This window comes from Polyodon spathula, chromosome 3 (assembly GCF_017654505.1).
Source record: "Polyodon spathula isolate WHYD16114869_AA chromosome 3, ASM1765450v1, whole genome shotgun sequence".
Classification (NCBI taxonomy): Eukaryota; Metazoa; Chordata; class Actinopteri; order Acipenseriformes; family Polyodontidae; genus Polyodon; species Polyodon spathula.
The window spans coordinates 93,232,558-93,358,858 of NC_054536.1; the positions used below are offsets into that span (position 1 = coordinate 93,232,558).

The window sequence follows — 126,301 nt, forward strand, 5'->3', positions numbered from 1 at the left end:
GTATTGTACTTTATGCAAAACTGTTAATTAAAGTAAAAGTCTATATTGTGCATGTTTCTGTATTTTGTACCGGAGGCTCTGCAGAATAGTTAAACCAGTAGAAGTAAGTTTCAGTGCATCAAAGTTGGGGGCTGATTTATTCACATAAAATAAACTGGTGAACCCCTCTGTCTTTCGGTTCAATTCCTTATTTTTTAATCTGGCTAAGAACCCTTTGCAATTACAGCTCATTTTCCAAGGGGTGCCTAGTACAGTAGTATCTTCTAGCTAATAATAAAAAAAAACAGATTCTTAACTGTCATGCACATACATTTCCTATTTAGATTTGAGCAAAACATGTTAATGTACAGAGACTAATTCAAAATAACATTTTAGCACAGTGTAATAAAAAGAGTTTGACTTTGTCTACAAAAACAAATTATAGACTTGTAATATGTTCACAATTGGACCTCCATTGTGTCCAAATTAATATTAACAAAGACAATTGTGTGTGTGTGTATATATATATAAAGTTCAGGTCCACAACAATATCAATTATTAATATTCTTCTAGTTGGTAATACATGTTCAGCACAAGAAATATTTCATGGAACAAAGATTTGCATTTCACTAAACTCAGTCACCAAGGTTTCTCACCAAGTAGTATGTTATAAATATAAGTTTCTTATAATATATATATATATATATATATATATATATATATATATATATGTATATGTATATGTCATGGAAATATTCAGACTATTCGTCATCAACATTTAGGGGCAAAATCCTAGCATTTTACTCTTCAATTGCCATGGCCAATGAATGATGGCGAGCCCCTTAATTGTCAGTGACTGGGCAAGGCTGAGGCCATTGTGGACAGCCTGTTCACATTGTCACTCTCTAGAAACCATTGTGGACAGACTGTTCACATTGTCACTCTCTAGAAACCATTGTGGACAGCCTGTTCAAATTGTCACTCTCTAGAAACCATTTTGGTTCTCCTGGGCCTTCCTTTGAAAGTGTTCATTCATGCTAAAAATGTTGAAGTAGTCCTAAGGTTGAGCAGCCCACTTAAGACTTGTGTGTTTTTATTAAAGGCATGCATCTGTGCTTACATTGGAGCTGTTAATCTGCATCATGTGCTCAGTGATGCCAGTCAACAGTGACAGTGCAGAAACACCTGTGAGAATATAAAGACCACAGAGACCTGAGGCAGACACTGCTCTTGCTTCTCAGGTTTGAGAGAGACATCTCCTGCAGACAAACCAACCCTAACCATGGGCTACCTGGGGTCTACTGTTGTCTTTCTGTGCTGTGTCAGTCTATCCCTGGCTGCAATTTCAGGTAAATGCAGTGATGTTCTTGTTCGTTCGCTTTAGTGCTACTCTCAGTAGGCACAATCTTCATTTCTCAATATCCAGAATCATAAATGTCTAATTGAGATGTATTATACTTACTGATACTAAATAGTAGTAACTGATACATTGATGCAATGTCAGTAAACACAATCTGGTACAGTAGGTACGTTTTAACTTTTCTGTGAAGCTGCTGCTTTAAATAGCAGTGAATGGGAACACATTACTTTAATTGTGTACCTTTTGTGTTTTTTATGTTATTTGTAGCCTCCTTCAAGTGTGTGTGTGTGTGTGGGCTTTAGATTGGTGCCCCTTCTTTTACAGTGGAATACTTGAGTTTAGATCAAAGAAAATATACACACTATAAAGTAACTGTGCTTCTGTGATTAATCAGAATTTTATATATATATATAAAATATATATATTTTTTTTTTTATTTTTTATATTTTTTTATTTAAAGTTAAATGTTAATGTATAGGGAATAATAACCCAATCAAAATCATATTTTAGCCCACCATAATCGATTGGTTCAGAAAAAAATACAGACCTTGTATTTATGGGTTCATAAATGTGGACCTCCATTGTGTCCATAATAATATTTATAAAGAAAACTACATCATAAAGTGGTAATGTAGCACAAGAAATTCTGTCCCCTGTCCCCTGTGAGATGAGATGAGATAAAATGCTTTAAAACTAGTAAAACGAGCCCTGCTCTTTTGCACTGTGGTTAAGAATCTGCCCTGCTACTCAAAGAAAGACTTGCATCTCACCAAACAAGCAGGCACTGGTTTTATCTTGCTTATCTTCAGCTGTGTTTTAAATGCCTGGACAGTGTAGTGATCGTCAGGATTCCTGGTCATTTCAGAGTACCAGTTGGAATCTCAACCCTTGAGCCAGTGTGAGCTGAAGAGAGAAGGAGGATTGGTGCATGGAGGTTACATCCCACAGTGCTCAGAGGACGGCAGATACAGGTATTGTGTGGTTTGGCTCAAATCAGAGGCCAAGCAAAAATGACATTTCTGTGGTTGAGATCGTCAGTACTACAGCAGGAGCTATGCTAATCGAAGTTCAAACGCTGACTCTCGTGTTTTTATGTGCTCAGCAATTTGTACTTTGGGAATAAAGTAAGTTAAACCTCATGGTCTGAAGACAAATTGATCACCTTGGCTGTGTCTGTCTTTATTACGGTAGAACATTCCCAAGACATTTAAACAAAAGCATGAACCAGTTTTTCAGCTGCAGGTAGAGAAAGCATGGGACGCAGTCTGGCAATATTTCTAAGGTGAAAAGAATAAACCTTGACAGTATTCAGCACATGCGATTCAAACGTTAACCCAGGATTGAAAATCACACCCAAATTTTTCATCTTAGCTCTGAAGCATGGTTCCATCAAGAGACAGATTTAAAGTACTGGTTTTACTTAGCTGGTGGGAGTACCTAACAGCATTACTTCAGTCTTGTCACAGTTAAGGTGTAAACTTTTTGCAACATCCAATTTTTTATATCAGAGATACAGGCAGTTAGGGCAGAGACAACAACATTGATATGAGGTTTAGAATTAATATAGATTTGAGTATCGTCTGCGTAAAAATGATAGTGTATGCCATGAGACCTCAAAATGTGGCCGAGGGAAAACATATAAATACTAAATAACAGGGGGTCGAAAATTGTTTAAGAGTTTGAAACTGCTGTGTAATCTGCATTTGAGGTGAACTTGTTTTAGCTGTAATGTAATTTAAATATCAATTTCTGTATCTTTTAATATATTTTGTATTGTATATATATATAGAAATATATATATATTTTATATGATATTGCTTAATGTAAAATTAACTATAACGAACCTAACATAGTAACAACGGTAACAAATATAACTCACACCACAGTCTTTACGTGTATGAGAATGCAATAATAACTCTTTTATTTATATATATATATATATATATATATATATATATATATATATATATATATATATATATGCTCTGAGCACACTCTTAAACTCAGGGGAGACGTTCAAGGAGGACAGAGATGTTTTAAACCCCTGTAGTGGTTTTGTTCGTGCACTGGGCAGGCTATATGTCCAGACAACTTTTTAATGATCAAGAAAATCATGCAAACTCGTTTAATTTGAAGTTTTAACGAATCAGAGCAGTATTAGTACTCCTTCGATTTATTAAATGCATAATAATTGATCGAGTGGTTGCAAGCCACTTTAGATCCCTGCTGATAGGCAGTCTGGGCATTTCCAGTGCCTTTACAGGCTTAGCAGCATTAATACTTCAATACAGTAATACAAATGGTTGTAATATGCTTAACTCTTAGGCTAGCCATGCACAAAACTAAAACGCCCACCGCTAAATCCTACAACGTACAACATCACTCTACAAGGCTAAAATCTAAATCACATATCTTATAAATGAATCAATATAAATGAGATATCAATTCAAAATTGTTCTTACCTTCAACTGTATGGAAGTGTAGTTGTAAAATATAACGTAAAAACAAGAACTTTCTTCAAAAGCAGAGACTTCTAAATATGACCAAACAGCAATCACTTCAAATACTTAACAAAATATTAGACAAAGACTGTAGGTGTTTATTTTAAGCCTTTGAATAAGCCTGCCAATGAACTTCTTCACACAGGCCTTATTTTCTACTGGTTTTATATTCTTTAAAACACATTACAGTCATTACAATATTTGTTGCAGTTTCACAAATGTTCAATTTGTATCTTAAGTATTGTCCTGCTTCCAGTAGCGGTGACAGTCTTTAAAAGAATAATACCTGCAAAACTTCAATCTTGTTAGCTGGGCTCCCATCTCTGCATTCATATTCCCATCATCAGTGGGCAAACACATTTTAACTGAATCTGGGTCCGTCAAAGAACCGCACACCCTTGCAACCAAGGCCTTCCATGCAAAAGGATCTAATGAATTATATCACAAAAGTGAAGTGCCAGAACTGTCTGTGACAATGGTCTACTTTAGCGCTACCTTTGTATGTGCTGCACTATTGAGATGTACCTGTGCTGGACCTGCGGGCACAAAGTGAAATAAATAAATACATAAAATAAAATAAAAGACATGTAGTTACTGAACTGCCACTATTTCTTCACATTTGACCATAAGATTATGTTTGGGACAGCAAAAGTGTCTTTTATGAAAACAAAAGGCTATGTGAGGCAGAATTGTGAGATTTGATACAATATTTTACAAAGAACATCACCTCTGAGCCGCATGTTTTTTTCCTGCAGGAAGAGACAATAGTCATGTGGAGTATCTGTGGGTTTTTCTTCCATTAGCATGACAATGACGTTGTATCCAAACTTTGCAATTCACCTCTTTTGTCCTTCCAAACATTACATGGCCACACAAATAGTAGGAATGCTAACAGTACCTCAAACTTCACTTTGTACATTAGCTTTATAGATCAGGTTGTGATTTTTTTTCACATCCCATTTAAAAAATACAATTCAGGCCCCCTGCCATGTGAGAAGAGCAAGCTGCATGCAACAGTTCTGCAGAGTTAAAAAGCATTTCAAATTATGTCTAAATTATTTAATGAAATCTTGGCAGCTTGCAGCTGCTCCTGTTACAGTGTTTATAGTATTTTCCAGAGGAAGCACGGGCCTGCATGTTCCCTGTATTATTTGGTACTTTTGACAAGTAAATGACTGTGTGTGACTTCATTAAGAACATAAGAACATAATAAAGTTTACAAACGAGAGGAGGCCATTTGGCCCATCTTGCTAGTTTGGTTGTTAGTAGCTTATTGATCCCAGAATCTCATCAAGCAGCTTCTTGAAGGATCCTAGGGTGTCAGCTTCAACAACATTACTGGGGAGTTGATTCCAGACCCTCATTATTCTCTGTGTAAAAATGTGCCTCCTATTTTCTGTTCTGAATGCCCCTTTGTCTAATCTCCATTTGTAACTCCTGGTCCTTGTTTCTTTTTTCAGGTCAAAAAAGTCCCTTGGGTCGACATTGTCAATACCTTTTAGAATTTTGAATGCTTGAATTAGGTCACCCCATAGTCTTCTTCGTTCAAAACTGAACAGATTCAATTATTTTAGCCTGTCTGCATATGACATGCCTTTTAAACCCAGAATAATTCTGGTCGCTCCTCTTTGCACTCTTTCTAGAGCAGCAATATCTTTTTTATAGCGAAGTGACCAGAACTGAACACAATATTCTAGATGAAGTCCTACTAATGCATTGTGCAGTTTTAACATTACTTCCCTTGATTTAAATTCAACACTTTTCACAATGTATCCAAGCATCTTGTTGGCCTTTTTTATAGCTTCCCCACATTGTCTAGATGAAGACATTTCTGAGTCAACAAAATCTCCTAGGTCTTTTTCATAGAGTCCTTCTTTAATTTCAGTGTCTCCCATATGATATTTATAATGCACTTTTTTTATTTCCTGCATGCAATACCTTACACTTTTCTCTATTAAATGTCATTTGCCATGTGTCTGCCCAGTTCTGAATCTTGTCTAGATCATTTTGAATGACCTTTGCTGCTACAATAGTGTTTGCCACTCCTATTTTTGTGTTGTCTGCAAATTTAACAAGTTTGCTTACTATACCAGAATCTAAATCATTAATGTTTTTTTTTTTTTAAGTTTAGTTTCTTCTGCAGCAGTCAACCTGCTTTAAACTGCTTCTAAACTGCTGTGCACTTTTCCACACCTGTACTTCTCCCACTCGCTGTCGCTTCCACTCGCTGTCGCTGGGAAGAACAACATGTGTTTCCCCACACTGCATTCAGTGTCAGTTGGGGATTCTAGGATGCATTGTTTTGCATTACACACTATGTTTTTGACTAATGTACTTTATTATATAGACTCACTACTATTGTCATGTGTTTAATTAAAACAGACACAACATGCTTAAATGTTTACTGGTATTAGGGAAAACATGAAAATGTATGTACTGTAGGAAATAACTTGAGTTGAGTGAAATCTGTTAACACTTGCAACACTTTTCCAATACTGAGACACGGCATATTACTCCTTGCAGGAATGCCCAGTGCAATAGAGACAGCAGCTCCTGTTGGTGTGTGAATGCTACAGGTGATGAGGTTCCTGGGAGCCGGAGGAACGGCTCGGCTATTCTTTGTAAGTATAAACAGGCCGTCACTGTCCTTCATCTATCCAAATTACCAATTAACTACCAATCTTACAATAAACCACGAGGCATGCCTTAATGGTATTACAGATTCATAATTATTTGCCAGCGTTGGATAAAGGTTTTTTTTGGTTTTGTTTTATTGATATTTTCTACATATTGGTACCTTAACACAAAGTTAGGCCTTTTTACTTTCTTGTGCTTTTGACATAAACTCTAATGCAATGGTAAAAAAAAAAAAAAACAGCAAAGCAAAGCAAAAACAATAATAATAATACAAAATTTAAAGACAAAAATTATAAATGCACAGTTGAGCTCTGAAAAATCGTGAAAAACTGTGGCAAAAAGGGCAATGCTGAATTCTTTGTGCATCTCAGCTTTATTTATTATTTTAAATTGACCTACAGTATGTAGTATGCTTGCAAATACCTTCATAAGCCCACCTTCACCTTCACCTTCATTAATTGCTGTGTGAGACTAAGGGTGCCCAATACAGACCACCAACAAAGTGCTCCTGTTTTCTCTTGTATTGTCCTTCAGGTTCCTCCTTTTGCCAGCTCCACAGACAGCAGGTCTTCCTCAGAGGCAATGTCACCTACATCCCCCAGTGCTCAGACTCCGGAGAATATGAGACAGGGCAGTGCGACACCCTGCTCAAGCAGTGCTGGTGTGTGGATGCTGAAGGGATGGAGATCTATGGGACCCGTCAGAATGGAAAACTGGACCGCTGTAAGTCCCCTTTTCTCCTCAAAGTACCCAAGCACCACTGGTTTGACATGGTCGGACAGATTTATTAAGGTTTTTATTTGCAAGTAGCTCCTGTTTTGTTCTGCTGTGTATTTCTGATAAGATTTGTGCTCATGAAAAAAGGCCTTTTCTTTGTTGATGTGAAACAAATCTGAGCTGCTCCTGTGATCAGTCCAGGCTGCTGTTGTCCTATAGGTTGGCTAAGAACTTTGTATTATTTTTTATGATAGTGGAGGAAAGTACTGCTGTGTTGTCATAGAAATCAAGCTTGATGGGGGGAGAAAAATAAAAGCAAAAACATAATTACATAGGGCCAAGTCTGGAATTTGAGTGATGTCTGGAATCTGAAGCTCATTGAATTCTTATCATTTGTCATAAAAGCACTTTAAGTTGTCTGCCTGTCTCATGATCATCTGTTGCAGAAAAACGGATCAAGTGCTGTAGACCCTTCTGCGCTGCTAAACTTTTCCATTTTGATGGAGCTTGTTTTGCTGAGCCCTTGTCTGTGCAATGATGTGTTCCAGGTCCTGGTAGCTGTGAGGTGAGGGAGCGGCGCCTCCTTCATGGGGTTGGTGAGAAGTCTCCTCCACAGTGCTCCACAGAGGGGGAGTTCCTGCCTGTTCAGTGCAAATTCATCAACACAACAGACATGATGGTCTTTGACCTCCTTCACACTTTCAACAGGTAGGAGTACAACCAGTTTGAAGGGCACCGCAGCAGGAGCACTTACTCTATCACTGTATACATCCACCCCTCCAGCCTGTCTGAATGAACAAGATAGGAAACACCACCTTCACTTTTACACCCTTAAACAAATATCCCGAGTTGTGCATTCCTATAGTTAAAACATAAACAGGTCCTTTTTTTTTTTTTCTTTTGTTCAGCTGAACGTTTTTACTCCCCTAATATTTTTAGACAAACACCTGTTCACTTTTATTTCAGAAGTGCTTTCTCTTTTTCACCACCAGAGGCCACTGTAGTATAAGAATGTCTTCCTCCTGTACAGGGCTCACCCAGGGTGTAAACTCACTTTGCACTTTTCAATTGGATTCACATTATTTCATGCTTGCTCCCTTAATGTTTTGGGTTTTCTTTCATAGAAATGTACTGTCTTGTTTAGTGACTCGCTTCTCCCACCTGTTTCACAAAGCAGTTTTGACATACGGATTTCAACATTATGGAAATTATTTAGCAAGGTTAACTATATACATCTAGGTTCTTTGTATAAAAGTAGTTAAATATCAATAAGCATTAAAACATAAAAAAATAATAATAATAATAGTGAGCGACTGGGTTTTTGGAATATTCGTTTTGGTATGCAAATCTTAGTTATAAACTAGAATTATAAAAATCAATAATCAAACATTCAAACAATAAGCATCCAAAAAAAAAAATCCAATGTGTCTTGCGCATGTACATATTTATAGTATGAAAATAAATATTATTAACCACAATAACACACTTAACCCCGGCACACAAGGAACTGAGCAGTTGCTCAAATGGTTTCTTCTTAAAATGCATTTGAGAGAGTATCCCGAGGAAACTGACAACTTGGATGAACAGATCCAACTGTCAGTACATTTTAAATCCTATTCTGTGCACGTCATTGCAAGTTAACATATTTTTGCTTTCTTTTAAGGCTGTCAAAGGCACTTCCTGGCTAGCTAAGTAGTCCTGCCTTAGTCCCAAAGATGCTGTGAACTAAGCGTTGTCAGAGCCATGTTATATCACATTCAAAAAGCATTCATTTAGGGTTATTTTCCTTTTTATATTTGACCTGGATGCAAAATGCATTCCAGAGAATTTAAATACGCCAATTAACTTCAGTTAATGAATGCATAAAACAAACAACAACATGATTTACTGAAAAAAAGGTATCTACTTTAAATCAAAATGTATTTAGCTAAATAAAGAGTTTTTGCTAAATAATATAATTTATATTAAAAAAAGGGATTACTTATTAATGCAATAAGAGGATTGAGATCTGGTGCAAGAGAAAGGACTGTCTTGCTTTGACACCTCTACTAGGAGGAAAGCAGACCACTTCCTTTTTTTACAGTTGAAATAAAAAACAATAAAAATATGTTCCAGTGAAAATGTAGATGCTCAGCTCAGTGAGCATCCTCACTGTACCTCGGTACGTTACCCAAAGTCTGCTTTCTGAGATGGAGGGGAGGCCAATTCTTTTTCATTTCTTAGAAGAGCAATATTTGGCTGACCATTACGAGTCTACCTATAACTGCTGCTGAAGTATGCAGCTCAGACGAATGTGTCTGCTATCCCCAGATCCAGGCAGTTATCTATTTATCCATCTAGCAAATGGGAGTGTAAACTCAGTTCCAGCTCTAGAGAGGGCAGTGAAGTTGGGCTCCAAACTCCCAGAGAGATCTATCATCAGTGCCAGCTCCAGAGGGGGCAGTGTGGTTTGGCTCCAAGCTCCCAGAGAGATCTATCATCAGTGCCAGCTCCAGAGGGGGCAGTGTGGTTTGGCTCCAAGCTCCCAGAGAGATCTATCATCAGTGCCAGCTCCAGAGGGGGCAGTGTGGTTGGGCTCCAAGCTCCCAGAGCGATCATATCAGAGCATCCCAACCCTGATCACCATCTGACCAGCTCCAGCCATCTGATCCAAAAGGCCGCTCTTCACTTTGTCAAAACACTGTTTTATTGTAGGGAGACAAGAAAAAAGCATTAGTAACTGCTGTCTTTTTATTACACCGGCCAAGGCCAAGACAAACAAGGAAACAATGGTTTTCACATAACCATCGACCCTTGAAAGAATTAGCCTCAGTGTATATAAATGAGAGAGCGATCCCTTTAAAATATGTAGCTGTTGGTTACAATAATCATTTTACTAAGAATAGATTAAATGAAAGGTCATCACTACTACTGTACTGTGTATTTCGTATTGTTTTCGTACCTATGACGAACACAGACGTATCTCTGTGATCAGCAGTCCAGGTAAGCTGTGTACCTGCTGTTTTTACGCATGAAAATCTCCTACCCCATTGCCGTTAAACATTGTACAGTTATTATCAAGATTTCTCGTGACTTCAGGTTATGTTGCATTTTACCCTCTGAAAATACATCTTACTCTCTCAGTGTTAAAATTAGTGAGTAAGATGCTCCCAGACCCAAAACCTTATCTGGAGCGCTGTCTGTGATTATCTGTGGGCCACTGATTAGCATCACTACAGATTTTATAACACCATGTAACAATTTTTTTTTTTTTTTTTTGTTCCTGGGTAGTAAGTGATATTTCCTAATTGTTTATGCCTCAAAAGTACAGAAAATGGCTATTATTCCCCACAGACTTTTCTTTTATGACCAGGACAGTGATATTTCAAAATATCACTATTTCCAATGGGAAAACAGGCAAATGTGTGTCTTTTCGTTCACATAGTCAGAAAAAAACAACATATGAATCCAAATTAACATGTATTTATACTAAAGTAATACAAAAATGACTACAGAAAATTTAGAAGTGAGTAGTTTTTCGAGATTTATGATTATACTGTAAATACAGTTATACTGTAAATACAGTTTTCTGACTTTATGTGAACAAAAAGACACACATTTGTCCGTTTTCCCATTGGAAATAGTGATATTTTGAAATATCGCTGTCCTGGTCACAAAAACAAAGTCTATAGGGAATAATAGCCATTTTCTATACTTTTGAGGCATAAACAATTAGGAAATAACACTTACTACCCAGGAACAAAAATTGTTTTACATGTACCACATTAGTTAAAAAAAAATTTTGAGCGCACAATGGTATACATATGTAACATCTATATCCACGTGTATATATATATATATATATATATATATATATATATATATATATATATATATATATATATATTATATATACACACTTGTGGTCAAATAATAGATTTACGAAGTGGGGACAAAGTCGTGTGTGATTTATAGTCTTTCCTCAAGAGGTATTTCTTTCTAAACCGCAATGCGTTGTGTGTTTGTAAAGGTTTCCACCAGGTTTCAGTGTTGTCTTTGGGTTTGCCTCAAAGATTTAAATACACTACTTGCATTTACATCATCACACACAAGTAAATATTTATACGTTTATATTTGTGTAATAAATGCTCAGGTTTCAAATCACTTTAAATTGTGACGCACAGCCCAACTAGAAATTTGTCTATCCTAGGTAATTATTTCCTAAAATGATTTGATAAATAAATAAAACAATACATATTTGACCTTTCTTTTAGGTTTCCTGGTGTTTTTCAGACATTCAGTGGCTTCAGAAAAATGTTCCCAGAAGTTTCTGGTTACTGTTTCTGCGCTGACAGCAGGGGAAGAGAACTTGCTGGTACAGGTGAGTTGAATACAATTGTGGTCTCCTATAAAATATAAGGCTAGAAAACTTTAAGGTCTGACCAGTGTACTAGGCAAAATGTTATTCCATGAATACAGCCAGACAAGTTTGCTTTTCTCCTCATTATATATGAATGACTTCTCTCTGGGCAGAGTGATGAGAGCTTGTACAGCTTGTGATGTATGATGTCTACCCATTGGGACTTACTGTGTTACTGACTGGAAACAGAAAGGGGTTGTGAGTGCATGGTGTCTAGTTTTTAAAATAAATTACTTAAAAAAAACCCTTACCCTCGGTGTATGAACATGCTATGACTGGCCTGGGTGTCTAAAACACCATCTCGCTTTGTTTCTGTATCCCATTTTAAGGGGAATGCTTTATGAAAGCAGATTTAATAGCAAATGTAAAATATCAAGCAGGTGAACATGTACAGAAAGTGATTACACTATGTAACACAATTTTTGTTCCTGGGCAGTAAGTGTTATTTCCTAATTGCTTATGCCTCAAAAGTATAGAAAATGGCTATTATTCCCCACAAACTTTGCTTTTGTGACCAGGACAGTGATATTTTGAAATATCACTATTTCCAATGAGAAAATGGGAGCTTTTGAGTCTTTTCGTTCACATAAAGTCAGAAAAAAACAACATATGAATCCAAATTAACATGTGTTTATACTAAAGTAATACAAAAATGACTACAAAAGATTTAGAAGTGAGTAGTTTTGAGATTTACGATTATACTGTAAATTTACAGTATAATCGTAAATCTCGAAAAACTACTCACTTCTAAATCTTTTGCCTGTTTTCTCATTGGAAATAGTGATATTTTGAAATATCACTGTCCTGGTCACAAAAGCAAAGTTTGTGGGGAATAATAGCCATTTTCTATACTTTTGAGGCATAAGCAATTAGGAAATAACACTTACTACCCAGGAACAAAAAAAAAAAAAAAATTGTTACACAGTGTTATAGCAGCGTGATTTATTGACCTTAGGATTAAAATAGAAAAGTACAGAAAGTGAAGCCATGCTCATCATACAACACAGTGGTAAAAAGAAAAAAGGTCCAGTGTGTTTACTGTTGTTGTGGAAAAATCTACCAACAACCCCAGGTGTATATGAAGTCCATCACAGGACTAGCCTAGATCAGGCATATTAAAAATCCCAATATATTTTGTGAATGCTAAAGGTGTTTTCTTTGAGTTCCTCTGGACTTTTGTTAGAAACTTGAAAAGCCCAGTAATCCAGATTGATTGGATTGTTGCGTGATTTATGTTTTCCTGTCTGTACATCAGGGCTGGAGTTGCTGCTGAATGAGGTGTACGACACAGCTTTCTCAGGACTAGATCCAGGTCGCTCTTTCACTCAGTCCAACATGTACCGCATACTGCAGAGGAGATTCCTGGGAGTCCAGCTGGCAATGAGTGGCCGGTTCAGATGTAAATACACTTCAGAATTACTCAACAGTTTAGGCATGTTGAGAGAATCAGATTGCATCATCATGGTCATTTCTATTGCTGCTGTTGTTTTACAGGCCCAACCACTTGTGAAATCGAGCGGTCCGTGGCTGTGCAGACGGGGAGCGTTTTTGTGCCCTTGTGTGGTGAGAGTGGAAACTACAAAGCAATGCAGTGCCAGGATGGAGGCCAATGCTGGTGTGTTGACCCCAGTGGGAAGGAGATCTTTGGATCCAGACAACAAGGGGGAATTCCTGTCTGTGGTAAGTAAACCAAAAGAGTAAATAAAAAGTTATTTGAGGTATTTTAATTATCGGTTGTGATCAACAGACTGAGGATTTTAAAACATATTATCAAGTCACAAGATCATGTCACTCCTAGTTCTCCAGAAACTAAAACCGTTTTATGTATGCTGGTCCTGTTCAATTTTCAGCATGCAAAAAAGTTAGATTGAGGTTGCACTCAAGTATGTTTAAGTTAGAATGACAAACATCAATGAACTTACTTGATATCAAATCCATTTTGTTCCTCAGGTAGCAGTGACAAAGACTGCCCCTCAGAAAGACGACAAGCACTCTCAAGGTTGTTTCATGGCCCAGCCGGTTTCTTCAGCCAGCATGATATATTCTCTACACCTGAAGCTGGTGATGAAAACTTGGCCAAGCCACTTAGTCCATGCAGTCCAGATCTCAAAGAACTGTTTGTGAAATCAGGTTTGCTGCTCTCCCTCCCTGAATTCAGCAAATCCAATGTGGAAGTCGTGCTTGGTGAAGTCATTCGAGGAATGTTCCCATCCAGAGAAATGGCCCTCAAGGCTCTGAGGCTGACCACAAATCCCAAGAGGCTTCAAGAGAATCTGTTTGGAGGTAAATTCCTGAAGAATGTAGGCCAGTTCAACTTCACAGGTGCTGTTGGCACCAGAGGAACATTTAGGTTCAAGCAACTCTTTCAACAGGTTGGCCTGACAGAGAAAACCAATGGAGGAGACTTTGTCTTACTTGCCAAACTGTTTTCTTCAGAAGAAGATTCTCTTCTGATCAAACAAGAGATCTTGAATCTGGACCAGAAAATCAGAGATGGGTTTGGTCGGGATGTGAATCTGAAGGAGAACCAGAACTTGGTCAAGCTTGTTGGGTCTCTTCTGGAGAATGAGCAGTTCTTTACCACAGTACGAGATATCATCTCTTTTTTCAGGACAGAGGAGACTGAAGATTTAGGTAGCTTGTTTCAAGCTGTTTTCCAGAATGCCAAAGCTGGAGTTTGTGATGAAGACTACTCAGGCACGTTTGTTCCACAGTGCAGCACAAACGGAGGGTTTGAGGAAGTTCAGTGCCACGGTACAGAGTGCTGGTGTGTAGATCCACAAGGAAAGGAGATCCAAGGTTCCCGCATTCCAGGGAAAAGGCCGAGGTGCCCTTCGAAATGCGAGAAGGAACGTGAAACAGCCAAGCTGGTAAAAGCAAGCCAGGCTGCAGGATCTGAAGTGTTTATCCCCAGGTGTGAGGCTGATGGGAGCTACAAGTCGATCCAGTGTTCAGGGAAGAGTTGTTTCTGTATGTTAGGTACAGGAATAGAAGGGAACAGGACAACTTTAGGAGAACCTTTGCAATGTAAGTATTTTACTGTCGGCGCTACCAGCGCTAGGCAATCTCATTAAGTGCTGCCAGTGCAGGGCCTGTGTAATTGGAACTTATATGATGTTCAAACATATATATTGTTTATATGTTGCAATTTTAAGAAGGGCCATTCCATCCCACTTAACCTAATGGGAGATTCCATCCCCATCACCAATTTCTTAGATTTTATTTGGTGACGTGTTTATCCCTCATTGTTGTCTTCTCCTTAATGCATATCTAAAATAGTAGGTGAAGGTAGTGCCTGAGAGAACTGGGATGCAATGTATATCTAAAATAGTAGTTGGACAATGCAGCCCTGGGCTGCTTACAGGCAAGACTGCAGGCGCCCGGCCAAACCATAGGGATCGACTAATTGTGCGCCACCCTAGGAACTCCTGGTCCTGGATTCAAACTTGACATCTCCAGGCTATACAGCATATCTGCGCAGAGCGCTTTTACTGGATGCGCCACTCGGGAGCCCCTTCAACATCGCATAGTATTACTGTGGGTGTAATAGCACTGCTAATGTTCACGGGACAACTACATATTTGGTATAATGTCTTGTTTGATGTAAATTACTCGCAGTCCTGCAGTTTACAAAATAAACCATTTTGTGAAACAAATTCAGGGGATAGGAAAAAACAACACACATTCAATTGTACTTTCCCAGACTGACTTCAGGTTCTTGATTGCATTGTTTTGAAACATTCTGGAACAAGCGCTGTGCGTGGGAGGGTTAAAAACAGTGCACTGATGTTTGTTGGATTTGATTTGGTAAACATATTGAAAAGTTCAAATCAAGAGCTGAAAATAAAATAATTAAGATGGGTTAATTTGGTATTTCCGTGTTTCAGAGTTCCAGTATACATCCTCTTTCAATTTGTACCCCATACCGTTTGGAGTTCTGATAGCTTGACCTACTGAATCGATGGTATTTCTAACAATCACGTTGTGGAAGGGTGGTGGGTAATTCACTGACTCAGGAGACAGACAGGTGAACTTGAAAACACCGCACAGGTGCCCAGTTTTATTTTTACGCAATGATTTCTTGTGGCCCGCAGAGGGCGCTGTTGGTCCATGGTCTGCTTTACCAACTATGGTAAACAGAACCACGGGAATACCAAATAATGGTAAAACAGTTCAGGGTGCAAGTGCACTCGCAGATGCTTCAAACAATAATTCAAGAATAGAAGGCGAAAAGAAAAGGGAAAATAAAACAGTAACAAAACTACAAAGAAAAGGTGCTGCACTTTGCAGCGATATCCCGGTCGCCGCTGCCCGTGCGACCCGGATCACCGTCCTACGCTGCCGGCTAACTAGCCTGCTCAGCTATACTATTCAGGGGTCTGCCCAAGGGTTCCCCGCCCTCACTCTCTCGCTCTGAAACTCTGTTTCTTTCTCTCCGACTGGTTCTCGGTCGTGAACCAGCGCTTCCGCACTCTCGGCGCGTTTAAAAGGGCAGACCTGAGGAAACAACAGAGCCTTAACTTATAGGGCTAACAATCTCCCCAAGACCCGCCTCTCAGCCATTCAGAGAGGAGGAAAGTCCACACACCCACTTTCCCACCTCCCAGTGTCACTGCCATGACTCACAGGCGGTTGTTGGCGACTGCCGCCCTCTTCCTGCAGCACTGTGAACACGCCAGCAGAGTCAGCGCAGATCTCCCCCTGCTACACACGTACATACAGCAGAGGCACTAACGAAACTGGCGTTCGAAACTGGGTGATCTTATACACATTTTACAAATCCTTAGACAACAACTTCCATTTGTATTTCACCTTATCATGCCATGGGATCTCAAAGCACTTCACACAATATCAAGGAAAATAAAAGGACGGTAATGGCATCATCTTTAATCTATCCAGACCTGTTCTTATCAGTGTCCATAGAACCATTCCTCTCCGTGTGGTTCCTGTATTCTTAAGTGTGTGCTTAGCAGCTAATATAGTACGACAAAGCGCTAATATTACTAGAGTGAAATTTGTCTTTTTTAAATCAATTTGCCAAATATTTTGGAGGTAAATATTTACAGTTACAGTAATTCAACAGTCATTTTTACAATTAAGTCTTTGAAACAGCCCTTATATGACACACAACAAGCAAAACTGAAATCTAATTGGTTGGTCACGTCTCCTTTCATGGCCTGTATATTTTACACAATTTGAAATTTGGTTGTGTTGCAGTGTATAAGGTACACATGTGCATGTATGAGTATGATGTCACTGCACAAATCGCTTGGCGGGCCATACTATACAGGCTTAGCAACAGCAATCTCCATCAAGAAAAATATTCTTTGACATCGTCTGCTTACTTCTACTACTTTCAGATTTCTCAAAACCAAAAATTGATAACTAATAGAAAAACTTTTATTTCTCTATTGTCCAGTTTACACTGTCACTGGATGAACTGCATAGCCTAGATACTAGTCTTACTCTAGCTTTTTGCAATGGACTGATGATATGCTGCTGGCTAGCAAGCAAGACTAAAAAAAAGAAATACCAGGTATAATTTATTCCTGTTAATAAAGTCTTTACTTTAAGTATATGTACAGCAAAACACATTTCCTGCCTCCTAACGGTAAACTCTCCACTGCCATCTTCTCGCTCATGAGAACATAAGATTGAGCCAATCACAGAGGCACCACATTGAACATTAATCTCCCTGCTCTACAGAATGCTTTTCCATTCCTCCAGTCACAGATCAATCATAGTCACTTTATTTGGCTGTCAGCTATGCACTATTACTGGAACTGTCCCGGAGCTGAAACACATCAAAATGATTTTCTGATATAAAATTGCTATATTTTTATGGGGTTCAATTGAGGTCATTACATACATAAACCAGCTGAATCAATATAAAGTTTTTGCTTTAATTATTATTATTAACTTTTTTTTTTTTTTTTAACACAGGACAGGGATAACAAGGATATCCTTGGTATCATATTATTAAATCTACATATCTTCAAATAATTATAAGCAAACATGCTTTCAAAAAAACAATTGTGGTTTTGTACACTTAGCACTGTGCTAATTCTGAGTCTACCCTGTCTCCATCTTCTAGGTCCAACTGCATGCCAGTTGACAGCAGCTCAGCAGTTCCTGAGCAGTGTGCAGTCTCTCTTATCAGAGTCCAGTCCAGTGTCTCATCTGTCTGATGTCTACGTCCCCCAGTGCAATTTAGACGGAAGCTGGCGTGAAGTCCAATGTGATGGACCTCCAGAGCAAGTGTTTCAGTTTTACCATGAGTGGGTTAATCAGAATAATGCAGGACAAGAGCTTCCTGCCTTGGATATTATCGATAAAATACGGGGTTATCAAAGATTGCCCGAAACCTTCACTAGCTTCAAAGCCTTTGTAAAAGAGCTCTATAATGCAGGACACCAGAAGGTCTTCCCAGTGTTCTCCAGATATGAGACCTTTGGTGATGTTCCTCTTGAAGTCTTAACAGGCCATGACAGCTCCATCTCTGGCAGCACAGTTCTTTTTAACCCACTTGCTTTCTGGCGACTGCTGGTTGGTAATTCTACCTTTTACCCAGGGCAGTTGTCTGATTTCAGTGTGGCACTGGGCCACTTTCAGCTCCGCCAGTGCTGGTGTGTCAATGGAAACGGGCAAATGATGGCAGGCACCAAGGCAATGGTTAATGAGGTTCCAAAATGTGAGTACATTTTAGTTTTACAGTAATGTTTTCATGATCTGTGTAGGCTCTGTTGCTTGTGGTCTTTTTTTTTTTTTATCATTTTACCTGTTCATTGTGATGTGACAAAAACTATAAAGTGCACTGTAAAGTATAATAAAAAAAGATTTTAGATTTACCATGTTAGTGCTCTTCAGCTTACGTTATTGCTAATTGTAGTGCGCTTTCCCCTTCTTCTGATTAGCTTAAGACCTTTTCTTTTCACTGAATGTTCCCTTTTTGAAAGCTAAGTTAAATACAGAATCTACACCATTTTCGTCTCATAGGGAAAGTAACCATGTTATAAAAAAACACAGGAACCAGATCTTCTGAGTCACTCTTTATAGTTTTTACTTTTAACTTACAGTACTTAAAAATAGAGCTTTGAGGTGGTCTGTGAGCTACTGTAACCCTCTTGCTAAATGGACTGTGTGTATTCTGTGCACCTGGGTATGTTAATAAGATTGCTTTTACTACTTGAAGCCCACTGTGGGTTAGTAGGCTCCTGTACCATTCTCCTACTGAAGAGTTTGGTAGAGCTAAGGTCAATGTAATATAAACAGAAGGGTCAATCACAAGGTTCTGTCATTGTGTTGAAGCGACCCAATGCACCACAAGACACACACACACACTGGCCCACACACACACTGACCCACACACACACTGACACACACACACACACACACACACACGCACACACGCAAAGATAGCTTTCTAGTGGCATAAACTTTATCAGTATAGGGTCACTCTATATTAACCAGGCAACAATTATCTGTACTTATTTAGAGATAATTACCTGTAATTGTATTTGTTGCACAGTAACACTGTTAAATTTACTGCCTGGTTAATATACAACTTTCCAATATACAGATACTTGTAAGTAAATGGTAGATGTTACAAGAAGATCTAAGCAAGATAAATACGCATAAGATCTACATGTACATGGTTTACATGGGATACATTACTTTTCCACACCTTTAAAGATATTTGTGTGATGTTTACTGACTATTCTATATGAGGGTAATAACAAGTGTCAAGTCCACTTACATGCAACAGTAAACATTATTTTCTATTGAATTTCATTATTCAATTTGTGCTGAATTTCACCCTGTAATTCTTTTAGGCCCAGGGCCATGCTCTCTTGTGAACCAGCAGGTGGCGCAGTTTCTACAGGAGGCTGAAGAAACCATCACTGTTTCCAACAGTTCTCACTTCCCGCTTGGGTACAGTTTTCTGCTGGCAAACAGTCTTCAGCTAACCCCGAGTGAACTCCTCCACAGAATCAAATCCTTCAAGTCAGGAATGTCCTTCTCTGACATACTTCAGAGCAGCAGTGACTATGCTGTTCGGCTCACCTCACACACAAGTAGGTTGGAATGCTCTAATATTCAAAATCCTTCCTTCCTTCATTTTTTTTTTTTTTTTTTTTTTTTTTTCCAACACTGCCAAATATAGACTCCTGCTCACGGATTAAGGTCTACATACACTGTTTCTCTTGAGTGTCTTCTCTGCTTGGCATGAAGATGCCTGGAAAGTCTTCATGCCAAGCAAGCATTCTCTGAAAAGGCTCAGGGTCAATACACAAAATCATGGCGCTTTTAGTGAGCTGAGTCAATATACTGGCTAACTTATCTGTTACAATAAATTATCATTTTTATTGCATCCTTGGTGCTATGATTTCTTTTCTACAGCGTTCATACAAGATAAAAAATTAACTGTTTCTTCCATTGGAAGAATACAAAGACAATTAATATAATTATAATCTCTGTATTTATTAACCCTTTAAGGTACAAGGGCCATATGTGTCCCACAAATAAAATGATGTTTACTTTGTTATTTTTGCAATGAAGTGCATGAAACAGGATTTACAATATACTCACAGGTTGGATCTTTTCCTCAAAATTGTCAGTTTCCTTGTGGTACTTGAGTCGCTCTCAAATGTATTTTAAGGAGAAACAGTTTGAACAAACAAAAGGTCAACAATTATGCCTCCACATCACAAATGACCAGGTTTGCACACAAAGTAGTTAACAGGCCTTCAGTGCAGGTCTAACTGTTTAACCAGTAGAAGATGTCTTTCAGAGCCTGCATTGTCTTCCTTCGGTAGTGCCAGTTTCACACATCGATATTGGGAACAAAGTCTGGAGCTGTAGTGTTATCAACCCTGTCTTCTGATTTCCTCCATAGCTTTACATTTTTACTGGCAGACACATTCGGCGTCAGCATTTCGTCAAGGAGATGGATTCCTCCTGGGGTTCCAGCCTTACACCCCTCAGTGTAATGGACTCGGTCACTGGGAACCAACCCAGTGCTCTGAGAGTACCGGTCAGTATCACACAGAACCAACCCAGTGCTCTGAGAGTACCGGTCAGTATCACAGGGAACCAAACCAGTGCTCTGAGAGTACCATTCAGAATTACAGGGAACCAACCCAGTGCTCTGAGAGTACCGGTCAGAATCATAGGGAACCAACCCAGTGCTCTGAGAGTACCGGTCAGAATCACAGGGAACCAACCCAGTGCTCTGAGGGGTTTTGTTTTTCATGTGCCTGTTTATTATTTACTGAGTCTAATCGGCCAATTACTGCCGGCCATGGTCGGCAGAGGAACAGCCTGGACTCGAACCGGCGAACTCCAGGCTGTAGGACACATCCTGCACTCCACACGGAGTGCCTTTACCGGATATGCCACTCAGGAGTTATTATATTAAATATAATAAACACTAAATACAAAAAACCCAACAATAAACACCAATGAAACTGATAACTTCGTCCTGCTATTTTAACACATAATTTTACTATTTCCATATAATACATAATTTAGAGTGTATGATTAATAGATTAATCAGTAGGTTACATGGTCTGATTAACTGATTTAAAAGATTAAAAGTATATCTAAGTAAACCTTGTTTCTATATAGGTCACTGCTGGTGTGTTGATGAGGATGGAAGCTACATACCCGGCTCATTGGTTAGTCGCTCAGTTCAGCTGCCACAGTGTAAGTGCAGTACATGTTTGTGTTTTTATTGTGTATAATATATTCACGTTCAATACTTCGCAATATAAATTGCTTATTTAGTCTGAGGAAATCATAGAATATTACATATAGAATAAATGTTTTCATTAACATGTAATAGCAGTATTGGGGGGGAGAATGGGATCATTTTGTATGGGCCTGTAATCTCTGATGCTTTATTAGAAATGAATAACAGTAATCAAGTATTGCCTCATTGGTCACGACTAGTAATGATAACAATGTGAGCATTTGTTTATTTATTTATTTACAGCAAAACTGGATTCACAGCATTAGCAAAAGTGTTCTTCTGTTTCTACGCATACAGAATTGCATGTCCTTGCTCCTGCAGATACCCCCTCACTGTGCTCTGATTTTCCAGGTGGATCAGCATGTCGTCGTGCTCGTTCCAAGGCTGTTCTGTCCGACTGGAGTCAAGCTGGACCAGAGCCCAGAGCCATGGACACTAACCTGCTTAACCCTTCCTGCCAAGAAGTATGGGACACGGTTTACCCCAAAACTTAAAAAAGTCCCGCTTTGCAAGATTGCACTCTAAGCGACAGATAGTGCTCCTTACTTGAATTACTTAAACAATAGTCAATCATATTAAATATGGTCCCAGAATAATATTTTTCAGATAGGTTACTGTACAAAAATGAAAGTATTTAAAATGAGGGTACAAACAGCAATACATATAGTTGGAACATATAGTTAAACATGGGCATGAATTGGAAAGGGAAGGTGTAGCGTTTGTGCAGCAATAATCTTAGGATTTTAATTATACTAAAGTCATTATACTAAAGACCATTTTAATACATTGGTTGTGTCAGATTGTATCCCTAATTTAAAATGACTGTATCATGGGAGTGGTACTAGCAGGTAACTCTACAAGTCTTTGTGTGTTATGCTCAAGTATCCTGTATATGACCATACCCTAATGCTCTCACTTTCATAGTCTTTGGTCAGCTTTTCATGAAATCTTCAGTAAAAAGCAACACCATCAAAGAAACAGGTTTGTGTTTATTATATTATTGTTCATTAACCCTGTCAGTTTGTTCTCTTTTCAGAATGGGGAGTTTTCAGTGCTGCAGAGAGGAGAAGGTGGCCATGCCTGGTGTGTGAACCCCTCCACAGGGAAAACCATTCAGCCTGCTGGCCAGAGGATGGATGGCAGCTCTCAGTGTAAGCTGTGCTGTGGTTTATTGACTAGTACACATGCTATACATTAACAATAATAGTTGCATTACTCTCTGAAAAAAGCTTTGTGTCGACAACAAAACCATACTTTAAAAAATGTTATGAAACAAGGATGCCAACTTTGTGTGATATATTAACCTTAAGTAGAACAGTGCCTCACCCTTTTCTTTGGACAAGCTGCCACTGATAAAATGGGAAAAAGCAACATGCTTTTTATGATTCTTACAGTAGCTTACATTTACACCACTCCACCACTTCTGTGCAAGTGTTTGCACATGTACGAGAGAGTGAACTGTAAACTGGGAATTTGTTGATACCGTCCTCTTAGTGGGCGTGCCTATTATATACTCCATACTCCTCCATATAGCTTGCTTTTTGCCCGATGTCTTGTCACCACAGTCTTGTTTGGAGTTGAGTTGCAGAACATGCTCTTTGCTTCCCAGGTCCTAGCTGGTGTGAGCTGCTGAAGAGCCAGACACTCAGTTGGGATGCAGCGATAGGCTATGTTCCTGAGTGCCAGGAGAACGAAGGCTCTTTCTCCCCAGTCCAGTGTGACCAAACAGGGCAAGATTGCTGGTGTGTCTTTGAAAATGGAGAGGAGGTGCCAGGAACAAGGGGCAACCAAACAGCAGGACACAAACCAGTGTGTGACAGTAAGTCTCTCCTTTGATGAGTAACCTAGTTTTAAAAGAATAAAATGACTTGCACCATTTCAGCACCCAGTGAAGTAATTTTGTAGCACACCACAGAGGTTTGCAATCAAACAGCACCGTCAGCTTGTTTTGATGTTTTTAAATTCTTGTGCTTTATGATAGTATTAGACTACCTTCATCAGCTTCCAAATTTCACTCTCTTGATTAGTGTATTTTAATGTATTTATGTAACCTCTTGCCTACTATTAAACTTTATTATGCATCATTAATTGTGATTGTTGGTGGTTTTGTTCATGCCTCATAAAAGTTACTCATATGGTTTTGTGATTAATGTGTATAATCTTTTGAATTCATGTATTTGATTTATTTTTGCAGGTCCTCATTGTCCGCTACCATTCAGCGAGCCTCTTGTCTATAATGGAATAGTACTGTGCAAGGATGTTATTAGTAATGGCCAGCGAAAGCAGCAATGCCGGCTGTCATGTCGCCAAGGTTACCACAGCACACTTCCTGGCGACAACTTCCTCTGTGATGTGGAGTCTGTTACCTGGGTTTCAGCTGCCCCACATCCTCATGCCTGTCAGAGTAAATATCCGTGGTTTCAAAGCTCTCTTCCTGTCCATTGTTCAGCAATATTGCAGCCTTCCAAACATTGTGGCAATTAACCATCACACACAGTATCTTCCAACCCATACCCCTTGCAACTTTGTAAAACGGTTAATTTATGTACGTATTAAGTTTTGAGGTACACAGGCCAGCACACTGTCTTATTGCCACTGAGGGCACTGTTACTGCTACATCACAAGCCCAAAGAGGTCACACAGATTCAGTGGCTGACTTGGGTTTAACTTGGAGATCCTGTTCCAGCCTGAACTGACCACATACAGAAACTTAGGTTTTAAAATTGTTCTTGTTCAGTACTAGTTTTCCATGCCAGATGTGTAAAACAGAATGCAGGTGTGTTTTCTGTCCCTAAAAATGTACAGTAAGCTACCCTTCCACTTTTCTGTCCCAGGACCCCAGGTGTTCCAGACCGCTCAGGCTCAAGGAGAGTTCCAGCTATTGCTCACTAAGGGGAAGCCATGCAGCAGTGAACACTCCAACTTACAAGCAACCATCCTTGAAGATCTGAGGGCCCGAGGTTTCTGCCACTTCCAGGTACCCACCCCTTAGTACATTCAAAAACCCTCCCATTGTGTGTTTGTAACCTAGGTTACAATCCAGGTGGTATGGTACTGGAGAGAGTCATTTCGACAGATACAGCTCATATCACACAATCAAAATCAGTGAAAGTAGGGTGTCCTACTAATGAATGTAAAAAATAAAAAAAAGAAGTTTTTACCTATTCAGATTTTGCTGCTGATGTATTTATTTGCAAAATGTTTTCTTTATATACTCAAATGATTATTTAAAATATGAACTACTATATCACATATCTCTGTTTTTTTAGGTAAATTCTTTTGGCGAATCCAGTTCAGTTTGGATCTGTGATAACTCAACTGTATCTATCAAGTGCCTGGATGCAGATCGCTTGAAAGCGGAGATCACATGGAGGGCACGACTAGAAGACATTCCCACCAGCGCGCTTCCTGATCTGCATGACATTGGTAACTGCAGTCTTGTGCTACTGTTTAAAGGCTCTCATCTAACCACTCATTGTATTAGAATGGAAATAAACCTGTTTGTAGCATAAAAGCACAGGGACAACAATATGGGCATTGCATTCCCGGGGCTTTATTGTAATATTTGATATTGAAGGAATTAGGTTTGTCGAATGCTATACAACAGCAGCAGATTTAGGACCAGGTTCAACCCTTCCCATTCTGTTTCTTACCCAGTCAGAACTAATTGGGTACTCTTTGCATGAACTAAGCCATTTCGTTTGTAGCGATGTTTTTATTGCAGCATTTGGTTTTCAGTCTAGCAATCACCTCAGTGTAATTAAAGCACAGCACTGCTATCAGATTTCTTGGCCTTGGTTCTTTGTTTCCCTTTTAGTTTAAGATGTTTGGCAGTTAACTAAAGTTCAATAAACTCTAACATCCAAATGTAATCAGTTTGTATGTATAATGTTCCAGTTCTGATTTGCTGTCAGTTTGTTTGTAAGCAAACCAAGAAATAACCTTCCCAAGAAATCCAAGTATTTTATGGTGTTCATTAAATATAAATCATTTGAAATGCTTACGTGGCTCTTCACTAGCAAATGAGTTATATGTTCCAGTTGGCTGTTTGTGCAGTTAAAGTCAAGTATATAAGGAACAGTGAGATGTTTACAATAGGTTTAATACAAACAACTAATACAAATGAGGAATCAGAAAAGTGAAGATAATTAAAAAAATAAAATAATAAATTAAACACTGCTTTTTTGAGCGAAATTATTCATGAACAGAACGGTTGCAATTTGAAAGCTTAAAAACAATAAATTCACATTTGATTTTAGCGTGTGGTGTTTCGAGTAGAGTAGCATAAGAAAATTGGAATTAAGACTATATATTTGGAAATAATATGATATGTTTGAAACCTTACATTTTAATGAAATGTACATGGGAATCCAGGTGCCAGTATATTATAAAATGTCATAATGAAACAGGACTGTAATATTCAAGGAAAATATATTGACCGATAGGAGATGATTACAACTGCAGCTGTCAGGCTTATGCTATTCTCAATGAATACTGTATGTGCAGGTGGTCAGTTGATGGCCATTTAAGGTGATAACATCAAAATATTTTGTTTTTCCTGCTTTTTCTTTATTTGTTTTGCTTTATCTCAGGTGACGCCAGTTGTCCTGCCGCCATGCTTTAAGTTTTGATTGCAGAATTTGGTTTTCAGTCTAGCAACTATCATCAGCCAACATGTTTAGATCCAAAGGTTATTTCCTCTTAACCAAGCTCCTGGATTCCCAATGCAATCCATTGCTTGTCACAACTTGTCAGAGCCACTATGGCATGGTCCTTTGGAATAGCGAATGGGGCTCTTAATAAATTGTGTAATTTGTATTTTTTTTTTTTTTTTTTTTTTTTTTTTTTTAGAATACGCTTTTGTTAATGAGAACCTGGTGAACCGTTTTGTTGCCCTGATCAAAACTGGAACTCATCAGCTCTCTTTGGACTCTCAGCCATTGCTTGATATGGCTCCTGCCTTCAGTCTGGGATGTGCCCCCGGATACATCAGGCTTCCCGGATTAAGAGGATGCGGTGGGTTGCTCTTTTCTTATTCTTGGATATCCTGGAAAACTCATTTTAAAAATAAGTAATTGAAACCAGGCAATGCTGCACGTTACAGAGACCAGTTTATAAAGGAAATGATTGCTTTCACACTTGGAAATGAAAAGTGAACCATCTGTTCATATTACACCTGCAGGCAAATGCACAGAGGAAGTGGATTTGAATTAGCCAAACAGGGTGTGGGATTGGATTTAAATTGAACTCATTCTGTTCTCAAGTTAGCAGATACAGTATTTCTTTTTTGTTGACAGATGTTGTCAATTGTGGTTCCTGTACCTCTGGTGACTGTTGAAATATAGAAACGTGGTTCTATGCATTAAAATAGAGAGACGACAAAAAAAGTGATTAAAAATGTGCTTTTTATGAGTGCAGCTCCAAAAGATGAATGGAGCAAAGGTCTTCTCTTGTGAGGTGCTTCCTTTCAAAAGATGAATGGAGCAATAAGAACACAAGAAAGTTTATAAACGAGAGGAGGCCATTTGGCCCATATATCTTGCTTGTTTGATTGTTAGTAGCTTATTGATCCAAGAATCTCATCAAGCAGCTTCTTGAAGGATCCCAAGGTGTCAGCTTCAACAACACTACTGAGGAGTTGGTTCCAGACCCTCACAATTCTCTGTGTAAAAAAGTGCCTCCTATTTTCTGTTCTGAATGCCACTTTATCTAATCTCCATTTGTGACCTCTGGTCCTTGTTTCTTTTTGCAGGTTGAAAAAGTCCCTTGGGTCGACATTGTCAATACCTTTTAGAAATTTTAATGCTTGAATCAGATCGCCGCGTTGTCTTCTTTTTTTTCAAGACTGAATAGATTGAATTCTTTAAGCCTGTCTGCATATGACATGCCTTTTAAACCCAATATAATTCTGGTCGCTCTTCTTTGCACTCTTTCTAGAGCAGCAATATCCTTTCTGTAGCGAGGTGACCGGAACTGAACACAATATTCTAGATGAGGTCTTACTAATGAATTGTAAAGTTTTAACATTAGTTCCCTTGATTTAAATTCAACACTTTTCACTATATATCCGAGCATCTTGTTGGCCTTTTATATAGCTTTCCCAAGTTGTCTAAATGAAGACATTTCTGAGTTTCCCCACATTGTCTAAATGAAGACATAAATGTCACCTAGGCCTTTTTCATAGATTCCTCCTTCAATTTCAGTATCTCCCATATGGTATTTATAATGCACATTTTTATTGCCTGTGTGCAGTACCTTACACTTTTCTTTATTAAATGTCATTTGCCATGTGTCTGCCCAGTTCTGAATCTTGTCTAGATCATTTTGAATGACCTTTGCTGCTGCAACAATGTTTGCCACTCCTCCTGTTTTTGTGTCATCTACAAATTTAACAAGTTTGCTTACTATACCAGAATCTAAATCATTAATGTAGATTAGGAATAGCAGAGGATGTAATATTGATCCCTGTGGTACTCCACTGGTTACATCACTCCATTTTGAGGTTTCTCCTCTAATCGGTACTTTCTGTTTTCTCCTTTCTTTCGTAAATATTCATATGATCTTATGAGTCTTGCAGTAGTAATGGTTGCTTTACCATTCTGGTGGTGTTTTTTTTTTTTTTTTTTTTTTTATAAATTTAGTCATCTGCAATTTTTTTTACCCAGGTTTTTCTCCCCAGTTTGGTATGCCCAATTATTGTGTGTATCGCTCGCAACCCCCCCGCTGACGCGGGGAACGGAGGCTGGAGCACGAGTCCTCCAAAACGTGCTCCTGCCAATCCATCATCTTACACACTGGGGATCCACAGCGAGACCACCAGACCCATAGTGCCGGAGGACAACACAGATCAGGAGGCTCCACTGCAGACCCGCAGGTGACCTATCGGCCACAGGGGCCGTGGATTGCCTTGCCAACCTAAGCCCTCCCTACCCGGGCAGCGCTCGGCCAATTGTGCGCTGCCCCCTAGGAACTCCCGGTCACGGTTGGCTGTGACATAGCTTGGAGTCGAACCTACGATCCCCAGACTATAGGGCACACCCGTGTGGAGTGCCTTTTCTGGATGCGCTACTCGGCAGCCCCTCTGGTGGTGGTTTTAATAATTTGAAGGCTATGGAACGGTGGCTATAAACAAATGAAGAGATTCAGTGACTCTTTTTTTATTTGTTTTTTGTAATAGCTTTGGTTTCAAAACACATCTGGAAATCAGCTGCAAGATAACATCTTAAAAGCAGTTCTGTCTCTAGGTATTTTCAGCGTAATATATTGTCACAGTACTGTCAAGATCACATATTTCACAGTAGGATATGGGTATTGAATGTCGTTGCTCCACCAGCGCCTACTTATTATAAAAACAGCCCTGGAAAGTTATTGCATTGATTAATGTGTGTGTTTCTTTTAGGAAAACATCATATTAAATAGCTTTTTGATGATTTTTTAAACACAGAATTTGTAATACGTAATACAAAGAGAATCTGCAAGCAGTTACAATTGATTTTAAATTCTACACTTAGCAGTGGCAATCTGCATTTCTTATGACGCATAGTGAAGAACTTATCTGAAGCAGCAACTGGCTCTGGTTGAGGCGAAAAGATTCTGGTATGTAAAGGTAAGTGAGCTGGGCTTAGGACCGGAGGGGGGTGATGCTGGGATGCCAGAATCACTGTTGAGCCTTCTTGAGGTGTTGTGGGCTAGTCGACAAAACACCAAGCATGGAAGGTGCCCACTTGAAGACCCCAGAGAAGTACACTACTCAGCTCAGTCCAGATGGTTGTCATGCTTATGCACCAGGGAAGCAAAATAGCCTGATCCCAGGAGCCAGCATTACACTCCAGACAACAACACCAGGCAGAAGACTATCTACATCATCAGATGGAAGGAAACGCTGATGGATCACATTACTTTACATTAAAAGAAGCTATGTCTTATTTGGTGCTTATCTTGGCAAAAGCTGAGTCTAATATCAGCATGAAGTTTTAACACCTACTCTCATGCAATGGAAATCATACAGTCTAGAGCTTTTGCCTGACAAAAAAGTAACACAATTCAGAGAAAGATTATTTGAAATGAATATATTTGGAAGTGCTTTCATTCACCTCGTGCTGGTGAATAAATGAGGTCATTTTAAAAGTACTTAGTGCTGGTGTAGTGAAGTACTACTATGTGTCTTACTAGACTGATACCATAATATTGATCAGAGTGACACCAGTTTTAGACTGCAATGAACTCACTGAATTAAGTTTTTAGATCCAAATCGGAATAGCTGTTATTTAAGAAAATAAATTGTTCTTGATTATTTTTAATTTGATAATTTGTATGTATTTATAATTGATTCCAATTCATATCCACTATGACCAAATTTCAGCCTGTGTTTTGCCAGCATGGGTAGTGTTGGTGTCATATTTTTATAAAGTCTTTTTTTCTGACTATGCTAGTGAGTTCAAAAGTGCTTTCGTGTGAATTTGTCTAGGCCTAATGTGGTAATACGATGGCACACAGCTTGTCTTCTGATCCCTAATGTAGCTGACAGCATGTTTCTTCTCATGCATGCCATGTATTTGTTCTGCTTGCAGCAATCTGTCCAGCAGGCACCTCTGCCAGCAGCGATGTGTGCTTCCCATGCCCACATGGTTCCTATCAGGACCGGGAAGGAAGTGGCTCCTGTATCGAGTGTCCTGCAGGCAGAACTACTGTCTCCAGAGGAGCTTTCAAAGTCACACACTGTAAGTAATAACTCTCTGGACCTTGAGAATATTTACCAGCTCAATCTTGCAGTAGAAGTGCTCTCTTATGCGTACTTACATAGATAATAGATAGATCGATAGATAGATAGATAGATATACTCTGTGTGTGTATATATATATATATACACACACACACACACACACTGACTGAATGTAGAAGCCTTTTGGCGACTTTCACGCAATTTGATTGGCTCTTGTAATGCTGAAGTTTGTATATCTTGATTACCCATAGTTCTATAGATACTGTTTCTCTCACCTCAACTCGAAAGCTACTATGTATAGATAGATAGATAGATAAATAGATAGATAGATATGAGTGCTAGTTTGAAATATGTGAGGCAGTGTGGTCAGGTGGATTTGAATGTACTTCTCATTTTAAAAAATGTGAGACAGTGTGGTCAGGTGGATTTGAATGTACTCCTCATTTAAAAAAATGTGAGGCAGTGTGGTCAGGTGGATTTGAATGTACTCCTCATTTTACGGTTCTAATTGAGAATTTGATTGAAAGTGGCGCGTGAACATGGAAGTTACATACAAGTAGGTCTTTTTCATTGACTGATGAAAATGAAACATTTCATATCATTACCCTGGTAGGAGTTGTTGTCCAGTATGGTATTAGTTCTATTCATGTAGAATGACTGGGGGCTTCCACTGAACACAAAGCCATTGTAAATCATGAGAGTGTCTATTTCACATTGATTACAAGAGAAGATGCTTTGCGTGTCATCGGGAAAACCAGCCTGTGTTCTTTTTTCTTTGCTGTGGTTGTCGTTGGTGTTGTAGGTGTTACAGCATGCCAGGCCAGCAGAGGAGGCTTGGAATGCAATGAAAAAGGACAGTACAAAGAGAGTCAGAGGGATGCCGTCTCAGAGAAGTGGTTCTGTGTGACTGACAATGGGGAGAAGCTAAACTGGACCGAAGCTGTTAAACCTCTTACAGATTCTCAGTGCAATGGTATATGTTTTTATTTTATGCCAATTAGAAACAGGCCAATATACTATTGCATAGTATACCATATCCATGTTGCAGACACTGCAGAACATTTAAAATAGTTATATACTCTGTTTACTGCTCTCGGATATCTTGTAAAACCTCTGAACACCTTATTCCTGTATCATAAGACTGATTGAGACCAAGGAGTGCTGATACCTTGGAATCTATGATGCACGATATTGTACTGTAGGTTCATAGTTTCTATGATGAGCACTGTACACATTACAGCAGTCTACCACACAGGAATGTGCTCTTGCAATTAGTCTTACAAAAGAAAGCAAACAAAATAAAATAAAGAGGATCAGTATAGTCTACACAGCGGCTACCTTATACCCCCCACCCACAAGTCCTTCAACAACTTTTAACAAGAAACCACTCTAGTAAAAGACAAAAGCATAGGCAATCAGACTCCTATACTACAGAGAGGTGTTACAGAGCTTCTTGTAAAGAAGGCGAGGTCAAGAAAAGCTAACTCAAAAGTATAAACATACTAAAAGTTGCATATTCTCAGACAGACATACATTTCAAGCAGCCTCAGTGATGCATTGGTTTGGTTTATAATATCATTTTAATACCCTTGGCAGCAGTCACGCCATTAAGTGCCCTCTCCTTTATCTAAATTACAGAACAAAGGCTGTTGAGGTTATCATGAGGGGAGGGCAGGAGACACTTCTTTATAAAGAGAGTTTCTAGATCTAAGTCTAGGTGATTGCTCCTTTAGTGGAAGAAAATACCTAAAGCCAGGTCTACACAGGGAAGCATGTTACTGATATACACTTTATACAGTATTACAGAAATTTGAAGATGTTCCTCAATCTCAGTGGATGCTAGATGCTGCTGATGCCGTAGTGATTGGATCAGAAACATCAAATTCGGATCTCCAAAACCTGCTAATGCAGTGTATCTCAGGTGGGTAATTAGTCATTTACTAAGAAAAACTAAATAAATAAATTGAATGTAATTGGGTTCTCTGGAAAAAAAAATGATTGCTTTCAAAAAATCATATGTCCAAAATATCAAACTCGTTTGTGTTTGCTTTACAGACTGCGCAGATAATGTGACTTGTGATTATCTGACTGTATACGGTGAAGGAACTGTGGCTCATTGCAACATGTATAGTTCAGCTGAAACAAATGTTGTATGCACAACCTCTGGAAAGGTAATGCAAACTTTTGTATTTCTTTTTTGTTTGATTTTTGTTTTATGAAATCTTCTAATTGTGAACAAAAGCTTTTTTATACTGTACAATCTGGCCCCTATTTTGCAGCAAGTGCACAGGCAGACTAATGTCTGTAAATCTAGCAAGAAATAACTTAGGAGCATGTGACAGAGTATAGTGTGTGAGCAGAGAGTGTGAGTGGAGCAGATCGGGCAGTGGAGTGAGCCAATTGTATATGGAGTGTGTCCATCTATCTGCGGTTATTACATACCCTATATTGTTCTTATACAGTTCTACGGTTACGCCCTAATACAGCTCTGTGAACACAGTTTATATTTTCTACACTCTTTCAATGTATGCATTTTTTCAGTACAAATCAATAATAATGATAAGGCGTCTTTGAATTGAATGAGATAACTTCTCTGAACACTGTATGTTGGCATTTTTTCTTTGCTGATCATAGCTAGAGATTTATTTATTTATTTATTTATTTTTACTTGGGTCAAGGTATATGATTATAATAAGAATGGTTAAATAGTATTCCTTTCTTTATTTTATTAAATATATAATTTAATACAATGTGAGCGGAGGCTGTCTATTTTGTCTGGAGCGAGGGAGCGGAGCGGGACTAGCAAGCAGTGGAGTGGAATTAATTTATGAGTGGAGCAGAGGATATTATGAACAGTGAGCAGAATTTTGTCACCGCTCCGCTGTGAGAGAGAGTTTGCTGGCTGGTGACTATCTTGGTGAATGGACAGTCTGTAATGAAGATGGCCACCGTTTGCACAGTCACATGGTTTGATTGTTAGAGTGAATGATTAATTGTTTGATTGAGAGAGAGAATGGAAACGAGTGGAATGTGGCCAGGTGGTGATTAGATGATTGACGGAATCAATCAAGTCCTTGGCCATATGGTATACAAGGGTACAAATTAGGTTTGTTTATGTAGGAGAAGAGAGTGAGTGCAGAGTGGAGAGCAAAACTAGAGAAAAAGGGAGAAAAAGTGAAGCAAGAAAGTGTGCCCCGGAAAGCCACAGTTTGGGTGTGGTATGGTGTTTATTTTAAAGTTGTATTTGTAGAATTTCGTTGAAACCTTTGTTTTGTTCCTGTGCTTTGTTTGTTTTGTTATTTGTGATTTGTATAAAATGTGGAAAATGCAGTTCTGTGTCTGGGTCTTGCATTTCAAAGGGCACAGACCTGCCTTGCCCAGGCTGCTACGCCACAGTGCAGTTCAGCTATTGTTCTGAGTAGGTACAGTAATTAGTATATTTTAAAACAATTTTATTCCTCATGGAATATTGATGTATTTATTTTGACATTTCCATTCCTATTTTCTGCTATTTGCTAACACTGTGAATGACTCTATGGTTCTTTGCTTTATTACCTGTTTCAAGGTGCCCATATCTTCTTTAAGCTGCTTTGAGCTTGTCTGGAGAATCCTAATCGCCGGGACTGAGCAGGCTTCCCCATTCCATACACATCACAGAATGCAACAGAGCTCAGAAAACCAACCTGTTGCAAGCTGTGGTCCTTTTATATCTGTACTGAAACAGTAAATATCTCTATCCCAAAATCTTATAAGCAATGCACTATTCTCATTTTCAGTCCAAAGGTTTTCTTGGCAACTCTGAGGCAGACACTTTTGAGAACCTCACCTGTTCTCTGAAAGTACAAAGTAATGGTGGGCAAGGCTTTGCAGTATACAGAAAGAAAGGTGAGTAATCTAACCATACCATCAGGGAACTGCTCTTTACACAAGAGAACTCTCTTATTAAAGAACGCATCTGACTGGCTGAGCCTTGTTCTCTTCTCTCCTTGAACAGTCTTGTTCATGCTGCAATGCAGGCCCCAATCCAGCTACACAGCAGTACAGATTTGCTTCATACAGTAAAGTACAGGAGAACATCATTTCAGCAATTAAACAATGGCACTGAATAAGGCTTTAGTTCATTTACATAATGTGGACAAACCACACTACCTGGATTAAGGAAGTAATCCTTAAGTAACATATAGTTTTAGTGTCAGTGTGTTAGTTTCTTACATGTTAACAGATACAGCTTTACTCACACTTCTGGCTAATTGCATGAGTATGTTCTTGATTGTAATTTATATTTGTGGATGTTTCTGCTTTTGCAATGTATCCTCAATATAAGATGAATTATGTAGTGATTACTCCTTCACTTATTACTGTATCTTATCAAATAGTATGTACATGTACCAGTGTTTATTTAAAAAAGTTATAGCAAACAATTTAGCTCCCAGTTTTCTGGGTAAATATCAGAGGTAATTTTGACCCACAAGCGCATGCATTTGTGTATCTTCATTACTTAATGTATATATAGCCTTTATGTAAAAAGACAACCTCATATTGCACTAAAACCAATTTACTATTTACACAAATGTAAATATTCACTGTAAAGTTCTGTTTTTTCTTGGTATAAATCAGTACTTCAATATGCTTCGTTAGACCAGATTTGGGGTTTAAACCCAGGAATTTCCATGTGAAAATGGATAAGAACTCACAATAAAGGTCATTTGGAATAATTAATAGTGATAACTTATAGCTTATAGTCTTTTCAGTTCAGCATAAGCGCAGCTTTACACAGTCGCTTACGCAGCAGCTTTGCATCTGTGTTCCAGCTCCTTGTTAAAAAATGGGAACGTTTGAAGTTCAGTTTAATAGCTTGCCTTAGACGAAGTGGCTAACAGGAGACACAGTTGTAACAGGAAAATAGAGGCCCTTTAGAAAATCATCAAACTTGAAGGATGCCCTAGGCAGAAAAGTAAACGTGTTCATGAAAACTCCACAGTCGCTTACTATTATTTAAGTGATTCGCAGCGCTATACAGTGGCTGTTACAGTGAAGCGAGCGTCACTGAAACTGCAGCTGCAGCGTAATTAAAATAAGCCTCTCTTCACTGTTGCTGCTTGTACCATTTAACTTTTCTTCCACTTCAATGCACATGGGCTTGCTAATTTGCTTATCCATTCCAAGCATTAATATTCCAATTTCTTTTACATAGGATCCTTTGCATTTGTGGTTTTAGAGCTTTTAACCTCACCTCATCTTATTTCACCAACAGAGCACTGTCCATTACATATCCAAGAGTACTTCAAAAACAAAAATAATCTGTATTGCTCTAGTTTAATTTATAGCCCATTGATGGCAATCATCCACCTTCCAGTCACTGATCAAGAGTTTATTTCTTTAAAAAATAGTTTCAGTGAGACTTCTCATCAGAAAGTCCAAGGAAATGTCTGCTGAGAAGGAATGTTTATATTCAAAACAGTGGATGCAGCGATGCCTAAACCCCATTGCACAGAACGAGGAACATACCATGGTTCTGGCAGTCAGTTGGTTATTTTTGGACTCATCTGTGCCCCTTGGCTGAGCTCTGATAATATATCTTCCCTCTTTCTGTCTAAGGTCACGAATTCACAACTGGGTCCCAGAAAATATTGAAGAGGACAGCTTTTCAGAAGGCAGCTGCTGGGGTGTACCGGGCAGTGGTTTTCACTGCAGGGGGAGCGGCTTTGATAGACGTGTATCGCTTCTGCCGAGACGTCTGTAACCAGGAGACCTGTTGTGATGGCTTCATGCTGAACCAGAATGTTCTAAATGGAGGTAGAGCTTTACCTAATGGCTCAAATTACTATGTCTTTTATATTGACACACGCACAGTATATATACATATTGATGCTGTGCTGTCATTGGGTGTTCTAAAACACATATAAGACCGTAATATTTCAAAGCCATTAACTGAATGTCAGCTTCTAAATAAGATTATATTGACAATCTGATAGAAATTTAAAGGCAGGTGATTTTGAACCGTTGTTATTTTTCCAGGCACTGCCATGTGTGGACTCCTGAGCTCTCCAGATGTGCTTCTCTGCAATGAGCAGGACTGGAGGGATGCTTCTCGGCGTGGCGATGCTGGAGTTTGTGCAGGAGGAATAAAATATAGCAAGCAGCAGAAACTATTTACATTTAGCCTAGGAGGGCAGAACTTCACTCTTAGTAAGAACATACAATATCATTCTTTATTTTATCATAGTGGAGCAAAGTGGACATTCTGACTTGACCTGCTTTTACATGACTGATTAATTTATTCATGTTAACCCAAAATTAAACAGATGAGTTTGGATAATGATCAATACTGTCCTTAGATCAACCTCTGCATCTGCTTAGCGTCAGATTAAAAAAGATATTTGCTCTGCATCTATGAATACTAAATTTGAAGTCTTCATTTTAATTGTTAATGATGACTTTCTTTCACACAGCTGATGCACACTTACCGCCATCTAGCAAGAACAATTCAGATTACCAGGCATCTCTTATCAGCTTTCAACGTGTTTATCTGTGGGAGGGTAAAAAACCTTTTTGTTCTTTTGTTATTTGTTTTTTAGATCTTTTGTTGGGATAACTTGTTTATGAATAATGTAGTATTTGTGAAAGGTGTTGATTTAGTTGCAATAAAGATACTTGTACTCTCACAGTAGAGGAATATACAATGAGCAGCTGTACAGTGAAATTCTCCGTAATTCTAAATACATTACAATACAGTACATCATTATACAATTATTTTTTGATGCCAGTCTTTTGTCATGTCTTTATGGTAAGTTAGCTTCCTCTGTTGGTAATGGTATCTGATTTACAGCACCCTGATCACACATGTTTACCCATTTTTATCACATGACATCTTGAGAAATGTTGATGTTATCATTGGCTTGTGTTCCAGACTCCAACATGCATGTTCGCCCTAAATCAGCCCCGGAATGTTCCAGTATTGTGCTTCAAGACCAGAGAAGCATAGTGTTGTCAGGTAAAATGATTTAAATGAATGAGTTTGAATGTCTCCCTTTCTTTTTTCCAGTGACATGGTGTTTGTGGTCCCAGGTCCTGAAAGGCATTAACAGTATGTTACCTTCTTATAAATTAGATGCTGTAAAGGAAGCCTTCACCTTAGTGGACAGCAGCTCTATTCGAGTGGACCCATCGCAAGCAGTTCCAAGCCATCACTACTGGATCTTTAAGAGCGAGTATTCAGCTGAACAGGCGCAGACTTGGTGCCTCAGACGTAAGACTCTGCATTCCTACTTGTCTGTTTAGGCAACAGCCATTCCTTATACTGCATCTTTTACTCCAGCTCAGGATCTTTGCAAGAACTGTAGAAAGTATGTCGCTGATCCATAACAACGCCCTGGGAAAAATACTTACATTAGTTTGTGGGTGTGTACCTGTTTCATATTCGTAGTTTTCTTTTCCTTTCTTTGGTTCTGTGTATTCAGGTTGTGAAGAAGAAGAGTTGTGTAAGGTCACAGATTTGCAGGACAACGCCACTCTGCATTTCACCTGCACTCTGTATCCAGACACCCAGGCCTGTGGCGCATACGATAAGACAGCCCGACAAGCTTGCAGCCTGGTGCTGCCTGTAGCTCCTCAGACTGTCCACAGAAAGAAAAGTGAGTCTTCAGAAATCATTGTACCTGATGTTCGCTTCCCAAGAGGCACTGTTTCAGTGCTAGGAATTTTCCATCCTCCTCTTGACACTCAGTGGTTGGCAGGCATTACAGCTGTTTTATCTTATAATAGCCATGTAAAGAGCTTGTAGATACAGTTTAAAAAACAAGAAGAGAGCTAATTTAATATCGTACATTTCTCATGTTTATTTGTCATGAAAGAGTAGGGAATACAATGTCAAGGTGAAAAGCTGTTTAACCCTTTCAGTCCTGAATTTGTCGCACTGAAGAATAACCTCCTATATTGATTATACATGAGAACAGGACAAAACAAAATGTTTTGAATATTTTTAAACACAACCTCAGACTGGGACCTAGGCATCCCGTGAGGTTCCAACGTGATTTCTGACAGTATGTGCTGACATACGGTGCGAAGATAAGGTGGGACCTTGAGCTTCCGCTAGGAATGTGTGAGGTACTGTGTGAAGAGTGTAACTGTGTATTTACATCTTCTCCAAATTGCAAAGCTGTTATGTTAACTGTGAAAATATGACAAACAAAAAGATGTAGCCAATTCCATTGGAAACCCCAATGATAATACAATACAGAATGACATGTCATTGGCAGAGAGCTTTATTCAGCTGTAATCAAACACTTTAGGGTAATTAATGATGGCACAGAAGCCCACATTACAGAACACATTTTAGTTTAGATAGCTGTGATAATTATGCACTTATTACTGGAAAAACAAGCCATTGTGTATAATTTAAAATCTAACAGTTTATTTCAAGAGCAGTGTTGATTACATGAGGTCTGCAACCTTGGGATTTATGGATGAAAATGTTTGAGTGGAGTTTTCGTTTTCTTCTTAGTGAAATGAGGTTTGCATTGCAAAGTGGTTCACTGGTGTGTTTTAGATTTAAGACGTACATTAGGTTCACAAGAGCATGGAGACACCAGTAGTCTGAGGTAATACTATAAAGAAAGAGCTGAAATGAAGACACATGTTTTGACTATTTTTCTTATAGTTTTTACCTCAGTTGATGATTGAGCGTGTACAGTTATGGATGATGTAGCCTGTGGTCATGTGAAGTGTATTGACTTTACACTGTGACCATATGTATGGTTTCTGCTCTGCACTGACATTACTTTTTTTTTTTTTCAGGACTCCTAAAAAAAAAAAAAAATAGTAAATCTCTTCCTATATGGATTTATTCAACATTTCCAATTAAACACCTAAAACATAAAATCTACAGTAGAGTATATTAAAGCTTTGTAGATATTTAGTACCAGGTTTAGCCAAGTGAATACATCAGCAACACTTGCCCCTGCTGTGTAAAACACGTTAAGGGATAGCTAGGACATACTTCATCCACTGTGACAGTGGAGGTGTGGTCCTTGAAATGAGGCATGAAACTGTGGTTCCATGTGGTCTGCAGACAGCATCTTCAGCTACTGCACGTACAGTACGGCACTGTCATGTTTAATGTGTGTTTCTTTCAATTGGAACTGTTGTGCTTTCATTTGTGTGTTGTGTGTAATGCAAATCACAGTAGAGAAAAAAAAAAAGATTTTCAAACCTGACAACCTGAAAGCTGTGACAGAAGATGAAAATTGAAATAAAAAAAAGTTGAGCTATGCCTTTAAATGTCCATATAGAGTTTTATTCAATCATAATAAGTATGTTTTTCTTGTTAGGCGTTAAAATATACCAAATGAAACAAAATGCATACAGTATGTTTATGAGCATAAACTGACAAACATTTATATAAGAAAAAACAAAGAAAACAGTTTAAATTTATTTGGGTAGGGGAGGGTTAATTATGTTTTACAAGGCTCAAATCTGCCCAGACGTGCTGGCTGTGAGGCCAGGTGGAAAACAAAACCCTATTAACATAAAGGGAGTCCTAGACAGAAACCCTTTGCACAGTTGGTAGCCAGTAGGCAAGCTTGTTTGAAATATAGTAACACAGAGCATTACTAAATAGCTTCTCCATTGACTCATCCCATCCCAAATAAAAATAAAAGACAAGAAAACAGAAATAATACCTGGTACACCATATGAAATACAACTGCAGAGAGTACTGTACAAAGTTACATGGGAATTCTCAGTCTGGCAGCATTGCATCCACAAAGTTACATGGGTATACTCAGTCTAGTAGCATTGCATCCACGAAGTTACATGGGTATACTCAGTCTGGTAGCATTGCATCCACGAAGTTACATGGGTGTACTCAGTCTAGAAGCCTTGCATCCTTTTGTGAGGCAATAATGCACTTTACCATGCCCATTGTTTGCACAATAAACCCAAATGTAATATTAGACAACTGAACTCCTCCAGTAATGTTGTAGCTATGTAATTGCACTCTGGTGTTTGTGGAGTGCAGTGCTACTGTATCAAATTCATACCCAGACGAAGATGTTGTAAAACTGGGTTTCAATTCAGGTTATTTGACTTGGACGCCAGAAATCTCATATTTAACTTAGCAACAAGAGGTACAGAACAACCAAGTTAACAGTTATTATTAGTGGAATAACACACACTGGAAAAACTATGGTACAGGTGTACTGTGCTTTTTCATTGTAAATGCTCAATACAAAAGCTGCTGAGCCAGCAATTGATATGTGCTTTAACTGAGTCAAAGATCTGTTTGTAATTATTTTAAAAGGCAGGCTGGGGGTACAAAAGACTGAGAAATATCAGTGGAGTTTTTATTTCTTTGTTTAATTCATGATTAGCAGGTTCAGGATGTCTGGTGTAAATTAATCTGTGTTACTTTTTTTTTTACTGTTCAGGTTTGTTCAGGTTCACTCTTAGAAAAATCCTCAGATTGGTTTTGGAAGCTGCTCACTCATTGTTTTTTAACCCTTTCCCTGCTGCTGCAACAAAAAGACAACAGCTGTGCAGAAAGACACAAAGACTTACTGCAGCGGCAGCTACCCCAGCCTGTAATTACTGTGTCTCCAATTTTGGGAAAGGGGAAAATAACCTGGTCATTTTACAAAACTAGAACAAGCCAGTTAAGTAATATTACCAGTGTCTCTTAAGCACTCTGAAATGTTTTTTTTTTTCTATCTCACCTTTTGTAACATTAACATTCTTTTAAAAAAGAGTAAATGTTGTAAACGTATTAGAAGTCTGTCAGAGTTGCAATTAGTGTATGTCTGCTACCTGGCAGAATCAGAAGTCTTTCATATGGGAAAAAAAGCATATGGTTTGGTTTACTACACAGCGGTGTATAAAGATTGCATTTACCCTCGGATCATGAAAGTTTAATGGCAAAAAAACTTTAAAACACAAGTAATTCCAAGCTTAGGTACAGTACAATCCTGACAAAAAGCATTACATGTCTTCTGCTTTTGCTTTTACAGTTTTACTGACCGGAAGTGTGAAGAACTTCTACAGCCGGCTGCCATTCAAAAAGCTGCTAGCATATTCAGTACGGAACAGAGTTAACCAAACTGGCAGGGCAATTACAGAGGGGTAAGACAGCCTGATTCAGGGGTGACTATCACAGGGGGACTGTCACTCCCACAAGGGACCTACTGTCTAACTGTTTAAAAAAAAAAAAAAAAAAAAAAAAAAAAACCGAGGCCTTTATTTTTCCCACTTTGAAAAACATGTAGAAAGTGTTGTTTTTTTATATGTGAAAGTATTATATAGAAATGCAGCACAGATTAATAAACTGTTTAGTGTTCAGAAAGATAGAAAAAAGATTATTATTATTATTATTATTATTATTATTATTATTATTATTATTATTATTATTATTATTATTATAATAATAATAATAATAATAATAATAATAATAATAATAAACTTTAAAACTCTCAACGAAGCTGAGTCCCTGAAGTATTGTGCCATTTTCTAGGTTTTTCGAGTGTGAGCGTCTTTGTGATGAAGATTCTTGCTGTAAAGGGTTTGGATTCGTCAGGGATGCCCAGTCCCCTGGTAAGAGTACTTCGGGTTTTATTCATTGCTAGAGTAGAGAAAACAGTTGGCTAAAGCTGAATAGCCATCTCTGCTGATCAGACCGAGCAGAGACGATGTCATGACTCCCTGTGACAGGGACAGCCCCGTCTCTGGTTCTTGCGCGGCTGTGTGCAGCTGGGACACGGAACAGGAGACTCATTGCTAGGCAACCAGTTAAGCAGGTAGGCTTGCACACCTCTGATCTGACCGGGTGAATAAAACAATAGTATTCAAATAAAATAAGCAAATGCCAAGCTCTTAATGCCTCATCTTTTTATAACAAAATATGGATTTCATTATGTTAAAAGTTTGTCAGCATAGTGCTTCTTTGGAAATGTGTGCAATCAATAAATATAAAATACTTTAAGTGGTACTGTAATAGATTTCTGGGAAGTGCTTCCCAATTTTCTCTTGAACAGCCTAGTGCGTGATAAAGACGGCATTAAACACGGCCCAGTACTAAGATATAATCAGTCTAAACTGCCTCTAAACAGCATCCTGTGGTGCTTTAGCTATTGTGATAACTGTGAAAACAAGGGTGCGATTCTAAGCCTTTGGGATTAGAGAGTTTATTTTATTTCAAAATAGTTTGAATAAACAATGCCTTGCAAAAACAAATGGACCATCTTTTCTAGCTATAATCTGTCCTACACTAGTACAGCACATTGTACCTTGCTGGATATTCAGTTACACTAGTACAGCACATTGTGCCTTGCTGGATATTCAGTTACACTAGTACAGCACATTGTGCCTTGCTGGATATTCAGTTACACTAGTACAGCACATTGTGTCTTGCTGGATATTCAGTTACACTAGTACAGCACATTGTGCCTTGCTGGATATTCAGTTACACTAGTACAGCACATGATGCTTTGCTGGATATTCAGTTACACTAGTACAGCACATTGTGCCTTGCTGGATATTCAGTTACACTAGTACAGCACATTGTGTCTTGCTGGATATTCAGTTACACTAGTACAGCACATTGTGTCTTGCTGGATATTCAGTTACACTAGTACAGCACATGATGCTTTGCTGGATATTCAGTTACACTAGTACAGTGCATTGTGCCTTTACTGTGTCTTGTCTGTGTCTGATTCTGTAATATGTGACTTTCCATCCCAAAGTTTTAAGAGCATAGTATCTGTGTTGCCTCACATACATTTCAAAGCATGAATTCCTTTTTTTCATGCTAGGTAAAGAGGTGCTCTGCTTGACTATGAATAGTGTGGGAATTCAGACCTGCAGTGAGGAGGCACAGACCAGCTGGCGGGTCAGTGACTGTGAAACATCCAAAACAGAGACTGAAGTCTACCCGTTCGGCTGGTATCAGAAGCCAGGTATGTCTTTACAGTAAAGTATATATCACCAGCAGCATACACGTAAAATACAATAGCAGTGCTGTTCTGGTATACTGTACCCCCATACTAAGTACAGTACAGTGTAGCTGTTGATGGGTTGTAAATAAATCTCAGGGCTCATTTTAGAAGTACGTGACATTAATCATGCCTGTACCCTTGGTTCCTGATATGCTTCCTCTTGAGTGACACTAGTATGACTCAAATTGTGTTTGGGACTGCCCCTTGCTGCTGTCACTTAGCAAAGAATTAAGTGATATTGATAACTAATAATAATAATAGAAAAATGTATTTCATTTCATTTAAATCAGATATACAGGAAACTTCATCAGGGGTCCTGTATGCGACTAGACAGCAAAGCATTCTGGGTGTCTTGGCTGGCATATGTAAAAGCTTTTTGTACAAATGCAGAAATTGTTGGTTTTTGTGTCCTGTAGCAGCAGCTGTGTTTCTCTTCCAGGTGCAGACATTTTCTTAAAAGAAAAAAATAACATATTCCTTTTAATTCAGATTACTAATACTGCCCATTTCCTTCAGCTTGCTTTGTGGTTGTTTAAATTCTTAGCCATTCCTCTCACACTGTTTTTCATTTAGTCTAGAACATTTTTATTATGAAAACAAACCATGTTTTAGTTTTTATTTGCAAACAAATGTGGGCTGAAGTGAGATACAGCAGATACACCCCTATTGTTTGTAAAATTAATTAAGAAGGTAAACAATCTTTACCCCATTGATTTGGGGTTAGACATTGCACTATACAGTAGATCACAAGACAAACACATTACAACATGTCTGGAAAAGGGTAAACAAGAGGGATGCTCCTCATATTCCACCCTTTACACATCCAATTCATTTACTGTATTTGGAAACTTGAAGTACATGAATACAAGCTATTATTTTTGAAAATATGTAATAATAATAATTTAATTTTTTTTTTTTTTTTTTTTTTTTTTTTTTTTTAATGAACCAACCAGATGCAAACTCTTTTATGCAATGTTGTTTACATGTTGCCCTGTTTTAATTTACCTTGATGCCCCTATTAAGGCCGAGTAATGACATCACTATTTTATTTTTAGTAAACCAGTGGAATCAAAACCCCAGTATGTGCCCACCTTTCCATCTTCCTGCTGCATCACAGAACCGTAAGCCATCTGTTTCAATATTCTTATTATCTCCTACAAAGAGAAATAATTTCTCTGAACTACTGTTACTGTACATACAATGTACATGCACTGCACTCCCCTATATACAGTAGCAGTGTTTTCAGCTCCAGTTTTCAAAGTCTTAACATGTAGGTTCCCAGCAGCATGTTGTTGTATTTGTGCAATAGTACTGATTGTCAAAATAAAAATAAACATTCACCAAGTCCAGGCCACAGTGTAGAGTTTAAAGTGTTTAACATGTTACAGCATATCTCTAATGCTGAAGAAACTAGAATAAACAAGACTACATTATTAGCATGTACCTTTGTTTTTGTTTTTCTGTTTTGTTTCCTCTTTGACTGGGTAAATGTCTCTCACGGTCATGTTTACACTAGGTATTTCTTGACATTATTGTCATATCTGGAAACTTGTCAGGTGTTATCATTGTGAAACTATAACAATACAAATGCTTCTGGTCCATAAACTCTCTCATTGTATTCTGAACAAAACGGTTTAAAGTTGCAGGTGAGTGACATAATGTACAGTAGGTAGGTTCACTACCTATAGCATGACGAGGAAACAACACACCTGAAGTTATGTTTAAAAAATATTTTTGTTTGTTTTTTTGCAAATATTTTTTTGAACTGTATCTTAGTTGCTGGTATCATGGTACACGTGATCTAAATATGAATATAGTTAAAGTGTGCTATTTTTAATTGAGACAATAAATTGGTAGTTTTACATATAAGGCAGCTGTTTCTCATCAAGGAACTCTACTCACAGAGTTAATGCAGGAAAGTTCAACGTCACCTGCCCCATCTGCCCCTGCGAACGCAGACTGGCCACAGGCGGACATACTGTCCATCGCCGCCTCTAATGAGATGGACGAACAGGAGCTGGCGTTCCCATCTGAAGACGTGGAGTCGTACATCTTATCCCCTACGGTTAAACTCTCCCTGTCAGCATAGCTTACATCACTAATCAAGAACGCCATTGCAACATTGCATGTGCCCTGGTCTACCGTAGGGGAAACAAGGCAGTCGATTTTCGACGATGAGCCTACCGCCTCTCCCATATCCCCTCCAGTTACCCAGATTTTCTTTTTGAAATCCAGTCTTCATGGGACTGTCTGGCAACACCTCCTGCTGTTTCCCGGTCATTGGTCATCCTGTATAGGGTGCATGATGCGGAGAAGCTGGGCCTGGCCCAATTTCCTCCAGTTGAGGCGTCTATTGCCTTCCTGCCCTAACAAGTAGTGTCAGGTCTATCAAGTGATCCTCAAGAGTAGAGGCAGGGCATGACTGTTCCACTGGCTCGCCAAGCAGCTATACAGGATTTGGGTCTTTAGGAGGTACTTACCCATATGTTAATGGTAACATTACTATTTCAGAGAAACAAGGTTATGATAATAACCAAACATTTTCTGTTCGATTCCATTACAGATGTCACAGAATCTGTATCTTGTTGCTACTTCAAAGACCTCTCAATAGTTTTGACTGCAGGACAAATACATTGCCAGAAATTATTACTTTTGTCACTAACTGTAGAATTTAAAAGTGGTTCATAATCTGGGCATGCCAGTTACACAATGAGACTTCAATGTTTCAGTTTAATTAAATTTAATGCCCAATGTTCTAAACTCATGGGTGGGAATTGGGGTAATTTTATAACTTTCTAAATAAAAACACATAAGTAGGTGGACAGATTATCCCTCAGGTTACAGCATTTTATCAATAAAAAAAGTAAAGTTTTCTGAGGCTTTCTTCAAGCTGCTGAGATATCGGCACATTCACTTTTCTAAAGTCTTGCAGGCAATTATAGAATAAAAGATGTGCTTTGCCTTATTCACGCAAAACTGGTGACATTTCCAGTAATTACACTGAGCAGCATAAGCCTAGTTCCTATTCTTGTCCCTGTTTGGTTATGAGTGTATCGTCCCTGGTTATTTCTACACAACTAAGACATAACAAACATGGGTCATATGTGTAACATTTTTTTTCTTTTAAAACAGATGTTTTATAGTTGTACAGACTTTAACAAGAGACAGTTTTGAATACATCCTTACATGAATGCAGCAATGTTTTGTTTGAGAGTGTTGCTATATAATTGATGCAAATGGCAGTACAGGCCAGGTGTTTTTTCACAGCCGTACATCCTCATTGATACTACCTAAATTCCTCTTAAAGAACCATGTAAATTAGTAGTCATTCAGGTGGGATTATACTTAACTTGGTAATTTATAAGAGGGAGCACATGGGAAAGTGATAATACCTGGCATTTGGTTTACGTCTGTACATGATTCATCCAGACATGCCTGAAGGATTCCTCAAAATGATATAGATAACTTTTGTTGGACGACTTACTCTCTCATGCCCATACCATGGACACAACACATCTCAGATATTGTTTTTTTCTCTACCTATGTATCAATGTTAAAATCACTAAATATAACCCTTCCTATAAACTAACCCAATCCCAAATAAGTAGATCACAACATAATGATAATTGTTATATTCATTCCCACCTAAAACTCAAAAAGTATATACAGACCAAGGTCTATCTACTTTCATTCCTATACTTGCGAAGACACAATAGTAACTTCAGGAGGCTGTGTGGTCCAGTGGTTAAAGAAACAGGCTTGTAACTAGGAGGTCCTCAACAACTGACTCACTGTGTGACCCAGAGCAAGTCACTTAACCTCCTTGTCCTCCGTCTTTCGGGTGAGGCGTTGTAAGTGACTCTGCAACCGATGCATAGTTCACACACCCTAGTTTCGTATCGTGTAAAGTGCTTTGTAATGGTGGTCTGTTATTATCATTATTGAGTGGCACGACAACCCCATACACACAAGCACAATACTGCGCTGGCTTATTTTGAAAAATTGGCCCCATGTTAAGTCTTGGAAAAATATAGCAAGACCATTTTCTATGGTCAAATTAACATCCAGGTTCTTTTTGGCAGAATTAAGTTTCTAACAGAATCCAATTTATTATGGAAAAAAGTGACTCAGAGCTTCAAACTTGGTCAGGTTAATCTTCCTTTCACTGATTTATATGGACATCAACCATCAAGATGCAATAATTGCATTTGGGGATTGAACTGAAACATATGGTACTGATTACCAGATAATGGTTTACGACATTGTCACCTTGCCCTTAGAGGAACTTTTAAAATCCACAATGATTATTACAATGCCCCACATGCATGCACACAGGTTTAGAAAAAACAACAACTTCACTCATACAGTAAAGGCCTGCAATAAAAACATGTCTGACTGTATCCCAATACAACATTCATCTAACACAAGTGCCGATGAAACTCCCAGGGAAAGAGCACAGAGCTACCCTCGAAATTTTAGGTCCAACAAAGTAGAACAATGGAGGTGCTGGAACTTTAAAATGATACTGCAGTTAACAACTACTGATAGTTATAGAGCGAAACAGTTTGCTGACCTTAAAAAAACCCACATAGATATGGCTGTTTTTAAGTACTTTTAGCTAGAGTTATTTTTATCATGACCATATAGCGTTTAATTTATCTGGAGCACTCTGAATCTTCAACCCAATTATCAAAACATTGCAGATGGTCGCTAAGTGAACTTTGCCACAAAGGTTCACCAGAGCACCATCATGAAATGTCTTGTCAGAGATCATTAACTGTGATAGGAGAGGAGGGTCCCTGTTTGGACTCTAATAAGAGCGTGCTGTTCTCAGGTTCTGTTCCTTTTTTCTTTTAACTTGCTTTCAAACTGCTGCTCCCACGCTCACATATCTAAGAATGGTGAATCCTTTCAGTTTGATTTCTGACTAAAAATAAAATAGTTACATCTACCCTTGTGTTTGTTCCTGTGCGGCTGCAGGGAAAGGATGTTCTTTACCACTGAGAATAAAAATAGCACACAGGCTATTTACACATATTATCTGACGTCAACATTGGCGGCTGTGGTGAACATGTAGCATTATCTAAAGCATTAGTACTTTTGCATGAATATTTTTTTTCAGTTTTAATACCTATGTAAATAAATACATGTCAAGTAAGTAATTATTTCCTTCTCCAGGACCCAGCGGGTGAATTCTGTGATCAGAAGGGTCTCATATACAGGGCGAGGGTGTATGATTTGACGGCTTGTATTCACATAGACCTTGAATGCTGATTCAGGCAGAGAGAATCCTTTATTAAACATTGTGATGGAGCAGAGATAATCCTTCATTAAACATTGTGATTGAAGCCAGAATTAACGGCTTGGAAAGGGGGGCAGACATTTGTTTTGATCGTGAATGGTTTCCAAAATGGTGTGATGGACAGGATTAAAACACAGAACAAATAAAGCAAGGCTGATATAGCACAGGGCTGATATGGAACAGATTCTAAGTACAATGCAAAAAAAATTGCAGTTGTTGTAAAAGACATCTGGTTTCCTCCTAACTGCTAGCCATTTCTGGTGTAATTTATCCCACTGAAATACAGGACAAGCACTTCAGCACTGAGAAATGAAAACACCAGAAGTTTGGGCACCATCTGTAACCGTAGATCTGTCATTATTCATTAGCAGGAACAAGACTGTGTTTGTGTTGTTTCGGTGTTAGTTATTGAACATGCTACAAAATTGAGACGCATGCTCTTTTCTACAGTGATACTGCTGTTGTACAATGCACATGACTTTTGAAAGGTAACAGATAATATGCTTATTTTTTCCTTGTTCTTTTTAAATTCCAAATTAGCTAAATCAATTAGTTATAGAGGGACAAAGAAAGACATGGCTTTAATAAAGTTACTGTAAGTTACTGGTATCATTGGGGTTCAAACTCATGATCTCGTGGATCTGTTTTTTTTTTTTTTTTTTTGTTCTATACTCTTGGTGCTCCGTAGTTGGCACGTGGGTCTTCTGATTCCTGACTGACAATAGCTGAAATCAATATTAAGATAGTGAATTTCCTGAAGCTTTAATCATACAGCATGTTTGATCTGACTATCAGATTAACTACACTTTAAACAGTACAGCTGACCAGTAGCTACACAGTACATCAGCAGGATTGCATTTGGGTGGCAATAGTCATGTTGAAAGTGATCTCCAGCAAGTGCTACCATACCTAAGGTCCTGTACAAGGACATTCAACTTACAGCACTCTTATAACAAATCTCCAAGGTAGCAGTCTGAAGCGAACTAGGAATTACACCTTGCATTTCCTTCTGTTTACAGTGATCCAAAGTAACTGGGAGATCCTGGATGCATCTTCGGTTATCACTGACCCGTCACTCTCTAAGTATGACACTGTGCACATAAGCAGGGACATTTCTGAAGACTTCAATGGCACCAGAGATTGGTGCTTGTCAGGTAAGGTCCTAGTATTATACAACTAGTCACTCACTTAATCATCTATATAAATCCAATACAGATGTATTTGTGCAATATGTTAACTTAATGTTAAAAAATGACTTGCAAACTGTAGTAACCTAATTCAATGTCCTCAAATGAAACAGAAGCAACTGCTGTGCCAACCCTAAAAGATTCAAGACTGCTTTATTGTAAAATCTAAGAAACTCAGAACTTATATGTACAGTCCTGGTTTGTAAAATGAATGTTGCTAATTCTGTGTGATGCATGCAATATTTTCTAAATTGTAGAGCTAAGAATTAATGCAAAGGAATTTGTCTTTAATATGAGATGATAAAATATTTGTGTGTGTGAGGGGCACATTGTTGATCTGCCCCCAGCCAAATGCTCCAGGAATGTTTTACACTTACAGGAGAAGCATATTCAGAAAAATGTAATCCTAACCTTAAATCACAATTTTTTTTAAATTTATTTTTATTATTTTCTCCCAATTTAGAATGTCCCTTATTTTTAGCCTCAGCTCATTGCTATCATCCCTGCACTGACTCGGGAGGGGCGAAGAACAACACACGCTGCCCTCTGAAGTGTGTGCCGTCAGCTGCCCGCTTCTTTACACAATGCAGGCTCACCATGCAGCCACCTCAGAGCTACAGCGTCGGAGGACAATGTAGCTCTGGGTAGCTTACAGGCAAGCCCGCAGGTGCACGGCTAGACCATAGGGTTTGCTGGTGCGCGGTGAGCTGAGTACACCCTGGCCGACCTAAGCCACCACCCCCCCCGGACTCGAACCGGTGACCTCCAGGCTATAGGGCTCATCTTGCACTCCATGTGGAGAGCCTTAACTGGATGCTCCTTAAATCACAATTTTATCCTAAACCTTAATCCTCGCTTTTGCTATCAGAGTGTCTTTCTTTAATTCCGCTTTTATTAATGGTTTTTAATTGTTCTATCTTGACAAACTGTGAAGGGCTTTGGGATCTTTTGATGAAAGGCGCTATAGAAATGTGAATTATATTGAATTGTATTGTATTAAAACACAAGCCCCAAGCACAGGGCAATTCAAAGCAGGGATGCTCCCAGAGCAGTTAGTACCAGGATAATCAACAGCATGTGTGTCTGGGAGTGAGACACCAGAAGGTGGTCAGATTTGATCATGTTTTGTGCTGTTATTTCCCTCAGCCTGCACAGCTAGCCAGTCTTGTGCCACAGTCTCAATGGAAGTCAGGCCGGACGCTGTGAGATGTATTCTGTACCCTGATACACACACCTGTACTCCAGGCCCACAAGGACAGGAGTGTAGGCTGCTGCTGAAGGAGCCCGGCCATCTAGTGTACCGCAGAAAGGGTTTGTACTGGGAATTTACTGGGCAGGAAGAAACTGCATCAGAATGACCTTAAATTGGCAAACCTGGCTTCCTCTAATCAATACTTTCTGTTTTCCATTCATCTTTATGTGATTGTTTGCAAGTGAATTGCTGCCAAGTGAAAAAAAAAAGTTATTCTGTAGATTTACTCACTTTTAACAGTATTAATTAATTTTGATGCACTGCTAGCTTTTATATATTGTCCATGATTGGCTTAACCTCTGTATAATAATCTATCAAGTGTCTGACAGCAAGATGCACTTGGACACTCGTGTGCCGACTAGCGCACCATTCTGTGATTTTTTTTCTTCATGTTTTTACAAGTAAAAAAAAAAAATGTATGAGCTATACATTTTTTATTAGTCCATGTCAGTACATATTGTTTCATGTAGGAACATAAAATCTAAAGACCAAGTGGACATTTTTGTCTCTTATTTATATGCAGCACATTTGATTACTGTGTATACTTAGTTTGTACCTCAGACTGGTGTAACCGCAGCACAGAAGGTCACGTGCTGTAAATGTTTATGCAGTGAATTATAGTAACTTTTTTTTCTACAACAAATGAAGAATATCAAATGTGACAGTTGATTTATTGCCAAACTGCTTGAGTTTCATTTAACAAAGAATTAATGGAAAGCTATTGAGAACAAAAACAATTCTAGTTTGTCTTTGTCAGTTTCTGTAGTGATAGATTTCCTGCTAGACAATACTGCTCTGAAAAGGTTTACTTCATGGTTTTAGAAAACTATCATTAAACTGCTTGAAGATATCAATGCACAAATAATGCCAAGTTGAAATTCCATTTGTAAAAATGTTAGTGGCTCTTGTCAAACAGTGGTTTGATGTGCTAATTAGCATGAAGCCTGCTTTAGAACGTATTAACTTTGGCACTTAACACTAAAGAATTGAGGACTGAGAGGTTTAAACAAAATAAAACTACAAGTGTAAAGTGATGTGCTCTTTTCCAGATTCTGAGCCTGCCTTGACATCTGTGTTCATCCTGTCACACGGTGTCCTGCATGGAGAAGCCCGGCTGACCTCCATTGGGTCTGACTGGAAAACAGTCAGTCACTTCCTGGGTATCCCATATGCTGCACCTCCAACAGCATCCAATCGCTTCAATTCCCCACAGCCACCTGAGTGGACAGGGTCATGGAATGCCACTTACACTCGGTAGAGAGTTAATATGCACCATTTAAAAATGTGTAACCAATCAGATTGCTCGGTTGCAGTTAATTGACACCATGCAGAGCCTGATTGTTTCTACGTGTTAATGTTAAAGCAATTAATGGGTAAAATAGGAATGGGCTGTGAGTGTAAACTTGTTTTTAAGGTCTTATTCAATTAAGTAATGGTCTACACAATATAGCAAGAACATGGGTTTTAGAATAAAAGTTTTTTAATGTTGTTAATACAAATAGTATCATACATCACTGAAGTTTTGCCATGAGTTATCATATTTTGAAAGCCTTGGTAAGCATATAAATCTTGTGACATAGAATTTAGATTTTGGTGGTTTGGAATGGCTGTTTAATAAAGAGGCTATGAGTCATTTTTGATAGAAAGCATGTGTGAATTTCAGGCCCAGCTGTTTACAACCGGGTGATGGGAAAGACCAGATTCCTGATGCACAGGAAGACTGCCTGTATTTGAATGTGCTTGTCCCCAAGGGCATTGTAAGTCTTTCAATTTATCTAAGAATGAAACAGAGCTTTAAAAAAATGTAAACTTAACTAATGTTTTCCTGTATCTAGCTTCAGTAAATCATCCAAACAGCAAGAGTTTTAATGAAAATGTGTTAAAACGAGCTTTAAATATGCATTGGTGTGACGACTCTGATCGATGCAGTTCAGTGATGCTCCTGTGCAGTTATTTAGTGTGAATGAGATTCATCTTTCAATAACAGACCAGTAAAGCGATGATACTTCATTTAACAAGAGTAGAGAACAGTTACTCGCGCAAATGGCACAACACACTGCTATATGAACTATGCCTAAAGCGGGTCTTGCCTAAGCTTTGCATAGTGTTCTCGTGACCAGCTGGACGAGAAAAACTCCTTAGGTGAGTTGCACACCTGGAGAGACTAGAAATTGCTATATTGATGTATAAAACATCCTTTGTACAGTATAGAATGGCTAACTTCAAATCTTCATTTGTACACTTTAGGGAAAATGACAATAATACAGTAGTCTTAATAGTCTTAAGATGTTTGTCTTTAGTTTTATAGTTGTAGCTGGCATTGTACCTTTGAGAACAAGTGCAAATAACAATTTGGATTAAAAGATTTTGAGAATCTTGTGCTATGTGTTTATAGTTTTAATGTTAACTGAAAATAGTGAATACCTCTAATTAAGTGTGGAGCTTTTTAACAATATACCTAATTGATAAGTTGAGGTTCCTATTTAACGTGTGACTAATTGTTCATTACTCCATTCACTGCTGTGTCATTATTTGATTTCATGTTATTTGATTTCATTGTTCATGAGGTTATTGGTATCTGTTACAGAGAGGGAATGCTTCTGTCCTCGTGTTCTTCCACAACCCTGCAGGACAGCCCAGTGATGGACAGAGCTTGATGGGTGGATCCTACCTTGCTGCGGTTGGCAATATTATTGTTGTGACTGTGAATTTCAGAGTTGGAGCATTTGGATTCTTTAGCACAGGTAAGCCTCACTATCAACAGTGACAGGCACTGTGATAGCTAGGGAGGGAACCAAAAAAACTAATTATAGTATTTTATAAAATTGGCAAAACCACTGTTCCTTACAATAATGTATTTAACTGGTAACTACAAACTGAGGGCATAAAGAAATGACATACTTGTGCACGCTTTAAAAAATGCCAGTAACTGTATGTGCTGCTTCAAAGAAATCAACCATCCTGCCGTATTGGGTTTTTGAAATTTTACTGTGTTAGTGACATGACAATAGGATTTGGAATCCATATTCCAGTGGTGGTTTTATGAATGTTGTAGAATTGTATTAAACTATAGTTTATTGACCACTGCTTTAGAATACAGTTTTGTTGGGTTTTTGTTGTGTTGACACTTATTAAAAGACAGCGTGCATTAGTAAGCTGTTTTGTTCTGGAACTGTTGCACTGAAATATTACGTTTTTTAATACAACCATAATTGTTTCGATTTTTGCTTAAACTGTCATTGGAAAATGATTATAGTTTCCCATCTCAATGTTATGTCAGCATAAATGCTAAATTAAAAAAAAAAAAAAAACTGTTTTTATTTCGACTATGGCTTGCTGCAATATGACATTCAGATGAGAAACTAGAGATTTCCTCTGAAAGCAATGCATTAGTAAAATGAGTAAGTAATACCCTCAATAGACCCTGGATAGGTTAAAAAATTAAATAAGTAATAATAATCCATCACCATTCTGTTTAAAAATCAACTTTCAACAAAACGAAGAAGAGCACTAGTAAGTATTTGATACAGTGTGTGGAATTTTAATTTGAGGAGCTTTCTATTTTATGACTCTATATTGCTTATTGTTTCCAGTGGGACTTTTTCAGATTCATAATAATAGGGCAATATGTTATGAAGATCTCTCTTTTTTATTCCGAGCTATGATTGTTTTCCTGCCAGTGCGGTCTTGTATTATTTATTGTTGCTGGCACTGTGACTTGATAGCACCCTATGGTAGTAGCGCTGCACGCTTCTGCACATTAGTCATGCGCAGGCTGCTCTGATAATCCTAGACTAGACTCATACACAGCGACGAGGTTCACTTCTATGGCACTTTGATTTTGCATATCAGCAATTCTATTTTGAAATGTTGAAATGGCTCACCATACAGTTCTTAATAGTTGAGTAACGTCAGCCTTATACGGAAATGTCACTGTGGCAATAACTTAAGCTAGCACCATACATCCTGTTGTTTGTTGAAGTTGTGTGCTTGTGGTGCTTTTTTTTTCTTATTTTAAAAAGATCAACCACCCCCTCCAATATATATTTGAGAGGGTATTTAGGACAAACTGGTTCATTTATGTTTCTGGCCATTTTATATAAACCATGGAAATATTACTGTTTTTGCCCTGAGCTGGTTGCATGGAAAAGCATTTATCTGATGAAGGGAGAGGAAGGGAATTCGTATCCCTTTGGCAGACACAGTTTCAGTGAGGTTTAAGATGGAGAGATACTGGCTGATTGCGTCAGTCTATCAGAGCAGGCTGTCAGCCAAGCTAAATGGTTGACATGTGGAGTGTTAAACCATCAAATTCAAGGAACCAGATAAATGATTCCCCAGAGGCAGATGACAGATAGCATTTGATCTGTTTTATGGTTGTTTTAGTTTTCTTTTTTTTCTTTTACTGCAAACTCCTATCAAAGACCTCTCACTACCTAGAGAGTAAGAGAAGAGAGATACAACAGGTCTCTTCAAAGTGGTACAAGACTTAGCAACAGTCATAACAGAACTCATTAAAAAAAAACACTGCCCGGGTGTACCATGCACTGAATCCAGTGCAAGGCATGCATTTCCAGCAATTCACTTTGTATTGAAGGAGTTTTTGTTTCAGATATATTTTATTTTTTTAATGAATTGAAATAGGTCATATAGGGTTCAGAAGTTAATAGGTTTCATATTCCATTGGAATCAAAGGAAAAAAAAAAACAATAATACCTTTAATGGGAATCATCAAGAAGTGCTGCAAATGTATGCTTACAATATAAAAATATGCCCATTAAAAAAAAATAATAATAATGGTCACCCTGGAATCTGAAAGATGCAGCGTGTTACTTAAGAACACCAAACAGTACACATAGCTCACTGCTGACTAGTCATTTCAACTGCATTTCTATTGCATCTGTGCGGCCATATTTTTTAGGCAAAAACACACACACCTTTTTGCATACTGTACAGCTGTGGCCAACAGTCTTGCATCAGCTAGAATTTTAGGGTTGAGACATAATTAAAAAAAAAAAAAAAACTAGCACCATAATTTAGCTCTTTTCTGAACATCATGTAATCAAATGTCACATGTACTATGTATGTAAGGTATGTAATTCAATATGTTAATATAGCATTTTTCAGCAGGTTTCATTCGACTTTATGAAGCAACATTAGTTCATTATGTAGGGTGATGCAAAACCTTTGACCAAAGCTGTACACAATACAGTACATGCATTCGTAGATCCCCCTGAGGTGGCAAGAGCCAAAATTTTTTCATCACATAGAATTTTAGGATTGAGACATAATTAAAAAACAACAACTATATGAACATAATTTAAATCTTTTATTTTATCAAAGAAACTGCAAAATGATATCTCAGAAGTGTACTGGAAGCCATAATAGTAGTACCGTATTTCATTTTCAATTTTGCAGTGTCAAGTTTATTAATTTATCAATTTTTTGTTACGTATATGGAAACCACAAAGCAGTATGTAATTAAATATGCTAATGTAACATTGATCAGCAGATTTAATTTGACTTTATGAAGCAAAATTAGTCAATTCTATACGGTGATACAAAACCTTTGGTCTTAGCTGTACAATACAAAACATAAAACCCACCCTACTAATTTTCTACGACATGATTTTGGTTTCCATCTCTTCAAGTCTGACTAATAAAGAACGGGGGAAACAGTGTTGGATTTATTGTTATTTTTCTGTACAGCATATGTATTTCTTCTCATTAACACACAAATAAAATAGATTTCACATAAAAAGAACAAAAACTATGTATATGTAAACACATGCTGATCTTCTTTTTATCTGTTTTATATATTTAAAGTGACAGTATTTACAGTCTAGACCAACAATCAGATGTATGCCCCATTGACTTTTATTAAATCCTATATGGTGAGTCTAAGTGTTAACAGGACTGTGGTTCTGTATTAATTGTATTTATTATTTCTGTTTTAGCTTCAAAAGCATTGAGTGGGAACTATGGCCTTCAAGATCAGACGGCTGCACTCAAGTGGGTTCAGAAGAACATTGCCAGTTTTGGTGGCGATCCTAAGCAGGTGACGATGGCAGCAGACCGGAGTGGAGCTGACATTGCCAGTGTGCATCTGATCTCCCCAGTCAGTGACGGCCTCTTCCAAAGAGCCCTGCTAATGGTAAGAGATGCTGTCTTTTCATTGTCATGCCAGGATAAAAAACACATTTTCCAATTGGTTTACTGTTGTCATTGAGGATATTTTTCATTTAGTGCTCTGTGCAGACTTGCTTGAATATCTCATTGCCTGAATTATCACATAATCGATTTCTATTACAAATGTATATTACTGTATAGCGAACATACCCCATAAGATTACATTTTAAATGCCTACACTCTCCTCCATGTTAGAGACCTTTAAAAAAGTAAAATACAGCTATTTTCTGTACCAACAATTTAGGATGAAAAGAAAGTAGGAAAAAAAGTCTTGTTTTATACAATTTATTTAACAGTAGCTGTTATTTATTTAACAGTGGCTGCACAATATTAAGAACATTCATGTGGTCATCAATACATTATATACTGTATGTACAGTGTAATGTTTACCATTACTGCCTGTAATACAGTATTATTGGACATGATCCATATTTATTTACCTTAACAACTTGAGAACAAACACAATAAATGGTATTCTACACGTAGGCGGTACATTTGAAACGATACAGATATATGCACATTTAAAAGCAGATTTTTGATTTACATGACGATGAACACACACACAACATGTTCATTGTTTACGTGAACAGAAAGCTGACTCTAGAATGGATTGTTAAAGACACGAAAAAAATTCGTATTCCTCTTTACTTCAGCTTTATGGCTTGAACTGTGGAGATATTTATATTATGGGACATTTCCCTGTTGGATTGTATCTGTAGCAACTGCATTTATCAATCTGGTAAGAGTTGACATCTTGTGCACAAAGACTTAATTAAAATTGTAAACATACATGTCCTTACCGTAAAAAAAAAAAAAAAAAAAACATGCACTCTTTGCATCTACAAAAGGATGCTGTACGTTAGGAAAACGTTCAAAAACCAGAAATTTGACTGAAATCTTTCATCTAACTGCAAAACATCTATGGCTGTTTAAAGATTTTCAATTCACAGAAATTCTAAAAGGCTGGATATTACTTAATGCTAATTTGCTTTTTTTTTTTTCTTGTGCTGTTGCAATAATAATAATAGGCCCAATAATTTAACAAGTTAAATTGCTCTACTTTTCAGCATTCTCAAATATACATTATAGAAGAGACAACTACATGTTTACTTGATTGTGTAAGTAAATATGTAGTGTGTATGTAACTCTGTGTGTGTGTGTGTGTGTGTGTGTGTGTGTGTGTGTGTGTGTGTGTGTGTGTGTTTGTGTATAAAAACATATGTGGAAGGATATTAAAATGATACTTTAGAATAGGTACATCTTAGTTAAGTACTACTTCAGACTTTGGAATTAATTAATCTATTTAAAATATTTGTGAAATGTTGACACATTTGTCTTAGACTTTGGTTAATTAAACAAGGGTGAAAGTCATCCTAAATCACTATTGCTCAATCATTTTAGTTTTTTCTTTTTTTTTGACAGGACAAATAACAGCTATTATAGTTTGAAAACTGATAAGAGAACACTATAGACTACACACTGTACAAGCCCCTGGTAAATTAATTGTGCAGTACATGGCTTACAGCAACAAGTTTTGGCAATCCAAGGCCTGTGCATGTTTCTATAACAGGTCACTCACAAGTTTTAAGGGACACAAATTTTCATAGAAACAAACAAACAAAGATCCATACACACAGGAAAACATATCTGTGCATTGCAAGCTGGTGCACGTGATTAATTGAGCATCATGTGAGCAATAAAAGAGAATTTAAAAATCACAATGCGCTTGGATGGGGCAGTTCAGCAAGATGTTTCTTCTTTTTAACAGTGTCTCTTAATCTCCCGTAAAGAAGTAGAAACCATTAAACAGGTTGCCATACTAAGCAGTTTTCCAAAATCACACTCAGAATAACATTAATGTATATTAGATATGCTGTAAATGTGAAGTCCTTCATTTCAGGAATGACTGAGTCAATACAATGTGTATATGCATTCTCTGAGGTCTTCATACTTGTTCACCTTACTCTTCACAGTAACCCTCTTCAGTAGGAATCATGTTGTTTTCCGCACTCATTGGGAACCCGTACATGGATTTGCTCTTTTTTTTGCGGCTGCTTTTGTTTGACTTATCTTCCTGACCTCCAGACAGGGACAAATAGGAGGCAATGCTGTTCCGTACGCCAAAGCTTAGGAGAGAATCGTCATTCTCCCAGTTACCTACTGCGTCCTCCTTGATCAACTCTGACCTGTTAATGAAAAACCAAAAGCTTATAACTTTACAAGGGAGAATAATACCTCAATAGGTGTTCAAGCTACATTTGCAATACAGAATTAAAGGTTAGCCAGTGTAACGGGCAGGGTTGTGTGACCCTCTGTCGTTACCCATTCTGTCCCCTGTCAGTGAGATCACAGAGGTTATGAGCTCTTAAACCATGACTGCAGATGAGTACGGCACTTTAAGACGCTTGCTTGTGGTGCTTAAATCCTAAGGAAACTTTTCTACATTAAAATAAACATTTGCCAGGATGTCATGTATCTGAAACACGCAAGAATCATCACATTGGTAAGCAGCTGCAAATGCAATTACCTACAGTTGTCATTATTACATGTCAGTGCAAACAGATGAACTGCTGGGGGGGTTGGGTCGTAGATTATTTGTACCCTGCTTCTGCCAGTTGCACGTATTTCCTGTTAATTCAGACGTATTTACATAGCCTCACTGAGCATGACCACTCTGTTCCACGCTGAGATTACTAGCACAGAGAAGCATACATTATGCAGGGTGAAAAAATACCTGCAGTAAATGACTGTACAAACAGTAACAGAGATGCTGTAACTGCAGGCTTATCAGCACTATGCCTACATCACCACAATGCACTAATTCTCACTAGTTGCTCTATATTATAACACTGGGGGGGTTGTATTTTAGTTGTCTTGTGCAGGGGAGTACATAGATGGCAATACTAAATATTCAGCTTTTCCTAGACAGTGTTTAAACCTGTAAGCGTATATGGTAACTACTGATACAGTAACACATAGCTATTAGCTATTAGCTATAGCTAACGAGGTAGTGTTATTGAAAACTGGAATGGGCTGTACCTGTCCACATTGTCCCAGGTAAAGCGGTTCCGACACATCAGCACAGGTGGAGGCTGATTGGTCAGGTTCAGGTTGCTGTTGTGGGAGAGGCAGGGGCTTGTGAGGACACAGCAGAGGCCATCAGCAGTTTCTATAAATGAAGAGGCATGCAATCAAATAATTTACAAACAAAGAAATTAGTTAGTGGATTTATATACTGTACTGTAAATACTCTTCATTTCACTGTGAAATACAATCAATTGCTAAAATATTTAGTAAGTGAATATGCAAGAGTCTATTATCATAACCCACCACAGTTTACTGGAATTGGCTCAGGGTGCACATCTGCAATCCTCTTCACCCCACCTCATCCCTAGCAAGTCTTATGTTTATAAAGGCATGGATTTGCACATTCGGGTGCTTCTTTTAGCCCAGGAAATAGTCAGGCATTGGTTCTTCTCATGCCACTTTTTTCTGATGGAATAGTTTGCATTTTCCCCCTAGAAAGTTATTTGTTTTGGGGGGGGTTCAGCTTGTCTGTTTATTAGACGCTTGTCATTTTAACTCCACAGTTGCATTCAAACTTTGAGGATAGAATGTATTACACTTTTCTAAGTGGAGTTAAAACAATGTATTCATATTTTAAACAAGAAAAAAAACAATAAGCAGTAAAATGTGACCTTTTCATAGATGAATAAAATGTTGCAGGGATTGTAGCTAACAAAATACAGTACGTCCATCCATTATATTGGTCTCAAATTTGCAGTTTTGAATGAAACCTTTGAGCCCTCGGACAATGCTGGGGTGAAATGACCAAGGAAGTAAAGCAGTAACATACTTTCCAGAAGGAAAGTCAAGCAAACTGAGAATTGTGTTTAACCTAGTGTACTTCCAAATCATGTTTTAAAATGAAAATACTTGGAGTTCTTTCAAAACTCAAAAAAACAACTTTTGTCATTTTTCTTTGATAACCCACCCCCCTATAAAAATATGTTTCTGTGACTTTAAGCTGGATTTAAATTGTTATAAAAATGTAACTAAAAAGCACAGTCAGCTCTCTGTACTACTTATTATACTGTAGCGTTCATGACACTCTTTACACATCATTGATAGTGTCAAAAGATCAGAACCAGTTACACCCAAGAGATTGATACTGAAAGTGAAATGCATGGTCCCCTGGGGAAATGCAGCCTCATTCATATACAGACTCATTTGTTAGTCAACCACACAATTTACATGAAATTTTGTTGTGGTGGTTCCCAGAAATAATTCTGCACATCCATTCACTGTATACGCCTCAAATTTTTAGTCTTGAATGGAAACTCATGTTCTAGCAAACATGGGTCATGCAGTTCCTTGGTCATTTCAACTAGACAGTAAAATCACCCCCGTATCACTTTTTTTTCAAAGGGCGTTTTTATTTTAGTGAAAACATTTGCAGTAATTCTCAAACGGCATATACCGTTTACTACTTGAGAATCCATTTTAATCTTCAATTTCTTTTACATGGAGACGTTACTGTGCAATCGCGTTGCATCGGCTTACCAGAATAGTGACTGACTAGGTCTTCCAAGCACTGGAAAGTGAGACGAGGAGAGATGTAGTACCAGTTGTTGGGTAAGCGGTTGATTCTATAGTGCTTCACTGCTCTGTGCTTGACTGACAGGGAGTACTGACCTACAATGATAAAGAATGCCTGTTAGGAAAATCAGTCATGAGTCTAGCAATTTAAAACCGCAAAATCTAGCAGACATTGGCATTATCAGAAATTGGCATTATTTTGCAAGATAATGCCTGTGCTGTATATTCCATGAGCGAATGAGCATAGAGACTATTCTTCCCAGCTGAGGAAATGCAACGAGATACAGCAGAAATAATCCTTGTTTACCAGATCATTTTTTTCTCATACGTTTTCATAGTTATAATATGTATTTATTCTAGTTTAAAATGGTTTGTCATGTTTTTAACATGCTTTATCCTATCTCTCTGTGTTTAAATACTTTACCACACTTTCACTGTGCTTTTAACACTTTGCTATGGTAAACTTTTCTAAAGGCATAAACTAAAATATATAAGAGACAGTATTCAAAAATAAAATAAATAATACAATAAAATAACTAGATGATATTTTGTAATAAACTATTCAGTGAGGTGCAGCAAGTGATGGCCCAGTGAGGCCCCCCCTTTGAATTGTTCTAACATACTGTACCTCTGTCAGTCTGGCTGTTTCTGATCATGAAAGAGCCGACTCTGTTGCTGGGAAGTTGCAGCAATTCCTCAGCTTTAGGTCTTACTATTCCCTCAAACAGCCAGCTAAAATGAAAAATGAAAATTCTTTGAGCTAATTGTATATATTTTTTATTATATATATATATATATATATATATATATATATATATATATATATATATATAATTAATTATATATGCAGTAAACGACATCACAAACACATTCATAGATTTAAATATAAATAAGTGAGTGGAGTGTAGTCATCATCAAAAGCCTAGAAGCATCTCCGCAGTTTATTTTCAAACATACTAGACAAAGGTATGTTAAATATACCGAAAAGTCTTTATTTTTTTAGCAAAAATGTGTGTGTGTGTGTGTGTGTGTGTGTGTGTGTGTGTGTGTGTGTGTGTGTGTGAGTATGTGTATATATATATATATATATATATATATATATATATATATATATATATATATATATATATATATATATATATATAATATAGATACTGGATAGGAGGGCTATAACGGAAGGTGCGATTCCTGATGCGATTGTTAGCTTGTTTCAGTTTATAAAAGAAAGCTCATGAACAGGACAGGATTTATTGATTGACACTTGACAACAGCCAATAACTGGGCTCTACTCACTGATTGGTAGACCCAGGCATCTGGGACGGGTTTGGTATGACCTACAGATCTCAACTGGTCATACCGTCAGGAGAGTCAAATTAGACCTACATTTTAAAATGAGTGTCCAAATAAATCAGAAAGTGCTACAATCATTACTGCAGCAGATCATGTAAAAGAATTTGAAAGCCAAATATATACCAAGTAGTATGAGCCGAAAAATACAAATAAATAAATAAATATATCAGTAATTTCAGAGACTTCATGTTTGTATTTTTTAGTCTCTGGAGAGATTGTCCAGCTACAGACCCCTCCATAGTACGACGCTGTATGTCAATTCCAACAAACTCTGTGGATGCAAGAAATATGAAAGGTATTACACCACAGAGGCAGGGAATGAAGAAAAACAGCATTCCAGAATAGTTTCTGAGTTACTGTTGCATACAACGACGTATATGAAACACATTTAAAACCAGAACAGTGTTTTAATAATAACAATAACAGAAATGCAGCCATCATAGAGCGATCCTCTGGAACTCAGTTTTAATTTCTTTTAGCGATTCTGCTTTGTTAGTCACATGCTTTTGTTAACTTCAGGGCTTTAAATGTTTAGATTTTGCTGTTTTTAACTACATGTGCATACTTTGCTACACCATCATGAAATTTAAGATTTAAATAGCTGAAACCGTAAAATTTAAGATTTTTAAAATGTATGACCGTGAAACATAAGAAAATGTACTGTGAATTTGGTAGGGCCCTAAGCAAAAGAAAACAAATAAATAACTTTTTTTTTTAAGTTCATACCACATAATCTGCAGCATATTCCAGTTTATATCCCGCCTGTCATAATTGTTTTTGTCGAGTTGAATGTGTTTGAATTTCAGAAAGCCAGACGACAGTGATGTTTGAATCACCATTTTAGTGTTTGGCGCAGCTTTCTTTTGTAGTGTGTTTTGTAATTCATTTTCTCATAAGTCACAGAATCGTGTTCAGCCATTTTCTCTTGTTGTGAGGCGTGTCGATGAAAGAAACTCAGATTTGCAGTTGGAAGCTCTGGTGAACTGGGAATCAAGCTCTCATCAGCAGACGCTTTATTGAATACTTTTCCATAATGGAATAATGGTCTCCGATGTCATCACAACCTGCATCTCCAAGGCGAGACTTTTTACTCTAAATTGTTATCAAAATGTTGGTTATTTCTGCTTTGATAACTGTATCTTGTGCAGTTTATAATTGTATTTAAAGAAAAAAAAATAGTGCAGTGCAGAAAAACAATTTAACAAACACGAACACTTACTTATGGTAGACCTTTGCCACATGGTTACTCGGAATGTAGTTTTCATTTCCTGTAACAGCTGAAATAACTTTCCACCAACTCCCTTCTCTAATGAACACAAAAAAAATAGAGAGATTTATTTTAAAAAACTGCATGCAATAATTGAACAGCAATTCAATTATTGCAGTAATTGTGATGTCATTAAGAAGGTAACAAAAAAGTGTCAAATATTATTCCTAAATTATTTTAGTACCATTGCATGTCTTATGAGTGGGTCTTAAGGGTTATGGTTGAATTCTGAAGTTAGCTATAAGCATTCTGGAAGAACATCAGAAAAGTTGTCTTTTCACACTACAGTGTTAACTTTAAGCACGGCAGCTGCTTCAGCATAGATACATTTCTGTGGGGTTATATTTCACTGTCAGAAAACAGAAGATTACAATCAATTCTCAAAACCGAATGTCAAGAGATCATACAAAAGGTATGTTAAGGGATTCTTCATATCAGGAGTCTACTATAAAGATACGGCCAAAAGTTTTGGATCATAATTAACTAATTTTGCATCATAAAAGTCCAATGAAACCTGTTGATTAACATATTGAATTACATACCGCTTGATAGTTTTCCATATACTTAACGAAACACTGACAAAACTGTGACATGAAATACTGTACTATTATTATGGCTCCCAGTAGACTTTTGCGATATCATTTTGCAGTTTTTTTGATCACATTTTTTTTAATCCTAAAATTCTAGGTGATGCAAAACTTTTGTGTTGTACATTAGAAAATGCGCAGAGAGCACCCACAGAATTTAACCTTTGCTATGTACTAAACCCTGTAAATCCCAACCATTTTTTAAAATGAGAAAACTTTATTTAACTAGATTCCGTTTCTTGTACAAAACATGCTATTTATTTTCCTGCCTGGCAACACACAGTGTACTGCATCTCAGATCTGGGCCCATTATAATTACAATTACAGCACCCGTTTTGTTCAATTGCAATTACATTTACAATGATGCTGCAGTAATTACAGTTATAATTACACTAAAAAGTAACATAAACAGCTCCACACATTAACATGTTTACCCTGTTTATTCTATCCAGCAGTAACCATAGAAACAAACTATATAACTTTTTCAAACAAACAGGGTCACTAAAAGTGGTTTGAAAATACGAGAAGAATGTTCGCGCAGTGTAAAACACACATGGAACTGTGAATGATTTAGCTTGGGAAGATGTGTAATTGAACTGGAATTGATCAATTATGTGGTAATTACAATTACAAATACAATTATGCAGGTGTGCCAAGGACAATTACAATTAATTACATTATAATTGCAATTAATTACAAATGACACAATTATAATTGGAGTTGACCTCAGGTCTGCTGCATTGAACAGTTATGGCTTGTGGGGCTGGATTTAAATAATATTAATATAGAGGGGTGGCTAAGCATTGTATCAGATGTTAAAACACAGACAATATAGTGGACTGTAATTAAACTACATGAGAAAAATCTATTATTACATTAAGTACTGGTATTGTATTTATTTACGTATGTACTTTTTTATTTATTCATTCAAAATGGATGCAAAAGAGAAAGTCATGAGCAGCATTTATAGTATATGCTTTTTAAAAAGCTTACCATGCCCGATCTCAATTAGAATATTTGTTTAAAAAAATAAATAACAAAACAGTACAATAATAGTGCAAAATTAGGGATATCCTTTGAAACTGTTAGGTACACCCAAAAATAAATTTTACTTTTTTTTTGTTTTCATTTTTATCTGAAGCCAGAAGTCTAAATGTTATAGCTAATTATTACAATAGTGACTTTTCAGTTTATCAATATATATATATATATAATTATTATTTTTCTCAGGTTCTCATTTTGAAAGACACAGCAGACATTGTGTGTGTTAAAGGAAGGGCACCTGTGCTAGTCAAAGCTACAGATATTGACCCATCTCATACTGTATTATCCATAAGCCTCTGCTCTTCCTACGGCTGGATAAGGAACTAGCTTGATAAAGAACAATCAAGGCATAACTGAACAGCTGTTTTTTTTGTTTTCTTAATCGCATGACTGTTAATGATATGATGTAAAGTATACTAATTCAAAGTTAGAATATGTTTTGCTTTTTCACAATGTGAACTGCATTATGATCAGCAGAGGTTGTTCAGCTGCGCTGTGTTTGTCATCAGACTACACTGTAGAATCTGATGGATTTCATTAAATGCATGTAGGAATGAAGTGCCACAATTAGCTTGTAAATCCAATATGTTTTACTGCAATAAAGCACTAACTGTTGCTTTCCAGTGTATGTGTGTGTCCTAGCCCTAACTGCAACTTTAGCCCCAGCCAGAGCAGTAACAGGGAGCACGTCTGTTAACATGTGCAGTAGAAAACAAGCCTCAGAACTCACTCAGAAAGCACTTGTAGCTTCTCTCCAACCCTATATATAGGCTCGCTGACATCAGGCGGTGGATAATCACGAAGCACAACCAGAGTGGTGTTGTCTGCTTCTGTGGAGAAGGAACAAGCAGCGGTTAGACATGTCTTTTTTTTTTTTTTATAAAGTTTCCTTTCATATTTTTTTTATCATAAGTAAGGCTATTACTTCCAAAGTCTGTGTCTTATAAAGTGGTTTTGTTTTTTGTTTTTTATGTATGAATGTAGAGCAATGACCAAAAGTTTTGCATCCCCTATAGAATGAACACATTTTGCTTCATAAATTCGAATGAAACCTGTTGAATAATTTTACATTAAAACATATTGAATTAGATACTGCTTTCCTGAAAAACTGACATAAATTGCTAAATGTGACATTTCAAAATCTAACATGAAATACTGTACTGTTGTTATTGACTTCCAGTGGATTTTTGCGATATTGTTGTGTAGTTTCTTTGATTTAACAGATGTTAAATAAAATATGTTAATTTTGTTCGTATAAGGTAATGGAAATATGTTTTTTTTTTTTTTTTTTTTTGTTTAATAGTTTTAATCAGGAAGTCAATAGTTATACCATTAGCCACACTAATGTCCTGTACTGTAATAACACACTGGAAATAATCTCTGTCGTTGCTAAAATTCACTGATAGCTTCTTAACTTAAGCACAGGAAGCGATAATGAATGGAAAATATAAATGCAGTTACAATAGATCGTTTGATAGCGTTGCATCAGAGTTATATATTAATGCATTTTTAGAGCCAGAACTTGACTTACAAAACAATGTTGGACAATTTTTAGGTCTTTAAAATAAGGTAAACTTTTCTTTGACTATTTAGTAAGATAGTCAGGGATAAAGAGGCAAAAAATACTGCAATAAATCATACTGTTTGCAAATGTACTATTTCAAAAGCACAGTTGCAAACAGTACACATGCAAGGAGATCGCTTGTGTATTCACTGTAACTATATTACCAAATAATTAAATGCTGTCAAATATAGCAATAGGAATAGCAACATTTATTCTAGGGTTTTGGAATTGATTACAAAATTAGAAATTAGAATACGAATATCTTTTTTTTTTTAATTCCCTTTAAACCTTGCACAATTAATGCACTTATTTACTGCTGGTCAGTGAAGATGAAAGTGTATTTGCTTTAATAACACTGCACACAATTGCTTACCTTTCTTTGTTGACTCTAGGCATGCTTGCTCAGTCTCAAGTGATGCTGGTCTCAGTACATTCCCCATGTCTTATTAGTGAGTGTTTGGATCAAAAACAAGCAGCCTGGTGCAAAAACAAAAGGGCAGTTATTATTTTCACCTGTCGAAACAATGTGTGGCTTTGTAAAAAGTAAATGGTCCAGAGTACCACACCACTGTTCTATTGCTCTACGTCTGTGTGTTTTCACTAGCCTCATAGTACACAGGCTACGTTCCTCCCACGAGCTATAATGTTCACAAGGGGGCAACTTTCTGCAAAATGGGGAAGTTGGAGAGAGCTGTTGTTGACCATAGTTTCCATTCCCCCAAATTATCAAACTAGGAAGTTAAGCAAGTAAATATGAAGGGCTGTGGAGCCTGTGCATGCACATTTAAATAGAGAGAAGTCGTCTCAAAGTAAACATTTCAAACCCAGTTCAAGAATGTAAAGGTGCAGATGTATCGTTTCAAAAATGTGTTTGGTCACACATACAGTACAGTATGTTTTAATCCCTTGTTCACAATACCATCTTTCTGAGCAGGAGGCAAGAATTTCTCACAAAACAAATAGGGACTGTACAATTACAGGTAAGCTATATTGAAGAATGCCAAGACCAAGTTTCATCGCAATAAGCAGTTCTCTAAATATAGTGTGACATACAGACAGAGACACAACCAAACGAGGTCCCTCCACATACCCCCGGATTATGATAAATTCAGTAACTTGTGCTAAAGGATGTCATTCTGCAGGTACAGTATGCAAAACTATAAAAGAACAAACAGAAAGACAGTCGGACAGACAAACAGTCTCCGTTTACCCCAAGACTATGACAAATCCATCACTTCTTTCCCAAGACAATGACAAATTCAATCACTTCAGACACATGGCAAATTACATTTAATATAGAAAAGTGTAAGTTACTGCATGTAGGCAATAAAAGTGTGCATTATAAATATCATATGGGAGATACTGAAATTGAAGAAGAAACCAATGAAAAAAACCTAGGAGTTTCTGTTGACTCAGAAATGTCTTCATCTAGACAATGTGGGGAAGCTATAAAAAATGCCAACAAGATGCTCGGATATATAGTGAAAAGTGTTGAATTTAAATCAAGGGAAGTAATATGCAGACATGCTAAAAGAACTGAATCTATTCTATCTTGAACAAAGAAGACAACGCGGTGACCTGATTCAAGCATTCAAAATTCTAAAAGGTATTGACAATGTAGACCCAAGGGACTTTTTCAACCTGAAAAAAGAAACAAGGACCAGAGGTCACTAGTGGGGATTAGATAAATGGGCATTCAGAACAGAAAATAGGAGGAACTTTTTTACACAGAGAATTGTGAGGGTCTGGAACCAACTCCTCAGTAATGTTGTTGAAGTTGACACCCTGGGATCCTTCAAGAAGCTGCTTGATGAGATTCTGGGATCAATAAGCTACTAACAACCAAACGAGCAAGATGGGCCGAATGGCCTCCTCTCGTTTGTAACCTTTCTTATGTTCTGAATAGGGTCCTTAGCAAGATTCATACATGCAAAACTCTGAATTGCGACATGCGTACATACAAGACGAGAAGGTACAAACCAGTGCTGGTCAATGATATTCTTCAGTTGCTTCTAATGACACTCTAACAACGCTGCTGAAATTGTAATTGTTATTCCTCTAAATTATTCTCATTATACAGTGGATCACATGTGGTTATCAAATTATGACATTCTGAAAAAAAATAAGACAAAGGTGTAAAGATGTAATTGAACTGTAATTGATCAGTTGTATGAATGATAATGGTAATTATAATTATGCAGGTTTGCCAACATTCAACTACAATTCCAATTACATCTTGCTTGTGCTAGCATGCTGATCTAGGCTAGGGACCCCCAGAGAGTGCTGCATTGGCCTCTGCGCTCCCGCAGGATTAGGAGCGACAGTCGCTAAGGGGTGGTTTGCCTGGTAGCGCTGATCAGGCTTTGAGGCTCCTGGTGGAGTCTTCCCACACTGCTCCTGGGTCTCTAGGATTCAGCCAGGGCTGAGCATTGCACGGGTTTGGCAGGTAAAGAAAGGCAAGTGGGATTAATATTAACACTGAAATATCTTCGAATATCATCAAATGGAGGTCTTTTTGTACCACAGTAGCTATATTATACAGTGTACAACACAAAGATGAATTTAGGGTAATTTAAATATTATGGCAAATGTTATTTACATGATCCCCACTTTCACTGCAATTATATATATATATATATATATATATATATATATATATATATATATATATATATATATATATATATATATATATAGTTTAATTTTATATATATATATATATTATATATAATATATTTTATATATATATATATATATATAATATATATATATAGTCTAGTAGTAAAAATCGTCAGTTATTTAGCAGTCAATAAATTTCACACAATGTAAGAAAACAGAAAAAATCAATGATCTAGCTATCTAACGATTTAAACAGAAATTGAAAAATTGGGTAGAATTTAAGACACGCAGATAAAAGGAGTTTAAAGGTATTTATAAAACTGTACATATTAACTAGCTCTATCCCACTGTATTGCATTTTATTGGTCTTCATATAGATATTGAGCAGGATGCCCCTACTTTGCTCTATTAATTCATTTGAAACATTGCAAAAGCCCCAAAAATCACTTTGGACTTTTCACTTTTTGGGTCTTCGTTTTCAATTACCAATATTTCGAACTAAGCCTATTTATTAATCTGTAATTTCCCCTGTTAATTTAATGTGCATTTAAATTTGCCCTTGTAGTGCAGAGAAGTAAAGGCAATCCAAAATGTGATCACACTTTTAAATACATTTGAAGTAAAAGTAAAGAAATAAACTAATAAAAATAATAATAATAATAATAATAATAATAATAATAATAATAATTATATTATTATTATTATTATTATTATTATTATTATTATTATTATTATTAATAATAATAATAATAATAATAATAATAATAATAATAAGTACATTCAGCTAAATGCTAGTAATGTACATAATAGATTTAAAATTATATATAATATAATATAATATAATTTTACCTTTAAAATGTCACCATTCTGCAGCTGCTTGCTGAGTTGTTATAATCCACAGGGAGTTCACTGGTTGTTTTATAATGTTGAATTCCCAGTATAAAGTGACAGTGTTGTGGAAGATGGGTGCTTCATGGCTTATGAAAGCTGGTGTTCCGGGTTGAGTGTTGTGAAGCTGATGCACTCAACTGAGACACTGGTTCTAAACAGGCCACATGCTTCCTCTGTTGAAATGAGCAACGTTTAAACGTGTGCAAGTTTGGAGAGTAAGTTCCTGTTTTTGTAGAAAAAAACAAGTACTGTCAGTATTAAACTTGGTTTCAAAATTATGTTGAAACCTGCTCTTTCTCTTTCTGTATTTCTGTACCCTTGTGAAGTACACTAAACAGTCATTTATTTTACTAATAGCGGTTAAATTGGCATTCAGGCCTGCTGTTAAGCTTTATGAAACAACCAATAATTAAGAGTGTATTTTAATAGATAACCACACCTGTGTGTGTGTGTGTGTGTGTGTGTGTGTGTGTGTGTGTGTGTGTGTGTGTGTGTGTGTGTGTGTGTGTAATATTTTATTTTATGTTTTCAAACTCTTCAGCTGTTTTGAGAAGTCACCTCCCTTTCCAACCTCAGTAAACGTGTTATGTTTTTGATTTTTATATTATTATGACACACACACATTTAATACTTGTGTTTGTAAGTGGTCATAACATAGAACATTCACCAGCGAAACGTATCAAGTGAAAGCTTTTCGCGATAGCGGTTCATTATTTAAGTAATAATAATATAATAAGTAATATATTATTTTATTAGTTATTATTCGATTATTTATTAATTATAGGTTATTATTATTAAATAATAATATATATATAATGAATATATTCTTATCCATCACTATATATATTTATTTTATTATATACTATATATATATATTATAATATATATAATTTATTTAGATGCATAGACTACCCAGGGACATCCCGTAATACATTCGATATAATATTGTATATCTTATATTATATAAATATATATATATATATATATCTATATAAATCAATCACGTATCTGATTGGTCCCTGTAGGGCACATGTAAGCTTTTTGATCACACAGAAGAGTATGCCTTTCCAGTATTAAGCGATAGAGCCCATCAGTGCGGTCCCTAACCTGAGGTCATCTACCACCCGGTACATCTGCATAGAGAGGGCTCTATCGCTGTTAGAAAACGACTTATTTCTTTATTTTCTCTTTGAAAAAAACTCTAAAACCTGTATTTACCTTTAACTTCTGATATTTCGCCAGGTAACATTCCACTGAGGAAAATAGTCCCTAACATGATTAGAATAGAAAAAAGACAAAAACATAGAGAAAATATTATTACTGTTAGTAAAATTGTTATTATTGCTAACATATTTATTTATTGGGGTCTTACTCCTTCTTATTATAATTTATCTGGACATATACTGTTGTTGAATAGTTTGTGTTTAGTATTGAGTCTCACTCGAAACTTGTTGTTGGAGGAGGGGCGTCATTCAAGCAGGCAGGGAGTGGATTGGTTGGTACGGAAAGAAGTGAAGTGAAACAGGGTTGGGAGTTTGACTGGCTGGTTTTGAGGGTCGGAGGGTTGTTTGGATCCAGTATTGTGGACCAATCGTGTCTTCCCTGTTGATTTGCTGTCCAGTAGCTGCGAATTGAGCCTTCATTACGATGTTCTGTCACAGACATGACTTCACTTGTCTCTAGACCAGCATCAGAAACTATGTTTTAGTAGCTTTTTATGTTATCAAATTAGTTGTAGATTAAAATGTTAAGGGAAAAAGCTGGTATGTATGCGCGGATTTTAAAATGCAATTCACATTTAAGCACTTCAACGTTCCAGGGGGCATCTATACAAATGAATTTGATCCAGAACATTGCATCGCTTGATTGGACTACAGTTTCTAGCAAGAACGTTTTGGTGTTACATTTCCTATAATGAGCTTTGACAAATAAAATGACAATGAAGTACATGCTCTGTTTGGATTCTGCTGTAAAAGTGACTAACATTAGAAGCAGAACCTTTGTTTGCAAAGCTCTAAGTGACTCTAAATGCTTTCCTTCCACCCATACTCATTCCAGGAACAGGAACTACCTGCCCTTTATACAGGGTTTGTTTCATAATGCTGTTTTCTAGAGTTGAGAGGATGTTCTGGGTGCTGCAGGGGTCAGTGCTGGGGCACATGCTCTTTCTTATCTGCAGGAATAACACAGACCTTGACCTTGACTTGACCTTGACCTTAGCACTTGGGGAGGGGCGGGAGTTAGATTAGACAGTATTCAGGACGAGGGTTTGGAGACACTGCATTGGTTATATGGAATGAGTTGTCAAGTCATGTCAATGCTGCTGATTCATTGGTTATTTTACCTGCACTTTAAAATCATCTTTAAAAGTGATTTTCTGATTTAAATAAATAAATAAATAAATAAATAAATATTAGTGCTGGGACGAATATTCGAACAAATATTTTTTGACACCTACTCAGATACAAAAATGAGATGTTTGTATTCACTACAAATGAGAAAAATACCTTGCATTTATTTACATACTTGCTTGTTCAGCTACAAAAGGCACAAGTAAATCTCACTTTATGAATATGTTTCTTTACTGTGAAGAAGCGGCAATGGCAAGGAATTAAAAAAAGTAAAAAATAAATCAAATGCATTGTCAACGTTATGTACTATTTATTTTGGGAATAAACACAACAATGTTTAACTTGAACTGCTATTTGGCATTGTTTGTTTTGTAATTAATCCAGTGGGGTAAAGTAAGGCCTACACAACCTATTCTTTACTCCTGGGATATTTTTCTGCTTTAACGTGTTACATATTGTAACATCTTGCTGTAAAATAGCGCACACACAGGGACAACGCCAACGCCCCCTGCCACTGCTGCTGTCTCTGCCTGCATTTAGAGCAATATAGTGGCTTTTATTACTTTTTGAAAAACGAACGAATGTCCGAACAAATATTTAAATTATGAACGAATATCCAAACGAGAAAATCCTGTGTTCCTCTTAGCACTAATATATATACACTACCAGTCAAAAGTTTTAGAACACCTCCATTTTTCCAGTTTTTATTGAAATTTACGCAGTTTAATGTCTCAATGTACTCTGAAATTAAAGCATAAAACAAATAAAAAATTAAAGATAAAAAAAAGAAATCATGGAATCATTTTGTTTAACAAAATTTAATCTAAATTTTTGACTCAAAGTAGCCACCTTTTGCAGATATAACAGCCGAACACACTCGTGGCATTCTTTCTATAATGGAAATCAAATATTGTTCGAAAAGTTCTTCCCAACACTGTTGCAGAAGTTCCCACAAATGTGTTGCACTTGTAGGTTGCTTTGCTTTCACCTTTCTGTCCAGTTCATCCCAAACCAGCTTGATGGGGTTTAAGTCTGGAGACTGTGCTGGTAGACTCTAAGGTAGTTCTGACATAGCCTGGAGGTATGTTTTGGGTCATTATCTTGCTGTAGGATGAACCCCTGACCAACTAGGCGTATACCAGAGGGTATTGCTTGGCTCTGCAAAATGCTGTGGTTGCCGTTTTGGTTCAGGGTGCCACTCACTCTGTGCAAGTCGCCGACTCTGGATCCAGCAGAAGAGCCCCAGACCATCACGCTTCCTCCTCCATGTTTGACAGTTGGTGTCACACACCGTGGAACCATCCTTTCGCCTACTCAACGGCATACAAAAACCCTGCGTGATGAACAGAAGACTGCAAATTTTGATTCATCGGTCCATAAGACCGTCTTCCAGTCTTCAGTAGTCCACTGGTGGTGCTTCATGGCCCAGGCAAGCCTCTTTTTCTTATTTTGCCATCTTAGCAATGACATTCTTACTGCCACTCGACCTGTCAAACCTGCAGCTCGAAGTCTTCTCTTCACAGTTGAAACTGAGACTTGCTTACTTTGACCACTGTTAAGCTGTGCTTGAGGTTGTTGTCCTGTGAGCCGCCTATCATGCAAGCTGTTGACTCTCAGAAACGTGTCTTCTAGAACATAAGAACATAAGAAAGTTTACAAACGAGAGGAAGCCATTTGGCCCATCTTGCTGGTTTGGTTGTTAGTAGCTTATTGATCCCAGAATCTCATCAAGCAGCTTCTTGAAGGATCCCAGGGTGTCAGCTTCAACAACATTACTGGGGAGTTGATTCCAGACCCTCACAATTCTCTGTGTAAAAAAGTGCCTCCTATTTTCTGTTCTGAATGCCCCTTTGTCTAAACTCCATTTGTGACCCCTGGTCCTTGTTTCTTTTTTCAGGTCAAAAAAGTCCCTTGGGTCGACATTGTCAATACCTTTTAGAATTTTGAATGCTTGAATTAGGTTGACCCGTAGTCTTCTTTGTTCAAGACTGAACAGATTCAATTCTTCTAGCCTGTCTGCATATGACATGCTTTTTAAGCCCGGAATAATTCTGGTCGCTCTTCTTTGCACTCTTTCTAGAGCAGCAATATCTTTTTTATAGTGAGGTGACCAGAACTGAACACAATATTCAAGATGAGGTCTTACTAGTGCATTGTACAGTTTTAACATTACTTCCCTTGATTTAAGTTCAGCACTTTTCACAATGTATCCGAGCATCTTGTTAGCCTTTTTCATAGCTTCCCCACATTGTCTAGATGAAGACATTTCTGAGTCAACAAAAACTCCTAGGTCTTTTTCATAGACTCCTTCTCCAATTTCAGTATCTCCCATATGATATTTATAATGTACATTTTTATTTCCTGTGTGCAGTACCTTACACTTTTCTCTATTAAATGTCATTTGCCATGTGTCTGCTCAGTTTTGAATCTTGTCTAAATCATTTTGAATGACCTTTGCTGCTGAACAGTGTTTGCCACTCCTCCTATTTTTGTGTCATCTGCAAATTTAACAAGTTTGCTTACTATACCAGAATCTAAATCATTAATGTAGATTAGGAATAGCAGAGGACCTAATAAACCCTGTTACCACACTCCATTCTGAGGTTTTTCCTCTAATCAGTACTTTCTGTTTTCTACATGTTAACCACTCCCTAATCCATGTACATGCGTTTCCTTGAATCCCAACTGCGTTCAGTTTGAGAATTAATCTTTTGTGCGGGACTTTGTCAAAAGCTTTCTGGAAATCTAAATAAACTATGTCATATGCTTTGCAATTATCCATTATCGATGTTGCATCCTCAAAAAAATCAAGCAAGTTAGTTAGACTCGATCTCCCTTTCCTAAAACCATGTTGTCTGTCTCCCAGGACCCTGTTACCATATAGGTAATTTTCCATTTTGGATCTTATTATAGTTTCCATAAGTTTTCATATAATGGAAGTCAGGCTTACTGGTCTGTAGTTACCTGGTTCAGTTTTGTTTCCCTTTTTGTGGATCGGTATTACGTTTACAATTTTCCAGTCTGTCGGTACCACCCCTGTGTCAAGAGACTGCTGCATGATCTTGGTTAGCAGTTTGTAAACAACTTCTTTCATTTCTTTGAGTACTATTGGGAGGATCTCATCCGGCCCAGGCGATTTGTTTATTTTAAGAGCTCCTAGTCCCTTTAACACTTCTGCCTTGCTTATGCTATTTAAAACTGGATAGGAACTGGATGACATGTGGGGCATGTTGTCCGTATCTTCCTTTGCAAAAACTTGTGAAAAGTAATCATTTAATAGATTTGCTATTTTTTTTCTTCATCTATGATTTTGCCATTTGTGTCTCTTAAACATTTAACCTCCTCTTTGAATGTTCTCTTGCTGTTGTAATATTGGAAAAACATTTTGGAATTGGTTTTAGCCCCCTTAGCAATGTTCATTTCTATTTCTCTCTTGGCCTTTCTAACTTCCTTTTTGACTTGCATTTGCAGTTCCTTATACTCTTTCTGTGTACTTTCTTTTTGGTCCTTTTTTAATGCTCTGTAAAACGCCTTTTTTCTGATCTTTGATTCTGTTATGGCTTAGGGTCTGCCAGACCTCTTCCTATCAGAGTTTTCTCCAGTTTCCAAGTGCCTTTTGATGGTGTAGAAAACTGTACTCACTGACACCTTGGCTTTGTTTGCAATTTCTCAAAAGGAAAGACCTACACTTTTAAGGGTTATAATGGTCTGTCTGTCTTCCTTTGTTAATTGCCTTTTTCTCGCAGTTATGTTAGCAATATAATACTTCCTGCAGTACAATACTGTCCAAATAATCCTTAAGAGGATGTAGTAACACAGTCTGTTCCAACACTGCTTTTATACAGACAGAGGGTTTGTAAGTAATCAACAAAAGTTGGGACACCTGTAGGAATTGTTAGCATCAACTTTCAAGGCTTAATTTACTTCCATTGCTGCAGAACAGCTGTAAGTTGTTAACCCATTACTTGTTCCCTGAAAAAGGGCTTTTTGTACAACTCTGAAATGTACTTTATTTTTCAGTTTTTGGTAACCTAAACTTTTTTTAACCTTTGGCAGTTTACCGCTTGCCTTTGTACCATCTCAGGTTATTCACTGGACTTGAACTGCTTACATTTCAAATAATTTTCTAAGAATACTCACAAACTTTGTCTGTAGGGACTTTTGTGCATCACAGTTTTCTTTTGAAGTGAAAAAAATAAGTGTACTGATGTATGCAGAAACACAAATTGCCATTGTGCTTTGAAAGGGGATCATCATGAGACTTGCTCTAAAGTTCCTTTTTCTGTGACTTTTAAAAACCAGTTATAAATCATGCCTGTTTGACATGAAAGGACTGCTTCCAAGATAAGGCCATTTCCATGTAATTACACAGCAGTTACCATGCAAGAGCAGGGGTCACTCATAATCACAATGTTATAATGTAGCTATGTGTGCCTTGCAATGTAAAGCACTACAGAATATTTGACATTGTAAATTGAGTTCCTAAAATGTTTATATTTTAGTGAAATGTGTGCAGCTGGCTGTAAAGATAGACCTACCTATTAGGAAACATTTCCGGATTACTGTAGATGTTTAAAGCTGATAGCTTTGGGCCTCTGTGTAACATAGGTTGTCCACTTTGTAAACTTTGGAATTCTGAGTCCTTCCCTACAGTATGTGAGTCATAAAGTACTGCGCATTTGGTTAAATCTGTTAATGCTCCTGTTTGTGAGACATATGCAATCTATACATTTTTTAAAGTTTATGAATTGGAATTATGTATTTGCACCCACCTCACCTTCCAACTTTAGCACTTTTTCATTCTTTTTTTATTAACCAAGAACACATCCACATTATAAACATAAGGTTCTGGGATGGTTATGTCCTGCCATTCTGTAAATGCTGGATAGTGTGTACACAAAGTATAGTCTTGTTTGGTTTCTAGGGGAATGTCACAGGGTGAGGAGCCCTGTACATTATTTGTTTGTTTACTTTTAGAACGGGGTCTCCCCCTCCACCCCTGTGTTATTTTGTGTTTGTTTATTTACTATTTATTGTATTTATATGACGGCGTAGCCACGTTGTTTTGTTGTTGTTTTATTATATGTGACGGTGAAGAGCTGTAGGTTTTGTTTGGCAGCGTGGATGGGAAGCTCCATCCACATTACAATACCTTTGTGTGAGTGCGTGACTGTCAGCTAGTCATTATTGAATTAGCTGGCAGTCATGCATATTAACTACCTGTGCAGACTATTGCTGACGGGTAATGAGAGAATTAATAACCGGTTGACCCCTTGGCCATGATATAAAAGACCTGTAGCTTTGGCTGCAAAAGGGTGGGAGTTCGGAGGAGGAACAAGAGCGAGCAGAAAGAGGGAATGAAAGCTAAACCAAAGTTAAAAACTAATAGCGATAGAGCCCTCTCGATACAGTGAAGGCACCTGCCCAGCCTGACCTTATTTTTAGTTGTTTATTGTGTATGTGATTTGTTTTATTTAAAACTTTTATTTTGCTCTGTGAGCAGTGTTTTTGTAAAATCTTTCATTTTATTTTTTGTTTTTTAAAAATAAACAGTGCAAGCGCCTTTTGTACCCTACCTGCAGTAACCTGTGTTTTGGTTTCTGCTTCTGGGCTGACGTCACCACACGCCATCCTGTCACAGGGAACATTTAGGCTTTGGAATAAGCTCAATTATGGCCAACTGGGGAAATGTTTTTGGGTCTTGATCAGAGATTAGAAATAATAATTTAATGGTGCAAGGTCTCTAGAAAGATTAAACTACATTTCCTTTACAGTGAAATAATGTAGCGCATGCTTGGAATGTAAGTTATGAGAACTTCATTGCTGCCTGATTTCTGTCTATAACATGACTATTTTCAAGCTTATTTGTTTTTTTTTTACTATTTATTTTTATTCATTTTCTAATTTTCTTATTATTCAACCTGGCTCACCACTGCAACCCCCGAACTAGCACTCTCTTCCTCCGAAACCAGTGCCTTCAGCCGTCCACTTTTTTTTCACTCTGCAAGCCATCTCAGGTTACAGAGGCGTAGGCCTGTAGGCGCCCCACCAGCCACAGGGGTCGCTGGTGTGCAGTGAGCGAAAGACTCCCCAGCCGACGTAACCTTGGCCAAATGTGTGCCGTCCCCTGGTCCACGGTCGGCAGTGGAATAGCTTGGATTTGAACCATCAATCTTCAAGCTACAGGGCGCATCCTGCACACTGGGCGGAGTGCCTTTACTGAATGCGCCACTGGGGAGCCTAAGCCTTTTTTGTTGAGCGGTAATTCATACCCTTGAAGGAATAAAAACTAGTCATGTGAAAGATACCTGCTAATCTCATTTTGAAATGTCTGGAATTATTTAAAAGAAATAGCATGTTGTTAATTATTACTTGAAATGTCTCTAGATTTTCCAAACTGTTATTTTAAGTAACTGAAAACATTACTTAAGGAACACCAAATTTAAGGATAAAAATTGAAACAGTTATTGCAGAAGTGAAACACATTTTTTATAGCAGATTACACTGCTGTATGACTTGACACATATCAAGGAGTTTATTATCAACAAGTATATCTGTTTAGCTATAGTATATATTATATATATGTGTGTGTGTGTGTGTGTGTGTGTGTGAGAGTCTCTCTCTCTCTATATATATATATATCTATATATATGTGTGTGTGTGTGTCTCTCTCTCTCTCTCTCTCTCTCTCTCTCTCTCTCTCTCTCTCTCTCTCTCTCTCTCTCTCTCTATATATATATATATATATATATATATATATATATATATATATATATATATATATAAACCCAACTACTGGACCAAAGGTATTCCATAACGCCAGTTGATCGGTGTCCATCTCTACCACGGTAGAGCAGCTGTCCGACAGGCTCTATCGTGTGTGTGTGTGTGTCTATATATATATATATATATATATATATATATATATATATATATATATAGACACACACACACACAATAGAGCCTGTCGACGCGTGCTCTACCTGTGGTAGTTGACCGCGACTGGAGTTATGGAAACCAAGGTCATCAACCAAGTGGCAGAGACCGTATCGAGAGGGCACTATCGCTATTAGAAGATAATTTATTTCTTTATTTTCTCTTTAAAAAAAAAAACAAACAACTTTAAAACCTATATTTACCTAAATAACTTCTGATATTTCGCCAGGTAACATTCTGCTGAGGAAAATAGTCCCTAACATGATGAGAAAAACAATATATACATAGAGCAAATGTTATTATTATAATTACAATTATTATTATTGCTAACATATTCATGTATTGGGGTCTTACTCTTTCTTATTATAATTTATCTGGACATGTACAATTGTTGAATAGTCCGTGTAGTATTGAGTCTGACTCGAAACTTCTTGTTGGAGGCGGGGCGTCATTCAAGCAGGCAGGGAGTGGATTGGCTGGTGCTGAAACACGGTTGGGAGTTTGACTGGCTGGTTTTGAGGGAGGGTGTTGTTTGGATCCAGCCGATGACAGAATTGTGGACCAGTCGTGTCTTCCCTGTTGATTTGCTGTCCAGTAACTGTTAATTGAGCCTTCATTACTGTGGCCTGTCACAGACATGATTTTGCTTGTCTAGTAGCTTTAAATAGTTTTTTACGTTATCAGATTAGCATGTTAAAGGGAAAAACCAGTATTATGCACGGATTGATTTTAAAATATAATTCAGTTAAGCACATCAACGTTCCAGCGGGCATCTATGCAAAATAGAAGCCCACTAGATCTACAAGCTGATTGGCTGTTTGTGCTCAATATTTTTCTAAATAAATATGACACTCTGCTGAAATACATTTAAAATAAAATACATTGTGTAAGTTGTTTGAGAATGATAATGACTCTGCATGAACAACACATACTTTGCATTGTACTATGTGTAATAAATGATCAATAACGATATTTTTTTCTAGTCCTCAATTGAGGTTCCTTTTTTTCCTTGTGGTTTAAAAGAAGATTTAGCTGAAGTGTCAGTGAATGACCACAGAGCAACGTCAGTTGGACAGTTAATGTCAGTTACAATCTTATGAAATGACACACTATTTAAACCCTCTACAGTGCTGTGAGTCAACTGTGTGTTATCCTGATTGTAGATCAGTTCGTGTGGTTTTGTTTTCCGTGTGCAATGTACTTGCCTGGCAGGCTATGATATCTGATCATTTACCCTCGTGACACATTTGATTGATGTGGCAGGTAAACAGGGAAGTTTTGCTTATGTAATGTTCTACTTTCTGATGCTTATCGGGATTTTCTTTCCATCAGATGTTCTACTGTACATTTCAGTAGTTGTTAATACTGTGTTGGTATTACTGGAATGTCAGCTTTTTTATGTTTGCTCATTTACAGTACATCGAAAATGCTGGCATGTTTTTATGTTATCTGCCTTGACACATTATTGTTACTAAATTGTCTTCCATGTCCGATGCAGTGCTTTAGGTCTGCATCATGAAGCCAGTGTGTAAAGTTCATTCAAAACAGAATAATTTGAATATTGTTTTTCTTCATACTGTAGGATTTAAGTTTGTTTTCTTGTACCTCTTTGTTTGCTCACAGTACTTATGACCAAAGGCTGACTGACGCTAACACACTCAACATTCGAGTGATTTTTTGAATAAGTACAGTATGTTATTTCCACAGTTCTGTATCTTTGAAGAGGGACGAAGTGGATGTTCTGTTATTTTACAGTATCAGATATCCATGAAAATCATCTGGGACAAAACTTCAGTGTATTTCTGTCAGCACAAGATGCTCGGGGGGGTGGGGGTGGGGGGGTTATTGGGTTAGTTGTTAGTTGTGATTATAAAGGGATCCAAATAAAGTCTTTAATGCAGTAAAGCAACAGTTAATCCGAATGAAACAATGTCAAGTAGTTGAAGTGCAATGACAGCCCGCTGAGTGTACAGTCACGTCACTGCAATTGAAACATTGTATCTGAACATCAACTATCGAGTAATTAGGCATCCCTGTGAGGCAAGCAAGTTTTTGTAAAGTCACGACTGGTGATTCTTTAACTGCTGTTATCTATTTTTTTATATTTGTTTATTTTCTTCCAGTTAAACTCCAATCTGAATTTAAAAAACTAAATTACTTTTAAACCTGAAACCGACTAGCAAAGCATGAGATGGTGCAAGCGTTTTATTTCCACACAGTATTCTATGTCTCTGATCTGAATAGTTTTTTAATTCTTCTTTTAACTTCTTTGGTTTTTAGGGTGGATCTTCCTTCTCCCCAGCCGCAGTAATGAGCAAAAAAAGAGCCGAAGAACTGGCAGCTTCCCTGGCAAGTGAAGTCAGCTGTTCATCTGCTAACCCTGAAGATCTCCTCGCCTGTCTGCGAGATGTCCCAGCTCTGCAACTCAATGAGGCACAGACTAAAGTAAGGCAAGGCCTCGCGATGCACCATCTTTCTTTTTTGGGGGGGTGGTGTTGGGGCTGTCTGTAGTCTAGAGTAGCTATATGTTGGAATTTGAACACAACTGAAGATAAAAAATACTGACTTACCACATCCTGGCTGTGCTAGGATTGCACTTCCTGCAGTCAGTTCCTTCTGTCGGGGGCCAGCAGTGCAAGTGCAGGGTATAGCGCTACAGTATGGGGAGATGTCTGTTACTGCACTGTGCTTATAGTTCTGTGTTTCCAGCCTAAACAAAAAAAAGAGGAATGAAAACCAAGCGAAAATGAAGGTCAGATTCCTGTTGTGTTACTTGCAGGATTTGACCTTTGCTCTTAAACCTATGCGACAAGCTATTCTCAACATGACAGGAGACACAAACCAATGAACATCTATCTGTAAATAAGTATAATAAGAGGCCCTTTAAAAAGGGCATAAGGCTTGTAATTAACTGCTATACCTTGCACTGAAATGTGTTATAATATGCTTAGACAGTCCACTAGGGAGTTCCTCCACTTATAGCCAGTCCCAGACCATCACACAAGGAGATGGTAATATGATGGATAACTACTAGTAACAGAGGATGTGCGCTCTTGTTATTTTACTTTACTACAGCTTACGGAGTCTGTTTGAAACCTTCAACTATGTTGCTAGCTATACTTTACTTATGCCTGTATGTATACTGGCTATAAGTACTCAGAAGACAGCAACTAGAACAGAGCTATGCATACATTTCATTCTGGTGAATAAACTCAGCTTGATTGCCAAAACTGTCTCTCGTTACTCCTCCGACTCAACGATCCTGAAGGTCCAGCATGACTTATTATGGAAAAAACTCTCCTGAAGTGGAGTTCAATGTTTCATAAAACCGATTTGCAAGGAATCGCTGTTGCAGACCGCTCGCAGGTTGCAATTTGTGTTTGGGCTGCGACGTCGCAGATTTTCACTAGAGACCTGTGACTGGCGCTCATAATACTAGCTCGCTGTGGAACTGTACTCTTTATTGCACGGTTTTCTCTATTAAAGCATAAACTTGTCTCTGTATTTTATAAGCCCCTCATCGACCCCACCACCACACACAGTATTCTTTTTTTTTTTTAAAGTTTAAATAATTATAAAACAAAATTATGTATTTAATGACGTGTGACCCAACAGTAACTGAGGCAAGGTCAAGTTGTAAAAACAAACACAGTTTATTAATTAAAGATAATCATATACCAAAAGTCCCGATTTATTCAGTTGATAATAACATTATTGGGAAGATTGCATTGCTTTAAGCTGGCGGCAATGTCATGCAGCAATTATTACGTTAATAATAATAATAATAATAATAATAATAATAATAATAATAATAATAATAATAATATAAACTAAATTAAATGTGTACAATAAGTTAAATAACACAAATGTGATACAAATAAATAAAATGGACCAAACTCAAGTGACAAAAATAGTGCACCCTCCTTCACACTAGACAATATCTAAAAGAAACCCGCCAGATCCCCAAATAATGAAGCTTTGTTGCAGGAGCCACCTGAATGTTATTACCTGCCCCACACATTTCAATAATTGTATAATTTTTTTGTTCTTAAAAAATGTGCTTTCCTTTGCAACCCTACTACTGTGTATTTACCCAATCAGTCACTGTGCCTTAAAATGGATTACCGAGTTAGTGTTTTCACTCACCGCAGATCGCAAAAGAGTGTGTGCAAGCGACGGCACTTGCAAAGTGCTTTTTGAAACGCACACAGCGCCAATCTCTGCGTCCTCGCAACCTCATTGCAACCTTATCGCAAAGAAACGGGCCCCAGAACTCTACACCCTTCACATTGTCAATTCATTGCTTGATTTAACTACTAATTTAACTCTTAACTGCTGAGGCCCAGGTGTTCTGTAAGTTCAATTTAGTATGGCTTTATACTCATGTAGTTAAGGGAAGTAATACATCCGAATTGGGTATTTCCCAAAGGGAGATGCCAAACTCTGGAGTTGTTCATTCAAGACTGCATGTTAAAATGCTGTGCTAATGCTCTGTTTTCAGCTGCTGGCAGTCAGGGGCCCGTTCCAGACCTGGGGCCCGGTGATGGATGGAGTTTCTGTTCAGGAGCATCCCACTTCCGCATTCCAGAACTCCCGCTTCCACAAGGTGGACCTAATGGTTGGAACCTCAGCAGAAGATGGGCTGATTAGCAGGGCAAAACATATTAAGGTACAACGTCTGTTTTCAATGTGTATATTAAACAGCTGTTCAAGTGCTGAAGAGTTTATTGTATTAACATTTTCAGAGCTTTATCTTATTTCATTCATTTCTAACTCAAGCATCATTTCGTTATGATGCCCTACTGTCTGTAGTTAGAACCAGCAGCAGTATCTAAGTTCTTCGTGGTCGCATAACCAATGTGTTTTGAGCTACACTATCAGTATCTCTTTCTTGAAGTTTAGTCCCCTTTTGGCACAGGAAAGAGCCCCATTTGTGGCAAATAGGGGACTTCACCTTTAGGGTTATATATGTTTGATTAAATTTGAAGCAACTGTGAGGCTGTTATGGTTTGGTTTGTTTGTTTTTTTGCGTCCTTATTTATTTATTTTAAATCTGATGGTTCTGGGATGCATGCATCAGCATAGGTAACTTCATTTACATTTGACTCAAGTAAGGTTTTCCTGACGCCCGCTTTGACTTTTTGACCTGGTAACATTTTTTTTTCTTTTGTAAAATCCCTCTTTAAAAGGCCAGATTCCTTATTTTGTTTTTCTTTTGATATTTATACAATTGCTTAATCCCCTTTTGGTGGCTTGAAATTTTAAGTTACTTACCAGCTGTATGAAATGCAAGTATATTTTTAACACTAGCTACTGGAAGTTCCCAATAAAAGATAATGACACAGCTGTCAGTACATGTGTCTTTTTGTCTGGAGTGAAAAACACAATGTGGCAGATTTGAGCCTAAGAGAGTATAAAAACAGTTCACAATTATCTTTACAACAGTAAGTGCAATGGTTGCCAGGCCAGGTCAGTTTCTAGTTGCCCTCAATGTCTGTCCAATGTATGTTAATCTCATTTTAAACGATAACAGATGAGTAAAGAAGAGGCCATTAAGCATTAAACATACAGTGGCTGTAGAGCAGGGATCTTCTCAACACAGAAGTCAAATACCTTGAGTAGAGGCCAGAGTGGATTACCAGCACTTGAATAATAAAACACAGATGTCACGATAAGAGGGTAAACAGGCTATTAAATCCTTCATGGCGAATGGAATTGCAGGTATTTGGAAAAAATAAGAAAATATTAAATACGTTCTAAATCTAAATGCACAGCTATGTTTCCAAAGTGTGTGTGTGTGTGTGTGTGTGTGTGTGTGTGTGTGTGTGTGTGTGTGTGTGTGTGTGTGTGTGTGTGTTTTAAGAATTGAACTAGAACTCAAGCATTTTCAACCATATTGGTTATTAAAATGCTTGCAAAAACAGTCAACAGGGGGACATGTTATGTGTGTTGATCGTCACTGAATAATACTGAGGCAGACACAGAGCATTGGTGTTGACACTCTGTTAGGCACGCAGATTTAATAAAACACAGGTGCTGACACTAGAGTACTAGCAATGGTAGCCCTAGTGTCAGATTTAATTAAAAAAACAAAACAAAACATTAAAAACACACTATTTACAATATACATTTACACCAAAAACTGTCTTCATGTGCAGGGCTCCAGCCCTGCCACAACAACTCACACTCACAACTCACTTTAAGCAATAGACAAGTAAAGGATAACTTGCCCAATCATCACCAGCCTTGTTTTAGGTTTGTGGCTGCATTGCTTAACAATGCTCACATAGTGCTGTGTGTGTCTGATGCTGAGTTAACAGTTGTGACCCACAATAAAAGGGGTCTTTATTTTATGCATGGAGCTGCTCAAATTGTGCGATTCAGAAAGTTGGAAGATTTTCCAACAGTGGAAGGCATTGATCCAGAGGTCGTGTCGCTTGAGTTTTGTGGTATCCTTTATTAGGAAATGTTCAGAAACAGTAATCTTTCCCTGTTGAATTGTATTGAGTTTCAGTGACTGGAAGGATCGTGTACACGTAACAGTTGTGCTGTTAAACAAGTGCAAAGGCAGATCTAGGGCATACCATTTTGACTTCAGCCCTGGGAAGTATGGGAGGCTTAATGTCAGCAAAGTAAAATAAAGGATTTTTCTGTGCTTTAAACCTGGCACATTTGAACTGCAGGATTTCATATTTGTTTATTAGTTACCACCCTTTTATTTTTTAATGGATAGACCGTTTTGTACTGATCGCCTGTGGCTGCTAAACTAGACAATTTGATTTGCAATTCACAAGCTGTACACAGATTTGTTGCTGAACTTTATATTTTTTTTTATAAAATTACTTTGGACACTAACCAAAAGCTAATGAAAAGCAGTCATTTTACCCATAACGGAGTTCAGAACCATAACCCAAAACCTTAATTCGTATTGTAATAAAACAGCAATAAAACAACAAACAGCCACATTTTCTTGTAACTTAAAACTTGGAATGTCTTTTGCATCTTATTTTTATAGTTTATTTCAATCTATGTAATATATTGAAAAGTTATTTCCTATCCCCTTTAGACCACTGGTCCGCATTTACAATTCTATAAAGCAACACAGGATTCAAAAGCAACAAATGGGCCAGACACTTAACTATTAACATTCAAGACTTGTAAATTTAAACATAATTCTCTGTGCAGTATGTTTCGTGCTGTTTGATCACAGTCTTCACCACAAGATCTGCATTATCAAGATCAAACAGCAAATCATATTCAGGCACATTTCATACCATGCACTGTGTTCTAAAACCCTTATTGAAATTGATAAATGTCCAGAATGAATGCCTACAGTATATCTTGGTTGCAGTCATCTGCTTCCCTGTTACTTTGTGGTTATGGGTTACTGTCTTTCTCTTCATCCAGATGAAACAAGATTATTGCTTAAGATTGTCTTGAGCATACTGGCTGATGTTTATTTATTCACTGGCTTTTGCATTGATTTCAGAAATTTGAAGAACTCCAAGGGAGAACCAACAGCAAAACAGCCTTCTATGAGGCTTTAACAAACTCTCTGGGGGGAGAGAACGGCTACTCGTTTGTCCAGGACGCGGCCACTTGGTTCTACTCGATGCAACATTCGCCATCACCTTCTGGGTACAACGTGTTCTCCCGGGCCCTGGAGAATGCCACACGGTAAGGGGCCCAAAGCAAAGTCATTCTAATTTCGATTTCGACCCACCGCTGCTTCACAGTAAGGTGCCTGCCTGTCCCGGGTTCTGTATATTAGCACGCAGGGGGATCACAGGACATTTCTCGGTTAGGACTGGCCTTCTGATCTTAAGACTATTGGGTGGGCATGTATTATATTATTAGTGTATTCGTGTTACTAATCTAATACAATGGTTGAATTTGACACAAGTTTTGGTATCTGTACTCCTGCACATGGCGTGTTGCCACCAGAGGCTCATGTTGTGCCCCCCAGGGGAACCTGTTGAAGAAGAGTGGGCGTGTCAAACACTGCTGATCTTACAGTTTCCTCTTGCTTCACTTCCAAGCAGTCATGTCTGATTTACCGAGTCAGCTCATTATTTGTTCCTCTACAGTGAGTTGGAAATTGCTGCTTATAAAACAAACAAAAAAAAAATATGACAGTAACCACTGTAAAATTAAATAAAATGTTACATTGAAGAAAATAATCAAATCTCCCTTGAACCAATAATATGAAGTGGTATAAATATTGTTGATAAAGCCTGTCATGCTGTGACTGCTTCAAACATGCTTATAGTTGCAGTGGTGGTTTACAGGGTAGAACCAGGTTTGAAAGAATGTATTGAGCTTACTGTGTTAGTGCTGTGTTTAATGGGTCACCTGTGGAGGACTGGCAGACACTGTGCAGAGTGATCTTTTGCCAGCCTTGGTAGCACAAAGCTTTTGTGTTTTTCTGTATTTTTGATTTGCAAATTTTTTTGTTGAGAGCCCAGCTACCGACTTTCAAGTGTCTTAGGAACACAGAGCGGGACACAAGCCAAGGTTAATTTGAAAACCTGTTCCAAAAATCCAGTAGCAAAAACCATCTGGGAAGGAACTCTGTGAGCCTGGAGGAGCTGTGCATTGAGAAGCACAGAGCAGACACACTGTGTGTGGAGAATGCTACAGACTCAATAAGATCTTCAATATAAGGCTCAGTCTGGAGGTATTTGGTAGTTTTCCATTGGTATGAGTAGATTGATTTTCTTTTCCAGTACAAATGGAATTTTGCTCCACTTATATCTCCCTATGATAATAAACCCAGTAAGTGATTCATTTGGAGGAAAATAATCCTTGCAAGTTGTCTTGCAGCAGTGAGTCACTCATGTCAAAGATCTTTCTGTATTGCTTTTTTCAGCTCAATTCTTAAGCTCTATTATATGATAACAACGTGTGGCCCTTTACAAGGAAGTGTTGTGCTGAAAAGTCTAGAGTCAGTTTTACAAGGAAGTGTTGTGCTGAAAAGTCTAGAGTCAGTTTTACAAGAAAGTGTTGTGCTGAAAAGTTTAGAGTCAGTTTTACAAGTTAGTGTTGTGCTGAAAAGTCTAGAGTCGGTTTTACAAGGGAGCATTGTGCTGAAAAGTCTAGAGTCAATTTTAAAAGGGAGGGTTATGCTGAAAAGTCTAGAGTCGGTTTTACAAGGGAGCATTGTGCTGAAAAGTCTAGAGTCAATTTTAAAAGGGAGGGTTATGCTGAAAAGTCTAGAGTCAGTTTTACAAGGGAGCATTGTGCTGAAAAGTCTAGAGTCGGTTTTACAAGGGAGCGTTGTGCTGAAAAGTCTAGAGTCGGTTTTACAAGGGAGCGTTGTGCTGAAAAGTCTAGAGTCGGTTTTACAAGGGAGCATTGTGCTGAAAAGTCTAGAGTCAATTTTAAAAGGGAGGGTTATGCTGAAAAGTCTAGAGTCAGTTTTACAAGAGAGCGTTGTGCTGAAAAGTTTACAGTTAGTTCTCTCCATGGAGCAGACACTGTCCTCCTCTATGTCAACACAGCAAGCTTTTGCTCAGCGCCTGTCGGTATGGCTATGGCCATGCAGTAGCCTTGAGCTCTGGTGCAGACACCTTTTGAGCTCCGCGCAGCCTCCATGGACACACCTCCCAGCCAATCTGGACGACCCAATCAGCTCAGCGTCTTGTGAGCCCAACTGCTCAATTGGTTGCCTAGCAACACGTCTCCTGTTCCACGTCCCGCTGCACACATTCGTGTAAGACCCAGCGACAGGGCTCTCCCTATCACAGGCACACATACAGTACATTCAATCATTGAAAACAAGAAGTTTAGGAGTTCCAGACATTTCATTCTTATGAAAAGACTTTGTTCCTAATGTGTTCATAACTTTGGAGTTCTACTGTAAATCATAGCAGCTTAACTGGAGGATGAAAAGGAACTTGTGTTTGGGATTTGTGTTGCACTTGCATCCTTTCCTCTGCGCAGATTGGAACATTTATGTAAAGTTGAACCACAGCGTGAGATAATGAGCTGGGGTTTACAGGAATTTCTTTGAGGATGGCGGCCTATTCCACTTAAAACACTTTCATGTTTCACTTGGAAGTTAAATCCTATTTTCTAGTAATTTGTTTCAAGAGGCAGTGCAATCTCTTTGCTAAACGTAGGGCTACATAATTTAGGATGATATAAAAAGCAGCTGAAATTGTGTAGTTCACCCTAAAAAGTGTTTGCCTGTCAGGCGAATGAAAAAGAAATGTGGAGTGCAAGTAGAATATATTTAATAAAAACTAAAAATAAGCAACATAAATAAGAGTTCTGCAGATTCTTTAAATGAAGGTGAACAGTTTACAGTTTAACTAATTCACAAACCCACCATTGCATTCAGATTAGCACCTCTGTTTTGTATTTTAGTGCTGTTTTGGGACTACTGATCCTATGATGCATTTCGCGTTGCCATAGACACAATTTTTGAGTTGCCATAGTGCTCATGCATCAATGCCGTTTCCCTGAAGCAGCACAAAAAACGTACAAGAAAAAGAAAGATGTTGCTGCAGATTTCAATATTCCCATGAACATTTTGTCAACCATTCTGAAAAAAACAGGGTACAATCACACTGGCCAATGAATAGTGACAGTGGCTGTGCAGTTCATTTGCCACCTTGTTTTCAATACACAAGACTTTTAAATGTGTAGTTCCTTTCATTGTACTGTAGTTGAAATTTGATTTTGTGTTACTGTAACTTTAATAATTACTGACAGGATGCATCTGGCTAGACTCCTGATAATGCAATGACTGATCATACTATTTTCTTTTCAGTTATTTATTTTCATATTATTTATGTGATTTTTTTTTTTAAAGGAAGATATTATTATCTCTAATAATACACACAGCTCACAGTACAGAGAACTGACTCATAATTCAAAAAAAGAAAAACTAAATACAAAACACAGTTGTGGCTTTGAATGTCAGGATGATATATTTTACTGTTCAGTATAAGACAGGTCAGTTTAGCAGCTTTGCAGCTGATCCCTGACTCTGCAGAGATGCTGCCCCCAGATCAGTGTCTTTCTTCCCCCAGATGGAACTCTTCAAGCCCCACCCAAGCTCCTGTTTATAGTAAAGCCAGCATGCATGCTGCACTGATTGGGAACAGTAAGCATGCACTTTTGATCAACGCTATGAAGTCATATCGCTTATAGCTGTCATCTGTTCAGAATTCAGAAAGGACGGACGCTTTCATGGTGTAAGCGGTAATTGCATCTATTTCTGTATTCATTTTTAATGAACAGTGTTTAGGGTTTTTAAGTGATGAGGCTTCTTTGTTCTCACACAATATTAAGCTTATTAAGCCTTATATAGCTTACCCGCAGCTCCTTGCCATGGAGTCTTTAATAGGTTCCTTTGCCTGTCACAGAGACAAAAGCCCAGTACCAGTCCTAGGAGTTTGCTGCCACAGACCCAGAGACCCTTCTCAGGGAGCCATCTGGAATATTGGCATCAGTGTACCTTGGACATCTGGGTACTTAGTACCATTCAGACCGGCTACTCACTGTCATTCAAGTACGTGCTACAAAAATGGGCTATTCACATGATAGACCCCCTCCAGTTGGAGGAAGGGTTCTAGTCCAGGTACTTCCTAGTGCCCAAGCAGGATGGTGGCCCCAGACCAATCAGCGATCTCAGACAAGACAACCTGTTTCTGCGTCGAAGGAGATTAAAAATGTTGACGATGAAACAGCTGTTGCAGTCAATCAGGCCAGGTGACTGGTTCACCACGGTGGACCTCTAAGACACCTATTTCCACATTCCCATAAAACCAGTGCACAGGATGTATCTGTGGTTCGCTTTTCAGGGAACAGCGTACAAGTTCTATGTCTTGCCATTTGGCCTCTTAGCTTCCTGTGCCTTCTCATAGTGTATGGAAGCTATCCTGGCTCCTCTGATACTCAGAAGCATCAGAGTGCTCAATTATCTGGACGATTGGCTCATTTGCACCCAGTCTCCAGCACAGGCAGAGGCCCACACGGAACGTCCCCGGCCACCTTAAACGGATGGGTCTTACAGTGAATCATGCAAAGAGCCAGCTCACTTCTTCTCAGACATCCTCCTCTCTAGGAGTGTGCTTGGACTCTAGGTTCATGCCCTCCACTCTGTCTGTCCCAGACCCTTTCATTGGTTTTCCTGTGCGTGTGCCCTCTGCAGGCCTGGTTCAACAGCAGGAATTTTCAGTCCATGTTGAACCACAGCTGCCTGTTGACAGTGTCTCGTCTCTGTCTAAAGGCACACTCTTGGTGGAAACAGACTGCCCATCTACGCCTCGTCGTAGCGCTGGGCCGTTTCACCAGAAGGGAGGTCATCACCACGGACATGTCTAGCAGGGGCTGGAATGCTGTATGGAATGGCAGGGGTGCTCAAGGTGTGATGAACCCCCCTTGACAGGGTCTCCACATCAGTGTTTTGGAGCTGCAGGCAGTTTACCTGGCCATGCAGAATTTTTTGCAGGAGGTTCGAGGGAGACATGTTCTGATCCATACACAACAGCGGTGGCTCACATCAGCCACCAGGTGAGCTTTTGCTCTGAGCACATGAGAACCTCCTCTCACTGAGGGCAGTAGCTCTGCCTGGGGTGACAAACTAGGCGGTGGACCTACACTCAAGCAGTTCCCAGTGCCTCAGAGTGGAGGCTTCAACCGAGGTGGTGAGCCTCATTTGGGAGAGGTACGGAAGAGTAGAGCTAGATCTCTTTGCCTCCCAGGAATCAACCCACTGTCCCCTCTGGTTCTCCATAATAGGAAGCAGGGACCCGCTGGCGATAGATGCCTTGGCACACAAGTGGCCGAGCAACTGTTATATGCCTTCCCACCACTCGCTGCTCCCACTGTGTCTGGAGAAAATCAGACAGGACCGAGCCAAGGTGATCTTAGTATCCCATTATTGGCCCAGGAGATTTATACAGGTATAAGTTGGGTGTTTTTCAGACATGGTGTCTGCCTCGTTGGTTCAACCTCACAACCTGTCCCATGGCAGATATACTGCAGTTTTTGCAGGACCTGTTTGACAAGGGGAAATCCCCCTCTATATTAAAGATTTATATGGCAGCTATTTCAGCTTGCCATGTCAAAATTGATTTGGTCTCCCAGGAGCTCACTTCCTGGCAGGTCAATTTTTGAACGTACCAATCCTGCCTTTTTGCCGAATCTCAGTGTTTCATGTCAACCAGTCAGTGGAACTGGAGGCTTTCCATCCACCTTCTTTCCTGTCTAACAGAGAGCAGCCGCTCCATGTGCTCAGCCCTATGCGGGCCCTTGCATATTATGTTGACAGGCCCAAAAGTTGGATGCAGTCTGAACAATCTTTTGTCTGCTAAATCCCATGGTCAAGCCCTGTCTAAGAAGATGTTGTCCAAACAGATAGCAGACACAGTCAGGAATGCCTATGAGCTGGCCAGCTTGCCCCTTCCAGAGAAGATCACTGCCCATTCCACCAGGGGCATAGCAACTTCGTGGGCTTTATTCCAGGGTGCATCTGTCAAGGGCATTTGCAATGCTGCAGTGTTGGCTACTTCCCATACCTTTACTAGGTTTTGGAACTAAGTTAAGGGCAGCTTCTCAGTTGACCCTTACAACAGAGACATAGAGGTGAGCTTCTCCCTCAATTTTTAGCTCTAGCTACTAGTTACCTGGCTTCCCAATGGTTACACACAGGGCAGCCTCTCTGCTTAGCCTTGTAGCATTCCAAGCATTCTGCAGTATTGCCCTTCGACGGCTTTGGTACACTTACCCATGCAATAACAGTTACATTTCTATTTCAGGGAACCAGTTTTCTCAGTATTGTAGCTATTATAGCACAGCAGTGTTAGCCCCAGTTCTCTTGCTGTATAACTTTTTTATACAACAGACCACACATTTTCACTGAGACAACATTCCAAATTCCTGGTCTACTATTACCAGTTCAGACCTCCAAGATGTGTCATCTAGCCACACATTTTAATACATTTGTCTTAACCACATTGCTTTATGCAACTTGTATTAGTTTAGATGTCCCGCACGGGAGTACAGTTACCATGGTAATTAGCATTTGCATCACCTAGAATCATACTAGTAGGACAGTAGCAGGGCCTTTGTGAAACGGGATAGACGAGCTTGTAGACCTGCTAAATCTTCATTTGTCAAATAGGCCCCAGATTTGTTCTGTGAAAAAGCATTTAGTAACAAACCATTGCCGTCATTGATGAGAACCATCACTTAAATACTACAGTGAATAATTATTTCATTCATTTTGTCGTGATACAATCGCGTGTCTTTGCAATTGTAAAAAAAAAAGAGATTTTGGAAATACTTATTATATTCTGAAATGTAGGATGGGTTTATATGTATCTTGCTAGTAAAATAGTCTATTAATGGTTTTGCCATTAATTAACATGAAATCAATGTGCATCAATAGTCAATCTGGTTTCAGGTATGTCCTGCATGAAGTGTCTATTTAAATGACCTGGTGGATACCCTGTCCTACTAATAACTGCTTCCAGTGCTGTTTTCTGTGCTACCATCTAGGAGGGGATGTTTTGTTTTCTCGCTACTGCACCATGCACGCATCATGCATATGCCTGACCACTCCACCTGGATTGGTGTAGCTTTACATTTAACACTTGAAAATTGACACCAGATCTAACCCTAACCCTAACCCTTAACCCAGATCTAACCCTACCCTTAACCCAGATCTAACCTGACACAACACAGCAGGACAATGCCCAGAGCTAATGGAGAAAGATAAAGAAGGGGGACTTTTCTGGCTCAAAAGTAGTACATGTTATTATTCCAAAGGGCAGAGTCATACATTTAATCCCGTTTTGAATGGGCATGTAAAGAGCATAGTATTGTGGACACTAAATCGATGCATAAATGACATGCTAAGTTTTCCTCGTAAGTTTTCATTTTAGTAAATTCAGCCTAACCTGTCTTCAGATTTTGTATTTTATTTTGTCTAAAAATTAGTAAAACTCTAAAAGCAAAGGGTGTGGTCCAAGATGCCTACAGAAGAAAAGTCAAACTTTTCTAACAGTTGAGTAAATTGCATGTCTCATCTGCAAAGGCATTGGAATTTAAATTGTTTTATAACAGGAGATTTTGCGTGCACATGAAAACACAATTTCCTATGAACAGGCCCCTGGTAATTATTCAGTATGAAAATGAATACCGCCTATTACTGTATGCATACTGATTTCAAGTGAACGTGAAGATATGAGCAAGGTTTTGTTTTAAGCAGAAGTTTTAATAAAATAGTATTCAGAGTTGTGTTTTTTTTTTTTTTTGCAGTCTACTGTATGTGGAGAACATCTGCTTGTACAAACCACTGTGCTTCATTTAAAAATGCTATAGTAGCTGCTGTTCCATTCCCACATGATGGGTGGTTCCATATTGAGCAGAGAGTCACATTGCGCTGTGGGTTATATCCACTCACACAATTGCAGTTTTCATAGCTGACCAACCTACCAGTTGAGGACAAACACAGGTTACTCCTGTTCAGGGTGTATTTATGTGAATGCTTTGAAAGGAACAGGCACCACTTCTGGAGCTGAACTGAGCTTTTGCACTTTAGCATAAACAAGTGGTTTTTTTTTGTTTTGTTTTGTTTTTTTATCTAACTGCTGCATACTGTACGTGCACTTAAATGATATGACTAAATAAATAGTACACATCATAAAGCATTGTCTCTTCAGTCCCGTGTAAAAGTTATTTTGTCAGGTTCTTTGCTTTGTGTACAGTGCCTGCATTAGACAGACAACACTTTGTGTTGAGGGATGCAGCACTGTGGCAGTTCTTTAAACTGTTTGCACAGTGAATCAAATTATATTTTAGGGTTATAAATTACTGTGATTTAGACTGAGACCAAATCAAAACTGTGACAACCCGCTAATCGCATTTAACAAAACTGTATTTGATAGCGTTTTCTTTTTAGAAGAGTAGAAGAAATAAGATACTTACCAAAAAAAAAAAGAAAACACTATCAAATACAGTTTTGTTAGGTCGATTAACGGGTTATTTTTGGTCCCAGCCTTAATGTGTTTTAAAATGTGACATTAAAGAAATGCTATATGCACTCTGTTATAACATTTAGTATTTTTAGGTTGATATTTTGTATAATTAGAAATGCTACAGTCATTTACGTAATATTGCAATTACTGGCTGAAACCAACAAACCACTAAATAAAATAAGCAATAAACAATAAAAGGCACCCTGCTTTTGAGTGAACTTGTTGTGACAGGGAATTTGATCCAGTCCTTGTTCAATTCTGGGTCTTGTCCTGTGTAAATAAGTGCATGATCATGTGGCTGAGTGGTATCATATAAAGCTTCACTTTTCAACTTTGTCCAGTGCAATGTAGGGTTTCTTACTCAAAGATTCTGCAGGGAACTGGGCTGTGTCAAGAATGTGTTTTTGCCTCTAAGCTGTTCCAGCTGAAGGTCTCAGCTTGGACAGGTCTAATAGTTTTAGTTAATTTCTGAAGTATTTGGAGCTTGTATGAATAAACAGGTCAGAATGCAATCTGGTGCAGATGGACAGAGCACAAAACTCAGTCATGGCAATTTGTCCTGCCAGGTCAGAAATCCTTGAATTCTGTGAAGCAAATCTGCCTCTGTGAAGCACTTAGCATTGTATCTTTTAAGCATTACTTTAGCCATCACTTCTGGAGCAGCAAGGAAAAGCAAACACTGATTCTTAGAAATTTCGAAGTGACTGACAGTGTATTGTTTTGCCAAGAGCCAAAGCATGTCAGTGCATAGCTATTCCCCATAGGGCAAGTTTCTTACCCTAAAGAAAAGCATTTTAGCATACACATTTATAAAAGTAAAGCAGTGTCAGTGCAACAACAGTCATCAAAGCTGGGAGGGATATTGGGGATTACCAATTTCTCTGATATAGGTGAGGTTGAGGCTACTTACTATGGATCACATTATGGAATTTAAAACAATTGTTAAAAGCGTTTTGATTCCTGTTAAAACCTTTAAACCATTTTTCTAGTTATTCAGTTTTGCTTTTATTTTCCAAAAAAAAAAAAAAGTTTGACACTGAAGAAAACGAGATTTATGAACGATGGTGATTATACAGAATAAATCAAGGGTTTAATTAATGTGCTATTTTTGTTGTTGTTGTTGTTTTTTTTTTACTTTCTGAAACCTGTTGTTTTTAAATCGTTTTCATTTTATACATGGTTGGTTAATGGTATTTCTTCTCTTCCTCTTTTTTTGGCAGTGATCACTTCATCATCTGTCCTTCTATAAAAATGGCCAGCTTCTGGGCAGACAACACCAGAGCCAATGTTTTCATGTACCATGTACCGGAGCAAATATCTCAAACCAGGTAAAACTCTGAGCAATCCTGTTGCTCTTACTTATCACAGAGCAGGTAGAAAATCTCCAGTGTGTAGATTCTCCACTCCACCCTTCCCTCCAGTTTAACCCCTGAGGGAATGGGGGGCATGTCTGTACACAAGTGTTTGGTATAAAAGGTGAATTCAGTTGAAGTGTTCAACCCTCAGGGTGCCCTCTGTCCCAGAAAAGTGGCTCAGCAAAGTGAGGACCGACATTAACCGAGCACTCAAGAAGGGGAAACACTGCTGCAGGGAATGAGCAAAAAAATTGAGAGTTTTAAGGCTGTTTTGTGTGCCACTTTTACACAGTGAACTGAGAACTAGAGCTAATTTATGAGTCACTCGATTAAAACGATTTTTAAGTCCTTGGGTTAAAGTTGTTGCTCCTGAGGATGTGAAAATGTAATATGCCATTCATCAATAACTTCTAACTTTAGTACAGCAATAATAAAAGAAAAGTAGTTTGCTTTCGAGTCCTGCATCGGGTCAGGTGCCCGTAGGTGACCCACAAAACTGGAATGGTCGCAGTGTGAACTGTTTCGCGGTTTGGGTGTGGGTAAAAAAATGTAATTATTGGGTCTGAATCTGAATCACCTAAAATGATTTTTTCTTCAGCATACTCATCTTTAACTGTTTCCCAGATAACATATTAAAAGGTTAATGCACCAGTATTTCCTGCACTACAGAATGAGGTGATTAGGGAGGAGTCAGCTGTGAAACTAAAGATAGCGCAGGTTTATATCATGTAGTGGATAATAGTTTGAGAGGTAAATGTGCAATTCTTTTGGAATCATAGCGAATGAAAATAATGAGCAAAACTGGTCCATCACTGCGAAAGCACAGGTGTAGCTTCCTTTCAACTGGTGGCACGAAAGGAATAGACAGGTATTTTATAGTAAAGTAAGTAGAGACAGTTAATATGTTGCAATGTTAAAATATATCAAGGCCATTTGAGAAAGCTACCATGCTGTATCTGTGGAGAATGGTAGAGATATCTATGTGTGAGAGAGTCAGTTGACGCAGGCAGTAAAGTACAAACACTTGTGGGTTTGGGTCAGGTTGCAGGTGTTATTAAAGCGGGTTGGGCGTGTCGCGGGTAAGAAGATGGTGCTGCACCAGGTTGCAGGTTCGAGTCGGTTCTGTAGTAGTGGGTCCGGGTCAAGGACTCTAGTTTGCTTATACAAAAATTTTGACAGAGTTCATGGTGGGTACACAGAGCTACCCAGCCTACTCTGTAAACAGAAGTGGTCTGTTAAGGACCATATGGACCATTTTCAACGTAAACATGCCCATACTGAACCTGCTCAGCACCTAACATAGAAACCCATATATTCATAAACTTAGTGTAATGATATTATATTATAAAGATTAGGAGCGCTCACTCGGGATTGATCAGCATATTAGTGTCACTTTTCATAAATGAAAGGGGTAATTACAGTGACCAGTGTACTGTAGTAATACAATCCACAATGCAGTATACGGTCCATAGGCTTTTTTGTTACATACGTATTGTAGTTTTAAGAAAAGTTGAAATGCAGTAAGGAAGCCTGACTGTGTGCCTGAGACTAGCTGATTTTTCTTTTCAGTTGATTGTTGTCGATCAACCTGCTAACTTTAAGCCCTTCAGTGGACTGTGGCAGACTGCAGTGAGTGTAACGGGCTGTGCTGTGTGAAATCCTGAATGCAGACGAGCCAAGCTGTTTTGCACAGTCCAGCCTCCTCCCTGTGACATGAGCCAGTTTAGTTTTGCAGCGAGGTGGTCCATGGTCTATTTAAAGATCTCAGAGATTCACTCCCTTGCTGCACGCAAACACTTTTATATTTAGGTTTTAAGGCAAAATTGATGTCCATCCAAAAATGATTTAAGCCTACGGACAAGCCTCTAATTCAGTGGTTCTTTTCTGAAAAAAATGCTTATGACAATTTGGAGTGAAGAGCTTTGAGACTATCTCAGTGAGCCTAGCTGTAACAGCGTTGCTCATCCTATACTCCACTGTGGCTCTGTAGCTTCTGTGGGTTAGGGAGGCAAAATCAGAGGTAGAAGAGAGTACATTTCTACATAAGGTATTATTATTATTATTATTATTGCTTCAGTGTACTCATGTTGTACTAATAGCACAACATACAGAAAAGTTGCTTTCTAAAGACATTCTTTTTCAGGAATCGTACATTTAAAATAAAGCATTACTTGGCATTCTTCTTTACAAGAAAACCACAAGGTTTTGGGGCATCTGGGGGTTTGTGTTATAATTTAAAATACTGTATAGATTCATTATGTTTCATGAAGTATCACACACGCCCCAAGCCGAAGATGGGTTAACTTACTGGGAGGTTAATCTAAATCACTAGTTATCTCTTTTATCAGAAACATTTGGAATTGACCTGAAGTAAACGATATACTTCGTTAAAGGGACACAAAAAACTAAACAGCTTATATAAAATATAAAAAAGCAAGGCGCCTATGATGTTTGTCAAACTGGTGACTGATAAGCTTCTAGAATGCAATTCTGCCCAGGGGGTTAAAGTATTAACCTTTCACCTCCGAAGGCCTGGGTTTAAACACAACTTTGGTTACATTAGATACATATTAAGTGTACATGGTTTCAACTTCAGCGGACTAAGTTACCCCATTTTCTATGGCTTCGCCAAATTGGCAGTCTGCTTGGGAAGGCCCAGGACTGAAAGACTGAATTTCGTTGGGTGTTGATTCTCCTCAGGACTAAAGCTTATGATGACACAATAGTTGGATTGCTTCTGTTTAAACGATACCTGCTCTGTGAATACTAAGCTTTAAAGCTGGCTCCATTTATTGGCTGTGACAAGTGCAAGTGGTGTGGTGAACAAAGTGAAAGTCCAAACAGTATTGTACTCCCAAATGTCTGTGTTTTATTAAATGAAAACAGAAAAGGACTGCCCCTCTACTAGCAATGGTATCGGGTGGGGCACGGCTGGCTTAGCAGGTAATCCCCAATCCGCAGTGCACGAAAGTGTGCTCTCCAGTCAGCAGGGTGGTGGTGAGTGCTGGTGCTGTGAGGTGAGGCTAGTGCTCCATTATCTGTGCTGGCTCTGTGGCTACAGACCCTGGCTCCTTACCAGACAAAAACAAACAGCACATAACAAAGCAAACAAACACTCCGGCCATAGGTTACGTTCTCAGTGCAAGGGGCCGTACCTGCGTAGCTGCGTCCCCTTTTGTACTACCCAACTCCTCACTGCAATCAGCTTGGAGCCCTAGTGTAACCAATCGCTGCCTGGCCCACAGCTGATCGCATGTGAGTCGTTTCGTGTACTGACAGCTACGTGCCCTCACCAAGATGGCTGACTTTCTGTTACTGCCCACCATCAAGCCGGCCCGTCTATGGGGAAGCGTACCACCAACCTTACACAGCGTCCTTTCTGATGGGGGGGGGGATTTACAACATTGAGTCTTTCTCTCTTTATCACATTGGTATTAAGATATATCTGAAAATTTTTGTTTAAAAATAAAGGTTTTAGTCATTTGTGTATGGTTGTTCTCTTTATCAGCTAGCTAGAAACCTCCACACAGAAAAGAGAGTTCAACATGTACAGACCCAGTCACGCAAACCAGACAGAGAAAGTGGCTCATGAGCTTGTAACGATTAGGAGTTATTACCAGATGCCCGTGTAAGATAAGGTGTTAGAAAATAAAATGGTATGAAAAGGGTAGTAGATGGGGAGATCTGGATTAGCACTAAAGCTGTTGTTTATTCATGCCTGCACTCACTGCATAATGACCACTTTGTACCAGCCAACTTGTCTATGGCAAAGTGTAAAGAAAAAGAAAACATGTTATTACCATAAGTGATCAAAAGTGCCTTGGCAATTATAGAAACACATACTCCTTTCTAACAGCAGCTTTCTGAATCAGCCAGCAAAATCAACAGCCTCACTTAACGGTCAAGAAATTCAAACCACAGATGAGATCAGCTGTTCCATGTTTGTGCGCAGTTACTGTGCTTCGTGTTGATTGACCAGGATCTGATTGAGTGATGTCCAGCGTAATTCTTAGTGTAAAATTACAAAGCTACTGGGTTTTTAAATTATTATTATTATTGATACAGATCGCCATGTCCTAATCAATTCAAACAGTGGACTCTTTACTGTCATTGGAAAGTAAATTATGGAGAGAGAATATTAATTATTAAATTGGAAATGTTGATGGGCAAAACTATCTCACAAAAGGTACTGTAATTGACAGGTAGAGAAAAATAAACTGCAGAGGAACATGTGAAATGGATTCCAACGAGAACCAGATGTGCTTATAGATAGAAATAGAACACTATTGGGGGAGAATATATTAATCAATAAATGACAGTTTTAAAATGCCATATACATTCTTTCTAATGATATGATTATGGCTTAAATGTAACATGACGCAAGAGTAAAGCTAGATATTATATATGAGGCATCTAAAAAAAAGAGGGAGGGAAACCATTGCTGAGTTGAAATATAAAAATGACACTTTTAACAACAGTGTAGAAAATGTGTGTTATTCTGGAGTGGCCCAGGTTCACGAATGGACATCTACATTCAAACACATACAGGACTATCAGGGTTCAAAGTGCTCAGGGTATTTTTAAAGCCCAGACAATTTCTTTTGCAGCTGTCTTTTCAATGTGCCCCATTGTGGATTGTACTGGCTTCAGCATCTCTATCCCATATGCTATTACCCAAAGGATGTCTCTTTCAAAGCTGAAAAATGAGTTAACAGACGTTATTATTTTATTGTTAAATTACGTTCTGGTTTTCATAAACTGATCATTTTGTTTCTTTTTGTCTGGAAGTTTCATGAATACCAAAAAAAAAAAACATTGAAAGCATTCTTGGGTTACAGCTCAATGTAAGATTTAGATCTGATAGCATTCAATGGCTTAGCAGCCAGTGGATGTTAAACTACATCTTTTTTTTTTTTTGTAAAACCAATATGGGTACTTTTAACTATAGCCAAGAAACAACGCAGAAGCCTTTGGAATTTTTGCTTACTTGCCCAGAGGATGTTTTCCTTTACCACAACCATTCCTAGGGACCCAATATGCTAGAGAATTGTTCCTATTTTCAACATGTGCACATGCTGTGAATGTTTGTTTTTTTTTGTTCTAAAATGTTGATATTTGAAATTCTGAATGCAGGGTCTGGACTTTAAGCATTTCTATTTGCAGCAGTTCTAATACAGGGCAGGATTTTGCCACCCAGACTGGTTGTGACCACTTGACAAGGTTCCAAAACTCACAACTCACTCCTCCTCCAGGAGAACCTTAGAACCTTTGGCCAAATGCATTCGAATGACTCACATATGTAAATGTGTAAAAACAGGTCCAGTAATGTCAGCATAAGTTGGATCAAGAGGAAAAGCACAACAAGTTCCAAGGAAAATGTTGTTCATGTGTTTACAAATGTACAGCTCTAGCCAAAGGTTTTGCATCAGCTAGCATTTTAGGATGGAGACGTAAGTTTAAAAACAATAACTATATGGCTATCATTTTGATCTTTTGAAATCCAATAAACTACAAAATTGTATCACAGAAGTCTACCAGAAGATATAATAATAGTACGGTATTTACATGTCAACTATATGGAAAACTACAAAGCGGTGTGTAATTCAATATGTTAAAGTAACATTATTCGGCAGGTTTCATTCAACTTTATGAAGCAAAATTACTTAATTCTATAGGGTGTTGCAAAACCTTTGTCCATAGCTGCACTGTGTAGTGATAGTCAGTGATGAACCCAGATCACCGCTAACAAACCTGACCTTTAGGACCCATGAAAACCCTTGTAATACCCCAGGGGATTAAACTCGCAACTCTCTACCGCTGAAATGTCTTCCTGCATTATATAAGTCTATGTGCCCCCTCGTCCCCTTTGTTCTAGATGGCCTATGAAGTCTTTAGTGGTGACCTTTGCAAGCACTCTGCAATTAAAATTGCTGGTTAGATCTACTGCAAACATGGCATCTTAACACTTATTGAGGATGGGGGAAAGCCTTCACTGCCCCAACCCTTCAGTATGGTATTTGCTCATTAAATTCCTCTTAAGAAGCTTCTCCCCACAGCAGCTTCAGAGGTGCTTTATGTATAGTATCTGGTCCAATGTATAGCATAGCTGAGAGGCTTGTGTGGTGAGGCTGGTGTCACCCTATACTGTAAATCAATATTGTTGTTAAACACATCACAAATCCACCCGATTCATGACTTCTACTACTGTACCTGAAAGGTTAGGGTACTGCTCTAAAAATAAGGAAACTAACTAAAAATAAGTTTGTTATGACGAGAAACACTTTTAGCTGGGTTTTGTAACTTAATATATTAACAGTAAAACAATGTATAATAGTTATATTATAATGGAGGCCCATTATCTGTATGTGGGTTTAAATTATGCTCTTGCTCGCTGGAGACAGCTACTGTCTTCTTGCATTTATACTGCCTGGTCATTTTATTAGGACTTGTACCTAATGTTGTGGTGGACACAGCCTTGACACAAGGTGCTGGAAGGTGTCTCAAGGGATGTTAATCTATTCAGTCATTCATATTTCATGTACAGTAGGTATGTGATGGTAAATGCACCATTCAAGTTCATCCCAAGCCTGCTCAATTGGATTGAGGTCCGGGATGTGGTGGCCATTATACCCAAAGTCTGGTCAATCCATGTACACTCACTTCTAGCATGCAGGGTGGCTGCGTTGTCATTTTGAAAGTAGTCATCGCCTTCTGGGTACAGGTGCAGCATTTGTTTGGCTTTCCAGGGTAATCAAGGGAGGTGCGGTGAGCGTTCTAATTATGCAGTAATTATAGGAATAATAAAACATACCTTTGAAATAATAAAACATAAAGTCCAAGTAAGAAAGAATTGCTATGGTGGCTCGTGATTCAGAAAAGATTGAGAACCTTTATGGTGTTATGGTAAGAGAATGTTAATATAAATAGTAATACTAACCGTGGTACACATCACAAAAGGACCATTAAATCTTAAAGGGTACCTGTAGTGGAAATTAATATATTATCATTTCAATAGAAAACATGATAACTAAACTTTCTGACACAATTTCAGCCTCTTCTCGAGCAGTTTATCATATAAAAAGCATTATAACAAATGAAGATGTAATTCACTGGCGCTGTCCCAGCGGTAAAATTGTTATTATTTATTTATTTATTTATTTATTTATTTATTTATTTCATAGCAGATGCCCTTACCCAGGGCGACTTACAGTTGTATATAAAAAATACATGTCAATGACTTCAGTCTTAATAAGAGGAAGATACGAAATACAATACAATTTGATATCAGGGCAGTTCAAGAGCAGATAACAGTGTTGCTAGTTACATCAGGGTTAGATAAGAGTGCAAGTGAAATACAAAATACTACAGATTGGGTTAAGAGCAGGATTAAGCAGGACTAAGCATGTTCTAGGTAATTCAGTACATGCATAGAAATCTTTGTCACAGTTTCCACTGCCAGTCAGCTCCAGTCTGTAATGCAGTATTTTTTTAGTTATGGTTATTAGTTTAATTGTAGTTATAGTTATTATTATAGTTAACGAAATATCATTGTGGTTATTATTTAGTTATTATTACAATTAACACAGTGGTGATGACCTTGAAATCTGTTGAGCTAATAACTTAATGGCAGGATCTAAACCACACACAGTACACTCCTTAGTAAAGCCAACCACAGACATGTATTGATTAGAGATTACCACTTACTACCCAAGTCCTGCTGTACAGCCCTCCACGCACTTTAATAAGAGTCTAATAGATTCTGTATGCTAGTAAAAAGTAGACTGTTTATTTCAGCTTCATTTTTACTTAACAATTTACAAAAGATATGTTTAGTTTTTTTTATGTATTACACAGACTTATATAGCATACATTTACAGGTAAAAACAATAAGAACAGAACAAAACTAGCGATAGCTGAACAGAACTAACTTGCACTTCTTATTTGGAGTCTGAGCTCCAGCCCTCCCCTGCTTCAGCACAGCTGGACTCGGAGTCACTGGAAAGTAAGGCAGACGGGCCCGCTTCGTCCTGCCACAGAGACTTCAAACATTGGTCAATGTATTGTGCACAATATTCAAGTGATTTCCTCTTACATCCCATTTTCAACAAAAGCTTACCTTCACCTTAGCCCGCTAATTTCAAAGCAGGCGCTTTGACTGACAGGCGCTGCAGCTGACAAATCAAAGTGCACAGTCGGTGCAGGTCTTAGTGACTGACAGTCATTTAAACAAATGAGAGCATTCTAGCACTGCTTCAGTCTACGATGTCAGAACAGGGTGAAATGACTGACTGTGAAACTATAGTAGCCTATTAAGGGACCACTGAGATGACTGACAGCGACATCTAGCCATTCAGAGCGGAATGGAGACGGGACAGACAGCAAGTATAAAAACTACACAAACTAGAGATTTATAAATTATTATTTTTGGTAAGAAAATAAAAAATAGCAAGTGGTTTTACACTTTATCCTGTGTAAATTTATTTGTCGAAATTTTGGGAGTTCAAAGTGTAACAAGCTTTCCCGATTACAGTTGGAAAGTAGCAAGCCTGACTATAACGAAATGTTTTTTGTTTTGTTTTTTGTTACTATTTCGTTATCGTTTTACATTATTTTATAGTTATAGTTACTATTAATGGATCTGATTTATGGTCGTTAATAGACATTTTCGTTATCATTACAGTTAACTAAAACACACTGCTGTAATGTCAACCCTGCTGAAGCTAGGCTTTTTAATTAATTGTGTATCAGATTACATATCTAAGATGAGAATTGGCTTGCCTTCAAGACTTCAATGGCCATATGGCCTTAGGGCAGACCATTTATTTATACTGGGCGTGTTGTAAGTAAGCAATTGGCAATACATAAAAACAGTTGTATTGGCTAGTTCACTGGGACTGTTGTCCCTCTGTAATTGTGCTAGCCTTTCATACTCGACCCATCTAGTCACCTCATAACTGGGGGGCATTAACATGATATAAAAGATGTTAACTTGAGAGAAGCTGGATGGGGGTTCATGTTGTATCTCTACTTCTAGAAAAAGAATGAAAACTTTGATGATGTTTGAAATTGAAAGAGCCATAATACATTGTCACATCTTTTTTAACAGCTTGTCTGTACAAGTTTATATTCCAGCTGAAATTAACTAGGGTTCCACCTGTAATTTGTAACTTATGTTTCTTAACAATAAGTTTACATCTACTATTTTAACTCTTACCTCTTCATAAAATATAAAACGTTTCTACTGAATATTTTTTTTTTTTTTTTGCAAAAGGTAAGCATTTGTTTATTAACTGTCTTATAGTCTATAAAATGTAACACATTTCCACTGAATAGAATAAATTGAAAAGAAAAACATGTGTTTTTACCTGTCTTGTCCTATTCTCTGTATACACGTATACATGTGGGGGCGATGTTTGATTCCATGTTGTCTCAAGTTTTTGTTTTGCAGCGTTTGTCAGTAATTGTTGACTTTCCCATACCATACTCTTAGCAAGTTGAACAGCACGTTCATCCTTTTCCAGCCGTTCAGTATTTTTCAGTTTTTGAGCTATGCTAATGTCCTTTATCATTTGTCAGGCATTTAGAATTTGGGGGACATGCTTGAAGTTTGGTTAATAGAGCGATTTGGATTAATGGGGTTCGAAGTAACAGCTTCTACCGTATCTCTAAATTGATCAACCAGTTTCCATACCTATTTAATATCTGTTACATGAATATACCCATATAAGTCATGATACCTCTGGTTAGAAAATGACTGAGTGAGAACAGCCAGTCAGCTTCCAGATCTAGCGGCCTTCTACTTTGCATAGATGCCTGCTGGAACGTTGAAGTGCTTAACTGTGAATTCAATTTCAAATCACTCCACACATAAATACCAGCTTTCCCTTAATATTCTAATCTGCAACTAATCTGATAACATAAAAAGCTGTATAAGAGCAACTACTGTTCAGCTACTTTCTGACGCTGGTCTAGAGACAAGGGAAATCATGTCTGTCACAATTTGCAGCTACTGGACAGCAGATCCAAACAAGAACCAGCCAGTCAAACTGCCGACCCTGTTTCAGTTCTTTCCACACCCTGCCTGCTTGAATGATGCCCTGTGTGCAACAACAAATTTCAAGTCCGACACGGACTATTCAACAATTAATTTATCTGGCAATGTCCAGGTACATTATAATAAGAAAGAGTAAAACTTCAATAAATAAATATGTTAGCCTAATAATAATAATAATTATACGTTTTTTATATTCTGACTATTTATCTCAGTGGAAGGTTACTCAGCGAAATTTCAGAAATTCAAGGGTAAATATAGGTTTTAAAGATTTTTTTTAAAGAGAAAATAAATAAGTAAATCGTTTTCTAATAGCGATAGAGCCCTCTCGATGCAGTCTCTACCGTGTGGTAGATGACTTTGACTTTCGTTAGCACCCTCGCCTACGGCTCAGGACGCATAACTCCAGTAGCGGTCATCTACCAAACGGTAGAGCTCGCATCAACGGCCTCTATTGCTTTATTAGTGGTGTCACCTAGTGGATGTTTTCTTGATCTGGTATCATCCGCTGACTGATGTGTAGGGGGTTCAAGGAACTCATAGACGGTCCAGTTAAGCTGATGAACATCAGCAGTGTGAGTCAACAGACTCCATGACTGTTTTGTAGTGGAGTGCAGATGTTGTTCATAGTGCTGAAACCTCTTTCAGCATCCGTAGAGGTAACTGGTATCATCTCATCAGCAAAGAGTAGGGGTTTGTCCATCAGGAACAATCTTGTCATCATTATCAGTGAAGTTGCAGAAGCTCTCTTGAACTGGCTCCAAGTTCATTCCAAGCTGCTCACTAGCTTTCTTTCTCCCACAATCCAAGGACTTTCGATATCAAGTGGCCACTTACTCAGATCTAAAATCTGAAATTGCCGCTAAAGTGTACATATAGTAACAGTTCCATCCCTGCTGTTTTTATATATGTATTGTTGTTAAATCAGATACAAATACAAATCAAGAGTAAAAAGCTGTCTTTTCCAGTGCGCACACGGAGAGGTTGACGGTCCGTGACCTGATGGCATGAGTGTGTGACCACGCTCTGGCAGCATGAGCTTGTTGTCTCAGTGTCCGGAACGAGCCAATGACGATATTCTTTGATACGTTTTCACATGTATGTGGTCAAATTCAAACATAGTTTGCTGGAAAAGATTTATATTTATTGTCAAAAAGGTTCCAGAAAGTTGGCAGGACTTGAGAGCTTGAACAGATAGAACTCCTCTAGGCTTAAGAGGGAGTGGGTGGGTGATTATACAGGACTGCAGCCAGGTGTCTCTTTCACTCTGTTTACAAAGCCAACCAGTTGTGTTGTTTTTTATATGTGGTTCATGTGTAGTCTTTCTTCCAAAAATGTGGTTTTGCTTGTGGGCTGTACACTTACGACCCTAAGTAGCTGTTATATTGAGACCACAGGCACACAGCTGTATTCTATAATGCTCTGTTTAACTAATGGTATGTCTTGTGACTTTTTCATTTGCAGGTGTGAAAATACCCTCTGACTTATTGCCTTTATATTTTTTATTTAGAGCTTTACAAAAATATAAGAACTTGTCTAGTTTGTATAAATTCAGTCTGTATGAGCACAATAGTCTAACCCTGTAACAGTCATACATTTTTAATGTTCCTCACCCATATACTTAAAAATAATCTTCTTTTTTTCAGCATTGACCTGTCTCTGCCTTTTGACATTCAGCTTGTGTTTGGCTTACCTCACCATCCCAAGACTGAACAACTCTTCACCGCAAAGGAAAGGAGCCTGTCTCTAAAAACAATGCACTACGTGGTCAACTTCATCACATCAGGGTAAATACAAATGGAGGCCTTTTTAACAGTCAACCTCAGAAAAATACAGATGGACATGATTTGGAGTCTTAGCAACGAGTTTTTTTTAAAGAAGAATGCAATTCTTTTAAATGTACAAAACTGGAAAGATAATTTAACGGCTCCTTCCTTCAATTGTAAACTGCTGTGGAATTTAGCATTTACCTTTACTCTTGCTACAAACTGACCAGAAAGTCTAATTCATGTCAGTGGGGAAAACTGGACATTACAGTCATGTATACAGATGTACAGGATTGATTTGTTGTTTTCTTTTCAGTAATCCCAACCACCCCTACACTTTCTCAACAAAGTCCTTCAGTGAGACCCTACCCCCCTGGCCACGATTTCTGCCTCACCCAACGGGAGATAACTATAAGGAGTTCGATGTGTCGCTTCAGAACCGCAAGGGGCTGAGGAAAGCCGAGTGTTCCTTCTGGTCTGACTACATACCGACTCTGAAGGCTTCCACCAGTAAGTGCAAATGTCCTGGTTTTTCACTTGATGATCTGGCAGCCTTTTTGATTATCATATTGATATGACCTTTACAAAATAAAAGATTCATAAATCTTGCTTTAACTATCAGACAAGAACAGTGGCTTGCCCCGCCCCCCCCCCCCTTGAATATGTGACCACAGGTAGAAACAGATTTTCTATCAAACAAACTAGCCTTACTGTATATACTCTGAACTTGGATAGGCATAAGTACCTCCAAACCTGTGTTAATCTCATTATGTGTATCACACTTTTCCAGGTAATATTGCAGGTTCTGGACTACAGTTGAGTGAAGATGAAGCATTGACAAGCCCAACAGAACAATCAAAATTGTTCGCTCTGTTTCGTACTTCTGTCACGCAGAGTAAACCAAAGTCACAAAAGGATGCCTACAACTAGGTTGTTGATTACCATCATTAGTGTGTTAAATCTCACCCCGTTCTATATTCTAACCCATGAAACTAATATCCACTGGATACATGAAAAATCATATCGCTTTTATAAGTCTGACTCAATTCTAATGAAGGTTAAATAATTATCTAAGCTGAATTGTCTGCATTATGTGAAATAAACAATGAAGAGCATTTGAAAGAGAATGTATGTGTCTGTGATTTCAAAGAGAACGTGCATCATGATTCATTTATCTGCTAAATCTAAGTTACTAAATAAATTCGTTTTAAAGAAAAAAGAAGTGAGATTACATTATTAGAATCTGAAATAGTTCAGTGCAGGTTTTATAGTACTGACTGTGTTTTTGTTGAGCAGTGGGAATAGCAGGGTCAGTGAATTATATTGGATCTGTTGACTCATACACACAGTCCTGGGGTTGAGTTACAGTATAATTACAACTGTGGGGTAATGGGTGACAAGGACAAAGTTTTGCAACTGGCGCAAGATTTATTGCTTTAGTAAACCACACACATAATTCTATTTTTTTCTTTCCTTAAATTGTTCAACTGTCTGATCATTAACCTTTCGATTTATTGCATTTAATCTAGTAGGGGTTTGGCATATTTAAATCAAATGTTGAGGTAACATAACTTATACTACTGCATTTCATTGTCAAGTGGAATTTAAATCACAGTTGTCAAAGTTCTAGGTAAATGTGAAATTCCTTGGGTATTAGTTTTAGAGGGAATAGTTGGAATAATCTCATCATGCTTCTGGAATTCAGGGAAATATGACTACTGCAGACCTTGTAAAAAAAAAAAGTGTCTGGGATTAAGAAAATCACTATAATGAGTAACACTTTTTTTAGTGAAAAAAATGACATTGTGTGAATGATACTTGAGAGAAACTTGTCAGTCTGGTTGCCAAGATGTCTGGTAAAACACCTTATTTCAGTACTTACTGTAAATCCTCCTCATACCATGTCTTATACTTAAATGGTGAACGATGTTATCAACCAAAAACTGATATAATAAATTGATTGTAATGGGAAGGAACCCATCAGAAACCTGGAGTGTTTATCTCATGTGGATTGGCGATGGATGAGGGATGAATTATTGTCCTGTTAGTGTGACTCTTCCAGTGAACAACATTAGCATTCTTTCTGTATTCCTAACATCTCAAGTCTGAATCCAGCTCAGGTGATCAGTGAAACTGCTGTAGTTATCATTAATTGACATCACAAAACCACCACGCAATTTGACTCAATTTTCAGTCCCGTGACATTTTTGCCATAGAAAGAGCAACTACAAACTTCCAGTAGGTCTGTTTAAAAAAAATAAATAAATAAAACATCCGTCCCACAGACAAACTAGATCCTATTTGAATTTAGTGAAACAAAAGCCAAAAGCATGGACACTTATGAAACCTATTACATTTTTCTTTGATGATTAAAACATTTTTAATCTTTAAACCAGCTGTAGACAAAACACACAGAGGGTAAATGAATCATAGAGGAGACAGACATGCCACCATATGTATCTCAGGCTAAGGACTGAACCATACTTATCAAACGTACATTCAGGTCTGACAGAACGTTTATCAACAAAACACTTTTTTATTTTTCTTAAATGTACCTGCGCACTGCAATTGAAAGAGCTGAAATGTTCACGTACCAACAGCATTACACTGTATTTTGAGTTTAAATTAAACATAATCCCTACCTTGAAATCCAATACTTCATCAATTTGTTTCCCACAGCTTAAACGTGGACATTGCCAGTTAGCATAGTCCGAAACGTTTCTTTTTAAAGTACTTACTTGACATACCATGTATTTGTATGTCCCTCCTGCTCAAACTGCCATTGGGAATGTATATATAATCTTCATAGTTATCTGACATATGGCTTCTTTATTCTTCTTCAAACAAGAGACACAATATTGCCGCAAAGGTTGCTTCATGCTATTCTGCACCAGCGCTACAGTACTTTATAATATCTAACGCTAATGATTCAAGTTTATTTTGTCATTTAATAGTACTGCAATAACCATCCAAAAACTCTTCATGTTCATATTTATAATGCACAGGTGTACCAATCACTGAAGTGCTGTGTATTTACTGACATGGAAACGTGGTAATGAACATCAGTGCTGTTTATCTGAAGAAAATCAATATCAGTGTTGAGGTACAGCTGAGCTGACAGGTTGTTTGTCTAAGTGGGAGGGTCAGCTCCTTTATTAAACTCCTGTTCTTAAGCAGTCAGTACTGTACATCTGAAGGTGGAGACTTCCTTCAGTTTTACTTTTTTTTTATGTGGTCTGTCTCAGAGGTCAAATGGTTACTGAACTGATTGTAAAGCATATCCTTTTTAAAGGCACGTCCTGTTTCCAAGAACTTCCTGTTTCAAGAGATAATTGGTCAATTCTGCGTCATGAAACTGTCCATAATGCACACACTGTACAATAGCAATTGCTTAAACTCCATGGACGCACTTTTCAAAAGATTACAAAACAACCTATGTGGTGTGGGTGAGCATGAAGTATTATTAACCAGGTATTGGTGAGTAATAACCCAATTTTCACTTCCAATCTCCAGAAGATATCTTCTGGGAGGTGCTTTTTTAATAATTCAAAGCCGTGTCCATGACTCAACGTTGTTGGATCAAATTTATAAATGTGGTTTGAAACCTTTACAGATATAATACATTTGTATCAGTCTTCACAAGCAGTTGTTGTCTAGAATAACAACGTTATGATAACTTGAACCAGGCACTAGCCATAACACTCTCATTTTCTCTCATTTTCCACTTGGCCCAGATGGTGAATATGTTAGCAAGACTGAATACACTTTAGTCATTATATACAGCGCAGCAGGGTTTGAGCGGTTTCAATAAAATGCATTCTTTTAAATACAATGCATTCTATAAACATCACCTGTTCTGGATTACCTTTGAATGAAACCATTGCAGATCAATTGAAAAGACCCCAATGTCTGAAATGCTGTCTAATGCTTGTACAGTCGACCTGGTCCCATACATCTCCACAAACACATAGTGTACAAATTACATGCATATTGAAAGAAACACAGACAACCACATGTGCTACAATAACAGATGTGTGAATTGACCAGTCAGAAATGTAATTTCATAATTTAGTCTGTTTATGATGACCGAAGAAATGTTAGGAAAAGCCCTCCTGAATAATGATTCTTGAAACCAGTCATACAGTGTGATTGTACCTTAACATTGCAGCTCAGTTCTCTACTGCACTAATTACTGTCATCTCAGACAGCTGTACAATCTGCCAAATATGTATTTAAAATATATCAGATTCAAACTGCAGAACCTGGATAACAATACCGAGGAAAGACGTGTTTCCTATTTATGTGCCTTTCTCATGCTGTCTGGCATATGGGTGCCAAGTTTATTTCTCATATGAATTGAAGTTAAACTGCTTTCTGGGAAAATAATTTAATTTATATTACTGATATACTATAATGAGTGGAAAGGTTTGAACTAAATATGGACAGGGGCAATATCATTTTTAAGGCTTGATAAAGCAATATTGTTTTTCCATGGTGTAATTATGCAAGCACTATGAAAGTACTCTGCAGTGTGTGAATTAGAGCTTTTCCAGATGTTTTTGAAAATGGTTACACTGGAGAGAGTGAATCAGCATCTAAAGGGAAAGGAGTTTTGTGCAAAGAAAAAAAAACATACATTGAAATGATTGGTTTTTATTATAAAATTCTTCTTCTTCTTCTTCTTCTTCTTCTTCTTCTTCTTCTTCTTCTTCTTCTTCTTCTTCTTCTTCTTCTTCTTCTTCTTCTTCACATTCTTTATGATAATAAGAAACCCTTAAATTATGAAGTGCTTTATTATGAATTACATTTTAAAGCTGAGTTAGAAAGGTTGTTGAAATGTTATTCAAAATTTTCGATCGATCGAACACTATAGTGGATTGCAATGAGAAAATATATATTTTTAACAGTAGCCTGGAATCAGCAGGTTTCTCCATGGTTAAAATCCCACAAATTGAAATTAAAAGCCTTGCATAATAGATAGCAGTGTTTTTAAGTAATCTCCAGTGCTCTGGGATCTCTTTAGTGAGAGGCTGTTCATTTAGATTGGGATCTCTTTAGTGAGAGAGGCTGTTCATTTAGATTGGGATCTCTTTATTGAGAGAGGCTGTTCATTTAGATTGGGATCTCTTTAGTGAGAGAGGCTGTTCATTTAGATCTCTTTAGTGAGAGAGGCTGTTCATTTAGATTGGGATCTCTTTAGTGAGAGAGGCTGTTCATTTAGATTGGGATCTCTTTATTGAGAGAGGCTGTTCATTTAGATTGGGATCTCTTTAGTGAGAGAGTTCATTTAGAGGCTGAGAGAGGCTGTTCATTTAGATTGGGATCTCTTTATTGAGAGAGGCTGTTCATTTAGATTGGGATCTCTTTATCTGTTCATTTAGATTATCTCTTTAGTGAGAGAGGCTGTTCATTTAGATTGGGATCTCTTTAGTGAGAGAGGCTGTTCATTTAGATTGGGATCTCTTTATTGAGAGAGGCTGTTCATTTAGATTGGGATCTCTTTATTGAGAGAGGCTGTTCATTTAGATTGGGATCTCTTTAGTGAGAGAGGCTGTTCATTTAGATTGGGATCTCTTTATTGAGAGAGGCTGTTCATTTAGATTGGGATCTCTTTAGTGAGAGAGGCTGTTCATTTAGATTGGGATCTCTTTATTGAGAGAGGCTGTTCATTTAGATTGGGATCTCTTTATTGAGAGAGGCTGTTCATTTAGATTGGGATCTCTTTAGTGAGAGAGGCTGTTCATTTAGATTGGAATCTCTTTAGTGAGAGAGGCTGTTCATTTAGATTGGGATCTCTTTATTGAGAGAGGCTGTTCATTTAGATTGGGATCTCTTTAGTGAGAGAGGCTGTTCATTTAGATTGGGATCTCTTTATTGAGAGAGGCTGTTCATTTAGACTGGGATCTCTTTAGTGAGAGAGGCTGTTAATTTAGATTGGGATCTCTTTAGTGAGAGAGGATGTTTATTTAGATTGGGATCTCTTTATTGAGAGAGGCTGTTCATATAGATTGGGATCTCTTTATTGAGAGAGGCTGTTCATTTAGATTGGGATCTCTTTATTGAGAGAGGCTGTTCATTTAGATTGGGATCTCTTTATTGAGAGAGGCTGTTCATTTAGATTGGGATCTCTTTAGTGAGAGAGGCTGTTCATTTAGATTGGGATCTCTTTAGTGAGAGAGGCTGTTCATTTAGATTGGGATCTCTTTATTGAGAGAGGCTGTTCATTTAGATTGGGATCTCTTTATTGAGAGAGGCTGTTCATTTAGACTGGGATCTCTAGTGAGAGAGGCTGTTAATTTAGATTGGGATCTCTTTAGTGAGAGAGGCTGTTCATTTAGATTGGGATCTCTTTATTGAGAGAGGCTGTTCATTTAGATTGGGATCTCTTTAGTGAGAGAGGCTGTTCATTTAGATTGGGATCTCTAGTGAGAGGCTGTTCATATAGATTGGGATCTCTTTATTGAGAGAGGCTGTTCATTTAGAGATCTCTTTATTGAGAGAGGCTGTTCATTTAGACTGGGATCTCTTTATTGAGAGAGGCTGTTCATTTAGATTGGGATCTCTTTATTGAGAGAGGCTGTTCATATAGATTGGGATCTCTTTATTGAGAGAGGCTGTTCATTTAGATTGGGATCTCTTTATTGAGAGAGGCTGTTCATTTAGATTGGGATCTCTTTATTGAGAGAGGCTGTTCATTTAGATTGGGATCTCTAGTGAGAGAGGCTGTTAATTTAGATTGGGATCTCTTTAGTGAGAGAGGCTGTTCATTTAGATTGGGATCTCTTTATTGAGAGAGGCTGTTCATTTAGATTGGGATCTCTTTATTGAGAGAGGCTGTTCATTTAGATTGGGATCTCTTTAGTGAGAGAGGCTGTTTATTTAGATTGGGATCTCTTTAGTGAGAGAGGCTGTTCATTTAGATTGGGATCTCTTTAGTGAGAGAGGCTGTTCATTTAGATTGGGATCTCTTTATTGAGAGAGGCTGTTCATTTAGATTGGGATCTCTTTATTGAGAGAGGCTGTTCATTTAGACTGGGATCTCTAGTGAGAGAGGCTGTTCATTTAGACTGGGATCTCTAGTGAGAGAGGCTGTTAATTTAGATTGGGATCTCTTTAGTGAGAGAGGCTGTTCATTTAGATTGGAATCTCTTTATTGAGAGAGCCTGTTCATTTAGACTGGGATCTCTTTATTGAGAGAGGCTGTTCATTTAGACTGGGATCTCTAGTGAGAGAGGCTGTTCATTTAGATTAGGATCTCTTTATTGAGATAGGCTGTTAATTTAGATTGGGATCTCTTTAGTGAGAGAGGCTGTTCATATAGATTGGGATCTCTTTAGTGAGAGAGGCTGTTCATTTAGATTGGGATCTCTTTATTGAGAGAGGATGTTCATTTAGATTGGGATCTCTTTAGTGAGAGAGGATGTTCATAACTAACTGCTCCATAACTACTGTACTTGGCTGTACACTGTCCAAGACCCAACTTCCTTTGCCTTATGAGGTTAAAAGACCAAACCCAGGTGCAGCATGTATAACTTGGCTCTTTGTGTCACACTGGAAGGGAGGATCATGAAAAGAAACAACAGGTCAAACCAGCTAAGGGCTGAAAGATGTCACCTTGTCTTCAAGGCCGTGCAATCAGGGTTGCAATCTGAGAGAGACCTCTCAGACTGGGCCCTCATCTACAGGGTTCAGCTGTTTCATAACATCTCAGGTTTAGGCTTGGCTGGTGAAAGCTTTGCCTGACAGCAGGAACCGAGGTCAACTGTTTAGCTGCTGTCCTCATGATTGGTGAGTGGGCTGCAGTGATGAGCTAGGATTCAAACTGGGCTTTTACAATTGTGTAGAACAAAAATGGTTTAACAAAAGTTCATTTAGATTGGGATCACTTTATTGAGAGAGGCTGTTCATTTAGATTGGGATCTCTTTAGTGAGAGAGGCTGTTCATTTAGATTTGGATCTCTAGTGAGAGGCTGTTCATTTAGATTGGGATCTGTTTATTGAGAAGCTGTTCGTATAGATTGGGATCTCTTTATTGAGAGAGGCTGTTCATTTAGATCGGGATCTCTTTATTGAGAGAGGCTGTTCATTTAGATCGGGATCTCTTTATTGAGAGAGGCTGTTCATTTAGATTGGGATCTCTTTAGGGAGAGAGGCTGTTCATTTAGGAACCAAGGTCAACTGTTTAGCTGCTGTCCTCATGATTGTTGAGTGGGCTGCAGTGATGAGCTAGGATTCAAACTGGGCTTTTACAATTGTGTAGAAAAAATGGTTTAACAAAACTGAGGTTCAAATAAAATAAATGCAGAGTGCACTGTGATTCCAAAATTGATGGTAACAGTTACCCTAAAGTTCTGATATACATAATTGTATACAGGGGATAATATAGTTTCGCACTTCCATACTACAGAACATAAGACAATCACCCCCAAGTTCATACTTCCAATCCACTCCCCTGTGGTAAAGCATACCAAAAACACAACATGAAGAAAAAGCTCAGTGAAATGAAGGTAAAGCAGAGCCCTCAACTCTGACTTTTAAATAGCAAAGTCCATGAGATACAACAATAAACAAGAGGTCTGAGGAACAAGCTTAGCATCAGCTACCCATATACTTACCATATCTAGAGTGTGTCAAATTCACTGTAAAACCATATTATCTGCATTATTTATACTGTTCATGATTCCCTCAATACAGTGTGCCTGACTGTGTAAATGGCTGTCTTACCAGCCATCCATTAAAAAAAACAATACTCCTGACACTAAAGTGTGCCTATGTGGTAGACATCAGGTGAAAACACACACACACACACACACATTACTTTTCTAGCGTGAAAGGAGGGGGTGAAGCATGTGATGATGATGGTTGATGAAGGGGGGGTTCTGAAATCTGCCAAGATGTAATGTAATACTTGATCGATGATATAACACTAGCAATACTGGGATAACCTTCACCACATATTTAATAATGATCTGTTTTTATCTGGCACTGGGGCCAGTTTGTTTCCATCAGAAACAAACCAAGAGCAGAGCAGTTTAAACCAGGACTCTGACAGCCCCAATGCTCGACAGACTGAAACTGGCCTCTCCAGCGTGCTCTGGTGCAGAATAGAGTTTTACACACTGCTTTGAATTTACAGACTGAAACAGGCCTTTTCAAAAACAAAAAAATAATAATAAATATAGTAATAAGAAAAGAGTCTTGCTTGTGTAAAACCATCAGTACCTCAGTGCTCTACGTATTCTAGCTAATAATAATCGCATTTGACTCAGCCCAAATAAATACTTTATGTCTTTTTTCAGCACTATAGTTCAATGCGGTTATCAGAGTCTGCTTGAGCTCATTTTTAAGAAAGAGGAGCAACACTCGATGCATGTCAGGGTTGATAGACTAATGCATCGCAAGCCCAGTACGCTATATATTTTTAACAGGCGGACTTTGACAGCTTTTACAAAGAGTGAAAGATTATTTTGGTACCTTGTGAGCGCACCTAAATCTTTTTAACAGACATTTATGAGCTAATCTGAGATCCCCCACCCCCACCCCCACCCCACCTAACAGATCTATTTCAGTGTCAATGGATGTGCTTCTATATGCAAGACTGCAGAAATTACTGATGCTTCACATGAAGCAGTCTTTGAAAGAATGGCTAGGGGCTGTTCTGGAGGACATATTTTGCAACCACGTGTACACAGGGGGCAGGGGCACTGGTATGAGGTGTTCATTGGAGGTCTCTCCTCCAACTACTGGTCAGGGCTGACCTTGCTAAGATTCTTTAATCTGACACATTCTGTCTTCTATATAGATCCACTTACTTCTTTTGAGCTTTCTCTGGACCCTTATTTTTCTCACAGCTTCATCCAACTTTTTTTTGCCACATTTGTCTACTTGACATAGCTTTATGTTTGGCCTCAGACCCTGTGCTTACATTTGGGTTTACCATGGCATAGTCTCAGTACCTCTGCAGTTATGAAAGTTGCAAATCTCATAAAATGTTTTGCTATCAGATGCGTTTTCTTAAAATTGTCAGCAGTAAAAAAGGGGGTTCAGTTATTTTGAAATGTATTTATCTGCACGTACTACTACTTTGTATGTAATGTAGAATACGAGATTGTAAATGATTTTAAATGTGCGGCTCTTTAGAACAGTACTATTGCTTGCAAACAGTTGTTATGCCAAATAGTGTCTTTGGAAAAAAAGTGTTTTGTTGTCAGCGCGCATATCTAGTTTATGTTTTGCGCCATCTTTGAATCTTGACTGCAAAAAACTGTCTCATTTTAATGGTTTTGCAGACATTTTAATTCTGGAAACATCAGCAGTTTCTCTGGAACGTGTTTATTTATTTATTAGAGGGGAAATACAAACCTAAATCTTGCAGAAACGTTCAAAGAAGTGTAAGGAGATATGCAAAGATCTTCACTTTGGAAGGTAAGTATTGAACGCTTTTTACAGAACCCAGCAGAGAGGTCTGTGGTATATGATCTAAGGACATCCACATTATCATTCTGTTATCTTTACAGAAGTTACCCCATTTTTGACACATTAAGAAAAATGCATGCTTACATTCTTCATGAATAGAGGATTAGGAATAATTATTCTGAATATGGCTAAGCACTCTGAATATGATCTGGGTGTAATGCATGGAATTGGAATGTTTTGATATATGTGAGTGGTTGGCTTCTACCTACTGCTGTTTGATTTTAATTGAAAACTTATGGGCTATTCATCTATCAATAAATGGAGACAAAACAAGAATTAACAAAGTGTTATATGAAGATTTAAACTTGCCATGCATTTGTTAATTGGTATTATGATTGAATGTAATTAATGATGACCTCTATAAATAGAGTTGCTGCTCATATTTTTTCATTGTATTCACCACCTGACGAAGAATTGTTTGAGTCAAAACGCATCGTGGACGTGGACTTTTAAATCTCCTGTTTGTCTAAATAAAATGAAAAGCATTTTTAATCCTCGAGTTAATGTGTATCATTAAGGAACAAGTGTGCAACCTTAACTGTCTCGATCATGGGAAACTGAAGTTTGAAGGACTATCCCCTACTTACTGACGTAAGTCAAGAGACAATCACTTGTTGTACTTACATATATATATATATATATATATATATATATATATATATATATATATATATATATATATAGAATCCAGTACTATAAAATAAAAATACTTTTATTACTGCACGATGGAAATCAAATCAGCATGAAGAATATTAAATCAACACACACACACACAAAATGGCTTATTTCAGAATGTTGTACAATACAGCATTAACTCAAAAAGCGGGTTACTGAAGGAAAATTCAAATATTTTAAGCATGCGTTCATAAGTAGCTTCAACCTAGCACAAATATTCAAATTAAGAATTAAACATAAGCATTCAACAGAACTAGGTTTTATTTTTTCATGGTTTGTCGTCTGTCACTTACAATCAGTGAATACTTTGAAAAAAAAAATTCAGTCAGTGGAAACCACAGGGTACATGAGACAAGAGATCAGGTTATTGGATAAACTGGCATCCTGGCACCCAAGCCCAAACAGCATGCCAATAATATCTACAGAGCCGTCAACATTATTCTGAATTGCATCTTTCATGCTGTCGCTTAGTTTCATCTACCACAACACAAAATAATGTATTTCCACTTCCCTCAGCAGTGTCATGTTCACAATACATTCCTACGACATAGTGTAATGTTTCGCAGGCAAGCAAAAAGTAAGGAGACAACACACTTGATTCAAGTTCAATTGCTTAATTACTCAAAGACCATTGCTCTGTCTGATTCACTGCAATCCTGGAACAGTAAACAGCTTTAAGAACACACACACACAATTGGCAGCGCAGCACCCTCTTATAATGTAGCTCCGCCCCTTTATTCTAATCAGGTACCAGAGCTTACACACATCCCATTGGTCCTCAGGCACACACCAGGACCAATGAGCACAGACAAACAACAGCCAATAACAGGGAGACACAGAAAGCACCACACGCACGGGCTACATTTACACATAGACACAGACAGAGGGGGAAAGAAACACAATATAATGGGAATTACAGTACAGTACACAAGGCACAATTACAATGATGCACGGATCTCTACAATATTTGTATCCACTGATGCTCGAGTGGTTATCTCCAGTGTATTGTTCGAGCAGCCAGACCAAGTCCTTGGATTACTACAAAAGATTTGACACAAGAATTGTGAAAAAATGTACTAGAAACTCATGAGCAAACAATTCAGCGATTCCTGAACAAGATGAATGTCCATGGGCAAAAGAAAGTGATTGGAGCTTTCCATTGAATACTTGAATAGGCCTGATGATTTCTTCAACCAAATTTTATGGTCAGACGAATCCAAAATATAACCTTTTTCACCAAAAAAGCAACAATATGTTTGGTGGAAGAGGATAAGAATTTAAAGAAAGGTTCCTCATGTCCAGTGTTAAACATGGTGGAGGTTGTGGGATGGGATGGGTTGTTTTTCTTCCTCAGGCACTGGCGACCTTTGTATTGTAGAAGGATCAATGAATGCTGCAAAATATCAAGAAAATTTGCACTCTCATTTGTTACCCAGCGCTAGAAGGCTTTTTGGACAGAAGTTTGTATACCAGTAGGATAACGATCCGAAGTCTACAAAGGAATTTCTGAAAAAAATGAAGATTACAGTTATGGACATGCCAACCCAGTCACCAGACTTGAATCCCATCGAGATGCTGTGGATTGACTTGAAGACTGCTGTTGAAAAGGGAAACCAAAGTCAATTGCATAAATCATAGCTGTATGTGTTGAAGAACGGGCAAAAATATCTCTGGAAAGATGCAAGGAACTGGTTTCAAAATACAAAAAAACTGTAAAGGAAGCAAAGGGTGGGTTCATACAGTACTGATGTAGGGGTGGCCAAATACTTTAGCCAAAGTATGAAATTAGTTTTTGCATATTATTTTTCATTTTATACATGTTATGTGATAATGTGTTGTTTTATTATAAAGCTGAATCTCTACTTTAGTTGATATCTTTAATAGAACCATTAAATAGTATAGCAATCACTTTTGTTGTGATTTCTCTCTTTTTTTTAACTGCCCAAATACTTTTGTCTGCAACTGTATGTGTTTTCTCTTTTTGTGCTTGTCATTTTCTTTACTTTAAAGGAAAGAACTCTGTGGCAGAGGAGCTGATGGTTGTTAGGGAAGAGAAGTCTGCAGAGAAGATAACTAATATGCTTTCACCTGCTAAGCACCTAAAAACAGTCTGCTTCAATTTGGACCTAGAGTCCATTATGGCAGGTGACTGGTTAAATGATGAAGATATTGATGCAGCCCATGCTTTACTGGCTAGACAATGCAATTCAAGGGTTTCAGACTGTAGTGGCATTATATTCTGACAATGCAGGAGGCCATGTGACGTATGACAAGCCATTTGCTCAGCTTGTGAACATAAAGGCGAGCCACTGGGTGACTGTATCAAATGTTTCTGTACCCTGTAAAAATGTGATAGGAATATATGATAGCCTGGGAATGTCTGTTACTCTAAAACTAAAGCAGACAGTGGCAGCCCTTTTTTTATTGCCAGGAAAAATTTATAGAAATCCAGCACATGACTGTCATGCAACGGTCGGGTGGCAGTGATTGTGGGTTGTTTGCTTAGCCAATGCTCATGCATTGTGCTGTAGAGAAGACACAACTACAAGCAGATGGGATCAGCCAAAGAAGCAAATGCATTTGGTGCCTGAAGAAAGAGGCTTTAGAGACCACATTTGTCAGAAGGGCAGCAAGTGCCAAGATAAAACAAACCACTTGTGTCCAGTTATATTGCGTATGCAGATAGCCTGCATTGCTGCTGGAGAAAAACCCAATGGCAGTGTGCATCAGCTGCAAAGAGTGGTCATGTAAAAGCATTGGGAAAGATATATTCAACAGTAAATCAGTAGAATTTGCCTGCAGCAAGTGTAAGCAGGCTTTTATTGCATTGTGTATACTTATTGTAAGTAGGATTTTAAAATCAAAAAGAAACATTCCCAGTTGAAACTGTGATTAACTACAAGAAAAAACATGCTAATTCCTAAAAGCTTCTAATGTTACTCCTTGCTGGAAGGCGTACAGAATATAAGATACATTTTTAAGAGCTTTGCACATTTTAATTTGCTTTATGATTTATTTGGCCCATTGCATAATGTTAGCCCGGTCCTTCATATTGGAACTGCTTCTTAGAAAAGACGTTCAAAGTTATAATAAATGCCATCACAACAGGGTGAGTGCTTCTCATGATACAGGTTAAAATGGAAGTGTGAAAAATGTGTGTGCCTCCATTACTGTGTATCGTTGGTGATGGGAATAACAAGGACCATTTAAAACCTTAGGGACTACAACTTTAAAAATCGACTATACACACACACACATATACACTCACGCACACACATTCATATATACACACACACACGGATGGCATTCAAAATGTTAGCATTTGGGATACAAACATTAACTTTGATTGTGAAATAATACCCTTTATATTTCATATATATATATATATATATATATATATATATATATATATATATATATATATATATATATATATATATATGCGCCTTTGTTCCATTTTATTCAAATTAAATAGTTGGCAGTTTTCTGGTAGTCATGTTAACAAAAATGCACGTTTATTTTATGTGCCACAACTGCTGTTGAGTAACATGACTGGGCAAATGTGACCCCATCAGTGCAAAGTAGGTCATTGCATTGTTCAGGATTAGCATTGGGACCTAACAGTGCATCAAAATGGCAGGTCAAAAACAACACTGAGACTCACAGGGATAATTAACCTTATAAACTATTTTAGAATCCTTTTTAATACAATGAATTACAGTTTTACAGGTATAATATTTAATATTTTAAAAAGTTAAACCTAATTACCTAAATACAGTAGTGTGCACTGAAATCAAAACTTTTTAATAAAGTAGCAAATGAAAATCAATTAATACAGTAATGTGGGACTTAGTTCATGTACACTCTTCTGTTTTAAATAAAATCTATGCTCTCAATGTATAAGTTTAATTATTGTATAAGCACTTGTTGCTGAGCATCCCACCCTTCGTATATCTTAACCTTAGGTCTATATATATATATATATATATATTATCATGCTGATATTGGACTCAGCTCTCGCCAAGATAAGCATCAGTTAAGACATGAAGACAAAGCTTCTTTTACTGTAAACTAATGAGATCCATCTGTGTTTCCTTCCATCTGATGATGCAGATATCCTTCTGCCTGGCGTTGATGGCTGAAGTGTAATGCTGGCTCCAGGGATCAGCCTCCTGAGCGCATCAACACATACAACGGCTGCAATGCTGGCTCCAGGGATCAACCACAGTGTGGCCTCCCTAGCGCATCAGCATGACAACCGTCTCGACTGAGCTGAATAGGGTACTTCTTTGGGGTCTTCAAGTGGGAACCTTCCATCCTTCGTGTTTCATTGACTAGCCCACGACACGTTAAAAGGGCACGATAGTGATTCTGGAGTCGCAGCATCACCCCCCTCTAATTGAATGCAGTCGAATTCCAGAAGCCAGTACAATGTTCTTCGATCTTCCAAGACAAAGAACATTAAACAATTAAAATATCTAGTTAGTCAATATGGCTATACAATATTATATTTCACATTGTTACTTTATTATTACAATTGTGATAGAGGGAGAAATATGGCGGAGACACTTTTTGGCAGCAACAGTATTTGGCATCTAGTATAAGATGCCAAATACTGCCAGGAGACACTTCTTCCAAAGGCACTACTTAGCATGACACCAGAACATCTTTACGAATTAAGCACTGTTTAGAGCCGTATTTTCTCTAATGGAACGCATAAGTAATTAGGGGTTCAAAATTGGATGCTCCACACAAATATGAATCATGAAATATTCAAGAGTAGCAGCAGCCAATGTTTTCTTTGGCACCAAATCATAAATTTGGGGCTGATGACATCTTTGACTTTTATAAAAAGATAAAAGAGCATTTGCCTCCTGAAATTCCTGTGCGAGTGTGACAGAGAAAGAATGAATCTTGGTTATAAATCTCCCTCCCGACCTGTGAGGGCGCTGTGTAAAGGGAACAGCGTGCCCCGGACTGGATGGCCAGACAATTCATTCCAAGAGTTAGGTGGAAGTCAGCCATCTAGAAAGGGGGCAGAGCTACGATACACCAAAACATCGCCCCAGAAGAGAAGCGATGTGGAGGCTGCAGATTGGAGGAGAGATGGTTGCACTTGCTAAAGAAAGGGGGCATGACTGACAGTACAAAAGGGGACATGGCTAGGTGATCCGTTCCTTTTATTGTGGTTAAGCTGAACCAGGGAAGGAGAATTGTGATTTAACCTGGAGTGTTTTGTTTGTTTGTTGTGTCTAAAAATCTACTTCACAACTGCACGAATAAATTGTATTTCACCACGAGCACTTTAGAACATACTGTGGACTTGTGATCATGTGTGTGTCTTTGTTTGTGTTCTACTGTGTTTATTCTTTCAAACTGTGTTTATTATTTGGGACTGTAAACCCTTTGTTTGCAACAGTGCAATAGACATGGCTGTGTATTGCCTGGGATTATTCTTTGCGGTCGCCAGACCAGGATTATAAAAATAAACAGCATTGGATTGTGAACTTTGCTGTCTGTTTTTTGTTTCATAATCCCTTCACTTCTACACCTGGACACTGCAAACCACTTTGCCACAGCGAGATAACCCAGTTTTATTGAAGAGCACACCAAAGAAAATAAAGCTCACTGTCTCCTCGATGCACAGATTGCCTATATCAAACACTTAAATGGACGAGAGCTCATTTCCACGTTAGCTTCAGATTTAGCTTGCAAAATAAATATGCATTTTGCAAAAAACAGATTTCTTTTTCCAGATTTCTTTTTTCAGATTTAATTGCTAATGACACAGATTGAACT

The 126,301-nt window shown here is 38.0% G+C and overlaps 2 protein-coding genes across 2 annotated transcripts; one reads left to right on the forward strand and one right to left on the reverse strand.

The window, feature by feature from the left end:
* The first annotated feature begins 1,261 nt into the window (after window positions 1–1,261).
* tg (thyroglobulin) lies at window positions 1,262–110,495 on the forward strand. The gene is made up of 48 exons (XM_041242650.1): window positions 1,262–1,328; window positions 2,187–2,310; window positions 6,364–6,461; window positions 7,012–7,200; window positions 7,743–7,902; window positions 11,448–11,554; window positions 12,849–12,992; window positions 13,088–13,273; window positions 13,544–14,620; window positions 17,688–18,284; window positions 19,426–19,668; window positions 20,490–20,627; window positions 21,221–21,298; window positions 21,696–21,808; window positions 22,381–22,495; window positions 22,954–23,163; window positions 23,539–23,748; window positions 24,179–24,321; window positions 24,614–24,770; window positions 26,196–26,360; window positions 29,915–30,064; window positions 30,869–31,039; window positions 31,865–31,987; window positions 32,122–32,237; window positions 33,843–33,951; window positions 35,665–35,862; window positions 36,085–36,255; window positions 36,519–36,605; window positions 36,977–37,060; window positions 37,178–37,315; window positions 37,527–37,700; window positions 41,070–41,181; window positions 41,570–41,649; window positions 42,867–43,010; window positions 44,105–44,170; window positions 49,371–49,505; window positions 50,685–50,849; window positions 51,840–52,044; window positions 52,454–52,551; window positions 53,382–53,534; window positions 56,748–56,944; window positions 82,468–82,632; window positions 84,689–84,856; window positions 87,677–87,864; window positions 97,400–97,507; window positions 109,232–109,372; window positions 109,668–109,861; window positions 110,142–110,495. The coding sequence occupies exons 1-48, from the start codon at window positions 1,262–1,264 to the stop codon at window positions 110,279–110,281; spliced, it is 8,301 nt and encodes a 2,766-aa protein (XP_041098584.1). The 3' UTR covers window positions 110,282–110,495.
* On the reverse strand, window positions 57,251–71,039 carry LOC121313667 (src-like-adapter). Its single transcript, XM_041246444.1, has 8 exons — window positions 70,859–71,039; window positions 67,764–67,867; window positions 66,557–66,656; window positions 64,148–64,234; window positions 62,207–62,310; window positions 61,543–61,674; window positions 60,019–60,148; window positions 57,251–59,165 (listed from the first exon to the last, which is right to left on the reverse strand). The coding sequence occupies exons 2-8, from the start codon at window positions 67,828–67,830 to the stop codon at window positions 58,940–58,942; spliced, it is 846 nt and encodes a 281-aa protein (XP_041102378.1). The 5' UTR covers window positions 67,831–67,867; window positions 70,859–71,039; the 3' UTR covers window positions 57,251–58,939.
* Window positions 110,496–126,301: the final 15,806 nt, after the last annotated feature.

Coding starts and splice junctions, on each gene's coding strand:
- tg (XM_041242650.1), top strand. CDS start 1,262: ATGGGCTACCTGGGGTCTACTGTTGTCTTTCTGTGCTGTGTCAGTCTA. Junction 23,749..24,178: donor ACATCCTCATGCCTGTCAGA/GTAAATATCCGT, acceptor TTTCTGTCCCAG/GACCCCAGGTGTTCCAGACC. Junction 44,171..49,370: donor TCCTGCTGCATCACAGAACC/GTAAGCCATCTG, acceptor TTCTGTTTACAG/TGATCCAAAGTAACTGGGAG.
- LOC121313667 (XM_041246444.1), bottom strand. CDS start 67,830: ATGGGGAATGTACTGAGACCAGCATCACTTGAGACTGAGCAAGCATGC. Junction 66,657..67,763: donor CCTAGAGTCAACAAAGAAAG/GTAAGCAATTGT, acceptor CCTTCTCCACAG/AAGCAGACAACACCACTCTG. Junction 64,235..66,556: donor AAGCTACAAGTGCTTTCTGA/GTGAGTTCTGAG, acceptor TGTGTTCATTAG/AGAAGGGAGTTGGTGGAAAG.